Source organism: Carettochelys insculpta, chromosome 6, assembly GCF_033958435.1.
Source record: "Carettochelys insculpta isolate YL-2023 chromosome 6, ASM3395843v1, whole genome shotgun sequence".
Classification (NCBI taxonomy): Eukaryota; Metazoa; Chordata; order Testudines; family Carettochelyidae; genus Carettochelys; species Carettochelys insculpta.
The window spans coordinates 118,312,868-118,451,417 of NC_134142.1; the positions used below are offsets into that span (position 1 = coordinate 118,312,868).

At 50.5% G+C, this 138,550-nt stretch overlaps 8 protein-coding genes across 12 annotated transcripts in view; 4 read left to right on the top strand and 4 right to left on the bottom strand.

Annotated features, from left to right (window-relative positions):
* Positions 1 to 3,331: 3,331 nt before the first annotated feature.
* Positions 3,332 to 32,055, bottom strand: LOC142014837 (inner centromere protein-like). Its single transcript, XM_074998023.1, has 17 exons — positions 31,922 to 32,055; positions 30,651 to 30,764; positions 26,983 to 27,758; positions 24,848 to 24,896; positions 23,285 to 23,318; positions 21,653 to 21,773; positions 20,745 to 20,838; positions 18,476 to 18,611; positions 18,256 to 18,390; positions 14,444 to 14,553; positions 14,023 to 14,143; positions 11,567 to 11,665; positions 11,127 to 11,257; positions 10,851 to 10,938; positions 10,387 to 10,497; positions 4,903 to 5,062; positions 3,332 to 4,097 (listed from the first exon to the last, which is right to left on the bottom strand). Exons 1-17 carry the CDS (start codon positions 32,050 to 32,052, stop codon positions 3,883 to 3,885), a joined length of 2,625 nt encoding a protein of 874 aa, XP_074854124.1. The 5' UTR covers positions 32,053 to 32,055; the 3' UTR covers positions 3,332 to 3,882.
* Positions 32,056 to 33,113: 1,058 nt separating this feature from the next.
* On the top strand, positions 33,114 to 60,759 carry INCENP (inner centromere protein). The gene is made up of 17 exons (XM_074996023.1): positions 33,114 to 33,250; positions 34,277 to 34,387; positions 40,507 to 41,282; positions 44,269 to 44,320; positions 45,729 to 45,762; positions 47,683 to 47,776; positions 48,365 to 48,416; positions 49,845 to 49,962; positions 50,051 to 50,185; positions 54,814 to 54,923; positions 55,003 to 55,123; positions 56,119 to 56,241; positions 57,118 to 57,293; positions 57,794 to 57,905; positions 58,112 to 58,207; positions 59,477 to 59,636; positions 60,417 to 60,759. Exons 1-17 carry the CDS (start codon positions 33,114 to 33,116, stop codon positions 60,629 to 60,631), a joined length of 2,622 nt encoding a protein of 873 aa, XP_074852124.1. The 3' UTR covers positions 60,632 to 60,759.
* Positions 60,760 to 65,362: 4,603 nt separating this feature from the next.
* On the bottom strand, positions 65,363 to 94,715 carry DDB1 (damage specific DNA binding protein 1). Its single transcript, XM_074998024.1, has 27 exons — positions 94,539 to 94,715; positions 93,949 to 94,097; positions 93,657 to 93,773; positions 89,998 to 90,219; positions 80,176 to 80,290; positions 79,979 to 80,076; positions 78,267 to 78,425; positions 77,716 to 77,799; positions 76,400 to 76,516; positions 75,840 to 75,942; positions 74,904 to 74,979; positions 74,713 to 74,821; positions 74,350 to 74,528; positions 74,100 to 74,263; positions 73,902 to 74,009; positions 73,245 to 73,452; positions 72,619 to 72,714; positions 72,212 to 72,323; positions 71,393 to 71,516; positions 70,903 to 71,067; positions 70,292 to 70,386; positions 69,973 to 70,143; positions 69,038 to 69,147; positions 68,617 to 68,786; positions 67,767 to 67,869; positions 66,287 to 66,410; positions 65,363 to 66,108 (listed from the first exon to the last, which is right to left on the bottom strand). Exons 1-27 carry the CDS (start codon positions 94,597 to 94,599, stop codon positions 66,025 to 66,027), a joined length of 3,423 nt encoding a protein of 1,140 aa, XP_074854125.1. The 5' UTR covers positions 94,600 to 94,715; the 3' UTR covers positions 65,363 to 66,024.
* TKFC (triokinase and FMN cyclase) lies at positions 94,697 to 105,033 on the top strand. The gene is made up of 18 exons (XM_074998025.1): positions 94,697 to 94,823; positions 95,896 to 95,987; positions 96,862 to 97,051; positions 97,390 to 97,500; positions 97,592 to 97,773; positions 99,138 to 99,216; positions 99,627 to 99,716; positions 100,057 to 100,091; positions 100,165 to 100,249; positions 100,337 to 100,426; positions 100,843 to 100,959; positions 101,490 to 101,609; positions 102,202 to 102,339; positions 103,041 to 103,147; positions 103,363 to 103,466; positions 103,628 to 103,661; positions 103,903 to 103,992; positions 104,531 to 105,033. The coding sequence occupies exons 2-18, from the start codon at positions 95,982 to 95,984 to the stop codon at positions 104,690 to 104,692; spliced, it is 1,740 nt and encodes a 579-aa protein (XP_074854126.1). The 5' UTR covers positions 94,697 to 94,823; positions 95,896 to 95,981; the 3' UTR covers positions 104,693 to 105,033.
* A 1,884-nt stretch (positions 105,034 to 106,917) lies between these two features.
* Positions 106,918 to 120,785, bottom strand: CYB561A3 (cytochrome b561 family member A3). 3 transcript variants are annotated; one of them, XM_074998026.1, is made up of 6 exons: positions 120,746 to 120,785; positions 112,886 to 113,092; positions 112,593 to 112,801; positions 112,337 to 112,491; positions 110,788 to 110,944; positions 106,918 to 109,674 (listed from the first exon to the last, which is right to left on the bottom strand). In XM_074998026.1, exons 2-6 carry the CDS (start codon positions 113,067 to 113,069, stop codon positions 109,660 to 109,662), a joined length of 720 nt encoding a protein of 239 aa, XP_074854127.1. In that variant the 5' UTR covers positions 113,070 to 113,092; positions 120,746 to 120,785; the 3' UTR covers positions 106,918 to 109,659. The 3 variants fall into 3 exon arrangements, with proteins under 3 accessions (XP_074854127.1, XP_074854128.1, XP_074854129.1); XM_074998027.1 differs by lacking the exon at positions 120,746 to 120,785 and adding an exon at positions 120,376 to 120,463; XM_074998028.1 differs by lacking the exon at positions 120,746 to 120,785 and adding an exon at positions 113,904 to 113,973.
* A 36-nt stretch (positions 120,786 to 120,821) lies between these two features.
* On the top strand, positions 120,822 to 127,855 carry TMEM138 (transmembrane protein 138). 3 transcript variants are annotated; one of them, XR_012646058.1, is made up of 6 exons: positions 120,822 to 120,987; positions 122,486 to 122,737; positions 123,320 to 123,491; positions 126,714 to 126,789; positions 127,110 to 127,397; positions 127,499 to 127,855. XR_012646058.1 is itself a non-coding variant. In XM_074998029.1 (5 exons), the coding sequence occupies exons 2-5, from the start codon at positions 122,610 to 122,612 to the stop codon at positions 127,220 to 127,222; spliced, it is 489 nt and encodes a 162-aa protein (XP_074854130.1). In that variant the 5' UTR covers positions 120,822 to 120,987; positions 122,486 to 122,609; the 3' UTR covers positions 127,223 to 127,855. The 3 variants fall into 3 exon arrangements, 2 of the variants coding, with proteins under 2 accessions (XP_074854130.1, XP_074854131.1); XM_074998029.1 differs by having other exon boundaries at positions 127,110 to 127,855; XM_074998030.1 differs by lacking the exon at positions 120,822 to 120,987 and adding an exon at positions 121,056 to 121,130 and having other exon boundaries at positions 127,110 to 127,855.
* A 4,054-nt stretch (positions 127,856 to 131,909) lies between these two features.
* TMEM216 (transmembrane protein 216) lies at positions 131,910 to 138,132 on the top strand. The gene is made up of 5 exons (XM_074996024.1): positions 131,910 to 131,966; positions 135,383 to 135,484; positions 136,257 to 136,349; positions 136,726 to 136,927; positions 137,454 to 138,132. The coding sequence occupies exons 1-5, from the start codon at positions 131,954 to 131,956 to the stop codon at positions 137,467 to 137,469; spliced, it is 426 nt and encodes a 141-aa protein (XP_074852125.1). The 5' UTR covers positions 131,910 to 131,953; the 3' UTR covers positions 137,470 to 138,132.
* A 308-nt stretch (positions 138,133 to 138,440) lies between these two features.
* The window catches only part of LOC142015142 (fascin-like), a 5,393-nt gene continuing 5,283 nt past the window's right edge, over positions 138,441 to 138,550 (bottom strand). Inside the window, exon 7 of the mRNA XM_074998562.1 lies at positions 138,441 to 138,550. This exon is cut by the window's right edge and continues 90 nt beyond it. Within this exon, the coding sequence (XP_074854663.1) occupies positions 138,441 to 138,550 (110 nt within the window).

Sequence of the window (138,550 nt, forward strand, 5' to 3'; positions counted from 1 at the left end):
ATGCAGCTCTATCCCTGTCTTCCAGCATATTAACCTCTCCCCTTAGCTTAGTGTCATCTGCAAACTTGCTGAGCGCGCAATCCATCCACGTCATTAATAAAGATGAACAAAACCAGCGCCAGTACCAACCCTTGGGATACTCTGCTTGATATCAGTCACCAAAGAAATAAAGAGCCATTAATTACTACCGGTTGCGCCCAATGATCTAGCCAGCTTTCTATCCAGCTGACAGTCCATAAATTCATAGAATACTAGACCTGAAAAGGAACGCAAAAGGTCATCAAGTCCAGCCCCTGCCCTCAGGGCAGGACCAAGCACCAGCTATATCATCCCTGTTAGATAATTATCCAACCTGTTCTTAAATATTTCCAAAGATGGAGAGTCCACAACCACCCTAGGCAATTTATTCCAGTTCTTAATCACCCTGACAGTTAAGAAAAATTTCCTAATTCCAACCGACATCTTCCTTGCTGCAGTTTAAACCCATTGCTCCTTGTCCTAACCTCACAGGCCAAGGAGAATAATTTTTTTCCCTCCTTGTAACACACTTTTAGGTACTTGGAAGCTATCATGCACAGAGTAGAACGGAAGAATTACTTCTCATGTCTTGCTCACAACACTCTTGTTAATGCACCCCAGAATCATGTTCTCCCTCTTCAGTTGCTTCATCTCACAAAGACTGTCCAACTCTCAACATTAGAGATTTCCATTTAAAGTAGAAAGCCCTTCCCTTGCATTAGAGCTCTTCAGAACACCCACACCTTTAAAAATGCTTCATATCCTTCACTCCCCTTGGGGAAGTTTTACAGAATTTTTCTACCAGCACTTTTATAACACTTGTTGAGCACCACTAGTGTCACCAATACTAGGAATTCCTGCTTCCAGCATCTCCCCGCACCCCCATGGGTGATTTGTCTTATCTGGAGCAGGATTAGAAGTCATGACATTATGTAAAAGAAAAATAAGTAGAACAAAGACCTAGACTACCCCTCAGTTGCCAGCAGCAGTGATGGGTGAAATAGCACATAGTGCCTCAATTTACGTGAGAGTCATGTTCCCACACACCCTTGCATAAAAATAATTTTGCGTAAGTCAGGGGACCTATTTTCCCCAGTGGAACGCATGTTTTGTTGCCAGGGGAAGCAGCAGGAGCACCTGGAGCTCCTTTTAGAAGGTAAGTTGTGGTGTCGGGGAGGGGGCACAGCTGAGGAGGGGTAAGCCTGGTGGTGGTTTGGGTCTGTGGGAAGGGGGGTTAAGGCTGGGGTGGGTTAGGGCTGCAAGTGGGGGGGTTGGTGGGTGGAGTTGAGCAACAGCTGTGCATGAGGGGTGTGTGTGTGGCTGAACTGGGGCAGGGGGGATTGAGCTAGAGTCACGCACAGGGGCACTGAGCCAGGCAGCAGGGGGTATGAACTGGGGCTGTGTGTGGGAGGTTTGAACCAGGACAGAGGAGTTGAGCCAGAGCCATGTGTGTGGCATGGTGAGCTGGAGTCGCATGACTGGGGGCGTGGTAGGAGGGGGTTGAACCAGAGCCGTACATGGAAGGGTGGCTGAGTCAGAGACATGCTTGGGCAGTGAGCAGGGCTGGGGTGTTGACCCAGGGCTGCATGGGGCCAGTGTAGGTCTGGAATGTTGAGCTAGGTCTGGGGGCAGCAGGATTTTGAGTTGCACTTAGATCACATTAATTCAAGTTAAGCATAACTCAAAAATTACACATTTCGAGGGTTTTCCCATCATTGTTGAATTTCCTGCGTGAAGACAAGATTTTTGTAAAGCAAATATTTGTTTTTCCAAAGACACCCTCTGCTCTGCTGAAGTTTAAAGGAAATTATCACCACCTCTGAGTGAGTAAAACACAGCAGAGCTTCTGTGTTCCCACCACTTCACGGGCAGAATGGATTTACTATGCTTCTTTCATTTTAATTTGGCTGCCCAAGGCTCCCTGTAGCATAAAGTCATCCTTGAAAACTTCCTGTCAGGGTGGTTAAACATTGGAATAAATTGTCTAGGGAGGTTGTAGAATCTCCATCACATGAGATATTTAAGAGCGGGTTAGACAGACCCCTATCAGGGATGGACTAGATGGTGCTTGGTCCTGCCATGAGGGCAGGGACTGGATATGAGAACCTCCATGACCCTTCTGGTTCTAGTGTTCTACCATTCTATGGTCTGTACTGCCACGAGTCCATTACACAAAACTCAGTGCTCTAGTTCACAACTGTGTTAGCATGCAACTGGGTTAGATAAGCAGAAACATTCCCCTGCCATAGGGTTTTTGGTTTATTAATGAAACATTCAGCTAGCAAACAGAAAGCCATTAATGCTTTGTGCCTCTGAGCCATAAGTCATGGTAACTTCAGAGAGCAAATCCATGGTGCGTAATGAAGCCAACACAAGTAAGTGCCCTTCCCTTCCCTCTGGTTAGGCCATTTACCTGGTTCAAATGTGACCTGACAGTGTGAGATTCTGAAACAGAACTGAATGCCCAGCTTGACAGCTCCTAATTAGCGCTATGCAGTGCAGGGGAGTGTGATAGGAGCTGTGCAGAGATGGAGCCTGTGGGTTTTAAGGCAGGAGTGGCCACTTTGTTCAGCATCTTCCTCCTCTGAAGCATGGAACAAAAGGGTTCCCCAGTCACACCCCAGGCACAGTGCAGACCGTGGCAGAGAAAGATTCTATGTGGTTTCCAGCACGATTAGTAAGGCGGTTGGCTACCGACAGAGAGACTTGTTTTTTTTAAAAAAAAGGTCTGTAAAGCAACAAGCTGTTGGACACAGGCTTGTACAAAGAATGGTTTTTGTTTAAACCAAGTTGGACCTTAGCCCAACGGTACAGAGCTTTAGAAAACACAGGTACATTCAAAACAGCACAGTGCCACTCTTTTAGAGCATGCTGTTATGGGCTCTTCACTTATCGCTTGTTGAGTACTTTACACTTCAACTGTGACCTTTAGCAATCTAGATTCAGCACTTCAACTTCAGGGTGCTACTCTTTAATGCACTGAGTACTGTGTTGATAAGCACTGAGCAAGTGTTCAGGCTGAACAGAAAAATCAAGACTCTCACAGGGCACATGAAGTCTACAGGTTCAGTCCACCCTTCTTCCAGTGGGTCAGACAGAACTATCCCATGAGACCAACTCTAACAGCTGCCCCTCACCTGGGACAGCTCACTTTCGTACCTGACTTGAGCAGGCAGGTGAGTAATTGCAGCCATTATGGATTGGAAAGCAGGGAGGAAATGGAGAGAAAAGGCCCCCAGTTGATGTATACAGACAGAACTGCTTTTGACTTGGGCACAAAAGCAACATCTGGGATTTGCTATCATTTATTTTTTTGAAATAAAAACAAGACACTGGTAATAAAATCCATACAAGCATATCAAACAGTCCAAATAAGAGTCACTTCTGGTCTAAGACCATGCATCAACGTTAGTGGGAGCTATAAAAGCTGTACATTATAAGTACTAAGAGGATGAAGACAGCCAGCCACTTATGTTATGTAATGCTGTCAGATCTCTATTAAGAACATTACACTGCCATCTACAGCTGTATCATCAGACAGCAGTTCTCAAAGTAAGTGAATTCAAGCAGTGCTACACAACAGCATGTGTAATGAACGGGGGACAGAACAAAAAAGGTGAGACTAAGAGGGCAATGCTGTATTTAATTTTGTTCTTCCTCAGAGGGAAGCTACAAGTTTCAACTTAAAACCCACCCCAGACAATAAGGAATGTGGCCTCAATTATTTTAATGTGATTTTTTTTAAATGTTAGACTTTATTTTATGCAAATAAAAAAAAGCCCATGGAAAAGATTTTTCTTCTTTACACAAAAGCCAGGACAAAGCTGAAATGGCAGGTAGACAGAAGAGGAACAATCTCCTTCCTCAGTATTTTTTCAGGTTGTAGGGCAGCCCCAGCATAGACTTGGTACCAGGCAGGGGTGGCGAGTGCCAGACAGCAGAGCTGGTGCGTTTGAAATATCGCGGCTTGTTTTTGTAGAAAATGTCCTCCAGTTTAGGGCTTGCAATGAGCCCGAAGAGCGAGTCAATATTTGGAGGGTTGTAGTATTGGTATGTAACAGCTTGATTAAGCTGAGCCCCTGAGAAAATAACCACCATGTCACACGAGCAGTCTAAGAAACATCTCAATGCTCTTCTTAAGCCTCATCCTCCTCTATATGGATTACAACAAGTCAATGCATGGGGCTAAGATCTAGCAGCAACCCTCAAGGCACTTTGGTCTTGCAGAAAGGCCCCACAGAGCCAGCTCCGGAAAAAAATTTGGCACAGGCAAAAGGTAGGGTTTAGCCTCGCATCATACAAAACCCTACATTCCCCCTCAGGCAGAGAATAAGTGGTTTCTAAAGGGATATTTCTCATTCCTGTTATCCTAAATATGCTGGAGAAGTCATCACTGAAAGCAAGGATTGGCTGGATGTTGGTGAACTCCCTACTTCTGTTTTCAGACAGAGCAAAATCACTTCAGCTCTAGCGATGAGCAAAAGGGACTGAATTAACACCTGCACATTACCTGCAGGAATGCAGCTCCCACTCAGGACTACAACTCAAAGCTAGTATCACGGGGCACTGCAGTAGGCTGAAGGCTCATGCATTTCTGGCCTAGATCGTGGTTTCATCTACTTTTAAGCCTCTGAGAAATCTGAGGCCATCTAAATTTTCAGAACAAAATAGCAGTCCAGAAGTACTTTAAAAACACTAACAAAATAAATTATTAGATGATGGGCTTTTGTGGGACAGATCCACTTCTTTGGATCATAGCCATACCAGAACAGACTCAATATTTAAATACTGCTTTTTTGTTTTGATCGTATATAGACTAGCATGGCTATCTCTCCATTACTAAATTTTCAGAGTTTTAGAGGGCATAATAAAATCTGCACATACCAGTGGCCCAGACAGGGATGGGCTTGCGGGGCTGGCTTTCATCATCTGTAGAGTCATCACTGTTCAGATCCAGCCCGTAGTTATTTGGATTCGCCTTTGGGAATCTGGGTTCTTCTGAGCCCGAAGGGGGCCTTTGACAGGAATCAGAGATGGGCGTTTTCTGAAACACAGAAAATTTAGGTATAAATCCTTTTAAAAAAAAACAAAAAACAATCCAGTTACCTTGCAGTGATACTTCCAGTCAGGAGTACTGAAGAGATATCTTCAGTTGCCAGAAAGTACCCACTTTGAGTTTAGTTAGTCTATTAGATATTTATCATGGAAATATCCCATCTTCTAGGAACAGGACATTTACATGGTGCATTCCAAGAATCGCTAATGCCAATGGGAGATGGTAGGACAGCTAATATCAGCATCAACAACTAAACAGCGTTGCTGCCCCTGCATACACTAGGTTTGAATCTCACATTGTTCTGTCGTACGTCTCCGTGAGCAGAAGAATGAAATAGATGCTCTGCTCCCTCCCAGGCAACCATGAGCAGTGGAAGACAGAAAGGGGGCAATAGTGCGACTCTGGCAGTCAATGTCATGTTCGCACCCACACTTCATTTCAACTCCAAAACTCCAGATCCAGAGATCATAACTGTATGTTTGTGGGAAGGCAAAAAATAGCCATATGATGATGATGATTCAGCAGGAACAGACTGATCAAATAACGTGGGCTGGGTGTGTCAACTGAGTCTAACTTCCTTAGATTTTTTGTCAAAGATCACCCCCGTCCTCCCCACGCTCCAACAACTTAATTGAGACTGGCATTCACATGCTCCTAAAGCAATACTGTAAGGCACTGTCCTATAGTAACTGCAAATGCCATTGCTATAGGGCAATCACCTGCAGACACTGCCGTTTCCCTGTAACTGCAGAGGACAGGCTCTGGACCCATTCAGAAAAGTCATATGAACTTAGTTCTAGCCTTACACTGAACGTTGCAGTACAGAAAGTCTCTCCAAATACGGGTGGGGAGCCTTGTCTAGTAAAGGCAGTACTCTTCCCACCACACCCCTTGGGGCTGAACAGGCTGCTTTGGCTGTGCTTTCAACCCAGGCCCATGAAAATGGGTGGTGGAGGGGAAAACTGAGACTTTACTATTGATCTCTCACTTAGTAAGCTACCAGGCTGTGCTGAAGCATAGCACTTTCAGCTACAGGATTGCTGCATATGCTGTTTGCTCAGTTTATCTGAACATACAAATAAAAATTAAAAAAAACCAGGCAAACGAAGCGTAGAGACTCATCTAAAGTCATATGGTACTGAGATTTATTTTTATGTTTGTATATTTTTAGAAGAGAGAGAGAGAGAGAGAGTGTGTGTGTGTGTCCGTGTCCGTCCGTCCCCGTCCGTCCATTCATGAGTTTTTCTAGACTGCCTCCTAAACAGTGAGCGCCAAGATCTAGAAGATTGGTCTGTAGCTTCCTCTTATCTTAACTTAAAGCAAGATCAGGGCTTGGAGGTGCCAGGACAATGGGATGTGCCTAGAATCTGATTGCTATCTGATTCCTTTCTGTTAAATGAGAAACAATGAGCCCATGGGGGCAGTTCTAGACAAGTGACCATGGGGAGCGGCTGCACCAATAAGCATGCCCAGCTGGAGCGCAGATTCAGCATGTTGCAGGCCACCAGCAAGTGTCCTCACTGCCCCAAAGACTCTGCTCTCCCGCCGCGGGGTCTGTTATTAGAGCCAGGGTAAGGGTGGAGGGAGTCCTGCTGGGCAGTGGACCTGCCAGGGAGCAGCTGCTGGCCAGTTCCAAACCCCCCAGCCTCCCCATCACTGGCAGGGCAACACGGTCACTGCCATGCCCCCACACCTCCCAGCCCACAGGAGGTGCTGGCAGCACAGCTGTGGCCTCCAGGGAAGGAGCTGCTGGCCAGGGCCAAGCAGCGCAGCCCAGGCCACTGTGGGCCCTGCCCCCGGACTCCAGCTACTGACTGCGCTGCCCTTAGCTCCCACAAGTGTCTGAACAATGCTGAGTATATCTGCAAATGTGTATATAAATGTAAAACAAAGCTTATACAATCAAAAGATCAACATCGACAATGTCATTCTCAGACCAGCAGCAATTGTTGCCCTGCATTTTCACCCTCTAGGGCTACATCTACACGTGCCCCAAACTTTGAAATGGCCACGCAAATGGCCATTTCGAAGTTTACTAATGAAGCACTGAAATGCACATTCAGCGCTTCATTAGCATGCGGGCGGCCGCGGCGCTTTGAAATTGATGTGCCTTGCCGCCGCGTGGCGCGTCCAGACGGGGCTCCTTTTCGAAAGGACGCCGCCTACTTCCAAGTCCCCTTATTCCCATGGGGAGGCGTCCTTTCGAAGTAGGAGCCCCATCTGGACACGCCGCGCAGCGGCAAGGTGTGTCAATTTCGAAGCGCTGCGGCCGCCCGCATGCTAATGAAGCGCTGAATGTGCATTTCAGCGCTTCATTAGTAAACTTCGAAATGGCCATTTGCGTGACCATTTCAAAGTTTGGGGCACGTGTAGACATGGCCTAGGTGTTCAGCAAAGCCATTTTTTATGCAACAGGAATAGTATGGTTGGAAAACACAACCAAGAGCACCAAAAGCAGCTACTCTGACTTTAAACTCATTGATCCTTGTCTACACAACACACTATAGATTTAGCACCACCTGCAAACATCTGGAAGATACTTATCATCTTGTTAACAGTTAGCATGGATGTGTCAAGAACAAATCACATCATACCAACCTGGTAGCTTTTTTGACAGGATAACAAGCACTGTGGATATGGGGGAAGCAGTAGATGTAGTATACCTCTTGCATGAGCTTATCAATAAGCTAGGGAAATAACGTCACTGAGGGTACTATAAAAACAGGTGCATAAATGCTCTCAGAAAAGTAGTTATCAACAGTTCACAATTATGATGGAAGGACAGAGAATGGGGCTCTGAAGGGATCAACTCTGGAAATGGTTCTTTTCAATATCTTCATTAATGATTTAGCTAATGGCATAAAGAGTACAGTTAAGTTTGCAGGATACCAAGCTAGGAGAGGGTGCAAGTGCTTTGGAGGACACAGTTATAATTCAAAATGATCTGGACAAATTGAAGAACTAGTCTAAGGTAAACAGGATTAAGTTCAATATGGACAAATGCAAAGGATTCCACCTAAGAACAATTAATTAATTTCACACATACAAAATAGGAAGTGACTGTTTAGGGTGGAGTACTACAGAAAGGGATCTAGAGATCATAGCTAAATATGATTCAACAGATAACACTTGCAATAAAAGCAAACATCATTCTGGGATGCAGTAATAGGAGCACGGGGAGCAAGACAAGAGAATGGAAGGTTGTATGAATTGGGCGTGTTTAGTCTAGAAGACAGGAGAGACAGAACAGCTTTTAAATACCTAAAAGGGTGTTACAAAGAGGAGGGAGAAAAAATATTCTCCTTAACCTGTGAGGATAGGACAAGCAGCAGTGGGCTTATGTTGCAGTAAGGGAGGCTTAGGCTGGACATTTGGAAAAGCTTCTGGACAGGGTGGTTAAACGCTGGAATAAATTGCCTAGGGAAGTTGTGGCATCTCCACCATTGGAGATATTTAAGAACAGGGTAAATCAACACCTGTCAGATGCTCTAGACCAGTGGTGGACCACATGTGCCCCAATGGGGCTTCACCTGCAGCCTGTGGACCTCCTGGCTGCCCCCTCCCCCATACTCCTCTTGTACAGCAGAACCCCCACACTTCTTACTCCTCCCCCTCCTTCATAGCACATTCGGAGGGCACAAATGGCCTAACTCACACACCATCCCCGCTCCTTGTGTGCTGGGGGGGTGGGGCGTGGAATGCTGTTAATCACCTGTTCCAGCTCCTGGAGGGAGAGGGAGGAGCAGGAACGGAACATGAGTTAAGCCATTTGTGGCCTGTGAAAGTGCTGGGAGGGAGAGGGAGGAGCAGGTAAGTGTGGATCTCCAGTACACGAGAGGTGCATGGGAGAGGGGGGCTGCAGGTGGAACCCCGGTGGGCCATGGGGTGCTGCAGCCCATTGAAATGAAGCAGTGCCACTCACACAGCCTGCTCACAATTCATGGCTGCCCATCACTGATCTAGACAGTGCTGGGTCCTTCCATGAGTGCAGAGGGTGGGACTCAATGACCTCTTGAGGTCCCTTCCAGTTCTAGTGTTCTATGTTTCTAAGGGGCTTCTTACAATGACGATCACAGCTTCAGGAGACAGACCTTTTCCAAACCAAGGAAAGGAGTCACTGATTCAATGCGTTAACTTCTTTGGGTGGGAAAGATGTGTAAGTGTCTGGCATTACTTGTCTGATACTATGCATAAGGTACAAGAGTCAACATTTGACAATCCACCAACTTACACACTTTGGATTCCATTCTTACTGTACCTCTCTGCTCTTATTTCTACAAATTGTTTCCATCTGGCACAGGAGAGACAAGGGCTAAGAAGAGACTTGTCTCCCCCCGCCCCAATAGTCTTTGTTCACTATGTAAATTCATTCCCCTCCTCTTCTCCATCTGTTCACTTGTCAAATCCTGTCTGACCCCTGGACTGTAAGCTACCTGAAGCAGGGAATGCATTACTTATGTGCACAGTGCTTAGTACTGACAGGCCCCTGGCTGGAATTCCTAGCCATAGCACAAGCCAAAAGACGACATGGAATTAAAACATTCAGCTCCTGCCTACAGGCAAGTGCAATGCCTAGTCATTTTGAAAAATAAACATAAGAATCCATGAGACTTTCACTTAGGCCAATTTCAATGCAGAGAGTTTGCTGAGAGCAAAAATTTGGCTTTGTCCCAGCTTAGCTGAGAAGTGGCAGTGTGTCAGAACGAGGCCCACCCCTGCTGCAAGGACATTTTCTATGTGAACCCAATAAATATCCCTTAATTTTTCCAGTGAGGTATGAAATACAGTCACTGACTAGAAGACAAATTAAGGTTTAGATGGTATCAGGAATCAGAGAAGCAGAAGTTATGAACGAGCCATGAGTTGGCTGGCTGGAAAAAAAAAAAAAAGTGCCATTAAAGTCTAGGATTTCAGTTTGCTTCAGTGAACACATCAAAGCTACAAACACACGGGATGGAGCTTCAACCCCACTGGTATTAGAGAGAGTTCAAAGTAACCAGTGACACAAGGGAGGTTTCTCAGCTCCCAGGTGTCACTAGTGAGAGAATACAACACAATGCCAACTCCCACAATCCTTCAGTATCTAGCGCCGTCATGTGGCTATGTCCTAACACTTGTTTTAAATTTCAAACCAATTCTCTCCACCGATTCTATGTTGAGCCAAGTTCCTTATAGCTGCTCAGGACGAGAGACTCCCTGCCCTCTTTGAAGGAGCACATCCCACACAAAGAATAGGTCTCCATGGACCCAGGAAATTAAATCCCAGAAGATACGGAAAACCCCATCTTTGCTCAGGCTCTTGGCTCCCTTACCTGCATTGTTGCATTCAGCCATTTGCTGGGAGCAATAGCAACACATTCTGGTGGCTGGGTTTTATTTTCCTGGGATTTCTGCTGCTCCTGCTCTTCTGGGCTCTGTTCTTCCTAGTAACAAGTAATAAACAGATCACCTTGCTTCCACTCCTACAGAACCAAATATGTACTATATGAGAGGTCCATTCTTCCCTTCCCTCCACAGGATGGGCCCACTCATCTCTTCCCTCTGCAGGATGGACCCTTCGTTGCTGCACCAAATGAAAGGGACAGATGCTCTCTCCAGAGTGGAGGAGCAGCAATTCTTTGTTAGATTCTAACACAGTCTCTTGCTGACTGGAGAAAATTAGGTAGGTCCGACTGCTATCCCGCACTAGGGGAATGCAGCTGGTAAAACTAAACACATGCTCAAGGCTAGAGACAAACAGAATGAAGTCGGCTGTATGACAACCTCAGTTCCCTACCTGCTTTTGGTTTTCCTCCTCCTCTGTGACCACCGCCAGCTCCATCTGCAGGTGAAGAGGCTTCCCCTTCTCTTGCTGTTTGTTATTCCTGGTAAATCAAAGCATAACCAAGTGAGACAGGGCCCAGGTCAGCTCCTGGCCATGATGCTCAGATATGGGACATCTTTACCGAGAACCCACTTCTACAGCCCTTCTCGTAGTACAGACAAGATCTGCTTTGCCATGCTTGTTGCTCTGCCCTCTTCTCAACGGGTGTGGAAACAGGCCAGCTCTCACCTCTCCTTTGCCTGTTCCACCTGCCGCTGCTCTGCAAGTTTCTTCAGCTCTGCCATCTTCCTCCCCTTGTCCTGCTGTTCATCCTCTTTCCTCTTCTGAAGTACCTCCTGCTGCTTGCGTTCATCTTCCTCCTGAGAAGGCACAGCAAGTCCACTTCTATGCTAAGTGTGGCAGGTGGGTGAGGTAGGGGGGGTCCAGTGCCATTTCCTGGCCTTAATGCTACAGTCTGACCAACTGTCACCACCACCACTGCTGTCTTAAACCTCAGTTGTGCAGCCCCTCCTTCTGTCCCCCATTTGCCCCTTTAGAAAGAGGGACATCACCACCCCCTGAAGGTTACAGCATTTAGGTTATTGTTCTGCCCTCTTTCCCACATCAGCACATTGTGCTGGTTGCACCAAACTCTTCTCCTGCAGGGTGGGACCCGATCTTGCTCTTACCACGTGCAGCACTTTCTGGGTCTTTCGGACCTCTGTATCCCCAGTCTTCTTCGTTATTTTCTTCTTCATCTTTTCCTCTACCACCCTCTCTTCTCGCACCTGAGAGAATCACACACATCAGGTCTGGACTCTGCCCAGCCTCACATGGGACCATCTTGCCATGCTTATCTATCACAGAAAGAAGAGACAGGAGCTCTTCAGGTGTGGTGGGGCTCATCTTATCCCGTGCAGGAAGATGCCTTTCTCTGGAGCAGAGTGAAAGTCCCAAGGCCCATTGAGGTGTGTATGTGTTTTAAAGACAGCACCCTGTGCCAGGAGTTCAGCCACAATCAGTTCACAGGAGGAGAACACCACCACCACCAGGAATAACTGGAAAAAGCACACAAAAAACAGTTACACAAAATCCAAAATACAGGATGCCATGTTGCTGTGTTACCTTCAGCTCTGTTCTCAACAGGTTGGAATCAAAGAAAGCAGCTCTTCCACTAGAGCTGTGCTGTCCAACATGCTAGCCACATGTGGCTATTTGGCAGGTTGAGTGTGGCTAGCTGGCTTGAACAACAAAATATGCAGTAGTGGCTGCTGCTTCAGAACTGGCTGGGCTCCACAGCACAAGGAACTACATGCAGGGGCAGGGGTCCTTGCACTGAATATGGATTACAGGAATGGCCCAAAAGCTTTAATGCAGTGTGAACAGTTACCTTCCTGTTCCAAGTACAGGTCTGTTTGGACCAAATTCTAGGCCCGACGAGGAGTGGAACCAAGTTGACCTCACCCAAGCCCGAGAGAGCCAAGATTTTCTCCAACCAGAGCGTAACCTTTCCAAGAAATCTGTCTCAGCAACACCACCTGCTCCAGCTCACAGGGTCAGCACAGCAAGAAACCCCTCTCCAGCCACAATACGGGCTGTGCAAGGAGCACACCAAGGAACTGTAGTGCCTGTCACTACCCAGTGCACACAAGGCACAGTGAATTGGTGCCAGCAGGCAGGAATGGGGCACACAGCTGGCACTGAGCTGAGCCCAAACGTAGGGGGAGGAGAACTGAGTCAACCCCAATTTAAGCACCTGGCTGTTTTCCCACTCAACTTGGGCCCAATGTTTGTCGTTTGGGGGGGCCACTAAAAGCCTTGATCAGAACAAAAACTGCCATTATTGTGGGGCTAACCAGACACTTTATGGAGTATGCATAACTGGAAGTGCTTTGTGCAAAAAACTGAGTAATCAGTTGAATGTCTATATTCTGCATGCGCATTTAATATTTCTAACTTCAAATAAAGTATAAACTTGCATTACTGATGCAGGCATGCTAAGTAAAGGCCATTATGGGTATTTCAGAAACTTGATGACGCGTCTATGAGGTCAATGATCGTAAATGGGTTTGATTTTTCTGTGGGCCAGCCTGTAGGAGAGGCTGAGAGTGCCCCACAGTCATTTTGGAGCATCAGCTTTCATGGGCAAAAACCCGCTTCGTCAAATGCATCTGATAAAGAGGGTTTTTGCCCACAAAAGATTATGCTCCAAAATGGCTACGTCTACACTAGCCAAAAACTTCGAAAGTTTACTAATGAAGTGCTGAAATACATATTCAGTGCCTCATTAGCATGCGGGCGGCCGCGGCACTTCAAAATTGACACCGCTCATCCAGACGGGCCTCCTTTTCGAAAGGACCCCGGCTACCTCAAAGTGCTGCAGCCGCCTGCATGCTAATGAGGCACTGAATATGTATTTCAGCACTTCATTAGTAAACTTCAAAATGGCCATTTGCATTGCCATTTCAAAATTTTTGGCTAGTGTAGACACAGCCAATATGTTAGTCTATAAGGTGCCACAGGACTTCTTGTCTTTAAAGATCCAGACTAACTCGGCTACCTCTCTGATACTTCCCACAGGTCATGTGTTTAGGTCACGTGATACTGAGACCCATCTTGTATATTGTAACTTTTCTCACTGAAAAGTGAGAAAAAGTTCAAACTGATGCTCTAATACTGAGTAGCCTCGTTACCCACTCATGGCCCCTGGGGTCATGGTCATTAGCACTGAGGATTTTATTAACCGCCCATCTATTTATCACACAGGGAAGCAACCCACCACTACTGCCTACTGCAGGGACAGGCAACTATAAATAGTGACCCTGCACCCCACTGGGGTTCCACCTGTGGTCCCATGGCCCATATGTCCCTGCCCCACATGCTTCTTGCACGCTGGGGTATCAGACAGCTGCACTTGCAGCTCCTCTGAAAGTGCTGGGAGGGAGGAGGAGTAGGAAATCGAGGGCTCCAGTGCTTCAGAGTGAGATGCAGCCGGGGGTCCATGGGCCACAGATGGAACCCAACTGGACCACATGCTGCCCATGGGCTGCCAGTTGCCCACCACTGGCCTACTGGGTTCACTGCTCATTGCCATGAGAAAATCCAGCTGTCCCCAAGGGCTCTGTTTCCAGGTTGGGTCTCTCACCTTCTCGCTCTTCTCCTCAGTTTGAGAGAATTTCTGTTCAATCCGCTTTTTCTTCTCCTCCTCCATCTGCTCCACCCTTTCCCGAGCCTGCAGCGCTTTCTTCAGACGCTCCTCACGTTTCCTGGGGACAAGTGGGGACAGTTGGCTTTGGCTACAGGGGGAATTTGCCCTAGTTACAGCTACTGATGTCCCACCACTGGAGCAGTTAGTGCGCTCGTACAGTCCCCCAGCGCATTAGCACAGTCTACACTTGCAGGCTCCATTGACACGAACAGCAGCTGTACACTAGCTACGCTAGCTGTTTGCACCAACAGACCTGTAGCTAGCTACCAACGGCAGGAATCAGGGCAAGTGCAGACATGACCATGAAGTGATTCAGAGCTGAGGCAGAGCCGGAGCAGCTGAAGGGGCAGCCACTCACAATTTCATCTCCTCAAGGCGCCGTCTCTTTTCCTCCTCCACTTTCTGTTTTCTTTGTTGCTCAGCCTCCTGCTTCTTCCGCAGGCTCTCCAGCCGCTGCCGCTCCTTCTCCTGGAGCGGGCGGGAAGCTCAGACTATACCTGGCTGCAGGGGCTAGTTCCTGCACCTGGTTACTTGGGCACAGGAAGCCTTAAGAACACACAGCTGAGAACTGCACCTTCAAACAGAGACGCATACACACTCCCTCCAGAATAGAGCACATGTGTTAGGAAAGAGACAGGGCTATCCTGGTACCAGTGCAAATTCAACCACTCCAATTCCTGGAGCAGAAAAGGAACTTGGAGAGCGAGTGGTGCAGTTCCTGGGCATAAGACCCCACCGGCCCAACATTCAAGCAGAATGAAACAGTTACTGCAGAGGACGTGTTCAGGCAAAGACACCATCAGTGACTGTGCTGCTGCAATTCACCACACACCAACTAATGGCACTAGCCAGTTTCAGTGCTACAAACGTCAAGATTCCTCCTTTCTTTTCAGAGTTCTGAAGAGACCCCTAGATACCCTTTTTAAACACAAGGTCATTTGCAGCTGGGAAAGAGAACGGGATGGGATCTTCTGACTCAAGCCAGGACCTCCTCAGAAGTTAATCTTTTATCAACCTAGTAGGCAAGAGACTTCAACAGGCAATCAATACCAAGCCCCCTGCACAGGTCCTCTGAGGAGCAGCAGGAGAACAAGAACAGAGCAATGGTCTTCTATATTTTGTAGAAGACTGAAATCAACAGCCCACATAACAAAGATTATAGATGTTAAACAAGGCCTGCAATACCAAAGAACTGGGTGCCAGGGATAGCTAAACAGAAGCAGCCAACTCTACGACACTAGGTAAAAAACACTACCTCATCCTTGCTACTAACTGAAGGAATATTTCTAGCAACACAGGACCCTGTACTGGCACAAAGTGGATAAGCTGAGCACCATGTGGTCAACATCCTTTTTATATCTTGAAAGTTGTTCCCCACTGGAAGAAGAATTACAGTGGAAAGTATTGTCCTATAAATGTCAAATCCTCCATTGTTCACTGTGGTAAAAGGAGTCCTAGAAGAAATGTCCATGGGATGTGGATTTATCACATTAGGACAGTTTCCCTTCTCTGACTCCTTCAATTAGAGTCCACAATTGTGGCACTGCTAAAACAGGGCCCTGGCTGCCCACTCTTTGTGGACTGCATTTGGGAGGCTCCAGTTTGAAGAGTTCAACAGAAGCCACTTAACTCATGCAGACCTACGGACAACACCAATGCCACTACTGCACTGAGGGAGAGGCCTCCTAAAAACTGGTTGGTTTTGAAGCTTTCAACTCAACATTACACAAGGAGCCTCTAATGCTGGATGTTGATCAGCACAGCCAGTTTCAAGGCCAAGTGGAACAGAGAGGGTAGTGTTTTTTTCCCAAGATGCTAGAAAGCACATGTGGAGGGCTTAAAGCATAGAAGTTAAGACCTTCCAAATTACTGAGTTCATTCCCAGTGGCTAAAATATGATTGTTGCCTACAATACATTCTCCTGGGCTTTGGCCAGCCCAGTTTGAGTGACGTAAGTAGCATCTCCTCCATTATTTTGCTTGGAAATTGTTTTGTACGCTGAAATGTCCAATAGCAATCCCCTTCATCAGAGATTCTCAGTCTGTATTTGCCATGGCTGAGTTTTATGCAGGTACTACGAGATCCCTGTCGGGCCACTCTAAACAATTTCACTCACTTCCTGGTGTGCACACATTGCACATGCTGCCCAGTACATCACCACATCACTCTCAGATAAGACTCTGAAAAAACAGTAGGCTGTGTGCAGGTTAGTGATGAGGCTAAAGGTCTGACAGTGCCCATTAAAGAGGTAATAAAGGAGTTCACCGAGCCCAAAGCCCCAGTGGTTAGGGAGCCATTACTTACAACAAAATCCCCCTGTGTAAATAGGAGAGAAGAAACAAGGATTATTGTTTCTGGAACTAGTCAAGGAACCCTAGACTCAGAACCCCCAGACTCCACTCACTTTGCCCAGCAGTAACTTATGATGAGGTCACATTGCTTCTCAACTCCACAAACTCCAGATTCTGTGCTGCTTGTCTTACAATGTCCAGCAGCCTGCTAGGCAGCAGAGACCTGATTTCAGATTCAAACAAGTGTCCACTGGCGATCCTGGAGTTTGGCAATCCCAGAATATGATGTTTGGGATGAATGTGACTGAGCAACAGAGTTGCCAACAGACCTGCCGAGCCCTGGGGCCAGGTGCAGGGCAAGAGGAGGCTTTGACTCCAGTGCCCCAGAAAAGGTGGGCCCTTAGGCAGAACGGGCTGGATGCCAGCCCTTCAGTACTGCCTGGGGCTCCAGTGGTGACTAAAAGGGCTCAGTGCTCCAGCTGTAGTGACAGGCGAGAGTGCTAGATCCTTTTAGACTGCTGGGTCCTGGGGCAGCTGTCCCCTTTTGCACCCCAATTAGCAGAATAGCTGAGATTTCTCTACATTTACAGGAAAGCTGTAAGGAGTCAGACCAGATTCATTATGATTTTATGGTAATCCTATACCATTAGAGTTTTAAAAATGCACATGATCAGATATGCAGAAATATACTCAAACCTTTGTTTCCCTGACTGATCTTCCCCTCAGCCCAAGGCAGCAATGATGCCACCACTACCCCAGGAGCAAATTACACTCCTGAGGGAAGTCTGCAAAATTTTGCAGAAATTGAGGCCAGGCATGCAGAATTTCCTCCTTCTCCCTAAAATCAGCTGCAGAGATTTGGCCATTAGTAGGGTCCACTGGAGCAGCTTGCAAACTGAAGACAAGTCCATGGGGAGGGAACTGGGCATCTCAGTGGCTGCACTCCCTAGCATGCCCTGAAGAAAGTAGGTGCTGGTGCATAGGAAACTTTGTGCAAGCCTGACAGCCAGCATCAGGCTGATTTTCCCTCCAGATCCCTGGGCTCTTGGTTCTGCAAGTGTGGATTGGGGTGAGGCATATGTGCAGCTGGGCTCAGAGGGATGGTGGGGATAGATGGTCTGTGTTTGGCTCCCAGCTCTGCCATCTGAGGGAAGGGACAGAAAAGCAGGAACTGGTTCGGCATAGGGGTTTCTTTAACTACGAGGGAAATTTGTGTGCGCCTCTGCGTTGTTAAACGTATTTGCTGACAAGTAATTTTGAAACACAATTGCCACATTAATTGAAATGGACTGGATTATGCACAGTTATTTTAACAATTACATTGACAGAATTTTTAAAAATCTTGTGCTCAGACTCTTTAGGCACAGAAGTCCAATAGAGTAACCCTCCTACACAGCCACAAAGGCAACAGTTGTGGGGAAGCAACCTGATCCCAGCACTTGGCATGGAAGATCAACGGGTTAAGCTAAAAAAATCTCAGGCAGTCAGTTTCATAGTGACAAAGGCGATCAGCATGGCAGTGCACTCCTGGACACACCTGACCCTGACATTACCTATAGCGTACTGTTGCTCAGGACACAGAGCTTTGTTCTCCCATTAATACCTGAGAGTCTCACTCTGGAAGGAGCATCTCCAGGCATCAAAGGGGAAATGAGATTTTGTGGCCCATTCTGTTTTTAGCCTCTCTACCAAGATCACTGGCAGAAAGGTTTGGGAGCTGGATTTGACAGTGGGTGATGTTTGCACCTTTCCCCCTTTGGAACCTTTATGTCTTGTGAGGCAGATTTGGGGTGAGAATTTCAGAGCAGAGAACCCTGCCCACCACTCCCACACATCTGCTCCTTCCGTTTCACTCTCAACCAAAAGGCATCACCTCTACCTTGGGATCTGGTCGAGTGGGAGTCTTGCGTTTGATGAGGTTTTTCATTACGTTACTCTGCCCTGGGGACCCTGGAGTCGTGAGCAGCTGGTTCTTCTGCACTGTCTGTAGAAAGTGTTTGAATGGACGCACAACCTACAAGGAGAGCAGAGGGCATCAACCTTCTGCAAAAGGGGATCCAGAAGAGGCAGTGTGATATGGAGCCACAGCATTTACTCACCTTGCTGACTGGACTGGGTGTGGCTGGAGTCTTGCTTGCAGGAGAATATGGGTTCTTATAGGAAGGAGAGAGGTTACAGTCTTCTAGCTGCTTCCCATTACACAATTCATCCACAGCTTGCTTATAACTCAGTCTACTGAAAGAGTAAAGGTGATGTTATTGATGCAGCTCAAGAAACATAATTCTTGGCCTTCCTTGCAGCCTTTAATTTGTCTTGTACAATCCCTCCTGCCTCCACAGTGCCATCAAGTGATCTACTGCACCTACGTGAGCACACCACTTACTCTCAGAATGCAGTGATGAAAACGCTAGGAAAAGGGCACAGGAGGTGGTGTGAGGTCAGGAGGGTTATTGGATCTCCAAAACCATAGGAAAAATAGCCTCTCACAAAGCAAACAGTGTTCTTCTCCAGCCCCAGCTTCCGTGAGCGATGGATGCCAGCATCGCAGCTAGCATCGGCAACGCAAGGTGGGCCCGAGCGCACAAGGTATCTGAAGGCGCGTTGTACACTGTTTATTCACAAACACCAAGCAAAAGGTTTCATTTGCTTTGAAGAGTCTTTGTACATGAGCTGACTGGTAGGGTAGAACGTGCTGCCGCTCTTCCCAGGTTCCCCAATGACTGGATGAAGCTGCATTTTTCACAGGATCAAAGAGAGCCAGAACAAGGGGCTAAAAAGGACAGAACTAACAGCAACAACTGCACTTGACTGGCCTTCGGTGAATCTTTACTACCAATATCTTTGTATGTGTAGGAGAAACAGTAGCTGGGGAAGCTAAGGAAAGAGCCAAGAAAGTTAGGTATTTAAGGCACTAAAGATAAGACTTTGTTCAAGCTACTCTATGAAGTTGCTGTGCACCATCCTCAGCTCCTCTGCCCACTCCTCTTCTCCAAGCAGCACTCAGAGGTTTACAAACACAGTTCCTTGCTATGCCCTTGGGAGGGAGGGGGTACAACTCACCTACCATAAAATGGAAAGCAGATGCGCTGGTTAAGTGACCTGCCCAGAGTTGTACTCTGGTTCTAGTTCAAGGGTGGGCAGTAATTTTTGAGGGGACAGGAACTCAGAATTTAGTAAGTAGAGTATGTTTGGACACATTTGCAGAATGAACGATGAATGAAAAAAAATCAAGATGCTGGTATTTGGCATAATGGATGGTTTGAGTAGGAGAGGCAGACCCCACAGAAAATAGATTGACGATATAGCAGACTAGTGTGGAGCTAGTCTACAGAAACTTAGCCACTCTGCACTGGACAGGGGAAGATGGAACGAAATAGTGAGAGAGGCATCAGACACCAATGGGCACTGAGCCCACGGTTACTGATGATGTCTGTCTGGTTACTGATGATGATTTCCTGTGGAGGTGGTGTGGGGTCTGGGATGTAGGTTGGGTGCAGAAAGGAGCTTGGGGTAGGGCCTGGGGTGCAGGAGAGCATTCTGACCTGCAGGAGGGTGCAAAAGGGCGTGCAGGGTCTGAAAAGGACTTGTGATACTGGCAAAGGTGCAGAGGGCTTGGGTGTGACCTGGGGTAGGGAATTGGGGTGCAGAAGGTGGAGGAGTGTCAGGTGCAGGCTCTGTCCAGGAGACACTTACCCTAAGTGGCTCCCAGCCAGCAGCCCAGTGAGACCTTAGGGTAGGGTCCCTGCCTGCCACACTCTGCTCAAAGTAATCAGCAGCCAGGGCCAGCCTGTGCATCTGTATGCAGTGCACCGTGATGTTGGGGGAAGTGTCTGTGCACTGCCTGTGCCACAACTACAACCCAGCCAGCTCTCACTGGTCAGCTTCCAGCCTATGGAAGGCGTGAGGATTATGCTGGGGTTACAGCCAGTGCACAGACCCTCCCTATGTGCTGTGCAGAGGCACACAGGCTGGCCCTGGCAACCAGCTGCTTTGAGACGTGTGTGACAGGCAAGGAATCTGCCTAGGGTCCTGCTGGGCTGTGGAGCTTTGGCGGCTCAGAGGATTGTGGTTGGCTGGACTGGAAGCTTTGGCAAGCCAGATCCGACCTGCAGGCCGTATTTTGCTGCCCCGTTCTAGGTCCATGTATGCCTAATTCAACAAGCCTTTCAAGAGACCCTATTTTCTATTAAATTGATGAAAAATCTATAAACCCCAAAATTTTGAGAGATTAGGGGGATTTGAAACCCTCTCTGACCAATCAAACCAAAGCATTCAACCAAGTACATGATAGATAACTACTCCATTATTCCAGATCACTCATCTATTCCTTTTTCTCTCCCGCAGCCTGAGGCCAAGAAGGGAACATACCGGATACCTGAGGGAGATTCGAGTGGTTTGGCATTCTGGGGCTGCTCCTTGCTCCCATGGCGCTGAGGAGTGCCACTCCTTTTCAAATGGTGCTCTGTGAAAAAAACTAGTTAGTTTCACATGTAAGACTTCCCACGGCAGAGCTCTGATGACAGAAGTCCTTGTCTTCATGGCTCTCAAGACAAGCTACCTTCACAACCATAAAGCAGAACACAACTGCTAAGAGCTATGCTAGTTGGACGCCTTACCCTGAAATAAAAGAGCAGCACACTAGCTGTTTGAACACTAGTTTTGTACCTCTGCATTAAGCCAATTACAAAAGGATAGATTTAGAGCATGCCCCTTGTATGCTCATGCACCTGCTGTGCAGGAGACAGACCATAACATGACACTGGGTGCTCCTGCCCCACCCATAAGATAGTCTAACAGGATCCTCCAACCAATGCCTCTTACGGGTTTATGCATTTTCTACAATGAAAACTGATCATCTCTCATAGCTCCTCAGAGGCAGAGTGAGATGGGAAGTGCCACAATCTCTTCTTGCTCCTCCTCAGTTTGTTTCCTGCATCTCAAGAGTGTCATTACTTGGAGCACTCTCTACTTCGGTTCTTAAGCGCTGGACACCCAAACAAACTGAAGCTTTAAGATACATTTTTTTTCACAGAACCCCATCCACTAGCTGCTCAGGCTGTCCAGTCAGACAGCCCATTTTATTTCATAATTGTGCAAAATATACATGAGAGTCTTACTGTCCCTCTAGAAACTGGAAAGAGCCCTTGCAGCATAGTCACTAGGTGGCAAAGATGCATGACTAACTAACTATCTGACCTTTCCTAAACCCCCAAGGGACCTCCACAACCCCTTGCTTCCTTGCTTCTCCACCAATGATGAGCCTCAACAATATTTACCTGTACTGTTCTCTGCAGGTTGCTGCTCTGCCCCATTTGGCTGTTCAGCATGAGCTGACTGTTCTGCAACAGGGCTGCCTTCATCTGGAAGAAGGAAGTTTTTCTGAGAGTGTTTGAGAGTCTGTAGGAGAAGGAAGCAGCTTTAGCAAAACCCCCACCACAAAAACAAAGCTTCAATAAGCATTCTATGTCTTGGAAGGTGGGAAAAGGAGGGGTGCAAATCCAGTGATTGTGGAGGGATTCCAGGGTTACAGCCTTCTTGTTCACAAGCTAGGAATGGCTCTTTTCTCTTTGCAATGGCAGACTACCATGTGCAGTCCTGACTACTGCAGGCATAGGATGCCTGCTCATGGAGCACAGGCAGTGCAGGAAGGGAGCGTTACAGACTATCTATCCAAAAAAGGAAACCAGTGAGATTTGTCCTTCCTACACTGCAACTCTCAGGTCAAGAATTTAGACTGATTAGCAAATTTGGGTGCTCAACCTGAGGCAGTTTAGGCTGATGTTCAGCAAGTTAGTACTCAGCAATTTCTGGGGGAAAAATATCCCTTCACGAGTGGCTAGATGGACCCCCCCCAAACTGAGACATCCAAGACCACTAGTCACTTTTGAAAATCTTGGTCAAGCACCTTCACAAATCAGTTTTAAACCCTAGTTTGGGGCTGCGTCAATTCCTAGCTAATGAGGGGGGAAACAAGCTCAATGCACCACAAAGGTCAGAAAAGGCACATGCTCCACATGCATTAGGATCTTTTGAAGAACAATGGGAGCAAGATCTAAAACAACACTGACTAAGGAACTGAAGCACTAAAATATTCTAATACAAGCCCTTAATTTCACTCATTTGTATCATAGTAGTGCTTAGACACGCCAGTGAAGACTAGGCCCAGTTGTGTTAAGTGCTGCACAGAACAGTCTAAGGAGCTGAGGCTGTAAATAGACACAGAAGGGTGAGTTTAAACAGGATAGCCCACAAATAGAAGATTGGAAACAAAGAGGGTAAGGGCTGGGTTTTCAAATACAAGTATTGTTAAAGATCTTTTCTTAAGGCCAGGTCTACACTAGACCGTCAAGTAGACTGTAGAGACACAATTCCAGCTATGGCAACTGTGTACCTGGAACTGACTTATCTGCAGGCGACTTACCTGGCCATCTTCACTAAGGAAGGCTGATGGGAGAAACTCTTCCATCAACCTCCCTTACCCCTCAGGAGATTGAGGAGTACAGGGGTTGACAGCTGACCCCAGATAGTTCAATTTCTCATGGCCCCACCAGACATGTGAAATCAAACCCCAGAAGATTGACCCTGACAGAGTTATCTTCTGGGTAGTGAAGACATACCCTGAGTGATTCACTCAAGGTAATACAGGAAGTCTGTGGCACAGCAGGCATTTGAAACCAGGTTTTGGGAGCCATAATCTACCAAAACCCCAGGGGAAAGATCTTTACTTCCTCAGAAATGTTCCCTCTTCAGACAGTAGAAACAGAATAATCCCACAGGTACACTCTCCAGTTTCAGCTATAGTAATTGTACCATCTCTGTAGAAAGATCTAGACTCAGGGGCTGGCAGGTCAGAAGCAATACTATTAACTTACTGCGTTTGTCTTAGGAAAGCCTGACCTGGGTCTTACCTTGTCACATTCAGCATTTGGTTCCAGATCAGGCCTGGAGAGAGAGAGAGAGAAAGTTTTGACAAGTTATCAGCCCCCACAGAGGAAGCAAGGAAATTATGGGTTTTAATCTTGTTGTGCCTCTGCCAGAGGTTTCTAGATACCTTGTTACAAGTGACAAAGACACAATTCTAAATCTGCTTCAGTATATTAATTTTATCTAAGGGTGATCAATGGAGGAACTGCTTGCACATGCTGGAGTCAAGACTCATGCACTGAACTCTATAATCTTCAGGCAGAGAGTGAGAGTTTACTTCAGTACAAAACAAAACCTTGTCTGAACAGGCCAGATGAGGGTGGCACAGTAAGATGCTGATATAACACTAGGGAGTTTATACCAGGAGTGGGGAATTTTGGGGGGTTGGGGCCCATTGGCCCACGGGGGGGCGGAAATCGAGGAACACACAAGTGAGAAGGAAAAAAAAAAATTCCGAACATCTAACTGACCCAACCCCCAAATGAGAAGGAGAAATAAAATCCCTCCTAGATGTCCCCTGCAAAGCAGGGTTTAAAAAAACCACCTACACACCACTCCTCACTCCCTTCCCATCATGGGAAGGAGGGAGGCACTGGGGTTCAAAACTTACCCCCCCCTCCACAGTTCAGATTAACTCTCCTTGGGGCACAAGGCTAGCAGATTGTGAGCCCTCCAACTCTGGGGTGGAGCCAAAAATGAGGGGTTCAGTATGCAGGAGTGGGCTTCCAGGGAGCCGGCTGGGGGTGCAGAGTCTTGGTTGGAGGAAGCTGGGGGGAAGAGGACAGGGTATGGGGTACAGGCGCAGGATCTGGACACAAGGATCAATCAGGAGATTGTGGCACCTTGCTGGCCACAGCTCCTGGGAGGACACAGGTGCCTGTACACCACCCTGCACTTCTAGCCACCACCCCGCACCACTCCCATTGGTCACAATTCCCAGCTGGAACAGGGAGAGGGGAGACCTGAGCCTCACAGGCTGGATCAAGGCAAAGCACCAGCCTTAGGTTCCCCATCCCTGGTTTGTACCCTTTACGGAAAGGCTTAGTGCTGCTCAAGACAATAGAGAGGATATGCCACAGCCCTGCAGCACAGATAGATGAGGCTGCAAGTCTTGAAGACCATGAAGTGTACACCTCTCCAATCCGGGAATATTCGTGGAAAAGGAAATTATTTCATAGGATTCAGGAAGTTAAGAATATACATGGGACCCAGCAAACCAAACATATTCATAGACTGAGACTAAGGGAACAGTTCCTTAATTAAGGTGTCTGATATCTTGCACTTGACTTCCATACTCTGCAAACAGATTCCCCTTTTTAGGTGGCTCAGTATAGACATTCTCGAGGAAGAACGGATCATACCATACCTCCCCTCGGAAAGGAATGCAAGATGGTCAGGCTGAGGAAGGGCCACCCCTATGCAGCACGAAGAATTAAACTACCAATTACAGGTGACACTTGACAGTGACAGACTCTGCATACGAACTTCCTATCCATTTTCTTGCAAGACTTTCCATGCCTTCTGCCTATTTGACAGAGGATGCTCACCTGACATTGTTTGCCTCTTCCTCCACAAATACCTCCAGGGAGCTATGGCCTGGAGGAAGAAAGATAAAACAAGACACTACCTTGTGGTCTGAGGCCTGGTCTACATTAAGGATCAAAGTCAATCCCCGATATGCAAATAGCACGGCAAGAATTGCATAACTAGAACTGATGTATCAGGATCGATGTTCTTCCCTGGTGTGGACCAGGGATCTTTGGGCGTGCACCAACAGCTCTTAGTCTATGTGCCAGCCTGGAGTACCGTGGTCGATAGCCGAGCCCAGAGAGTTCAATTTTCCTGCATCTTCACACACGTGGCAAAAATCAACGCCTGGAAGATTATGGAAGGGTTGGCATGCCGTGATCAAATGTACCCATAACCCTAACCTGATGCATCCTATAAGGAGCTGTTCCTGGGCAATAAGGTCCCCTTCTCCAAGGGACACCTTGCATTCCCACACAGACCCGTCTCCTTATACTGCATAAGATTCCTGAAAATATGGGGCACCACTGGGTCTTAATGTTCACCCACACCTGCCTCTTCCTATCCCTATTCTGTGGATCTGCTCCCTCTAGAGTGGGTCTAGTTAGATTGAAAGTGAAAAATCCTGCCAGGCCTATTAGCAGAACACATGAAACAGCCATTCAAGTGATAATGAAGCCATTTAACAGACATTTGCTGACTCATCAGTTTCTGTATTTACAGCGTCAGTTTAAAATTTGTTTTGAACATATTTCATTAGCGTGCTGCTGAAGATTAGCAAACACCGCCCTTAAAAAAAAGCCGTCATCTCTCCACTCCCGCTCCCCACCTCGGCTGCTACAAGGCATAGAGGCAACCACTTTAACAGTACCACATAGGGTAAGGACAGCTCTGTTTCCACCCTGAGATTTTCAATGAAGTGCAAAGCACCCTCGCTTGATTTTCTACAGAAAACAACACACACTAACAGTCATATAGCACTTTAAAGACTAACAGAATGATTTATTAGGTGATGCACTTTCATGGGACAGACCCACTTCTTCAGATTCCACAAAATCGCCATCACCTAATAAATCATTCTGTTAGTCTTTAAAGTGCTACATGACTGCTGATCTGTTCTGTCAGAATACAGACTAACACGGCTACCTCTCTTTACTTTTCTAAAGCTAGAGCTTGATATCTCATGCAATTAACTTAAGGAGATGCACCATAACAACCCAGTAACAGCTTCACTACCTCCCAAGCTTCCTTCCACATCATCTGGAACATCTCAGAAAACACTGAAAGCTCTCCTCAAGTCTGTATTATGGAGAGGTCACTAGCTAGCGCACTGATGAAAATGTGGAGAACCTCACTAGAAAAGAGTTTAAATCCTTGTTAAGGATGAAAGTGTGTGTTGTATTTTTGGTAACTGTGCAGTTAAACATTGAGGGCAGATTCAATATTCTTCAGTGTTATTGAGTCATTTCACTAGGTTAGGACTTAATTGGCCTGAAGTTTCAGGACTGGTTTCTCTTGCTCATCAACTTATTCATGGAGCTTCAATAGCTCTACAGGGTCTCATCCATAAGTTAAGGTGTATTTTTTTAAGTTACAAGTTTTTAGGATTCTGACAACAGCGTGCCGTGGCATTTAGTCTGAATAAAACCCACACACTTCAGTGCTTAACTGAAGCAGCTGGAAGCCACTTCTATAAAAGCAAAAAAGAGTTTAAGGAACTTAGTGTCAGCAAAACCAAAATGCAGTCCTGTAGCACATTAAAGACTAACAAAATAGTTTATTAGGTGATGAGTTTTCATGGGGGAGACCCTAATAAATTATTGTTCATCTTTAAAGTGCTACATGACTGCTTTTTTGTTTTGTTAAGATACAGACTAACACAGATACCTCTCTGTTAGTGCCAGCAGACACTTTTAGAGCCCAGAGACTGTGCAGGAGAGGCATGGTCTGGAGTTTCAGCTAGAGAGACAAGAGGACCGTTGGCCCTTTAGAACACGGTAAGGTGAGATTTAAAAACGTCAGTTGTACTGCCCCTGCACTTGCAGCACTGACTCAGAGGGGCTCGGAGCCACGTGCGAATACCACACAGATGGGTAGAACAGAGAGGCTTTGAACAAAGGTGTACTGAATTGCCTTGCAGGCTTTGCAAACTTACAGCTCATGTGGCTGGAGGCAGAAGAGGACTCCATAGCTGCCTTCCTCTTGGACATAGCCCTGCTGATAGATTTCCGGATCATGCTCTCTCGTTTGCTGGCCAGAGAATACTTCTCTACTAGTGAAGTCCTGCGGTGCTTATGGGACCTACGTCTCTGGCTTCGGCATGCAGAGGGCTGGCTTGATTTGGAGCCTGTCGAGGTCCCTGTACTGTCTTTTAAATCCTGAAAGAGCTCCTTTTCTGTCCCTTGGGCAGAGACGGCATTCTCACCTCCGGACTCCCTGCTTACAGCACCTTTTGGTGTGGAAGTGTCTGCTCTTCTGAAGTTGGGAGCACCCCGGTCCTCTCCAGTCTCCTTTGCCTCAGGAGTGTCAGGTATCACCAGTATGGAGGCCGCAGATACAGACTGCAGTTCGGTAACTTCAGGCTTCTTGGGAGCTTTGCCATCTACACTCAGGGAAATGATCTCCAAGGACTGCTCTGGAATTTCAGGCCTATTTCCCTTCAAATACAAGTCAGCACCACTGTGATCATTAACACTGATTTCTGCCAAGGGAACCCGCCCTTCTGCTGACAAGATTGCTGGTTTCTCGGCCGCTGCCTCCGACGGAGCTGGAAGCTCTGCTTCAACCTTGGAGTGGAATCTTGATGTACAATATGGACTAGACGCTTCTTTTTCCACATCACTAGTTTTTTCTAGCCCCTCTTTGCTTTGGAGCCTTTGGGAAACTTGCTTAGAGGGCACTGGCTTGAAGCTGCTTCTCCTTCTCGATAACCTTAAAACAAAGACATTTTTAAGTCAAATGGGACATGATTTTTGCCATACAGTCATTTCAGAACCTAAGACTAACAACACTGGCTGTAGACTTGACACCACTCTTTTTGGAGAAGGAAGCCAATGATTTAACTAAGCAGCTAGTTTCTATCTGGACATTTACAGTCCCATTTTGGTTCCAGGCATGTTCTCTCTCTTTCTCTGCCCATGCTTTACCATGCAGTTTCAGCCTGATTTTTACTTTAGACCTCTCTTCCTTCCTTCTGCCATGGCTTTAGCTGTGGGTACTAAAACAATACTGAGCACAAGGTATCCTGTGCTGTGCCGTAACTAGATAATTTTGCACCTGAGGCAAAAATATAATATTGTGCTCCCTCATGTTTATAAATTCATAGTAGTTATTTCATAGGAAAATAAATTAATAAATGATAAATAATAAAAGGATATAAAAAACCCACAACATTGTATTATTGGTATGAGGGCCTCATGCCTGCCCACGACCTGAAGACACCAGCTACATAAAGTGTGTCTGGGGGTTAAAGAGTAGGTGAAAAACATGCCAAGGCAGATGGAATTGAGGAGAACACCTTGTGTGCCCAAGAGAAATGGGCAGGGCAGGAGGCACACTAAGCACCAAGTGAGCTGGCTGGCATGGATTACAATTGCAGAGAAAGTGCAGTATCTAGGTGGGGAGATGGCAAATTGGACATGCTGCCTATCAGAATGAATGACTCTGCCAAGAGTAATTACTGGGACAGACAGTTTGTTGGAGGGATTCAGGCAAGGAAGGGATTGAGCTCTTTTCCCAAGTGGCACCCTGGAGAGGAAGGTAAGAATGTTATCTGCATGTTGGCTCTAGTGAGGTGGGCATTACCTACCCCAGAACAGGGGTCTGCAACCCAAATAGCGAGGACCATTTTTTTCAAATTTGGTTACAAAAATCAAGACTTCAAGAGCTGCAGTGCACAGGAATACGAGAGGCTCCTTAATAAATAACATCAAACCGTACTTTTACCAGTATCTCCCTTTTTAGGGGAGGATGTGCTGGTAGCTCAGCCATCCAGATGTTGCAAAGTCCTCCCTCGCTCCCAAAGAAAACCCATATCTCACAGAGCTGGAAGGGACCTTGAAAGGTCATCAAGTCCAGTCCTCTGCACTCACAGCAGGACCTATCACCATCCTTAACACACTTTTCCTTTAATCTAACCTGCCCCAGAACCTTGAAAGGCCCCCCTCAAGGACTCAATTCACAACCCTGGCTTTACAAGGCCACTGCGCTATCTTGTATGTGGAGAGAGGCAGAGAGCGGGGATGACAATGTAGGGCTTTCTCGCTTTGTAGCTCTTTGCAAGCCACCTGCAATACCCCAGGGAATAAGTATTAGATACCGGGGTGTAAAAATTGGGTAGCGTCTCCGTAAATAGTACATCAGCACCACAGTGGTACTTGGTGTGTCCTCTGCTTAACAGCCAGCCAGAACAGCAGCATGTATATGTGACTATTTACATGTGAGACAGAGTAAGTAAACAGTTATTTCAACCCCACTGTGCCGGTGTGGTTCCTTCGCAGGCAGGAATCCCATCTGATCTGGCGTACTGATAAAGAAATAGGCAGGGAGGTAAAGTGAGTCACAGAAGAGGTGTCAGCCACCCCCAGCAGGAAGCAGCTCAGGTGACACTGGTGCCTGCTTCTCCCTCATGCCTGCTGCATGGACTGGCACCCAGGTGGCTGGGCTGCAGCTAGGAGGGCTGACTGAATAGGCTGCACCCTTCATGGATCAGGGAGGAGAGGAGTAGCCAGGGCAACAGATAGCAGAGATAAAGAGGAGGGAGTGGCAAGGGGCAAACTGATCCCAGCCTGCTCTTCCCCTCTATATCCACCCCAGCCCCCCAAACCCAGCTTCTCCCCAGAGCTCTACTCACCCAGCAGCCCCCCCAGCATCTTCAAACCAAGCTTCTCCCCCAAGCTCCACTCACCTGGTAACTCCCCGACACTCCTACAAACCCAGCTTCTCCCCCAAGCTCCACTCACCTGGTAACTTCCCGACAGTCCTACAAACCCAGCTTCTCCCCCAAGCCTCACTCACCTGGCAGCCCCCCGAGACACCCCTAGAAACCCAGCTGCCTAGTTCCCAGGCTGAGGGGGAGAGCACCGCAAGCGCCTGCAGTAGCTGCAGCCAGGGCAGGGTCACCTCACAGGGAACAGTTAGCCAGCTCTGTCTGAGCTGCATGTGGCTCTTTAAGAGCCATTTTCAGCTTGTGCTGCCCGCAGCAGCTGCAGCCAGCAGCCCCCTTCTCCACCACCAACAGCCAGAGCGCTGCAGCTGCCTGTGTTATAAGCTCACCCTTGTTACGGACCCGTTTGCTTGCAGCAATTCAACGGCATACAGCTTTTGCCGGAATAAGTAGTTACTCCTATAGTATCCCTCAAATGTCCCGTGTACACGTTTTTAATGGCAGGTATCAAACAGCATAACTATTGTAGACAGGTTAAACTGTGAGTTGTAGAGAAGTGGACTGCAAGGACAGCTCTGAATGGAAACAATGAGTACTTTGCAAATTTGGTATAGGAGAGAAGCCTAAGGAATGAGCACAGCAAGGCAGGAACATGAAAACACTCATCTTCCTTACAACCTTTGAATTTAAATTTTTGCACCAGAAAGCAAGCCGAAAATGGTTGGTGGGGCCATGGAAAGAGAGAGAGAGAGGATTTGACAAGTATTCCAAGTACTAAGATTCCCTGTCTCTGGAGTTTTCATAATTTTATGTTTCTCTGTAATGTGGGTTTCTTCTCCCCACCCCATCCCAAATCAAGAGCCGAAATTGACAAATTATACAAAGGCAACAGTGAAACCAATGCTACACAAAAGCTTTCAAATGCACAGCCCACCAACCTTTTTCTGGTGAGTTCATTGTTCTTATCTTGAAGAGATAAGGAGCTCTTCTTCCTACGGTGTTTCTTCTGTGATGGTGTTTTGGGCATCAGCTGAGGTTCAGCACTTAAGTTGCTATTCAAGAAACAGAACACAAGAAACAGAATTTGCTTTCTTGCCTGAATGCCATGCTGTTCATCCCTTAGCAGCAATGCGTTCATTGAGCAGAGACAAGGCCAAGAGGTGCTGCAAGCCTTTCTGATCAGCAGGGTAGGGACATTCTAGCAAGACTGCAATCACTAAACAGCACAGGCTGAAACAAACTGCCTAACATACAGATAATGGAAACCACTAGTAGGTGAAGGCAAAAAGAAATGTTATGGTACCACATGGGACAGCCAGGCTCCTAAGTGGCCTTTAGTTTGAAATCTCAGAGAATGTCATAACTAGTTCCTGAGAATCTCAATTATAATGTCTAAAAGTTCTCATTGTAATAATCCTACAGAAGACTAGCAGGAAATACATCAAGCAAAAGTTGCTTTTCACAGGGGTGCACTGGCACAGAAGGACTGAAGACTCATGGACACCCTCAGAAAGATCTATCATACTGACAACTGGGAGAGAAGGAATATTATGTAAATGAAGCCATGAGAGCAGTGGTTCCCAACCATTTTGGGACAGCAGCACATTTTGACAGTTCAGTAAGACTTTGTGGCCCAAGGCAATTTGAACTGGGGGGCAGGGGGAGAGGCATGGGGAAGAAGGTTCTCGCCGGGAAAAAGTTTTGTATAAACCTTGATTCACACCCCCACGCACATCCAGGCTTAAACCCATTGCAGCCCCAAACTGCACCCCTCCCACACCTACCACACACAAGCACTGCTGCTGCCCTCCACTGCTCCTTTGCCTGGCTGCTACCTCCTCTGTGCAGCTCCCCCTCAGCCCTCCTACTCCCTTCCTCTACCTGCAGCGCGGTCAGTGCCCTGCCCTGCTCTGCTCTGCTGCACTGAATGGGACTTGATTTAATTGGTTTAACAGCCAGATCCCTCCTGCCATCCATTAAACCAATTAAGTTGGGTTCCATTTCAGCACAGCAGGGCAGAGACTGGGAGTCAGAGGAGTGAGCAACAGCAGCTGCAAATGGCTCCTTAAAAAGCCACATGTGGCTTGGAGCCACCCAGCTGGCAGCCCTGAGAAAATCTAATGGTGACCCACCTTTGGGTCACAACCCATTGGCTGAGAATCCCTGCATCAGAGACAGCTCTACCATTCGGCAGCCCAGAGGGCCCTACCCATCAAACATCTTCATGGCCTCCTCCTCAATTTCCCGCAGCCATGCCAAGTGTTTGTACTCCGCACTGCGCAAGAACTCCAACAGCTTCTGACGACAAACTTCCAGCAGGTGAGTCGGACCTTCTGCCATGGCTCAGCCTGAAACACAGAGTGGGAGGAGGGCACCGTTTGCACCACAGGTGACTCAGGGGAGCACTTAGTAAGTGCACCACCCCCCTCCGCTGCTGCCTAAGTGTTAAAGGCTAGTTGAGGTGCTCCCCATAACCCCACCCACATCCTCAGGTGGGCCTCCTTGCCCCCCCCACCTAGCAGGCATCAGCACCACTCACCTGGGAGCTCCAAGCATTAGCCCCACTCTGCTCTGGGGGTCCACCAGGCTCCCTGGGCTAAGCCCCAGGAGGCCAAGGCGCCCCAGGGGAACAGAACCGGGCTCTTTACTCACCCCCTCCCCCAGGAGAATGCCCCAGCCGCCTGCCCTCCCCCTGCCTCAGCAGGTAGAGAGTACCGAGCGCAGGCGCAAACGGGACAGGCGTCCCCGCAGGTACTAACCGTCCCCTAACCCGGGCTGGGCTGGGCTGGGCTCTGCTCTGCAGCGGACGCCAGCTAGCGCATCCCCCCGCACGAGCCTCCAGGCCAGAGAGCGAGGCAGCTACAGCAACCGCTGAGGGGAAGCCCGCAGCTAAGTGAAGCGATTCCTTCATCGCTACGTGCCCCACTTCCGCTGTGTCATCCGCATCCGCGCCAATCACAAAGCGCCTTGCCGGAAGCGCCAAATCCATTGGTTTTCTCATCTGTCCGTCAGGGCCGGGCGGAGCGATTCCGCAAGGACTCCCCACCGCCCATCCGCACCAGCGAGCTCCTGCCAAGGGCTGATTCCTGAGCATCGTAGATTCTAGGGAGCCAGCGGCTAGAAGGGCCTGCTTTGGCGTCTATGGTGTGGGCGGTGCACGCCCCCTTGCGCCCAGGACGGTGACACTCGTGTATCCCTGGGCCAATAGGGGCGCGCGTCCTCCATCCGCGCTGTGTGATTGGGCAGCGGGGGTGTGACGACACGCGTTTCGCGGACAGTTAGATTTGAAAGTTGAGGCGGGTGGCAGCGCAGCGCGCTCTGGGGAAAGGAAGTTGCTTTGCCAGAGGCCTGCCTGGGAGTGCGCCGGCCGCGGACAGACGGACGGACGGACGGACGGAGCCATGGAGGCGGCGTCGGGCCCCGCGCACCTGCCCGCGCTCTGCAACCGCAAACTGGCCGAGTTCCTGCAGCAGGTGGACGCCATCGACATGGTCTGGCTGCGGGAGATCCGCGAGGAGGCCGCTAAGATGTTCAGCGAGTGAGAGCCGGGCGGGTGCGCGGGGATCTCTGATCAAGGGCCGGCCGGGGCTTGGGAGCGGGTGGAGCTGGCCGGGGACAGGGACGTCTGGTCCGGATCGCGCTGCGGGGGGAGGGGGGAGCGATGGAACGGGCTGTGGGGGAGGGAGAGGTCTGGGCCGGAACGGGCCGAGGCGGGGCGGGGGGAGATGGAGCGGCCTGGCGGGCGGGGGCGGGGTCAGTGTTGCTCCAGCGCTGTCTGGCGGAGCGTGGGGTGGGATTGTGGTCCAGCGCTGGGTGGGTTTCATGGGGATGGTCTAGACGGTACTTGGTCCTGCCGCGAGAGGGCCGGAAACGGGACTCGATGACCTCTCAAGGTCCCTTCCAGTTCTAGTCTGTCGGGATGGAAGAATGGGGGGAGGTTCTCATTGAATGTGCTGTGGGTGGGGTGGGGGGGCACCTGATCCATCACTGGTTTCAGGGGGAGGAATGGGATGGGCAGGGTGGAGAATGCCACTGGAGGAACAGGTTGGTCCAGGACTGCCTAGGGGCAGTGGACCATGGGACAATGAAGCCTGGTAGTGCTGTCTGCTTTCCCTTGCTGAGCTCTGTGCCTGCATGTCACCAACCACACAGTGAGGATAGATGCACCACTCGCATCTACCCCCCAAATAGACACACCTGAACTTGTGCAGAAAACCCACAGAAAGATGTAGAGAAAGGATTGCTCCTCCAAAGAGACAGGCACAGATCTGTAGATGCACAAATGCAGAGACCTTCTCCCCTTCCAGACAGGTGGACACAAAATGGGCTCAGCCGCATAGCTGGTGCTCTTGATGGCTGGAGCCAAGTGTGTTGCATGACCTGCAGTATCTTGTGGGGCATAGGCTCTGTTCTTCACTTGGCAAATGCAAGACTTTGTGGGTTCTCCCAGCATGCCGTTTGTCTGTTGGCCAGATGGTGACGTGCCGTAAGGAATGTGTGCAAATGCAAGTACCTTCTTGCCCCGATGGTACTGATTTCTCTTTCTGACATCTTGTTAAAACAGCAGTTTCAGCGATGAGCCAGAGCTAATGCCAAAAACACCATCCCAGAAAAATCGTCTGAGGAGGCGGCTTTCTACTGTTCCAGATGAGAACAAAGACCCAATCAGGAAAAGGTGAGAGAGGCTGCATCTGCAATTGTTAAAGTGAACTTTCCTGATGTGGGCTCTTAGACAAGATTTTGCATTTTGCGCTTGCTGCCTCCCTCGTCCACCCATCCATTGCCTCTAGTTCCTGCTGCCTCCCCTTGGGCCCCGCCACCCCCCCTGCTTCCCTCCACCTCCCATTGCCTGAAGCTCCCTTCTGCAGTCTCGCTCCCAGGCTCGCCATGCTTATTGCCTCTTGACCATGACACCTGGTATGGTCAGCCATTCTGAAGCCCAGAGTGGGAGCCCCACAGATAGAGTGTGGAGGGAGGGGCTGAATCCTGGAGCAAGTTGAGTGTGTTTGAGGGGCACGGGGAGAGGAATATGTGAGAGAGAGAGGGAGAGAGAAGTCTTTTCCTGTGGGAGAGAGGAAGAAGCTTGCTCCCAGACTTCTGGGCCAGTGAGGCTGCAGCCCATCCCCAGAGACTGAATTGGGAATGGGGCAGTAAAGCCCAGCCCTAAAATCATATGGCTGAAGGTGGGGTCCATGGGTACTGCAAGGAGGGGCTGTTGTTTTGTCCCCTTCCCCATTTCTTCCTACGAGACTGTCATGGCTGAAATCCCCCTGGTGGCCACATTTTGAGACGCGCTGCTCTGAAGTACGGGTAGACCCTCTTGTCCAGCACCCTTGGGACCTGACCGGTGCCAGATGAAAGAATTTGCTGGACACTGGTAGTCAATATTGATTGATACATTACCAACACTTCCACTGCTTACTGGGCTCTTAGAACACACTTGGGGATAAATTACAGCTAAATAACAGCACAGAACACTGGGAGCCAGGACTGCTGTCTGTAAACAAACTTAATAGGACCACAGGAAATTTGGCCACACCAATGATAAGTGGTTGTCCAGCTAACTAAAATCTGGCTGGATGAGGGAGTTCTGGATTAGAGAGATTCAACCTATATGACATTGAACTGCACAGAAAATGTTCTGCATACACACTCCTCTTCGTGTTCTCCAACTATAGCAGCCCTAACTAGACTATACAGAATCACACAATCATAGGGCTGGAAGGGACCTCAGGAGGTCATCTAGTCCAGCTCCCTGCCTAAAGCAGGATCAATCCCTACTAAGTCATCCCAGCCAGGACCCTGTCCAGCCAGGACTTAACAACCTCAAGGGATGGAGAATCCACCACCTCTCTAGGCAATGCATTCCAGTGCTTCACCACCCACCTGGTGAAGAAGTTTTTGCTAATATCTAACCTACACCTTTCCCTCTTCAACTTCTGACCATTACTCCTTGTTCTGCCGTCTGACACCACTGAGAACAATTTCTCACCCTCCTCTTTAGAGCTCCCCTTCAGGAAGTTGAAGGCTGCTATTAAATCACCTCTAAGTCTTGTCTTCTTCTGTAAACTAAACAAGCCCAAATCCCTCAGCCTATCCTCATAGGTCTGGTGCTCCAGACCCTTAATCGTTTTTGTTGCCCATATACGTGTACTGCTACTGTTCTGCATTATCAAAGTGTTTGTCGGACTGCTGCTGGAGTTGTGCAAAGGGCATCTAAGATGCTCTCATTCTCTCAGAATCAAAAATCCCAGAACTGGTCCCAAGCAACCGATCTTAATTACAGTAACTCCTCACTTAACATTGTCTCGGGTAATGGTGCTATATTGTTTGTCCACGCACATGCACATTTAAACGTGTGCAACACTCCTTATGACATCATTTGGCTACCTGCTTTGTCCACGACTTACAGGATTTTCTGGAACAGCATCCTCTCCTCACGGGGGCTTGGAACAGGATGAGGGCCCCCTCCAATCAGCTCCTTTAAGTTCCCTGTAAGCTGTGTGGCTGGTTGCTGCTCCTCCTCTTCCCCTGTCCCGCCGCCACCACTGCCTTGCTACTCCTACCTTCTGCCTTCAAGCTCCTTGGAGCCTCCTGCTTCCTTTGCTGGAGAGAGGGAGACGGGGTGCTGATGTCAGGATTTCCCCTTTCCCCCTCATCTGAGCTCCCCACTCTCAACCCCGTCTCCACAAAGCAGGATATCACAACTATGAGTCTCCTGTCTGGACTTCTTGAGGTGCTTACAAGGGCAGTGTACTTGTTGTGGGACCAGCATACTTAAAGGAGTAATGCACATCTGTGCCTCCCTCACACTCCTCTCCCCCTTTGGCACTATGCTGCCCTGTATGCACCATCTGGATGAGAGAGCGGTGTACTCTGGCAGGGTACAGTAGATTCATCATCATGCTCCATTTCTGCAGGAAAGTGCTTGCAACCACTGCCATCCACATCTGCGGTGTTTCCTCCCTCTAGCCTCACTCCATGCATTGCCTCTAGAGCGTGAGGCTACTTTAACAACATGCTAATTCTTGAGGGCTTGGCCCAGTGCTGGTTCATCATTTAGTAGCAAGACATTCCCTTGGAAATATTCCACATGCTGACTCCATCCCCTCAAAGAAATTTCACGGTCCTCATTGCTGTGTAGAGTATTTAATGGCTTAAAACTTATGGGGATTGTCTACACTACCACCTTCATTCAAAGGAAGGATGGTGATTAGGGTGTTGGGAGTTTACTAATGAAGTGCTGCTGTGCACAGGCAGCACTTCATTAAGCAAATTCCCCCCCGCGGCAACTTCAAAGTTTTAAACTTTGAAGTACCGACATGCGTCTAGCGGCAGGTCACCCGCTGGTACTTCGAAATGCTGGGGCAACTTCGAAGACCCCTTATTTGAGGAGCAAGAGGACTTTGAAGTTGCCCCGCCACTTGGAAGTACTGGCAGGTGAGCCGTGGCTAGACACTTGCCAGTACTTCCAAGTTTAAAACTTCCCGCCCCCCCCTTGGCAACTTTGGCAACAGCAGCACTTCATTAGTAAACTCCCAACACCCTAATTACCATCCTTCGAAGGAAGGGTGGTAGTGTAGACAAGCCCATACTGTATGTGTATGCTGCCTTTTGTCTGCTGAAAAAAATGTCCTGGAACTCTCCCCTATCCCCTGGCCTTTTACATTAATTCTTATGGGACAATTGGATTTGTAGAGTATGAAAACGTGTGTGCAAACAGGATCTTGTTTCCTATATTCCTTTTCTTGCATTGTTCACTATCCACCTCGAATCAGCTGTGACTACCTCAGGACAGGGTTGGAGACCGTTCTTGGGTCTGATGCTGTTTCACAAAATACACATTTTTTCTGATGGTACAGCCTGCATTTGGCTCATCTACCTTGGAGAATTAAAGATGAAAATCTCATCATCAACAACCATGGGCTCAGCGCCCGTTGCAGTCTGATGCCTCTCTCGCTGTTTTCTTCCATCTTTCCCTGTCCAGAGCAGAGTGGCTTAGTTTCTGTAGACTAGCTCCGCACCAATATATAATATCATCTACACATTCTCCGTGGGTTCTGCCTCTCCTTTTTGAACTGTCCATTATGCTGAATACCAGGGTCTTGATTTTTGATTCGTCGTTCATTCTGCAGATATGATATTTTGTGTGACCTTCTGCAGTAGGTTCTCTTTCAGGTGTGTCTTCCTATATAATTCCTTGTCGGTGACGTTCTGCATCCATACTATTCTCAGGATCTTTCTATAACAACTCCTCTCGAACACTAATATTCTTCTCTTCGAATCTTTCATTATCCCCCATGTCTCATATCTGTACAACTTGCTGTTAAATAAATGTTTTCAAGACACTTAACTTTGTTCCTAAACTAATTGCTGTGCTTTTCCAGATCTTATCCATCACCTTCAAACTCGCTCTTGCCTTCACTATTCTAGTTGCTATTTCCTTCTTACAGTCTCAATCATATGTTATGTTGCCAGCCCTCCTCCCTTATCCAGCCTTGGGACTGGCATGGAACAGGCTTCATAGTGGTGTTATGAAAATCTGCCATATTTAAAAATAAATAAATAAATAAATAAATCAGGCTTTCACTATATCGTACACAATTTTATCCTGTTACCTCTCTCTCCTTAATTCCGTCCGTCCCTCCCCATTTTCTTAGTATTGTTCCCTAATAAGGTAGTTTTTATGGTGATTACAACACCTTAATTATTTTCCTCACCTCTGTAGATTTATCTACCAACCCTTCTTTACAGATGGCTCTGTGGCATTACCCCTGTGGAGGTTGCATAGCTTAACAGCTGTACCTCCTTAGTTCTCCAGCCTGGGGTGGCTTTTACATTGCTTTTATATGGGAGCAACCGCTCCTGGTCTGCTCTCTGTCTCCACCATGTAAACTACTCCCAGTTACACTACATGAGTGCTAGAGCCAGCCACTCATGAACTACACTGCAGAGCAACACCAGTAAACTCTCCAATATCAGACTTTGCCCCAGAAATGTCAATATTGAAGTGTTCAGCATTCTTCTGGACAATACAAGCTCATATAAAGTCTGTCATTTATTAACAGAAGACCATATGCACAAACCTTCATACTCCAATGGCCTGAAAGTTTGTGTTTTACTGAAGAGGAATTTTCACAGCAGTTTGGGAAGAGAGGCTGCTGAACTCTTTTATGTTCAAATTTGACACATGGTTTGAACTGGGATGGGAATTTTCTAGCTCATGATTGGGGCTCTTTTGCATACTTGGCTTTACCTAATTCTTGGCTCCCCCCGCCCCACACACCTTCTGCCCCTCTGCTCTCTGATTTGCTCACCTTGATTATATTGTTCTGATTTGTCAACCTTGATTACTATGTTTGATTCTCTGTGGCTTAAATATTGAGTCTGTTCTGGTATGGCTATGATCTGAAGAAGTGGGTCTGTCCCATGAAAGCTCATCACCTAATAAATGATTTTGTTAGTCTTTAAAGTGCTATTGGACTGCTTTTTTGTTTTGATATTCCAAATGGAGTTTTCCAAACATACTGGTTTAGATAAAACAATAAAACTAGTTTATTAATTAGAGAAATATAGATTTTAATGTCGGGGTAGAAGTCAGAATTGTTGACGAAAGAAATAGCAGTTCGCCTGTGTTTTATCTAAACTGTGTCAAGTGAAAAATGTTTGGAAACTAACATGGTTCTTACCACAACAGATGCTGCAGGCAATACTCCTTTCATAGTTTGCAGTTCATAGGCTGGATTTTCTGGATCCCTTCCTCAAGTTCATGATTCATTCTTCAGGTATTCACTGATGTTAACAACAGAGAGATGCAAGGTGGTGAGGCAGCCATTTCCATTTTCTCTCATACTCAAACCCTTTGTACTGGAAGGGTCTTTGCTGGATCATGGGATCAGGCAGTTTCATTGGGTATTTGAGCTGCCAACCATCCTTCAGTTGAACTGTGACGACTTTATCTCCACCCCCTGCTGGTGACGTCCAGTTAGACCTATGCACCATAATTACGCCATGTTTATCAGTGGCTGTTAGCTAAGATAGGCCAGAATGGTGTCCCTGGCCCCTTTTTGCCAGAAGCTGGGAATGGGTGGCAGGGGGATGAATCATTTGATTACCAGTTACATTCATTCCCTCTGAAGCACCAGGCATTGGCTGTTGTCAGAACACAAGCTAGTGGGACCTTTGGTCTGACAAAGTATGGCTGCTCTTCAGTAAATAGATAATGGTTCTTTAACACCCTGCTGACTTGCAAGTATATCTTTGTGGCTACTGATTGTTATCCAGAATTCAACCTATTCTAGAAACCATCATACAGAAGAATCTCATAATTTTACATGTAGTGGTGTTGAAATGTGTGTAACAGGACAGGCATGATCAGCAAATCATGAGTTTTCAATGATGCCTCAATGTACACTTGGTACATCTTTTATCATAGTCTTGTAAAAGGGGTGCATATAGTGGTACAGACTGTCACTCACACCCACCTTGTTCTGTTAATTGGTTGACTTTCTCAAGATCACCTCAATTTTATCTTGTAAGTGCCCCCAAACCACACATCACCAATATGTGGTTATGTATGCAGCAACGGCATTTTTTCTGTAAATGCCTAGGTAGTAAAGAATAAAGTAATTGTCCATGGAAAGGTGCTTTTTGGTAAAAAGAAAATGGTCACCTCCCACTTTGTTCTGCAAATGTAAGTGGAATGTTGGCTTATCTATCTATCTAGTCCATTTGCATGTGGCCTGTAATGCTTCTGAATCGGGCTTCAGTTTGGTTCACCATTTCTGTTATTAGGTTATCGAGGAGTACTAAGCGAGCCTCTGCTAAGCGATGTTCCAGAAGACTGCGAAGCAAAGAGAACTTGGAAATAATTAGGGCTGTCCAAGAGGCCTCCCCGCTTCGGCGGGTAACAAGATCACGGGCAGTGGTAGCTGATACGCGCTCTGTGGTACTTCCTCAGAAGTCGGCTGTCCAACCAGTGGATGGGAGGATCCCCTTAGTAGATATCAGCGTCAATGATCGCAATAGTGCTGAGTTATATCTGAAGAGAAGTCCACCCAAAACAGAGGCCATAGCTTCCAAGGTCATTGTCTTGAGCTCAGATGATGACTCTTCTGAGAGAACTGGGATGGTAGAACTGCAGCCTATGCCTGCATCCTCTGTGCTGCTGATTCCTGAAACCGCTGAGCCAAAGGGTTCAAAAGAAGGCCGAAGTGCATCTAAATTAAAAATAGCAAATATGGCCATGACTGAACCCATTGTAAATAGGGAGCCTGCCACTGAGGAGATGGATAGTCCCACTCTGAGGCCAGAGGGTAAGCAAGAGTCAGTAAATGAACTATCCCAGGATTTAAAGGGTGGCACGGGGACCCCTACAGGCACCAAGTCAAGCCGTCGCTCTGTTCGTCGAAGTCTGATGTGCAGAACCTCCATGAACCGTGGGAACTCATTGGCACAGAAGTACTCATTGGCCAGCAAAAGGGAAAGCATGATCCAGAAGTCCATCACCAGGGCTAGGTCCAGGAGGATTGCAGCTCGTCAGTCATCTTTAGCCTCTAACCATGCAAACTGTAAGTTTACAAAGGGATTTTGCTTTGTTCCATTCCCTGGCACTCTGCCGGTTGTTGTTCAGCATTGGAAAACTACAGTATGGGGCTGATTCTTCAGTGTGGATGCAGCAGGTATCCTTGGGCTACATAAATCTCACTTAAATGTCTGTGTTTAAACTGGCTTGATTAAAAATAAGCACTAGCTCTAGGGAACCTCAGCTGGGCTGTGACGCCTGTAGTGTAGTGTTGATTTCACAAGAGCCAGCATCTCTAGCTGGTAGTTGGCCACCTAAATTTTCAACAGTAGTATAGATGGTGAGAGTGTGATTTATGAATCCATAGTCCTGCCAGTCAAGGCCTCTCCTGGAAACAAAGTACAGGCTGAACTTCTCTAGTCCAGCACCCTCTGGACCTGACTGGTGCCTGACAAGAGAATTTGCTGGACTGTGAGTGGTCAATATTGTCTAGCAGCATTACCAACACTTTCTCTCCTTAGTGGGCTCTTAAAAGTCATCTAGGGGTAAATTACAACTAAATAAAAGCACAGAACACTGAGAGCCAGGGCTGGTGGCTGGAGACAAACTTTATGGGACCACGGGAAGCTTGGCCACACCCATGGTGAGTGGTCTTCTGAGTGACTAAAATCATGCCAGATTAGAGATGTTGCTGTACGAGAGAGTTCTGGATTAGAAAGGTTCAACCTGTAGCTATTGTGGTGACAGAAATATTTAAACAGAAACTGGCAAATGGTTTGGGAACTGCCATCTTCTGAGAACAAACTGGGGCTGGGGCTGTCAACACCTAGTCTGACTAGAAACGTGCGCATTAATGTTTGTTTGTTTGTTTATTTTTGGAATGTGGAACTGGAGTTTGTTTTGTGGGGAAATTATTAGATTTTTTCAAGATCACTTCTTTGCCGGGCTGGGAAGCAAACACTGTTCCAGTGCAGGAACTTCACTTTCCAGCTCAGACAGCTCTTCCTCTCTTATGGAGCTGAATGAAATGCAAAAAGTACACAGGCAGCAGGTGAATGAGTAAGAGGCTCCTGAACTGTAAAATACCATAGTCTTTCCCTTGCATCTAAAGAAGCCTGGGATTATGGCCATCCCATGACTTATATGTGGAAAATAGGAAGAAGAATGGACTTGGCAGGCTGGTCAGTTGACAGCCTGTGGTTTGACCATGGTCAAATGTTGTAAACTATTCCAGCAAGAATGCTCTGATATGGGCAGTATCTCTAGATTAATTTTGATCACATCGGTGTACCATTCTGCTTCTTAGAACTTCAGTTCATTGTGTTTTGCATTTTGAGTTAAAACTCAGTTAAATAACTTTATTTTTGTAATTAGGCTTAAGTATCTTAGGCTATGTCTGTTGGAGGGTAAACTACTCTTTAGTTACTGGTCTAATAAACTAGTGCTTCAAAACATGGACATTTTGACATTGGTTACACAATTAGACATGCATCTGACAAAGTGGGTCTTTGCTCACGAAAGCTTATGCTCCAATAAATCTGTTAGTCTATAAGGTGCCACAAGACTTCTCTTTGTTCTTACTATTAGACCGGTCAATTGACCTGTTATTTTTGGACTGGTCAATTACCCAACTCTAAGGAAGCTACTACACTAACATTCTTTCAGTTCTATTGATTTACCTCAGGGGTTCCCAAACCTTTTGCTATCACACCCCCATTTTAATAAAGTATTTCTTGTGGGATCCCAGACAGTGTGGAGGACACATTTTTGTAGAGCAAAAGGGTGTTCCTCATATGCATCAGACTGACAAGGCCATGCTGTGCAAAGCAAAACAGTGCCTTACACACAGAAAGGATTGCAACACACCCGATCTGTTGGTGGCCCTCAGTTTGGGAATCACTGATCTGTTTTCCAGCTGAGGGCTTTCCATAACTTCAAAAGATAGATCCGTTGAACAAAGGAGAACAGCTTTCACAGACAGTTTAACAAGCACTACTAACAACCACTAAATAGTTTCAATTAAACCATTTCTCTAGAATCATGCTAGAGACTATAGCCTTGTCAACACTACGATTCCCACAGGTCTGGACGATGGCTTAGCAGGGCCTGACGAGTTTTATATAAATTCCTGCAGCATAGACTCTGCCTAAAGCACCCTGAAGACAAGGAAATGGAACCAGTACTGACAGTCTTCTGAGCAGTGGATTCCCATGAGCCAGTATTGAAGACAGTTTTTTCCAGTTTATGCTAGCACATCAAACAGTGGACATCACTGCTCATTGAAATCAATTGCTGACAGTTTGGCCAACCCTAGTTCATTTTCCTAGAGTAAACAGCGATAAAGCCTGTTGAAGAGATTAATGCTCTAATGCTTGCTTCTGTGACTTGCTTAAAAATTTGTGTAGGTTGGAGAAGGCCTTACACAATGAATAGAAGAGTCCAAATCTAAACACTTAGCTGTAAATACACAAGGTGCTTATGGGTGGGTGAGGGATGGTGGCAGCTAGCTTTTGCTTTGCTGTACCAATCTATGCTTGTGTACACCATCTGTACCATTCTAGCAAGAGAACTGCGCTAAGGAAATGTGGTTCAGCTAAATAACTGTCAGCAGGTATTGAATACCCACCCCCTTCTTTCACAATGGCAACAAAAATATACAGATCAGCTATGGGGGTAGGAGGAAAGCTTTTGTACTGTAGTTTGCTCATACACATTTGCATAATGAAGCTGGTGTCTTGATTCAGGTGAGTCTTCTGTTGAAATCTAGATGATATGGGGAGCTTATCCATTTCTGGGGCAATACAGCAATGCAATCTTTTTGTATTTCCAGAACTAGCTCAGACCATTTGAAAAGCAATTTGTGGTCCTCAGTAGCTGTTTACATTTAGTAAAATATGCTAACTTTTAACAGAAACCTTTTCACCATACTCTTACCTGACAGATGTGGTTGTCCTAGGTTGTGAACTTCATAGGAATAGTCTTTGCTGGAACTTGTTCATTTACCGCATCTTTGTCATTCTTTCTCCCTCCAGATCAGGGCTCTGTGGAGAGCCTTAAGGATGAAGAAACAACTGTCATGGTCAGGTGAGGCTACTCATGCAAGTTTTCTCTCCTTCACAGACAGTCTAGAGGCTTTTTCAGCTCTCTAGGCCTCATCCCAAGGAGCCACTCAAGTGGTCTTCCTGTTCCTTACTGGCCATAGTGACTACGGACCCAGGCGTTTCCCTTAAATTTGAGCTTTTAGAGTCTAGTGTAAATAGTTAAGCTACCAAGTAATATTAAATCTAAATTTTAGCATAGGGGTTTCTCAGCATTTCCTCACCTTTTTTCCTATTTTGTTGCTTTGTGTCTTGGCTAAGGTTGCAAACCCATGTAAGAAATTAGGGTTGAGGAGGTGTTCATCTTGCTCCACAACATTCCTGTTTTGGACAGGCTTCAAAAGTGCCTTTTAGGCATTGGACAAAGGCATTTGGCCAAAGGTTGTAACATTTGCAAAGTCTTTTCAAAAGTGGCCCAAAAGCACTGTAACACTCTTCTCCAGTGCCAGTTCTTCCAGGAGGTTCTGAGAGACTCTGAAAGGCAGCCTGTAGATGCAGGGAGGGGGGATCTCAAGCATTGACACTGAAGTCTGTTGAAATCCCAGCCTTAAAGGGTTCATTCCTTTAGGGGTTCTATGTGTGACACGCAAGACTTTTTGTTAATGGTTGCCTACACACAGGGGTGCCAGATTTCACTGGTTTCTGTCTTCTTAGATTTATATTCCTACTGACATGCATGTAAAGCAAGGACCCATGAAAGCGAGGCGTGTGCTCATTGCATCCAACATAGACCATGAGAGTTGTGCATTGCTACGATTCACCTGGCTCACTCGCAAATCTAGGTGTGCAAGTGTGGTTAACAAAACTACTCTGTCCCAGGAAAGCATCTTGGTTACAACAATTTGGAGGGCCACTTATGCAGCCCGTTCAATAGTCTAGACTGTCCATTTCTGCTCTAGAGCAGGGCAGTCAGTAGGCAGACTGCTGGCCAAATTCAGACTGCCAGATGCTTTTGAACAGACTGTGAAATCTTTTTATTCACTTATTATCATAGTTATGCTTGTATTTTCTCTGGAGTCTGGACCTTGACTTATACCTTGACTAAGGGATTTGGAGTGTGACAAAAATAAATGATTATCCCGGCTCTAGAAGAAGTAGTATCTGATTACCCGGAGTATTAACTCCTTCATTTGTGCTTCTATCTGATCCATCGTCCCGGAGTTTGAGAAACTAAAGAGTTCTGTGATGGTTTATTTTAAAAGCTGCACTGTTTGGAAAGGGGAGTCATTGTGCAAAAGGCAAGTGATGGCTGAAGGGTGCAAAATGAACAAACTGAATTTTCACAGGTGGGGGATTTCTTCAATGGCTACCTGGCATAAAACGTATTATTGCCCACAGATCATTCTGAGCTGATAACTGTTTTTCCAGCTAAGTGTCTTAACTCTTTCTTCCAGGTCTGAGCAGGGATTTACCACCCCCTCTAAGGAGGTAAGATCTGGGTAGGCCTGACATAGCATTTCATAGTTCTCCCCCCAAGAATTTATGCTATTTTGTGTCCATCAGTTCCTTAGTTCAGCTTACCCTGGGCAAGTTCATGGCATCACCATTATCCAAAGCACAAAAAAAATTGTTTTTATTGGTGGGGGAATCCTTCTGACTCCTTTTTCCTTGGTCAGTTTAAGGTGCTGATGTGGATCAGAAACTTGGTGGGAAAACTTAAGATCCTCAGCTATTATCTTGGCAGGCTAACACATGAAGAGTTTGGACTGAACTTTTTTTCAGTCTGTATACAGTAACTGAACTGGGAACTTAAACTGAATGCACCTTTAAGAGTTTTCCTGTGGACCTTTAACTAAAGTTCAGGTCTAATTGAAGGCTCGTCCATTTCTGCGTATTAGAGAATTACTGAATGTTGCAACCACTATGTAGGCTGAAACCATGCCCTCAAGAGTTGTTCCCTCCTATTGATCTCATGAAGGAAAGTTCTAAAATTGTGAGCACTTCTTTCAGACTCACTTGCTCTTTCCTCAGCTGTCCTCAGTCCAAGCTCCTGGCCTATCACCAGTACTTCTCTCTACATAGAATCATGAGAGTCACCCCATTTTAGACTGGGTCATTGGGTTACAGCATCCTTATTTACCCACTGTTTTGGCATCTGCCAGAGACTTCCCTTTGGGGGCCTATGGTCAGTAGGAAAACGTAGTGACTCTGACCACCTCTCCAGAGGAAAATATCTTTCTCCAATCACTGTAGGGCTATAGGAATCAGAAGTGTTACTACAACATCATAATCCTAGCATCATATTGTCTTACTTAAAGTGAGGGAAATGTTAACTGTTGAGGGGGGTAGGTCTGATTTATCTCTTATGCCCTTGCTCGTCTGAGGACCAGGTTAGTCTGTTTCTCAGCAGACTGCCTCCCTGGGCCACTTCCCAGAACTATTCAGGGCTGTGAGGCACCTCACCACAACCTGTCCCAGGAAAATCTCATCTGTGCTTGCTGTGGATCAGCTCCCTTTATCAAACAGGTTTGGCAGCGTAAGTGCCATGTGCCAGGGTCATTTTCTATGTACAGCTTTTTTATAAGCATACAATGACCCTGAGCTGTTCAGCCCCTTATGCACTGGTTGCTCACAGAATTACCAAACCAATTCTGTTCCCTGCTTTTAGCAGGCTGCAGTCTTCTTCCTTGGTATCTCAAACTCTCCTGCAGCTTTCTGCTCCATGCAGGAGCCTGCTAACTCTTTGCAGTTTCCTTTCTTGCTCTTTATAAATATCAGTTGTCCTCTATTCAGCCTCATTCTGAGGCTGTTGAGGCACAGGAGGACTGGTCCAATTTCCTCTTAATGGGACCAGTTCACCCTGAGACTCAGCCCCACATCCCAGGCAGCAAGAGACGAATCAAATAGACGAACACATCGTAATAGTAAAATAGAGATCTCCTATGTTCTTCCACCCTCTTAACATGGAATTAGGTATTGGAAGTAACCAGCATTCCACTTGGTGATTGTGTGCCTATCTGCCATTGCCTGGGGGAAAAAAGCTTCAACCAGACCATTTATCCAGCCTTGACTGTCTTGGTTGTTGGGTGGCCTGTGTTCAGCCAGCTCAAAAATCAGCAATTCCCCTACCACCACTCAAACCCCGCATACTATGGCCACTCCTTGTATTTTGTGCAACCAGCTGCTTGTTACTTTAGTGCTGGTGTGTACTACAGCTTGTTACTCTGGTGGGAATTTCTCTCTCCCCCTCTCTCTCTGTTGCAGGGTGGGATTTCATTTGAAGGGTTTGTACCTGTTGTATTCCCAGTGCTTTGCCTTGTGCCAGCAGGACACAGAGTACTCAAAATGCTGACTGAGTTTATATTTCTCTCTGGGTATCATACTGAAATCCAGTTGCCTTTTCTGCAGGATCCCCAAGGCCCCAAGATGTCTCTGCGTTCTAGGAATGCCGAGACGGCAGTTGGCAACCTTGTGGCAGAGCAGCAGGAGGGGAGTAGTGCAGGTAAGTCTCTGCCAGAAGCCTACTTCTGGTGTAGACTCGGGGAAGGAAAAGAATCTGGTCTGAGAGTTATTTTTCCTTGTTCTATTGCCTTGTTCCTTTTGCCAGAAACTGCTCTGATCTCGCAAACCAAGTGACACTTTGGGCTGTGCTGGACATTCTTGTTATAGTTTTTCCTTCAGGAAATGTGCTCTCTATTTAGGAGTTTGGAGGCTTGTTATAGCTTACATGGCTAGGGAGGAGGATCTGCAACCTCTTATGATCTCATGCAGACTTTTATCCTAGTTGGGTGTACGTGCAGAAGGCCAGAGCATAGTGCATACCACAGACAACGGTAGCGCACTGTTCCCTGCAGCCTTTGGTAAAGAGAACCCTGTATGTTGGAATTCGCCATGGTCAGAGTGCTGGGGTTTGGAGGCAACTAGTTCACTTTCTTCTGTAAGCGGGCAGGTCCAGCTCTGCTCAATTTGACCCCAGCAGGTTCCCAGCAGTGTACACAGGGGGCTGAGCTGCTAGGCCTGGTGACTAGCTTTAGACTCTCCTGCAGGGATCCTTTTTGAGACAGACCTAACTGTAACTTTTCCTCTACAGAGAACCATTCGGATAAGAGTAATGAGGCCCAGGAACAGCCACAGAGCGTCAGGTACATACTCATTAGAGGGAAGGGGAAATAGTCTTGGTGGCTGGGCAATTTCATTTAACATAGCTTCAGTGAGAGCTTGTCTGTCTCTGAAGAAGGAGTTTAATCGACATCTTCTAGCATGGCATTAGAATACCTCATTAACCAGATCACCAGACAATTGCTGTTAAAAGCCCTGATACACCTAGCTTTGGGGGTGTGTATTTTTGAAAGATTTAAAATATTTTGCTTTGCCTGTGGGATATTCATAGTGTTATTGATGCATTAGTGTGTTGGTAGCTTTTTGTTCCTGCCTCACAGGGAGAATTACCAGTGGAGTCTGGAATCACTCAGGGCTTGTCTACACTAGCCCCCTTCTTCAAAGGGGGTGTGGTAATCAGCCCGAGTGAGGAATAGCAATGAGGTGCTGCACTGCATATGCAGCACCTCGTTAGGCTAATTGTCTCCACGGGAACTTTGAAGTTAGCAAATTTTGAAGCACCGGCAAGCTGTGTAGTCGCGAGCACTTTGAGGTACCCGCACAACTTCGAAATGCCCTTACTCCCAAAACTTTTTGCGAGTCACCTAGAAGGAGTAACCCAGTTGTGGTCCTTCAATCTCAGTAGATCTTCTCCATGTTATCAGACGTCTTCCTCTTCTGCATTTCCCTTGTGGGTTCCACTTAAGAGCTTGACAGACTCTGCTGGATGATGTTTTTCTGAGAGTGTGGCCTAGTCATCCCCACGTTCTTCTCTCGATTTGAACATCAAGTGGTTCTTGTCCTGCTGTGTTCCAAAGCTCCTCATTTGTGACAAAGTCTTGTCATTTGATGTGAAAGATGTACCTCAGGCATCTGTTTATGAATGTCTGCAGCTTGTGATTTGAAAGAAGGAGGCCCATTGAGCCTATAGACAAACCCAACACAACCATGAAGGGACAGAAGCCCGAAAATTGTAGAGTCGGCCTGCTCTGATTCGGACAGACTCTCTGTGGAACACAGAACACTCAAACTTCTATACAGACGTACCATGTGGGTGATGGGTAATACCTGGTAGAGCCTAGTATGCATAAAATGGTTCATTGTTCTCTGTGTAATGCATTTATCCTAATAAACATTTTGTGCTTTGGGGAAGCTGGCTGGCAGTGGCTGAGCTGTGTCATTGTTCCTGAGAGACAGCTGCAGGTCTAAACTAAAGACCGAACTGGTGGGGGTGTAGTGGATGCAAGGGAACTGCAGCCCTAAAAGTCTGGTCTGGAGTGTATGTCTCCTTTGGGACAGAGAAGATAACTAGAGGTTTCAGTCCTCAGGGGGTGCTCTTGAGGAGACCACAGAAGAAGCACATGTGCAGTTAACCCTGGGCTTGTGACAGTGAATCATGAGTGCTGGGAAGATCAGCAGAAGAATCTGATGGGCTGGGTTACTGTGTAATAGATATGTATTAACTCTTGCAGGAGAAAGCCAAGTTACAAGAAAGCCGTGGATGAGCTGTATGATGGGCAGCAAGCAGCAGAAGGCGGGCTTTCCCCTCCAAGAAAAAAGACTCTATCGCCACTCTGCCCAGCCAGCAAAGTGAGGCAGGGTCCCAGCCCCAGCACCCGTCCTCTGAGCTTCTCCCCTTCTCCTTCAGCTACCTCCACACTCTCTGCTCTCTTCACAGGTTGTGCGGCCATTTAAGACCTTTTTACACACGGTGCAGAAGAACCAGCTGCTCATGACCCCAGCTGCTGTGGGACGAAGTAGTATAAAGAAATCCTTCATCAAACACAACACTCCGCTCCGAACTGATCCCAAGGTAAAGCCCATTTCCTCTGCCAGAGAGAGGGAACGGGACAGAGCCAGAGTGGCTGCAAAGACCTGGGTGGGCCTCAGAGGTGAAAAGCTAACCACAAAGCTCTAAAGCACAAGCCTTCAAACAGGACAGAGAAACTTCAGCAGTTTGACTTAGAAATGTAAAATTCTTTGATCAGTCACTCACCTGCCCAGTCCTGAGTTTGGGATTCTGTGGGTGACAGAGCAGCATTCCACCCTGACTGGTACGAGCCAGGGAAGGTGAAGGCTAGGTGGATCTCTGAATGATCCACTTCGCATACAGGTTGAACCTCTCTCGTCCAGCACCCTCAGGACCTACCCTTTGCAGGATGAGAGAATTTGCTGGACCACGGGAGGTGAATGATTTCTAGCACATCACCAACACTTCCACTGCTTTCTGGGCTCCTAGAAGACATCTAGGGTTAAATTACAGCTAAGTAACAGGACAGAACACTGAGAGCCAGGACTGGTAGCTGGAAACAAACCTTATGGGACCACGGAAAACTTGACTGTACCCATGATAGGTGGTCGTCCTGCTAACTAAAATCATGCTGAATCACTAATGTTGCTGGATGAAGAGTTTCGGGGTAGAGAGGTTCAACCCATATATGTAACCTAGTCTGTAGGCATTGCCTCCTTGTCACCCTTTTCTGTGAGTACAGAGATCTTGGTCTCTGTTAAGCTCAAACTCCTCACATTCTAGTCTGCTAACTCCTTAGAAGCCTAATGGAGCCCTTCCCCGTGGCAGGAATCTGGCCCTGATCCGCACAGCAGACTCTTGGGATGATGTGGAAAAGCAGAGCTCCGTCTGCAATTGGGGGTGGGGGTCGGAATTAAGGCAGCCTGGTAACTGAGCAGCCACTGGCAAGGGTGGGACTCGTGTCCTGATTCTGCAAGCTGCTCCAGGCATCCCTGCCTCCAAAGTCAATGCCATTCTGGAGGCAGCCCCTGAAATAAGCCAAGGAGATCTAGTTCTAGGTTTATGTTATGATTTCCAAAGGAAGTAACTGTTGGTTTTCCTCATATTCTGTTTACACAGGGAGAATTTGTCGTAAGTAATGACTCTCTTTAATCATAGACTGAGCTTACAGTAGATGCACTTCTCATGTTACTAATGGGCAATGGGAGCTCTTTAGTTTATTACTTGCATGGGGCCCTAATGTATTTGCCTTACAACAGTGCGAGGGGAGGTCAGCATTCAAAGGGCAGCAGGAACCAGCCAAAGTGCCACTTGTTTAGAACCCAGTAAAGTACAAAGGGAGCAGGTTCACTGGAATGCCCACTAGAGGCAAGGCTGCCATGGGTGCATGCCTCCTGCTTACGTTCGCTAAGGCATGGGGCCTTGAAAATAACTGTGAGATCTGCTTGGGCGGAGGTCTCTTGTTCCACTGTCTAACTGACAATACCAAAATATAAATGGGATGAAATCAGGTTGCCTTCAGATACTGAATCCTGTCAGTCATTTACAGCCTGTTGCTAGTAATGGCTAGCAGATCTTTTAGGGCATTGCTGGGAACCTTGGGGCCTACCCCAGTTGGTTGATTCTGCTGTACTCTGAAGGTGGCCTTCTCTTGTCCACAGTAGCGAAAGATTTTAATCTCACGGGTGTACTGCTGATTGCGCACAAGCTTGCACTACAGGTGGTGGTTCCACCTGACATTTTGATTAAAATCTAGAATAATGTAAAATTAGCACGGCACACGCTAAGTGGATTAAAAGCTGGCTAACTGGGAGGTCTCAAAATGTAATTATAAATGTGAAATGATCATTGAGCAGTTGTGTGTCTGTTGGGATCCTGAGAGATTCGTTCTTGGCCCTGTGATAGTTAACGTTCTCTTTCACATCACTGATGAAAACACCACAATTATCACTCAGTTTGGTGCTGACCCAGACACTGGGGGAATGGTAAATAATGAAGAAAACAGGTTGATGATACAGAGTGATCTGGATTGTTTGGAAAAACGGGGCACAGGCAAACAATAGAACTATGGGGACATAGGACTTGAAGGGAATTTCATAAGTTATTTGGTCCAGTCCCCCTACACTGAGGCAGGTTTGAGTATTTTCTAGAGTCTGGGGGTCAGCAACCCCTGGAACAGGTGCCAAGAGTGGCACGTAAGCCAGTTTTCATCGGCATGTGAGGCAGGAGCTCAGCCCTGCCCCACCCTCCCCTATGCAGCCAAGAGCTTGCTGAAAGCTGAGAGTTTATGTCTGGATTAACAAAAGACCAGCTAATGCTACCAGCCCCCCACCTAAATGGTGATGCTCTGCATCTTAAATTATTTATTAATGGAGCTGTTGTAAGTAGGATTCTAAGTTGCTTTAAAAAGTATCACCGGCACTCAGATCATACATAGAGGTCCAAAGGTCAAACTTTGCCACTTTGCCTCAGAAAGGTTGCTGACCCCCGTTCTACACCATCCCTGACACGTTTGCCTAATATTGTTCATTATTGGAGGAATATAACTGGATTCCTCAACCTCCATAGGTAACTTGTTCCAGAGCTTATCTACCCCTCAGTTAGGAAGTTTGCCCTAATATCTAACCTGAAACTCCCTTGCTGCAATTTAAAGCCATTGTTTCTTGTCCTGTGCTCAGTGGTTGAGGAGAACAATTTATCACTCCATATTTATCAAACAATAATTTAACTGCAACTAAACATACACACCTAGGAAGGGAAAATAGTGGCTAGATGGACAGGGTGGAGAGAGTCTGTCCAAAGCAGCGGTAGCTCTGAAAAAGATTTGGGGGTTGTGACTGATGATCAGCTCAACAAGAGCATAGAGGGTGCCACTGTGGCCAAAACAGTTAATGCAATCCTTGGAGCAGATTATTTTACCTCTGTTTGGCAAGAATTTGACTGCTGCTGGACTATTGTCCAGTTCTGGTGTCCCCGATTTAAGGATAAATTGAAGAGGGTTCAGAGAAGAGCCATGAACGTGCTTTGTAATCGGTTTAGTTTAACAAAGAGAAGGATAAAGGGTGGCTTGGTTACAGTCACCCCTATGGGATACAGTAGACCACAAGAGACATACACTCAGGTTGCACATATCTCTGGTTAACACAACTCTGAGTGGCGGAGAGCTGGCACCTGGCTCCAGGCTGGCCGCCACTCAGAGGAGCCGGGAAACTGACCCGCACTGCTGCGCTGGTCAGTTTCCTGGCTCCCCCAAGTTACGTGAAATTTGACTTACATGGAGTTGTGCAAGAACATAACCTCTGCAAGTCGGGGGTCTACTGTACTAATATTCAATTGTGAGTTCTCCTGCCTAACAGAGAAAAGTAGAACACAGTCCAATGGCTTGAAGTCAAAGTTATGCCCATTCAGAAAGGTAACTCCTTTAGCATGGGTTGTGGTAGATTATCTACCACTGCCCATTTTTCTGATCTAGAGATTATTTGGAGGAAATTCTATGGTCTGTGTTAATGCAGGGAATCAGACTAGTGATTACAATAGTCCCTTCTAGGATTCTCTGGATCACCTGCTTGGAGAGCATGCTTTGTCATCCCGACATGGGCTTTGGTACTTTGTGCTTCACTCTAGTCACAGCCAAAGATGAGGAAGGATTTCCCAAAGATGAGCAATACCCCCTGGGCAGGTTGCCCGTCCAGAGTCCTCTCTTTATCAGAAGGTCTCTTGTGGCACAATTCAGGTCTTGGTTTGCTTAAGATCCATCTCTCTCTTCAGATAGAGCAGGGAGGGGTCAGAGGAGTTACCTAGGCCTTCTGGACTGTGACACTAATACAATGAGAAGACTCTTGTGGAACTGGCACCTTGACAGCTTCTTTGGCTTCATGGGCTGTTGTTTGGAATCTAAAATTACTGGCAAAGGATCAATTTTCCAAGCTTACCAAGTACACTGTCAATTCTACTCTCCTCCATTTTCTTCCCTGCAGTGGGGCCAACTCACTGTCCTTGTGTGCTTCTGTGGTAGTCTGGGACTGATGGGTTGGCTGGCTCTCCTGTCCTCCAGACTAGCAACATGTTCTGTCTGGGTCACGAGGAATGTGTGCTCTGTTGATCTATTTGGTTGGTATACACTCGGGAGCCATTCCAGCCTGCCTCAGCAGGAAGCATGGAGGCCACAATGCAAACCTCTGAGAGAACCTTTCAGGGAAAAGTTGGGGCAAGAGGCGATCTTGAGATGTGATGTGTGCAGAGGATTACTCAGAACATCACCTCATTGTCTCACGCTTAGGTCAACTCTGGCTAATTGTAGTTGATCTTCTCTGCTGAATACAGCATAAACATGACTGTCATTCCACTGGCCCAGCTGCACCCTGCCCAGTAATGTACTGACCTTGGGGTGATGCTTCTGATGCACAAGAACTTCCCCACACACCACTGTTCTCCTGCTTGTAGAAAATGGGGTGGCTGAACTAGCACTGCTGCTGTCTCTTCCCATTGCAGCTTCCCCTAAAGGGGATTAGGGTTCGGCAGACCACCTCGCTGAGCCACTGTGGTACTGGGGCCCCCTTCCAGGGAAGCTTGTATTGGCTGTGGCTGCAGGCTCCCCTGGTGTGTGGTTTCTGGTGGCCTGTGCCCAACCAGACTGGGTAAGAAACGAGTCCCAGCAGCCCAGTATAATCTGAGCTTCCCACCCCCTGCAGGAGAAGGAGCGGCAGCGGCTGGAGAGCCTAAGGAAGAAGCAGGAGGCCGAGCAACAGAGAAAACAAAAGCTGGAGGAGGAAAAGAGACAGCGTCTAGAGGAGATGAAACTGTGAGTGGCTGCCCCTCCAGCTGCTCTAGCTCTGGCTCAGCTCTGAATTGCATCTAACCAGCTCTCTTGTATGCTCCAGGAAACGGGAAGCGCGGCTGCGCAAGGTGCTGCAGGCTCGGGAGCGGGTGGAACAGTTGGAGGAGGAGAAGAAAAGGCGGATTGAACAGAAACTTGCTCAGTTTGATGAAAAGAGCGAGAAGGTAAAAAGGGCACATGTGAGCACGGAGTCTCTCAGGGCAATGTGGCTTTCTGGTGGCTCTGGGCAGAGACTGCAGGAGCGTGGAGAGGCAGGGGTCACCTCACTTTGGGTCATGTCTTCTCTTGTGTAGGGGGAAAAGGGGTTAGACATTGCTCAGACCTCAGGAGCTAATGGGGGCATCGTTCATTAACGGTCTGTCTTGACCCTTGGGGTAAAGGTTTGGTTTGCTGCTGTGTTTTGGGATTACAGCTGATCCTGATAGTGGCATCTCTTTGGCTGGAATGATGTTGGGAGGTGCATTTAGGTCAGCAGACACTCCATTGTCAGCACCTGGTCATGTTTAATAGCCAAAGTCTATGTATGAATAAGCCACCTCCTATGCCTGAGGGTCTTGGGCTATTGCCAATAGGATGAGCCATTCAGATACCTTTTGAAGAGCCAGAGCAGCCTGGTCTGTGGGGTCTGTTCTCCTCCTTCCATGTCCCCTTTTCCACTGCAGGCAACAGTCCCTTTTGGGACCCCCTTCATTTGACCAGACGGAAGCAGCTTAAACTTAGCTTTTGTTTGCTCTGCAGCTGCCAGAGTAACAAGCATTTCTGCTAAGTGACTCTCGTTCTGACTGATTCAGCTATGCCCTGTGTGTTCTGAAGAGCTTCTCCTCATCTGAACTCTCCCAGGTGCTGCTGGACTCGCTGCACTAGGTGCTGTCAGTCTTTAAGGTAGCACCCAAAACTCCAACTGGGATCAGAATCCCATTGCGCAAACCCAGGGCAAGACAAGGTCACTGTCCTTAAGCACTTATGCTCCCAGAAATATGCACAGACCTACTGGGCCTCTAGATGCTCTGCTCCAGGGAAAGGCATCTTTTACCCTTTGGGGAGAGAGGTCTCTGACTCCCAGTGAGGATTGGTGACCAGAAAGGATGTAATATATACAGGGGAGTAGTCCCAGCTGTACCGGCCAGGTCCAGAGCCAATGCCTGTGTGACTGTCTCAGGTGCGAGAGGAGAGGCTGGCAGAGGAAAAGGTGAAGAAGAAGGTAGCTGCCAAGAAGATGGGAGATGCTGAGGTCCGGCGCCGACAGGAAGAAGAGGCCCGAAAACAGAAGGCACTGCAGCTGGTGAGCCGTGCTGGGGTCCCGTGTACGGGAAGGAAGGGATTGGGCTGGGAGAGTGGCTGTGTTGACAGTGCTGCACTCTGCCCTACACGTAGCAGGGGAGAAAGCAGAGCAACAAGGATCTGCCCCAGTCCCTGGAAAAGGGGAAGAAAGCTTGAAGCTACAGAGTAGCTGGCTCATGACCTAATACCTTTTTGTTAATCTCTAAAGTGCTGCAGGACTTCGTCATTTGTGAATTACAGACTAACATGGCTACCCCTTGGTGAGAATAGCTGAGGGAGAATTAGGTTATAGGAGGGAAAAGTATAGTCTCCTGTCCCTTGGGTCCCTTTGGATTCCTTGTTGCCATTCTACCCTTCCCTTCTCTACAGAGCAGCCTCTGTGCTTTTCATGAGTTTTTAAACCACTTCTTCAACGTGGCCTGGACTGTTTTGTTCCCTTCCACGTCCTCAGGGATATGTTGGAGTGTTTTGAGCGATCTCTTCCAGTTCCTGGGGCTGGGCAGGACATAGGCTGGGAGATCTCGGACATCATGTAATCTGTAGAGACCCTCAACTGCAACCAACAGAGGTCCAAAACTTTGCAGCCACTGTGATCCTGGGGCCGAGGGCTATCTGCATTCAGGGTGTTGAGGGCTGAGAGCTGGTGGCTGTGTCATTCTCCAGTGCCAGTGTGACGGTGGGGGCTCAGCAGTGATTGTACATCCCTGAAAGGGAAGCAGAAGCTATGCTGAAAGCTTCAGCCCATCACATTTCAGAGCCCTTTGTGACAACGCTGTAGTGGCGAGCTGTGGAAAGACGTGGGGCAGGCTGACTCTGGGGCTTTTCTGGCACATTCCCCCATTTCCTTGTGAGGCAACAACTGCCTTTTGTTTGTCAGGAGGAGGAGGAGCGCCGACACAAGGAGCGCCTGCAGAAGAAGAGGGAGGAGGAAGAGCAAGAGCGAGCAAGGAAGATTGCCGAGCAGAGGCAGGCGGAACAAGAGAGGGAGAAGCAGCTGGCAGCAGAGCGAGAGCTTGAGAAGAAGAAGGAGCAGGAGAGGATCCAGGCAGAGAGGTGAAAAATGACTCTGCCTGCACTGAACCCTCTGCTGTGACCTTGCAGAGAAGAGCAGGGACTGAACAGCCCATGAAGGGGCCTGCTAAAGCCCTATATTCTGTCAGCACAGCCCTGGAGTGGAGGATGAGTGAGGAGCTGCCAGGAAGAGGTTCTGGGCCCCATAGTAGGAGGCAGTGTTCCCTGTAAGCCCTGTGCTTGAGCGGCTACCAATAAGAAATTCAAAGGCCGTGCAACCAATTAGCAAAGTGCCCACAGCCTCCCATAGCTGGCAGCCTGTGTTTCTGTTGGTGATGCACCTGCCTGGCTGCACAAAGCAAAAACGTATTCTGCACACAGATGGAAAAATCAGAGAGAACATTAGTGCGAGGTACACAGTGGGCAGGTGGTGAAGGCCCGGACGTGGGCCGGGGGGCAGGCAGTGCAGTAGGCATCGTGGGGAAGATGACATCTGCACCCTTTTTTCTGAGTGTGACCTGGTGGGTTTCGTTGGCTTCCAGAGAACGTGAGCGGCAAGAGAAGGAGAAGGCCGCTCGCCTGCAGAAGGAGCAGATGGCAGCTAGAGCAAAGGAGCAGCTCCAAAAGGAGATGGAGGAGAAAGAGAAGAAACGGGTAAGGAGCTTCCATATGTAGCTGACTGCAGCAGCCAGAACACGAGCTCTTTCCAGCCACAGCAGGTGGGCTGTGGCGGTTCCGGAATATCCCTTCCATTACAGAGAGGTGCTTGTTCCCTGTAGCAAGTGGCAGCCCCTCCATATCACGGAGAGGGTTGGTTCCTCCTAAAATCTTATGCACAGGTGATTTCTGATTGTTAGCAGGAGGAGCAGCGTCAAGCAGAGCTGGAACAGAAGGAACAAGAGAAGAAAGCGGCAAATGCTGCCAGTAACCACCTGAATGTAACAGTGGACGTGGAGGTGAGGCGGGGAGGATGACCTGAGCCTAGCACTCTTGGAGTAATGGGGCTATCTGACTGTCCTCATTTGTTTTCCTGAGGGCATTGGTACTGTGCCGGGGTTACAGCAGGGATTCTCGCTTCTGTTTCTGATGCCACCACTTGCTGTGTGACCATAGGCAAGTCATGTCACATCTGTGCAACCATCATTAATGGGGGGTGAGCTAGATTTGTATAGCGTGCTCATCGCTGGAGTACCTGGCCACTTCTCCCCTCTAAACAGCGTAGAGGTTCTCAGTGGAAAGGCTGTATGATGAAAAAGTTAGGTTTTGTCAGGAACCTCCAGCAAGCAGGCCCAGAGGATGTGTGGAGGACAGTGTTCCTGAAACCTTCCATATGAAGGAGACAGAGCACCGCAGAGCAGGAATGTTTCCAAATGAGTGAAGTGCTGAATCTTTAAGAGAAATAGCCACATGATGGCGGTAGGTATCTGTGCTGTAGTGTAACATATGCTACTACGTAGCTGAGAAACTGCCCCTTTCTCCCTCTGGGAAACTTTAAAATGAGCACATAAACCAGTGAAGTACATGCCTGATTTCCTCTGGATTGGGTCTGGTTGTTTTTTTTTTTAAAACAAACTTTAAAATGTACAGAAGCTAATGAAGTTTGAAGCTTTACGTCAGGAATAAATTCTCTTTTCACACTTGTCTGGGGTGAGGATTTTAACTAAATCACCATCCTAGAAAAGGACTGACACCACCAGATGTCCCGGGGTTAGTACTGTTCAAACTTAAGGCTCTCTCTCATCTTGGCTGCACCTTTCCCAGTTTAGTTGGTCCCTGTCAGCGTTTCAGTAATTGTCTTTATAGGATTATATAAATCCTACACTACAAATGTTGCATGTATTCCTGGGCTGAAGTAAGTGTTGTTTTAAATGTAATCGAACAAGACTTCCACTTAAGTCTTATGAGAGAAGAAGAATGAATATTCAGTTTAGACAATATGTGCCCCAAAATCACCCCCAGCTTGGAGAGCAGAGCAGTCACCTGTGTTGTAAACTCCATTTTCTGTGTGGAATTGTTACAGCCATCCATTAAGGCTGTTGTACCAATACGATGCTTCCCTAAGGCAGAGAAGGGAATGCGAAACCTCGTTTATGCCAAACCTCATTTTAGGTTATGATTTGAATACAGATGATTGCTCTGCCATCCAAAATGCAGCGTTAGGGGTTCCCAGGGCTCAGTGTGTCTCTATTACAGTACAGGGCTGCTAATCTACCCTCTGTTTCTAGAATTCCCCAGCCTGTAACTCCTATCAGATGACCCCACAGGGCCCGAAAGGACCCAAGCCCCCCACCATCAATCCAAATAATTACGGGATGGATCTGAACAGCGATGACTCTACAGATGATGAAAGCCAGCCACGGAAGCCCATCCCTGCCTGGGCCAATGGTATGTCAGCTGACCAAAATCTATCACCAACTATTTGGAAACCCCTCACTGGGTCCCTTAGGCTTTCTCTACCTCATCTTGGCTTAAGGAGAGGGGTTGTGCTGTTAAAAATGCCAGCCTGGGGCTGTGCAGATGGTATGTTGTATCAAGATGTAATGAGCCTCTCTGGATGCACCTGGGACAACGTGAAGATTAAAAAAAACTGCTTCCTTTGAACTAGCAGCCTTAGAACACATAGCCAAAGGGGGGATTTTAAGGTTAGATTTTGAAAGCTACATTTTGGGTGTACACCTGCAGGGCAGTGACTGCTCCTAAAGACCCTATGCTCATTTGTAGGGGTAATGCCAGTGTCCAGGCCCTCTGAGTGCTACAGCTGAGCCCCATGCTGGCTGCTGTTCTTATACACTTCTGTTACCTTATTTTAACCCCCCTTGGCATACTTGGAGCAGGGAATATATAGAAACCTTAATTTTCTCTGAGAAAGTGCAGGGTTCTGCTGAGACACATGCAAAGTCTCCTCCTTGTATTCTTGCCCAGTGTACTGCAGATTCTTTGGATAAGCACAGTTCAGTGCTTAGTGTGCACACTCTGTGCTACCAATGTGCATGTTGCAGTTCTGGTTTCCCAGTAGGCCAAGGCCAAGTTGTTCCTCTGCAGTCTTGGAGGCAAGAGGGGGAAGGGAATTACAGCTTCCAGAGCAGTCTGTACATACCTGTTTCAATGAAGGAATTGAAGGCAAGTTCTACGGGTCTTGCAAACTAGTCATTCTTACTTTTCCAGGGTCTCAGCTTAGTCAAGCTGTCATCCACCAGTACTACAACCCTCCTGATGTCAACATGCTCTTTGGGGCAATCATAAGCCCTAAGCTGGAGGATATTTTCAACAAGAGCAAGCCACGATATTTCAAGCGCACCAGCTCTGCTGTCTGGAATTCCCCCCCATTTCCAGGTGCCAAATCTGTGCTAGGCCTGCCCTATGGCCTGAAAAAGTACTGAAGCTGCCGGAATGCCTCTCCTGTGGAGCTGTGGGGTTTCAGTCTTTGCCTTAGGAGGAAGAAGGGTTTTATAATATTCAATCTCTGTAAATCTAATATTTGTAGATTAATAAAGGTCATGGCTGCTTGGTATGGGATTTTTGTTGAACTTTCCTGGGTGGGGGGCATGCAGGAACCCCCCACAACCTACAGGGCATATTCCCTCTGGTGCAGGCTAGCCTCTTTTGTACACCTTCATGGGAGAGATCAAGGTATATTCTTAACTAAAGTGCAGAAAAGAGGCAACATCTGATTTAGGTCTTTCCCTATAGAATTTTGCAAAGATGTGGGTATATGTGTTAGGCTAATTCTCTTCTACACTTTCCAGCAGACCCTCAGTTATAGAAAATACAAAGGATTAGTGTAATTTTAATAAAACATTGTTTATAGGCCAAATGCAAGACTTAGCAGTAGGGCCTGAAAGGCTTCTAAGCAGAATGAACCAACGACCGCACACAACAAAACAGGAATGGAGGAGGAACACAGCTTTGTTTAATAGACAAATGTGTCCAAAACTGAATTCTGCACCTTGTCACGGATAGAACAGCAGCTTGTAGCCTGTGATTCCCACATCTCTGGATCCTCCTCATTGTTTCAGGGAGAAAATATTGTAGTGCACAAATCTAATTTACATTCAGCTGTGTAATAAAGTGCTGAACACTGTTCTTAATGGATGCATAGTTCCTCACATAAACTTTGCCCCCATGAAAAGCACATTTTGACAAACTACCCTGCAGGCAACGCTGCTTGCTTTTTGCACACTGGTACATCTTAGTATTTACCAAAGACGCTGAAGCACAACATGCAGTAGAATTTAGTGTTTCCAGATTAGAAAGCTATACTATATATCCATTTAGTCATATTCTTAATTTTATGTAGAAGTGATGAATTAATTTTTAATGACTGACTTTGCATGACATTTAGATGGCACTTGGAATTTTTAAAACTGTTTATTCATAAAACAAAACTGCCCCACGTGTGCTAGACAAATACAGAAAAAACTTTATCAAAACACTCCATTTTAAAATTGACTAATGCTTCTAGTTCTCTGCCCTTGCAGAAGTTACTGCTAGCAAAAGAGTTTTAGCACCTTAAACTGGTTCCATGTGATCAGCTAGTGTGGTTCAGCAGTTGGACTTTAAAACTTGGGCTGTAAACATGAACTGGGGTGGGTATTCAATTACAAATCCTAGGAGGCTGGAGAATGCCAGCTCCAAACTTGGTGGGCAGTGGGTCTCATCCAGTGTTTGCTCTCTGCTTCACTAATAAGGATTGGCAACCGATGACATGTGGGCCAAAGACAGGATTGTGACAGAAGGGATCACGGGTTGCCTTGAGGATGTCACCTGTGGTGCTGATTGTGCCATTGAGCCTACCCACCTGCCCCCTGGACTCCCCACCACACTGTCCTGTTAGGCCAGGAGCTCTGGCACAGAGCTGACTGACCCAGTTTCTGCTGACAGCTCAGCTTCAGGTACTTACCCCAACCCAGGAACACAGCCCTCAAAAGGGACCAAAACCTCAACTAAGTCAGTCTTTCCAAGCCTTGCACTGAGAATATTTGCTCTCATTAACAATGAGCTGCACAGCTGTGGCTCTGCTGCAGGTTACAATTAGTTATAGGGGGCTTCATAATAAACAAGTAAAGTAGGATTTAAATTAGGGCTGGTTGGTAATTTTTAATGATGAGACACCTCCAAGAATTTGGTAAGTGGGCCAGGGCTACCCTGCTCAGCTCAGTAAGGGACTAGGCTGCAGGGTCTTGAAAGGAGTTTGGGTGGAGGAAGGGGTTGTGACGGGGACAGGGGATTTGGGTGCAGGAGGGGATTCCCACCTGGAGGAGAGGGTGCAGGGGTTTAGGTTGTAACCTAGGGCAGAGGATTAGGGGGCTGGGGCTGGGAGAGGATGAGTGCAAGAGAGAGGACTCTACCCTGGAGGTGGGTGCAGGGGCTGGGTACCTGACCGCCATGTTTGTGGAGCCACCCCAGACACCCATAGGATCCCCACACTCCCCTCCCCAAATCCCTGCACCTCCCTCCCGTACTATGCCTGCACCTCCCTCCTGTGCCCTACTCCCTGCCCAGTGTCCCTTCACACCTACCTCTTGCATTCCCCCCGCCTCCAACCACTTGGGGAAACAGACCCAGCTGGATGCACAAAGCACCTGGCATTGCTGCTCGCTCGTAGCCTGGACTGCTGCTCATTCACCCCAAGCAACCCAGGGGGTACACAAAGAAAGGGAGGGGAACACAGCTGCTGCTGCCTCAGCACAGCCCAGGTGAAGTGACCTGAGTGGCAGGAGCCCGGGAGTTGTGTACTGGGGGGAGCAGGAGAGGGGCTCTTGCCAGTCCAGGTTTGTGTTACAAGGTAGGTTGGGGTGGACAGACTTGTACACCTTTCAGGTACTATCAAAAATTAGAGAGTCCCTGACTTACTGTCTAGGCTAGTTATAAAGGTTAAGTTCCCAGGCTGGGCTGTTGAAGGAGTTGGGCAGGTTTCCTTTGAGAACAAGGATGGGGGTCAATTAGGGAACAATTGCTTTGGGAAATGTTTACTGACAGATGAGAGGGTGGGGCTTCATCATTTTCCTGTGCGAGTCATTTGTGAGTTATGAGTGTTACGGCAGATGCAGGTGCAGCCAACCCCTGGCTCTCGAGCCACTTGCAGCTCTTTGAGCCATTAAATACGGCTCCTCCTCAGAGCCATGCAGCAGGAGCGTCATCTACCGGGAATGCTCTCCACCGCTCTGTGCCTGCGACCTACCACTTGGTGGAAGGTGTGCATATTGGCAGCTCTGGGGAGTGCTGGTATCAAGTTAGACCAGCGGGAGGAGGGGCTGGGGGTGGGCACTGAGCCATGCATTATAGATTTCTATCTATAGCTAAATAAAGAATGTGACTTTTTGCACTTTATCTGTGGCTCTTCATCCCTAACTGGTTGGCCACCGCTGCTCTTATAGTGCAAGAGGAAATCACAGTCCCAAAGCGCCAAGTGACACAGTGTCTATCCAGAAAAGCTTCCACTCTAATAAAGACAAACACACGGAGAAAGGAAGGACAGTTATCTCCATTTTACAGGCAGGGAATAGAGACCCAGAGAGGCTAAGTAACTAACCTTAAGCACTCAGTGAATTTCAATGGTTGAAATCAGCTATCAAGTCCCAGCCAGTGCTGTAATCAGTGGACTGGCCTGTCCTCAGCAGAATCACTTGACCAAGAGACTGTTTCATTAGCCCAGGGGAGAAACACTTGCTGCCTCACAGGTCTCCGTATCTGCTATCACTCATTTTCTGTGGGAGATGCTCACAGCAGGGGCCAGGGTCTGGCTCCTGCCAGAATGCAGAAAGATCCTGGAGCACTGTGGGCTGCGCCCCCACCCCACCCCACCCTGAGCATTTTGGAGGCGCAGGGTTGTGGAAGCAGTTCAATTCAACCAAGTTCTGACCTCAGTCACGTGGTGACACACACTAAGACAAACTTACAGGAGCAGACCCTGAAAATGAGCTAGCAGTGTGTTAGGATAAGAGTTCTGGCACACTCCCATACAATTGTTGCCAGCTGCTGTCAGAGAGAGGAACACTGAGCTGGATGGGCACACAGCCGAGCTGGTGATTACGGGTGTTCCTACTCTCAAAGCTAACTACACTCATTTGTGCTACTGGGAATTGTTGGCAGAGCTTCTAAGCTGGGAAGACTGCCCTGTCAGGCAACTCCCCATGGGAACATACACTTTTCCTCTGCCCTATTGGCAGCAGGCTGAACCCTAGACATTATCCCACACAACATGGCCCAGGACAGCCAGAACAAGTGAAGAGACAGGACAGGTGGGAAGCCCCTGAACAAGTGCAAAAAGGCACTGGGGAAGCTGTCCTTTTAATACTATAAAAGTCCAGGGATTCACTGTCAAGGTCATTCCCACTGTAACCTTAACTCTGCCCCAGCAGGCCTTTTAACCACAGGTCCTGTTCAAGCCCAGATCTTCAGAAAGGCAAACATTATCTCCATATTACAGAGCAGAAAACTAAGGTCAAGGCTGCTGTGCCTGGCCTGAGTTCCCACAGCGAGAGACAAAGCTGGCAAGACAGCACAGGTCTCCTGGCTCCTAAGAACAAGCACACAATCACTGCTGCTGCAGTTGCATCTTCCCAGGACTCAGTATGAACGCCAACAGCTACAGAAATGTAGCCTCACAAACTTCTGTGAGCCACTGTCCGGGGAAGAGCTACAATACAAAGGGGGGCTACTGCTGCAGAAAAGGTTGTGGAGCTCTACAAAGATGGACACATTCAAGAAAGGTGTCCAGGTCTTACCCTTCCCTTAAGTACCTGGGTAACACTGGTGCACCATACCACTAGGTACATGCCTATACTGTACGAGGAGCATGAGCAGCAGTACCTTCAAAGCAGTTTGCATGACGCAAACCCACATTCTTCATGCCAGAGAAGTCTGAGATGCTAGTCTCCAAAGCACACACAGAAGAATGCATCTGGGAGAGCTCTCTCCTCCTCCCTCAGTGGCTCAGCAATCCGCTCAGCTGTTCAGCCCTGTCCGTCTACCAGCTGAGACAAGCAGGGGGAAGTTTAAACCCAAAGAATCATTTCTGGACAAAGCTAAAAGCAATGACGAACCGGGATCCAGTTACAAATCATCCCTGTGGCAGAAAAGAGGGACAAGGAGAAGACGGGAGCCAGATCTTTCCTCTTGGACTCTACTTTATTTGGTAAAACTCAGAAACCAACCTTGGAGATTTTACTTTCCAGACCCTTCCTCCCTCAGCATGTCACAAATCTTGTGAGGGGAGAGAGAGAGAGGCCTTCTCTACCCTTTGAGCTTCATCACCCAGGCAAACAGGCACCTCCACAAACCAGCATGGGATCTTCCCCCATCTTTTCAGCACCAGAAGAGAACCTCCAGCCCCTCCTCATTACACAGGCAGAAGAGTGTGCAGGAGGTTTCCACTTCAAAACACACTGAATCAAAGAAAAATCAAAGCAAAAGATACTAAAGACAACAGTGAACAAGTGAGTCAGAGAGGAAGTCCAGGCAGGGGCGCCCCTTCAGCCATGCGCTTGCAGTTATCCCATGGGAGCAGTTAGCCATAACCAGTCCTGGGTTGGGAGCCGTGGTCCACAGGATTGGTGAACCCAAGCAGGAAATGACATGACGCCCAGCCAAAAATCATATCCCCACGTCCCTCACGAGATGGCCTCAGTTCAGAAGTTCTCCCCTTCCACCCGGGAAAGTAATCACAGCCTCTGGTGCCATAGTGCAATTGGCTTGGGGGCCCCCTGGCTGCAGGTCGGAACAGACTCCATATTCTACAATGGAGGAAGGTGCTAGATGAGTCCGAATCCTATTAATGGATCCGGGTCAGCTCCTCCACGATCTTTATCAGGTCATCCACGGTGGCCTCCCTCTTCATGCCACTGCCATCGTCAATCTGCAATGAGGGATGGATGCGTTACAGCAGCATGGCTAGGGGAGAGCAGAAAATGTCCCTGCTTGGACCAGGGTGAAGGACTGTCATTCAAAGGGTTAATATCACAGAGAACAGTTTCCCAAGATCCTCTGCTGTTCACCTGGAACTGACCCATTCTCACATTCACTCCCCCTCTCACCTGTAGGTTTGCCACCACCTCCTGCATTTTGGGCCGGCTTATGTCCAGGAAGCTTTCAATCAAGTCACCATCAATGAACCCTGTGGCTGGCTCGGTCTTGCGCTCAGTGTGAAACGATCTCCAAGTGCAAGCAACAGTCAAGGAACAAAAACTCGTTTAAAACGGCTGTACCTTTGAACTCCTTTAACTACCACTCAAACCAGAACTCCACCCCAGGAACAAACAGCAGCTTCTCAGGACACAAAACTCCTCCACTTCCCACATAGACAGGCCACATCAATGACAGTGCAGCATTCCATTCACATCACCTTTCAGAGAGAGAGAGATGGAGACTCGGGCAAGGAGTGAGTGCCAACCCAATGGAGCCCCTGACCCCAACTGCAGTGCAAGTAATAACACTCGAAACACTCTCCCTACTGGAGTTCCTAACCTATAGGTGCCAAAGCTCTCTCTGTGTACCATGCATGTGACGTGCCGGGGCACCATGCCCAAGTGATCAGAGCTCACCCTCGTGGGTCACAGCAACACAAAGATTTTATGAACTTCCATAAATACCACCACTACCCCAGCCCGTGGAAGTCACTCTAGGCTGGGGTGGACAAGTGGTCAAGGACTGCAGTCTTCCATGAGGTTAATGGAGGAGGTGTGGGGTCGGGGATGGATGTGGGGTGCAGAAGGGAGCTGGGGGTAATGGATTGGATTGCAGGATGGGGTGTGGGATCTGGAATTTGGATGCAGGGAGTGTTGTGACATGAGGCAGGGGATTGGGGTGCAGAAGAGGATTCTGATCTGGAGAAAGGATGCAGGAGGAAATGCAGGTCCTGAGACGGGGTTGTAATCTGGAGAAGGGGTGCAAGGTCTGGGAAGAGGTATGCATGTAAAGGATTTGAGGCTAGGTTGCCAAAGGCAGGCTCTGTCCAGGTGGCTCCTGACCAGCAGCCCAACAGGTTCCTTAGCCAGGGTCCCTACCATCCATGCCCTCACGCATGCACAGAGCAGCTGCAGGGGCCACATGTACTGTTCTAAGTGCATACATAGAGCTGGAGGGGGAGAGGAGAGGGGTACTTCACATGATGCTTGTCCTGCAAATTGGAGCTCTTATTAGATGGAAATCAGACTAAGGGACCGGCAAGATTTTGCTTGGGGCAGGCACAGTGAGAGACGCCTCTCCCTCCTCCTGCCAGAGTCCTGCAGCTGGCCTTTCTGAGCACAGAGCAGGAGCAAGGCAGGCAGGCTGAGGCTCCCACAGGCCAGATTCAGTGGCTTAGTAGGGGCTAGATTTTGCCCAGCCTTGCTCTGGCTTTGGCTCATCAATTAATGAATCAGCATTCTAGAATACGCAGCATCAGGGTCTACACCATGCACACCACAGTCTAACATGGTCATGGTTTAGCTGGCTTGCCCTGTAAAGGCATTTTCCTGCTGAGCTCCTAGATCTGCTTGACAAGGCAGCATGGAGCAAGAGGGTAGAGAAGGATATAAAGAGTGCTCAATCTTCCCCACACTCTTGATGACTTTATTGAGCCTGTTCTGCATATCCAGCAGGAGGTTGTACCAGCTTTCCGACAGAGAGGTCACCAGCCCTGCGAGACAGGAGAGGGCAGTGAGAGTCAGGTCTGGAGACAGGTTTCCTGGCACACCTTGGGCCACACTGTTGCAGCAGGCTGGGAACGCAGGCTGTTACCTGGCAGTTAATTGCTAGAGATGGTCAAAAACTGCTCCCCAACCACCAAATGGAAATGAAACAATCACTTTCTTGTGTATTTCCCACCAAAAATTTCATTTTCCAGCAATAATTCAAACCTCAAAAGTAAAAATCCAGAGAAGTTGGTGCCTCTCGGAAGCTGTCGTTCATGTATCTCATGCTCCCATTCTACGTAGCCTGGGCTCTCTGCTGGGACATCATCTCCCAAGATGCACTGCAGTGCCACCCTTGGAGACACACAGCGGCATCTCATGGGACATGCAGTCTGGCTGGCCAGCCGAGGTAAGCAGGAACACAAGGGAACTAGAGCTTACAAGAGGCAGTGCAGCAGCATTTCTAAATAAAAGCGTCTCTTTTAAAGCAGTATTCTGATTGGCCCAAAATGTCAGAATTTGCTACTGACAGCAAACGCTGCCCATTTTAAACAGCTGTTCACACAAAACCCAATTTTCATCAAAAGATAATCTGCCCAGCTCAACTAATGGCTCCAGGTGGGCTCTGCTCTCAAATGCACTCGAGCAGCTTCCTTTCGAGGTCCATTTAAGTGCCACATTCCAGGCTCAGAGCACCTACCCAATAAGCCCTAGCGGCAGGGCAAGAGGCAGCTGACAAGCTCTCCCCTTACCGATCATGCCGTTGACGGTGCCAAAGAGCACCGAGCCCTGCGTCGGCGTGGACGTCTCGCCCAGGTTCTGCATGACCAGAGAACCATGGCAGAACACGTTGACAAACTCCCCCAGGTGGAAGAGCCCCACTTCCTGCAGGTGCTGGCGTTCCTCGTCAGTCGTGGCAGCGCTGAAATGCAAGGACCCTGGTAGGCAACGGGGTGAGAACACAGACGAGCGCACCACAGAAACATGTCCCCCTGCACGCAAGCATGCTTTACTTCCCACTACTCTGAGCTAACACAGGCACCACCCCTCAGCCACGTTCTACAGAGAGGAGAGAGACAGGTCTTGCCAGCTACACTCCCCTGTACAAGGGAGGAGCTCATGGGATGCACCCCATCCCCATGAGACACTGCGTCACATCCAGAGCCAGCTTACCTGTCCTTCTGGCACACAAACAGGTTAAAAGCATTCTCTGCTCCCAGGAAATTGTCATCGTCCAAAATCTCCACGGCACTCATCCAGTTGGGGTTGAAGTCTCGAGCAATCTTAAAGGGGAGGACACACACCGGGGGAGATCAGACCCTGCTGTGAGCCCCCCAAAGTGATACCCTCGTGAACCCAGCCTGCCCCACCCAACACCAAGGTGAAAATGGCACAACCGGACCCCCCAGGACCTCTGAGCCCAGCAGAATAAGCACCAGCCCTTGTCAGAGCTAAAGGAAGGAGGTTTTCACATTCGCAATGCCCTTGGAGGAGCAGTTCTACAGCAGACTCCAAACAGCTGATAGGATCATGACCCTGCCACAGCAGGATCTGTGCCTGTTTCTGCAGAAGTGGCCCTTTTTGGAGGAGGAGGCTAGGAAGGCAAGGACTTTGGATGGAAGCGCAAGCTGATCCCTGGGAGAACCACACCAGACAGCCAGCTACCACAGCAGCACATCCCCTGCCCCAGAGTGTAACAAGGATTTGGTGGAGGGGGCAGAGAGGGGAGCAGTGGTGCCTAGGTTTCTCATCACGACACCCTGTACCACCCACTCTGATCCCAGGAAGCTAAGACAACCCACCTCCCCTCTCCATGGCAGGCGTTAACTATCACACAAAGCATCCTCTCCTCAAGGCCTCTGACACTGAACCAGATCCCCCAGCACCCCATCTCACAGGAGCACAGAGACATCTGCCAGAAGTAGCTTCAGTAGATCCTGTTCTTCAAAACAACACCCCACAGGTAAGACTGGCTCTGCTGGCTCTCAAGCGGCCAAACTGTCATCTCCTCACACAGAGCCGCTCTGTCTTTTTTGAAAGCCCCTTGCTGTACTGCTGCTTTGAGGCCCCCATCCCTTAGATCACTCTGGCCAGAAGAGTAGAGATACCTCCTCGAAGTTACCCTCCATGGGCTTGTAGGCAAGAAGCAGGACGGAGCGCATCAGATCTCCAACCAGGATGAAGTCCCCCTTGGTCTTCACATAGAGAGCCATGATGTTATTGTAATGGTTACACTCTGTACGCAGCTCCTTCTCCGCCGTCCACTCGTACAAACGCACCTGAGGGAAGAGCTGTGTAGCCAGAAACAGCACAGAAACACTACGAGCCACAGCAGCCCAGCCCCGCAGAGCTCAGGAACACTTTCAGCTTCATGGCTGAGCCACCTCTCAAGGCTGGAGGATATTGACAGCCTTGCAGGAGCCTTACCGTGCTGTTGATGCTGGCTAAAAGCTTGCCATTGAACTCTACCATGGAATACACGGCCCCTTTCACTTCCTTCTCAGCCAGACTCTGCAGTTTCCCTGGAATGCACGAATGGATCCTTTGGTTACCCTCCCTGTGCTCCCCACTGCAGCTACATGACCCTTTATGGAATCCAAATAATGCTCTACCCAAGCCTGTTCTCTCTCCAGAAAAGGAGAGGCTATTTCTCTGCCAATTTGTGGGCAAATGTTGTTCCAGTGCTAGTAGGGGAGGGTGCAAGAGAGATAAAACTAGAAGGACCATTGAATTTGGATTCCAGCTCTGGATGGAAGTTAGGGTGAAGGATTACTGTATCCTAATGGGAGACGGGGATACATGAGCATAGCTTGGAGCTTGGTTCACGGCAGAACAAAGGCCTCCAAGCAGAAGAAGAGCCTGCAGACGCAAGCCATCTCATGGGCTGCTGGTGACCATTTGTCAACAGGGAAGCCCAGGTTCCCACTGCAGTGATGTCCATTCCCAGTCCCCTGGGACTGAAGGCTGAACTCCCTCAGATGATGGGAGCACTGCTGGGAGAGGGACCCCACATGGGAACTCAGCTGTCTCCCTCTTACCATCTGAGTAATGGAAGACGACAATACGGCCCTGTTTAGGCTCAGCCTCCTCAGGATACACCATGGCTGTGCCCACGATGAAGTAGGTGTTGGGATCCTTGCCCAGTTTGCAGGAGACCAGGCTGAGGGCATATTCATTCTGCAGAAACTGGTGAGCATGGAGCACTGAATGTAGGAAAGAGAAAAGCAGTTGGGTTATAGCCAAGATCCTCTCCGCACTACTGGACCAGTCTGTCCCATGTGTCCCAGTGGCAGAGCCAACAGCTGGCCTGGAGATGCCCTCTCTGCCAGCCTGTGCTTTCACTCAGTAGAATCTCCTTAGCCTCACACTCAACCCTCCTCCAAGAGTGCCCATCCTTCTGAATGACACTCTTTTGCACAGAGATTTTGGTCTCATCCATGCCCCTTTCCCACACGTGCATTGAGTGTTCATTAGGTGAGCTGAACCCCCTCTTGGGGGCAGGAAGAAGGATGTGGTTGGGGCTGGTACCTTCAAAGGTGTGTTGGTCTATGATGAGTAGATTGTGCACCTCCACCTCCTCTCCAAAGGACGTCTCGTGTGGCGCAGTACTGCTGGAAAACAGCTTGCTGGAGCTGACGCTGCTTGACAGGGCCTAGGACAACAGAGAATGATCAGAGCCTCAGGCTATTCACTGCAGCCTGGCAGGCTGGGAGAGAAGCGAGGCTGAACAAGAGGCAGCTGAAGAGGCAGAGTGGGGTAAGGAAATGAGTGAGATTCCAGACAAGCCCCTTCGCCAAAGGTGTCACTGATGTGGGGAAATGTACCCATGGGAAAATCCAGATGCACTGCTCAAGGATACACAGGCAACACTGGACATTCCCTCGGAGAGTCTTCTGAAACCAGACTGATTCAACTGCAGAACAGAATTTAGCACTTTAAGGACCAGAATAATGAGAGGGAAGGGTCCATGGCAGCTTCTGAGAGGACTCATGTCTGAGCCACAGGGAGAAGGAAACCACCCAGGAAGGATCGGGGATTTCATCTAACAATCCACTAGAACAGTAAGGTCCAAGGAAGTGAAGGAGACCTGGGACTCAGAGAAAAGGGGAACAGCTGGTAGGGGAAGCCTCAAGAGTTTGTTAGAGACAGAAAGAGCCAAAAGTCCGAGAAAGATCTCCCCACCCTCCCACCTACCCACACGGAAGGGCAGTGGTGTCCATGTACTCAACCTTGGGAGGAAAAGATTACAAGGAAAATACATGTTGCCATTTGGCTTAAAGAGCCATGTTTCCAACAGCTGCTACTCCAGCTCTGAAGCCCACCTGCCTTCCCAAAGCTTCTTCTCACCTGGGTGCTGGCACTGGGTCTCAGTGCAGTGGTGCCCCCACTGGCATCCTGCACCTCGATGCGACTTGAAAGCACACCGAAGCACTGAGACACCTCTTGATAGCAGATCTTCCTGCAGGACAAACAAAGCAAGCCGTGGGGGCAAGGACTCCTTGGGGAGGGCATGGCTGAGGAGAACAGAGAGGGTCTTGGACACTCAGCTGTTATTCTGCTCAGTTTCTAGAAATCTTGCTATGCCCCCCTCCCTTTTCCCTGGTTCTCTCAGAACACCAGCCAGTCTCAGCGACTGATCCATCTCACAGACATCAGTGAAAGGTGGCAGGCTCCCCTCTGCAGAAAGGTGAGCCCTGCAATCATCCTTCCCCATTCACACACACAGTGCAGAAACCCCGTTCCCCACTGCTCACCTGGGCGACTCGTAGAGAGGAACTGTGCGGATGTGCAGCTTCTGGATCTCGTCAATGGTGCCAATTGTCAGAGTGCTGTTGTTGGCCAATGCCAGACTGCAGAGAAAGGAGACTGCCAGTAATCTCGCTTGTAAATCAGATGCCCAGATAGGAAACCAGGGTGCCATATTGCTAGGATGCTGGGGGGAAGAGCTAATCCAATGGAGCACTGATCTGCTGACCTTAACAGTTACCGAGACCCAGCCTAGGTCTATGAGGAGGGACAAGTAAGCAATGACAAGTGCCTTCTAGGTTGACACGCTCAGGGCAGCACAAGATCTGAATTGCTATGTAAGAGAGGAATAGGAGCAGATTTGAAGGTCTCTAGGAGAAAGGCTTCCCTTTCCCACGTTCCAAGCAGCCACAGGCTGGCCTGTGGGTACAGTGCTCCCTGAACATGCCGTCACATTCTACCTTCTTGCCAGCCAGGCCTGAGCAGAAAAGGCACAAGGAGCTTTGCCCTGCAGACACTAGAGCAAGTGGAAGAACAGAGCTGGGAACCTTCGAGTCATGCTGCTCCTTACCTTACTTAGGCCAGTGCAGAATCCAGAAGCCCCCTCCCCTCTTGCATGAGGGACCATGCTCACCTGTCAGGGTAGCCATCTGAGTTGAGAGGGCACATGTAGTTCACCTCCTTGAGGTTGACATTGGAGAAGACCAGCTTGTGGTTACTGCTGTAGATCACAGTGGGGCGGTCGGAGCAGGCAAAGACATTGGTGGTGGAGAGCGAACGGAATGTCCTCAGGACAGTGGGCTGGGTGCCCAGTGTTACTTTCTTACGGTCACTCAGCAAACCTAGAGTAAAGGAGCAGCAGTGCTGAGAACGATCCTACCAAAGGGGAGGGGTGAACTTTCAGAAGCAGGATGGCAAAGTGGCACGCTGGCTGGAAGGGGGCCCATCCAGATGCCGACAGCATCATACTGTTAGCAAAGGGTTTGACTTGAGGAGCTACCTCCCCTTCCCTTCTGCTTCCCTCGAAAAGCAGACAAGGTATGAGACCCCTCCTGCACTGAGAACTCTGGTTACATTGAGGGTCTGACAACCATGGGGATAACGGTTGTTACAAATGGGTGAGATCCCTGCCTTGTCAGGGCGAGGCCTGACTATGACTGTGAGGGTCGGGGGGGCATCAAGCCACGCTCTTCCACTGGAATGATCAGAGAGAGGATTCAGAAGGGGGAGAAAGGCATCCGATTGGTCTCAGCCCTCAAAAGCCAGCCTAGGAAGGGCCATATACTCATACCTGTCTCAATGTTCAGCCCAAAGTAGAAGAGAGCCCCATCTCCAAGGGCACAGAGGAGATAGTGACTGCTCTCAAAGGTGGTCATCAGAATGGAGCGGGGGATGATCTCTGTGGGCAGAAGAGGAGAAAGCCCTGTTAGTGTCACACACAGCACTGGTCACTGCTTCCAGTGCAGAACACCCCACAAGTAGTGCCTACCTCCTCCCAGCATCTCCTTGTGTAGCAGCTCAAAGGAGGGCAGCTTGAGGATGCGGGCGGAGATGTCAGTCCAGAGGCCGATGGCACACAGGGGGGACATGCCGTTGGAGTCTCCCAGAGGGGTGATGTCTAGGCAGGCCACTTCATGCTCCATCTCTGTGCAGCTGGCAGGAAAGAAAAAAGGAAACTCGTGTCAGTGACCATATTGGGGGCCAGAGGAACCAGGTAAGGGCAAGGGACTCATACCCACCTTATTTGCCTGAGCTCCTGGGGGTGGATCTCGAGGTAGTAGAGTGCTCGTCCCACAGCCACCACTACCTGGCTGCTGTTACAGGAAGCCACACTGATGTTCTTCCCCTTGGGCTCTTTCCATTCACTCACCAGGGCTTTGGGCTCCTGAGTGACCAGCCGCACAGAGGCAGACGTGATCTGGGGGAGGAGGAAACGCTGCAGCTCAGACACAGAACACACTCAGCACAGGTGAAATGCTGCCACCTCCCCATTACTGAGAGTGTATTCTCTAGGCCTCCTCCCATAATACCCCACAGCCCCTCCCAATCTGTGGGGACACCCAGACAGAGGACCCCTCCTCTCCCCCCATTCTAACCAGTACCTGGATTAGCTGCTGATGGGCCACATTGCCACAAAAGAAGGTTTGTTGATCATCCACAAATCCTGTCAGCTCTGTTTCCTCCACTTCCTCCCCATTTAACATCAAAACCCTATAAGGGGGAAGAGAACTCAACAACCAGGTGCAGAGCATACAGCCCAGAGCCTGTCCCAGCACAAACCCCAGAGCCTTACCTGGTTTGGCCCACAAACGATAGCACCAAGGTGTTGTCAGTTTCACGGTGTGAGTCTGACCTCAAGGGCCATAGGCCTGCACAGGGAAAGACCCCACTGTTACCCCAGGCAAACACTTCAGTAAAAAGCTGGAGGAGATGAACTTGACACACGCCATACCAGGGGTTGACAACCAAAACAGCAGGAAGAGCCATTTTTTTTAAATTTGGTAAAAACTCAAAAATTCAAGAGCCGCAATGCATGTGAATATGAGAGGGTCCTTAAACAGCATAAAACCTTGCTTTTTGTAACAGCGCACACACAACAACTTGGAATGCGATAAGTGTTTGCTGCAGGACGTTCACAAACTTTTTATGTATTCTATTTCCTCACACTTTACATGTGTTTGTACCACTGTCTGCCTGCTTTTCTTTCCCAAACCCTCTTTAACGATGACAGCTTTTCTTCACATTTAATTTCACTGTTCTTTCTTAAAATGCCTGGCTGCCCTTCACAGCAAGAATGTCGCAAGCTTCCTTTGCCTTTTCCAACTCAAGACTTTATTAACAGCATGATCAAAACAGGGATACAGTATCATATCCCACAGTGCACTGCACATATTAATGGAGGAGTTATCCAACATTTTGAGATCACGTATCATTTGCTATTTAGATACGAGTTGTGCATTGGGCTTTTAGACGTTCACCATTTATTGAAAATAATAAGGAGGGTTCTTTTTTTTAACTTTGCAATTATAGCGTCAGGAGCCACAAAGAAGTCCTTAAGAAGATGCATGGCGCTCCAGTGCTGCAGGTTGCCAGACCCCTGCCCCATACCCTGCCCAGCCTACGTGTGCCCAACAGCCTCTGAAGCTGTGGGTCACAACCACATGGTTTGTAAAACTGGCAGAGCTGAAGGCTGGCACATATGCTCTGCTCTCACAACAAATTCACACACCTTTAATCCCCGGCAGGTCAATGCTGGCATGTTCGTGAATCCCAATCCCGTTCCGGATGATCCTCAGGGAGCCCTCCTTAAAGGCGCCAGAGCACGTGACCAGCTAGACAGAGCAGGCACCCATTAACATTCCTCCAAGTCCTCCCTGCTAAGGTCTTGATGGGACATCTCCCTCCCACTATGAGAAGAGGCATCCATGTCAGGGTCTTGGTAGAAGGAAGGGGTCCAGTCTCTCCTACCTCTCAGAGGGAGCTTATGGGGGTGGTTCACCCTAGAGTCTGACTCTGAAGAGCAGTCTCATGGGAGGGCTAGCCTTCCCTCAAGGGGCTCTCAGGATGGCAGCACCTTTCTTTGGAGGATCTAAAAAGCACTGTTCACTACTCCCAGTGCAGATACCCACAACCAGTACCTACCTCCTCCTAGCATCTCCTTATGTAGCAGTTCAAATAAAGGCAGCTTAGATGCCCTGCATGGGGCTCAGAGCACATGCCCCCCTCCACAGCAGGCACATCCTGTCTGGAACAGACGCACGCATGTAGGGAAGGCAGAACCGATATTACCTGCCCTTGGCCTTGTCTCTCTAGATCCACCACACACATGTCCACGATAGGGCCCAGGTTGGTGAAGGTTTCCATGGCTACTACATAGGAGCCTTGTTCATTACTGTCCACGCTGAGCTGCGAATACAAAGTCATTAGGGCCCACAGTAAACACAGGGAGCACCCAGATGTGGCCACAGGTGGAGAGGGATCCGTCAGTAGATATTAAACTCCCTCTACACTTTGCATAGAAGCCCCAGAACAGTGGGGCAGGAAGTAAAGCACTGGTGTTCTTTATCTCTACAACTCAATGTGCTCTGTACACAGGCTGAATCTAAATGCGTGACCAAATGATAGAATGTGTGTTATCTCCTGCTGTGACCCTGGCAACTCACAAAAAGACACCAGATGTCCAGGAAAGGAAGGAAAGAGACCACTAATTTCTGAGGAGGGATACTTGTTGGTGTAGATGTGTTTTGTGACTGAGAAGATAAACTACTTTGCAGTGGTTCCCAAACTAGTGCAGACTCCCGAATCACTCCTCCAAACCATTTGCAGACCCCCATCAAAGCCAATTCTAGCTGCTATGAACATTTCATCACATGAAAAAGGAAACCACAATGTACATTTTCCAACAGCAGTTAATAACATTACTGGAAGATATTTAATTTAAAAACAATAGATTGTAACTCTGCAATTTATTTAAAACTTATTTTCTATGATCACTTTTATTTATCTTTTTTTTTCCACGAACCCCTGTGATACCCTCGCAGACCCCAGGGGTCCACGGACACCAGGTAGGGAACTACTGAACTATCAAGAGATGTTTATAACCTCATTGGGATTTTCTTGTTGTCACAGATGTTTTATGTAATAACAGCCTGGGTCAAAACACCTGTGGGTTTATCAATTATGTAAACTGAAATACCATAAAGGAAAGTCTACAAGTAATTAGGTTGTGGAAAAAAGGAACTCCTTTGTCTGTCTCTCTTTGTAAAGAGCTATGGCACATAAGGAACTGAGGTTCTGAGAGTTAGTTGGGAGTGAAGCAAGAACATTCCTCTAGACCAGTTAGGAAATATATAACCTTCCCTTTTATAGCTTAATCCTCGAGTCGTAATCTGATTAATAAATACTGATCCCCTGTTTATTCAATGTTTTCTTAATAAGAGACTCAAACGTCTAGTGAACAGAGCAGAGAGGGGTCTGGGAGAGACAAAGGGAAGCAAGGCAGAGGCTCACTCCACCTACCCACGCTCTTGGGACCCGGGAGGGAGGGGAAAGATGAGCAAATGTGGCTTTAGATAGAACTAGATCAACAGAAGGCTGCGTCTCACCTTCACAAGCTGGGAGTCCCCAAGCCGAGAGCCGACAAAGACAACCCCGTTGTCCAGGTAGGTCAGGCACTCCGCGATGGATGTCTAGGCGATGAGACAGATGGGTCAGGATGTTAGAGGGAAAGAAGCTTGTAGCAGACACACAATTCAAGCCTTCTGGAAAGCCCCAGACCAGCGCAGGGCTCCCTACCCTGCAAACACCAATCCCAAACTCCAGTTCCTCAGCAAAGCTGCTGGAAAGAGGACGAGATCCCCAGCCTGAGAGAAAATCCTTTGAGAGAGCCAACAAAGAGCTCCTGCTCCCTTTAATAACAAACCAAAACACCAGTTTCACCGCAACCCCCTGAAGGAGGGCATGCTTACAGGCACTCTCACTTGGTCCCTCCTGTCAAATCCTGGGGCCTTGGAGGTTTGGAGCTATGAAACTAGCAAAGGATGAAATGCCAACCCTTCCCAGTCTAAGTGAAGACTTGATTCCCTCCAAGCACAGCCCTGAGCTATGCTTGCAGCTCACAAACTTCCCAGGCAGCAGTGAGGGGGAAGAGTGCTACCTCTCCAAGCAGCTCCACACGCAGGTCCTTCAGGGTGACTGTGCCATCCATCTGCTCCTCCTTCTCCAGAAGCAGCATGAAGAGACGGCCCTCCATATCCCCCAGGAGGTAACGAGACCCATTGGGATCCACGCGATTGTGGCAAACAATTGTACTTTGCTGCAGGCAGAGAAAGCGGGGGAATTATTGGGCCCATAGCCTGGTGTCCACCTCCCAGCAACCCCCAATCCGAGGTCTGCCAGCCACAGTTCGCCTGACCTTTGTGACAACCCACTTGCTCCTTGGGGCAGGGGATTTGGTTCTCTTGACTATACTGTGCCAGTGACTGTACGAGAGTCTGTGGAAGAGCTTCCCCATTATCAACTACTCAGAACTGCCTCAGTAATTGCAGGTCAGGGTGAAACTTCCTGGGCCCATTCTCAGCTCAGGAGCGATCCCTTCAGCAGTCCCCATTCCACTGACTGAGTAGGCGAATTGTCACAATGGTGTTTCAGCCCAGAGAGCTGCAAGGCAGCTTTGCCTCAGGACTCTGTGCAAGTGGTGCTCTGAGGGACGGATGCTGCCTAGCTGCTGGTCAAGACATTTGGTTTGGCAGTCAGTGACCCGTTCCTGCAGTCCTTGTACATGCAAATCTCTGGCTGACTTTGAGGGTAGGTCCACAGGGCAAAACCCAAGGAGATGCACAGGCAGCATGTTCCTTCTCACACAAATGCAGTACTTAAAGCATGGGCCTTCGAAGAGACTGACTGAACAGCCTGTCAGACACTTGAGCCAGGATGCTTGCATCCCCTTCCTGGAGCTCTATTGCTGAATTCTAGCCCAGGGATGGGCAATAATTTTTGATGAGGATGGGGAATTCCAAGAATGTGGCAAGCTGTGGGGGGCCATGTGTGTCTCTGCATGCCCCGGCGGAGGGTCCTGTGTGCGCTGCCTGCACTGCAAGCACAGCCCAGGCAGCTCCCATTGGCTGTTTTTTTGCCTACCTCTGTTCTAGCTTGTTGCTTTCTCAACCTCTGATCCTATCTCCGGTTTCCCTTCAGCCTAAGACACACATGCATTCCCCCTGTGATCCACCAGATGCTTCCCGTACAACTTGCACCCAGGATTCATACCCCCCTGATGAGGCTCATGCCCCTGGCTCGGACACCTCGCCTGGCCTCCCCTTACCGAAAAAAGCACTCTCTCACAGCCAGGATTGTGCTCGAGCTCCAGCCCTTTCACTGTTACATGTCCTACCTTTACTGTGAGCCTCATTCAGCTACACCTTTGCTTTGGCTCGGGCCAGCCCAAGCCTCACTGTGCTACCTAATGTATTCCTTTTTCTGGGGCCTCAAGTCCCAAACAGGCTTTGGGCTTTACTGTATTCTTCCCAGGCCCTCGAAGCAGAGAGAAGCCCTATCCTTACATAGCTATACCAGGACTAGGCACACACATGTAACACAGAACATACCCCTCAAGTGCCCAAAGCTAGGGACCAACCAGACATGCATTCATACTTCCAAAGGTCATATGCCTACACTGTCACATGCGACAGGCTAGCATGAGAAAGCAGTATAAAATGCCAGCCTGGGGAGTCCTTAGTAAAGGGCCTTCAACCTGGCTACATGCAGTACCTAGCCCAACATGGAAACTTAAGTGCATGGGAGCCAGGCCTCAGGAGCAGCTGTATCCATGGCCACAGGGATCAGCATCTTAGAAAGAAACTCTCTCACCTTGATGATGGGTGGGGCTATAGCCAAATATTTATCGCCATTGTGGTAGGTGATGGACTCTTGCCCAATGATAATGGCTCCTCCAAAGGGCTCGGGCACTGTAAAAAGGGAGAATGCAGACAGCCTTGTTAGAGAGTCCCTGTAACTAGGAAGAAGCAGCTCCACTGAGGTAAGAAGATCTATAAAGAAGAACCAACCTGCAATTACCATGGAGGCTTCTGCCTCTACATTCTCCTGTTTCCATGGACCTTTGTTGAATTCCTTCTCACGCAGGGATACCTCATACGTTTTGACATGGCGGCCCTGAGGGTCCTGCAGAACAAGCAGTAACAGAAATCACCACAGCAGGCAAATCAAAGTGTGTCCTTGATCATGAACAGACCCTGATCACTTGCACAGTAATTAGGAGACTGCAGCAGCATAACTGTATGATTATGGAGCCTCAAAACAGGGAGGGCAATGTCTGACCCTCTGCAACTAGAGTGGAACGGCTTAAGCAATACCCTAACCACATGAGCAAATTCTCACTAATACAATATAATTTTCTACATTAGCTGCATGTGCAGTACTTTCTGTACAGCTGTACTCCTTGAAATGCCCAATGAAAATGAAAATACAGATCGTCCTGTTGTATTGCACTTTCTCTGTGTCACAGCTTCTCTTTACTGAGAGTCTTTTTAAATAAGTTGCCTTTTCTCTAATGATATTTATGACAACACATTATTTATATTGCAGTAGTGTCTGGGTCCCCAGTCATAGATTGAGCTACTTAGCTAAGTGCTGCGCAAACACAACTCCTGTCCCAAAGAGTTACCACATAACAATCTGAGACACACAACAGGAGGTTACCACAAATAGAAAAACAAACAGTAACAACATGGAACTGGCCAGCATAAAAGCAGTAGTCTCAGCATATCCACTCTCTGATTATTAGCCAGTTTCCCCAGGGCCTCTGCTCTCCTATTCACCCAGCAGGGCAGCCTTCCACAGATGCAGTTTAGGGCATGTCAGAATGTTGGCTACCTGACCGGTTGGACTGAACCAGCAAAAACTAAACCCATATATCTCTAGACTTGACCCAGAGACCCAAACAACTGTGGCTGGGGCTGTAACAAACTCATATCCCATGTGGACAGGCACAGAGAGGGTCTTGTAACATGCCATGACTAGAGGGTTACACAAACTCTTGCTATTTCTTAAGGCTACTATTCTGCAGCATGCTGAACAATAGTAAGCACTAATAAGCACAGTTTACTAGCACTTTTCACAAAAACAATTTTTCTGGACCATTTGTCTGACACACCAATTAATGCTCTGTACTACAAACACAGCACTATTATTTCAGAAACTACATGGGATTCAGAAACTACAACCCGTATTGTACTAGTACACTTGCCCAAATGGGCGCAGTTAAGGTTACAAGCATGGTTGTACTTTGAAAAAGGATTTCGGGGGGTGGGGGGACATCAAAGGGCACTTGTACAGCGTATACTGTGTCTTGGCAATTTTCAGATCAAATCAACAGTTTCTAAGTAAAAAAAAATATATATAACAACTGCTTGCTCTGCAAAGTCACAATTAAACTGAGTTCTTTCCAGCTCACACTTCAACACAGATTACACAGCTGGAACAAAAATCATGCTGTTGACAATGCTCTAGCTCAAGGCGTATGAGTTGGAGTCTCTCCTGGTTGTGCTGGCAGCCCAGTGTTAATCAGAGTAAAGAATAATAAAGTTTACTCAGTAAAGCAAGAAACAATTACAAGGAATACACAAGGGAAATAGATCTGCGTGTAAAGCTGCTGCTTTAACAGTAGCTTTTCAAAGTAAATACAGTACACTCTCGTGATTCGCAAACGTAATGTTTGCGAATTCAATTATTCGTGAGCAGCCACTTCCCGCAAGGCCCTGGGCAGGAGTGCCGGCAGCTGCCACTTCCCCCAGGGCCCCAAGCAGGAATGCCAGCAGCTGCTGCTTCCCCGGGGCCAGGGCACTCCCCCGCATTCACAAAAAAATCAACATTTGTGAGGGTTCTAAACATGGAACCCTTGCAAATGTTGAGACACCACTGCACGCGTTTGAGCTACGATATTTCTGCACTCATTTTGAACCCCTGAAACTGGGGGTGTTTTCTTAACAGAGTTTATAAGGCATTTTTATTCATATTTGTAGTATCTATCTATGGCTTAAAAAAACACATCCACCAACATCTAACAACATGCACTGAGATTCTACGTAGTCCAAATTATCTGATCAGGATGAATGAATTCAGAAGGAATTAAACACGAAAATAAACTCAAAAACCGCCCCCTTCCTACACGCACACAATAGAGGAAGACAGCATCTGAAACACACCAGACATTTTATATAAGAATTAATGAGTCACAATGCACATCTCATTCTGTTGCAAGGGCAAAGTTTACTGTGCTGCATTAAGTGTTCTCATACATTAATCAAATCAACCCTCCCTTCTTACATCAGGATTGTTTGTTTATTATAAACAGAGCATTAATAGCTTCACCCTTAATTTAAAACCTTTCCAACCCCAAGATCTGTGGAAAATAAAGTCCTGTTTTGCCTGCGGATTATATAAACAACTAAAGTTCAGTTGTCTCTGCTGCTTCAGTAGGCAGAGGAAGATTTAGAATACAAATCTAGAATTTCTGAGTTCTTTCCCATGTTCTGACATTGACTGTATGACTTGGTCAAGTCATTTCTCATATCTGCCTCAGTTTCCCTTCCAACACATCGAGGGTAATGTTTTCCTATCTCACGATGGTAACTGGCATTTTATAGAGTGCTGTGTAAAAACCATTACTTATATTGTTTGGCTTTAATGAAGTCACAAACATCCCAAACTGGGTGTAATGGTCACACGAATTCCATTGCTGTAGTTACACAAAGGTTGCATTCCTGGGCAACCTCGTTTAACTCAAATTTTGCGCAAGCCGGGAGGAGCTGGGAAACCAGGCAGCAGCCTGGCTCCTGGCTCCCAGCTCCCCTGTACTTGCAAGAGCTGGGAAACTGACCAGTGCTTGTGCAGGGGTCAGTTTCCTGGCTCCCAGAGTGGCAAGGAGCTGGGAACCAGGACGCAGCCTGGCTCCTGGCTCCCTGCCACTCCCAGGGACTGGGAAACGCACCAGCGCAGCAGCATACTCTGGCTCTGGGCTGCCCCCAGCTCACAGGAGAGGGAAAACTGACCAGTGCTGTTGTTCTAGTCAGTTTCCCCACTCCTGTCAGTGGCGGCAGCCAAGGATCAGGCCAACGCCCTGACGGGACCAGGGAAACTGCTTCTGTCAGGGTGGCAAGAGTCAGGCTGCCATTCCTGTAAAGGGGTGGCATGCTGATTCTTGGCTGCCACCCCAACAGGAGCTGGCAAACTGATCAGCACAGCAAGTGGTCAGTTTACCCACTCCTTGGAGTGGTGGGGAGCTGCACCTGGCAGCCCAGAGCCAGGTGCCAGCTCCCCGCCACTCCAAGTCGCATTAACCCGAGACACACACAAATGGAGAGCGTATATCTTGGGAGTCTACTGTATGTGCAAGTTTTAAAAAGCAAAGATATAATAAAAGTATTACAGATAAATATAATGATGGAAGGGTTTAACATCACTGTGGCTACAGGGACAAAACCCAGTGGAAAATGGATGGGCGCTATTGTAATTTCAGTCTGAAATGCAACAAGGTCTTTCTTGCCTCAACATCTGGAACTGAGGGCTTGATGCCCACATTACAAAGGAGATCAGACTACATCAATGGTTTTCAAATTTTTTCTGGCAGTTCAGTTGAAGAAAACTGTCAGTTCCCAAGACCTAAAACTGGGTCTTTTGACTAGTTAACGTGCAGGCTTCAGGGTGGGGATGAGGGACTTGGGGAATGGGAGTGGGGCTCTGGGCTTGGGATGTGGTTCAGGGCTGTGGCAGGGGCACAGGCTTACCTCTGGCAGCTCCCTGTCGGTAGTAAGACAAGGGTGCACAGGCAGGTTTCCTGCCTTTCCGTGCATGGCGAACCACACTGCACCTGAGAAGCAGAGAGCAGCAGATCCAGCTCCGAGGCGGAGGTATGGAAGTAGCACTGTGCACTGCTCTCACCCACAGGCATCACGCTCCCCACCCCCAGGTCTGATTGGCAAGTTGCCAGCCAACGGAAATGCAGAGCCAGCGTTTGGGGTGGGGGAAGCATGCAGAGACCCCTGGGGTCCTCCCCGCCATCTAGCTGCTGGACCTGCTGCTAGCTTCAACTGTGACAAACTATTTTTCACAGTACCTGGCAGGCAGGAAGCTTGCCGTAGCACCCTGCTGGTCACTTGGTCACCCTACAGCAAAACAGTCAGGCTGTGTCTACACTTGCATTCCTCTTCTGGAAGAGGCATGCAAATGAGGTAAATAAAAATGCAAATAAGGTACAAATTTGCATATCAGACACCTAATTTGCGTATCCTTCTTTCGAAACAGCTTCATTTGAAAGAAGAACACCAGTAGAGACACTGCTCCTTCAAAAGAGCAGCTTTCCCTTTTTTTATGGGAAGAAGGATTCTTTCAAAGATGGGGTTTACTTTCGAAAGAGTAGTGTCTATACCGGTTTTCTTCTTTCAAAAGAAGCTATTTCAAAATAAGAATATGCAAATGGTGTCGGATATGCAAATTTGTGCCTCATCTGCATTTTTGATTTACCTCATTTGCATGCCTCTTTCAAAAGAGGAATGCAAGTGTAGACACAGCCTCAGCACCTGACATTCCACAACCCAGTCAGTATTGGGTTGTGACCTGTAGTTTGAAAACCACTGGACTACATGATCAGAATGGCCCCTTCAGGATTTAAGATCCATGAGCGTATGCTCTTTTGGAAAGAAAACAAAGCATGTCTCTGATATTGCCAATACTTTGGAGCCGCTGCCCATTCAACATTTTTAATATGCTGAAAATGTTAAATGCCAACCCAAAATGATGCACATGCATGAGTAACAGAGAGTAATATTCTCTATGCCACGAAGAGGTCATCACTAAACATTAGGGGTTACGCTCAAGTTCCCTCATCTATTCAGACCTTGGCCTCTCTGTTCAGACTGCCAACAAGACAAATCAATTAGCACAGGATGGTCTAGTGGTTAAATCACTAGACTGAGCACCAGGAGACATAGGTTCTACTCCTACATCTGACATAGCCAAGGTCAGGCAGGGAGTCTAAGCCTTGACCTACTAAGAGATACATCAATTTTCTAAGCAAGCAGCCCAAACTAGAGGGTCTGTTCCACTGACTTTAAGGGCTCCTAAGGTTGATTTTGGTATTCCTGCTTTTTACAAAGACCACCACCAAATTACACTTTGCAGGGTTGACTTTAGCGTAGTCCAGATGGAGCACTGTGAAATCCAACATTCTTGACCTCTTGGAGGTATCCCATAGCATCCTGATGGGACCACTCTGGCCACCATATGCAGCTCTGCTGCTCTCCAGGTGTGCAGGAAAAAGCCTGGGAAAGTCTGACTTTCATTTCCTGTTTGGCTAGTGCAGTAGTGAGTGGAGCTGGCAGCACATCTGGCCATGAATTCCCAGAGTTGCAGATGAACTTCAACATGGAGCAGGCAGGAGACCCATACCCTTATTACTGGAAGGGGGCTAGCTAGCAGAACTACCAAGTAGCAAAATAAACACAGACATATATGCCTAGATCTCCCAAGGCATGATGGAAAAAGGATACACCATGGACAGCCAGCAGTGCTGTGTGAAAATAAAGGAGCTCAGGCAGGAGAACCAGGAGACAAAGGAAGCAAACAGATGTTCTGAGTCTTCATTGCTAACATGTCACTTCTATGAATGGATACATGGGATTCTAGGGGGAGACCTAACCCCAAAAGAGTCCGCGGAGACCTTCCAAGAGATTCCTCAGGCAGCCACTGGCAACAGTGGGGAAGACATGTTGGATGAGGAAGAGGAGGACGACAGTTGTCACAGGCAAACAGAGCAGTTGATCTAACAGACAGCCAGGAAAACTTCTTTTAATTTTGGATCTCATCCCATCTTCCCAGAATGTTTTGCAGTCAGACCACAACGACGGGAACGGCACCTCCGGTGAGTGCTTATTTTTAATCATGCTACAGCAGTTGGTTGTCTGTGGAAGGTGCAGTACCTATGCGGCCCAGACCCCTGCCACTGGAACAACTTGTGTCTGGGGACAGAGAGCTGATCCTCCCTGCCCATCTCCATAAAGCTATCAGACAGGTACTCTTTAACCCATCTCATGAGGCTTCTGGGGAGGCCTGCCTTATTCCGATATCCCCAATAGGAAACTGTTGCAAGCCAAGCCAGCAGTAAGTTAATGCACCACAGAGCAATGCAACATACTGACCAGCTTTCTGCACACACTCAGTTAGCATCCATTCTGTATCAAAATGTGTTACTTAAAGCAGGCTAATATCTCTCTTGCAACCTACCAGAGGCATGGAAAGGAGCATTAAGCTATGATAACACAAGCTGCTCCACCATGCCTGGACCATTCCTCTCCCTTCCCTGGGCTCCTGGGGATTGAGAAACTCACTGTCCCAGCAAAGCAGAGGGGAAACATGCGGTTACTGCAAGTGCCACAGCCCCAAAAGCAATGGCCAAACACACATTCTACAACCATTCTACATTTGTCCAGCCTGTAGCTGAACTGCTCCCTCCTACGGTCCAGGCTATCTGTTGATAGCTTGACAAGCCAAGGGAGCAACAGATGAACTGGATCTCCCAGGATCGCTGTTGACATTCTCCACATCACCACTGGAAATTTTCTGGGAAGAAAGTTCCATTCTTTATTCTCCCTGAACAGACCAGAGCTCCTAAAGACGTGCGCACTGTGAACCTTTTGCAACCATCCCACGCTGATGTTGGTGAAATGGCCCCGGTGATCCACCAATGCCTGCAACATCACTGAGAAGTACCCGTTGCAGTTTACGTACTCAGTGGCAAGGTGATCGAGTGCCAAGATAGGGATGTATGGTCCACCTATCACCCTGCCACAATTAAGGAATCCCATTGCAGCAAAATCATCCACTATGTCCTGCACATTTACCAGAGCCACTGTCTTTCATAGTAGAAGGGTACTGATTGGCTTGGCTACCCGGATCACAGCAACCCCAATGCAGACTTGCCCACTCCAAACTGATTGGCCATGGACTGGTAGGTATCTGGCTTTGCAAGCTTCCACAGAGCTACTGCCACTCTCTTCTGAGCTGTCAGAGCAGGTCTCATTTTGTCACTGTTGTGCTTCAGGGAGAGGGAAAGCAATTTGCAAAGTTCTATGAAAGTGGCCTTACACATGCAGAAGTTTTGTCACTACTGTGCATTGTCCCATACCTGCAGAACAATGCAATCCCACCAGTCTGAGTTTGTTTTCTGGCACCAGAACCAGTGCTTCACTGTGTACAAAGCATTGATTGCAGCTAACATATTCCCTTCCTCCTCTCAGGTGTTTCACGTTCATGTATGTCTGTGTCCTCCTCCACATCCTCATCACTCTGAAAGCTGCTTAGGCTCTGGAGGTACTGCAGCACAATGCATGAGGTGCTCATAATACTCGCCACAACAATTTGAAGCTGCACAGGTTCCATACTAGTCATGCAATGGCATCTGTATGGATACCCAGTGAATAAAGGATATGAAAACATTTTTTACCATGGTTTTTCAGGGGGAGGAGGAAGAGATAAGTGCACAATGGGAGGCTGACGACACATACTCAGAACCACCTGTAACACTCTTTTGTCCCGTCAGACACTGGAAGTTTAACCCACAATGCAAGGAGGCATCAGGAACTGTTGGATAGCTGCCACAGTGCATTGCTGATAAAGTCAAGGCTGCTCATCATAATGGGGACACACTCCATTGATTTCATGTGCCAGTGTGGGCACGTACCCTCAACTTTACAAAATCAGATGCTTAAAAATCGACCTAAAAAATCTGACTCAGTCTCTTAGTGTAGACATCTCTATAGTCACGCTTTTACTATGTGTCTCAGTTTTGTAATACGGGAATAATGTTACTGCCCTCTTTTGCAACATACTTAAATATACTGATGGAACATAAGTTATCCAAGTTAGATTATTATTATTGTGACCTGTGCTCATGTCTTGTATGTGATCTAGCCATTAAAAACTAAACCGAGGTCACCAAATTCATTGCACACCAAGAAGCCATCAGAGAATAATGACTTTCAGTCCATCTCTACCTGTCTGGGCTAGATTTAAACTGACGAGGTAAAGATTACAGGCTCCATGTCCTCCCACCAATTTTCTGAGCCAGCAAGCCAGTCCACAGAGCCAGTTTGTTTTAAGATGTGTAAGTGAATCACAGAATCATAGGGCTGGAAGGGACCTCAGGAGGTCATCTAGTTGAGCCCCCTGCTTCAAGCAGGATCAACCCCTACTAAATCATCCCAGTCAGGACCTTGTCCAGCTGGCACTTAAAAACCTCAAGGGATGGAGAATCCACCACCTCTCTGGGCAACGCATTCCAATGCTTCACTACCCACCTGGTGAAGTAGTTTTTCCTAATATCTAACCTACACCTCTCCCTCTTCAACTTCAGACCGTTACTCCTTTTTCTGTCACCTGACACCACTGAGAACAGTTTCTCACCCTCCTTTTTAGAGCTCCTCTTCAGGAAGTTGAAGGCTGCTATTAAATCACCTCTAAGTCTTCTCTTCTGTAAACTAAACAAGCCCAAATCCCTCAGCCTATTCTCATAGGTCTTGTGCTCCAGACCCTTAATCATTTTTGTTGCCCTTTGCTGAACGTGCTCCAGCAAATCCACATCCTTTTTATACTGGGGGGCCCAAAACTGGACACAATATTCCAGATGTGGCCTCACCAGTGCCAAACAGAGGGGAATAACTACTTCTCTAGATCTGCTCGAATTGCTCCTCCTAATGCACCCTAGTATGCCATTAGCCTTCTTGGCTACAAGGGTACACTGTTTACTCATATCCAGCCTTTCATCCACCATAACCCCTAGGTCCATTTCCATCGTACTGCTGCTGAGCCAGTCGGTCCCCAGCCTGTAACAATGCTTGGGATTCTTCCGCCCCACGTGCAGGACTCTACACTTCTCCTTATTGAATCGCATCAGATTTCTTTTGGCCCAGTCCTCCAATTTGTCCAAGTCCCTCTGGATTCTCTCTCTACCCTCCAACGTATCGACCTCTCCCCCTAGTTTTGCGTCATCCGCAAACTTGCTGAGGGTGCAATCCAGTCCCTCATCCAGGTCATTAATAAAGATGTTGAACAACACCGGCCCCAGAACCGAGCCTTGCGGCACTCCGCTTGAAACAGACCGCCATCCAGATATTGAGACATTGACCACTACCCATTGGGCCCGACCATCAAGCCAGCTTTCTATCCATCTTATAGTCCAAGGATCCAATCCATATTTCCTTAACTTATGGACAAGAATGTTGTGGGAGACCATATCAAAAGCCTTGCTGAAGTCATAACAGTGCTCAGAAATGTTCCCTTTGGAGGACTATCCTAACAGCAAGACAGGTTTGAGGCCCCTACAAAAAAAATGAAGTGGCCTTAGCAAATCACTAAACAGGATTTACTGACTCCTCCCAACCTCTTAGAATGAAGCAGCTGAGGGCCCAACATCACCAACAGCAAAGAAATAGCCAGAGTCTGGAAACTCTATTAGCTTTCCTCAACCTACCCCAGTGCATACTGAAGGACATTTCTGCTAATCATAATTAGTTCTCATTCAATATCTAAAACACCAGTCACCGGAGAACCTCACTGTTCCTAAAGAGGGACACCTCAACTTCCCATGGAGTGCTAACAGCCATCTGAAATGGACAGAAGAAGCCAGTGGGATTTCCATAGGTCACAAAGTCAGTCCTGACTTCAAGCCTCTTGCTCTAAACACTACACCATAATATTGCTTATCATAGGTTTCAGGACAGCATAAATAGCTTCAAGTGCTCTAACTTATACCAGCGTTCCCCAATGATTTCCAATACCCTCTATTCATGGCCACCCAAGCTACCCACCCAGGATACCTGGTAAACAAAGCAGATGGTCGGAGCCTGGCAGCCATAGAGGAACTTGACATCGATGACCTGTAGTTCCTCCAGCCGGATATTAAAGGCCTTTAATTCCTTGTTTTCCCGTTCCAGAGGAATGACCTTAAAAAGGCCATCATAGAGCCGCAATCCAATCATCCGACACTCTGGATCAATTATGCCAATTATACCCGTCTCTGAGGGCCGACCAATGCGATCCTGGAAGGGAGAGATCCATATCAGAAAGAGACCCAACACAGAACCAAGAGAACGCTCAGTGAGAACAAGAGACACGGTCAAAGGTCCACAGTTGGGAATGCATTTACTGCAATCAATTTAATAATCTTTCGCATAGAAACATACAACACTAGAACTGGAAGGGACCTCAAGAGGTCACCAAGTCAAGTCGCCTGCCCTCATGGCAGGATCAAGCACTGTTTAGACCATCCCTGCTAGATGTCTATTCAATCTGCTCTTAAATACCTCCAGTGAAAGAGATTCCACAACCTCCCTGGGAATTTATTCCAGTATTTATCCACCCTGACAGTTAGGAAATTTTTCCTAATGTATAGCCTAAATCTCCCTTGCTGTAGTTTAAGCCCCTTGCTATTTGTCCTATCTTCAGAGGCCAAGGAAAACAATTTTTCTCCCTCCTCTTTGAAACCCTCTTTTAGGTACTTGAAAACCACTATCATGTCCCCCTCAGTCTTTTCTTTTCTAAACTAAACAAGCCCAGTTTTTTCCGTACTCCCTTATAGCTCATATTCTCCAGCTCAGGGGTGTCCAACACAGAGCCTGCGGCCCAGAAGCCTTTTCCTCAGCAGCAGTACCATTTTAACTAAGCCGGCCAAAGTGAGGATGGGGCATGGAACAGAGGTCAGCCACCTGAGGCTCTGGAGCCACACATGGCTCTTTAAGGGGCTGTTTGCGGCTCCCTGTCCTGCCGTGACTGAAATAATGGCATTAAATGTCATTGGTTTAACAGCCGACAGGGCAGTGGGAGGAATCCGGCCATTAAACCAATTACATTTAGATCCATTATTTCAGCTCAGAAGGACAGGGAGCTGCCCACACTGCAGATGGGTCAAGTGAGAAGGAGGGCTGGGGGGAGAGATGGCCGAGTCTGCCCCTGCTGGGGACCACACAGCCACCCTGAGAAATGGGGTGGGGGGGACACACTGAGGTGGTGTCAGGGGGAAGGTGGTGGCTGCAGAGGAACAGCACGCAGTGCTCCTCATCTGAGTTAGGTTCATACTGGGGATGGCGGGGGCAGGTTTGGGGCTGGGAGGGGTTAAGCCTGGGGCTGGTGGGATGCTAGGTTGGGCTATTTTGTGTTTGGCCTCCAGAACATGTAAAAAACTTGCCATGTGGCCCCCGATGCAAAAAGGTTGGCCACCCCCGCTCTAGACCTTTACTCGTTCTTGTTGCTCTTCTCTGGACCTTCGTCAATTTGTCCACATCTTTCTTGAAATGTGGTGCCCAGAACTGGGCACAATACTCCAATTGGGGCCTAATCAGTGTGGAGTAGCGTGGAAGAATGATTTCTTGCGTCTTGCACACACCTTTCCTGTTAACGCAGCCCAGAATTATGTTTGCTTTTTTTGCAACAACATCACACCGTTGACTCATATTTAGCTTGTGGTCCACTATGATCCCTAGATACCCTTTCTGCGGTACTCCTTCCTAGACAGTCACTTCTTATTATTCTGTATGTATGAAGCTGATTGTTCCTTCCTAAGTGAAGTACTTTGCATTTGTTCGTATTAAACTTCACCCTCTTTACCTCAGATCATTTCTCCAGTTTGTACAGATCACTTTGAATTATGACCCTATCCTCCAAAGCAGTTGCAACCCCTCCCAACTTGGTATTATCTACAAACTTAATAAGCGTACTCTCTATGCCAATATCTAAACCATTGATGAAGATATTGAACAGAACTGGTCCCAAAACAGACCCCTGCAGAACCCTACTTGTTATGCCCTTTCATCACGACTGCAAACCCTTAATAACTACTGTCTGAGAATGTAACAGCAAGGAAGGGTCCTGTGGCACCTTATAGACTAACAGAAAAGTTTTCAGCATGAGCTTTCGTGAGCACAGACTCACTTCATCAGATGCTGGTCTTGGAAATCTGCAGGGCCGGGTATAAATAAGCCAGAGCAAGAGTGGGGATAACAAGGTTAGCTCAGTCAGCAAGGGTGAGGCTTACTACCAGCAGTTGACCTGGAGGTGTGAACACCAAGGGAGGGGAAGCTGCTTCTGTATTTAGCCAGCCATTCGCAGTCTTTGTTTAAGCCAGAGCTGAGGGCATCGAAGTTGCAGATGAATTGTAGCTCAGCAATTTCTCTTTGGAGTCTGGTCCTGAAATTTCTTTGCTGTAGGATAGCTACTTTTAAGTCTGCTACTGTGTGGCCTGGGAGATTGAAGTGCTCTCCTACGGGTTTTTGAATATTGCCATTTCTGATGTCTGATTTGTGTGCGTTTAGTCTTTTACGTAGAGGCTGTCCAGTTTGTCCGATGTATATAGCAGAGGGGCATTGCTGGCACATGATGGCATAAATTATATCTACCAATATAATTTATATATATATTATAAACATTATATATTTTATATATAATTACATAAATTATATCTACCAATATAATTTATGCCATCATGTCACCGTTTTTCCCTTATCCACAAGACTTATTATCCTATCTAAGAAAGCTATCAGATTGGTCTGGCATGATTTGTTCTTTACAAACATATGCTAGCAGTTATTTATCACTTTATTTTCTTCCAGATGTTTGCAGATTAAACCCTTGCTTACTTGCTCCATTATCTTTCCAGGCACAGAAGTTAAACTGACTGGTCTGTAGTTTCCTTGGTTGTCCTTATTTCCCTTTTTCTAGATGGGCAATATAGTTGTCCTTTTCCAGACTTCTGGAATCTCTCCCGACTTTTAAGACTTTTAAAAGATAACTAAAGGCTCAGATACCTCCTCTATTAGCTCTTTGAGTATTTCAGAATGCATTTCAACAGATGCTGGTGACTTGTAAGCATCTAATTTTTCTAAGTAATTAATTTTATAATTAAAAATCAATAATTTCAGAGAACTACAAAAGGACAAGACTTGTGTTCTATTCCCACCTCTGCCTGGGTAAGTCAGACCAGCCATGTCACAGCCTGGTGGCTCAGTTTCCTATCAGTAAAATGAAAATAATGCTACTTGTCTTTTTTCTAAAGCTCTTGAAGATGTATAGGTAAAAAGTGCTATCAGAGACACAAGCATTATCTCTACATTTTAACACATTACAGTGAGCAAAACTGTGGCACAAAAAAAATCATCTTGCCCAAGGACACACTAGCAACTTACTGGCAGACCAAATCTCCTGACATCCAGTCCCGGCTCAGTCCACTGCATCACAGTTGCCAATTATGTCTCAACATTTCAAATCAGATGAAAGGTAATGTTGCTTGACAAACGATCAAGGTTTTGACTGAATATTAGTGTAAGAAATCTGACACAAAGTCAGCTGCAGGATCAGGACCTTAGGTTGCAAGCTCCACAAACCAGCAACTTGTAGTTATAATTTGTCTATGCCAACAACAAAGGAAAACCAGCCTTCACAAAAGGAACACACCAGTCTTTACTAAACTTCCCACCCAACTTACCTGCACATTGCCATGAGCTCGGGTGATTATATCAATGCTCTCACCACTTTGCTTGTACTCAAGGATACAGGCATTATATTTGGCTGTCAGGATGAACAACAGGTCCTTGTTCTCCCCCTAGAAAAGGGTAACATTGACACACTTTCAGTAAAGCTCCATGGAAAGGAAATCCAAACTTCCAGCACCAAGTCCCCGAATCAGAACATGAACCCATCCCCGGGGCCAAGACCTCATCTCTTCAGCAGACCGACCAGCACCATACCTCCCCACCACCACCAGGCACCACACTAACCTTTGGGTGGAAGAGCTCCATGACGGCGATTTTGCCATACATGCCCACCTCCTTGACGGGCCGCAGCCCCTCCGGCGTGACCACATAGATCTCAAGGCGGGTGTTCTTTGCTATCAGCAAGTTCAGGTCCTCCGCGGAAGTGAAGTGCCCTGCAAAGCAAAGCACCTTGCTCACCCCCTACACCTCACCTACCCTCTTTGTCTGCTGATCGTGAGCCACCCACCGGCACCCTGATCTACCCCCTCACTAGCCCCACACTGCACCTGCTTGACCCCCATCCACCAGCCCCTGCCACGCTAATCACCACCCACCCACCGACCCATCACAGCCTGCATATCCTCACCCCCCCACTGGTGTCCCAGCATCTCCTGCCTTCCCCCAACCCTCCCAGCACCCCCACCCGCGCCGCCCCAGCTCCCTTCACCGCCCCCCGGCCAGAGCAACGCGCAGCCCCGCCATGGCCCAGCTGTCACACTCGGGCTGCAGGACAGAGCTTCCCCGCCCCGCGTGGGCTACCAGAGCCATCGTCCCCCGCGCCGGGCCCTGCTCGGCCCGTGCTCCCGCCCCTCAGCCCCCCGCGCGGCCGGTACCGGTGACGCAGCCGTTCACGGCCGTTGGCTTCTGCGCCGTCACCACGTAGTTGTAGGACATGGTGGGGGAGGGGCGGCCGGAGACACACCGAGAGAGCGGGGCCCGCGCAGCCCTCACCGCCGCCTCCCGCACCAGCCAGAGCGCCGCCGCCGCGCGGGGCACCACGGGACGGCGGCCGGGAGGACCTGCGCGTGCGCGGGGGAGCGCGCGCCGAGAAGAAACCGGCGAGGGGCCGCTCTGGCCCGCCCGGAGGACCTGCGCAGGGCGGGAGCGTTGGCGGGCGGGTGAGAGCGGGGTCGGGGCGCTGCGAAACCACCCACTCGGCAGCTCGCTGGGGCGGGGCACCGGGACCTGCCCCGCCCCCGTCCCCTGATATCCCCCGGTGCACGGCACCGCTGCGTGGTACCCGCGCAACACCCCTTGTGAGGAGCACCCCCTTTCCGTCCCCTGACCCTCCCCCGCTGCGTGGTACGCCGCCCCCTCCGTCCCCTGACCCTCTGCCGGTGCGTGGCACCCCGCCCCCTCCGTCCCCTGACCCTCTGCCGGTGCGTGGCACCCCGCCCCCTCCGTCACCTGACCCTCTGCCGGTGCATGGCACCCCGCCCTGCTCGTTGCCCCCCACCCCCTGTCAGAAGCACCCCCTTTCCATCCCCTGTCCTCTTACCCCCCCACCCCGTGCATGGCATTCTGCTCCCCAGTCCATCCCCTATTGTTTGATACCCACCCTGGTGCACTGCCCTTCTCGCCACCCCACACCCCCCGTGGGAGACACTGTGCCCAGTTATACTGTTCCCTGTCCCCTGACTCGCTCGGTGCATGGCCCCCCACCTCGCTCGCCGTGCCCCTCGCTGGTATGTTGCCTTGTGCATCCTTGCTGGAAGGGGCTGTGCCTGCTCTGCCTGCCCCAGTCTCGCCACTACTCTTGCATTCCCCTGTTGCGGCTTCTGCCCATGTCCCGGCTGGGAGGAGAGTGGGTTGCCCATGTGCCCCCCCCTTGTGTCCCCCCACTGGGTTTTACGTTGAGTGCCAGGCTTGGTTTTTGGCTGGGGACATGGTAGGCAGGAGAAGAATGTCCACCTCACTGGAGCACTGAGCAGGGCCAGGGGATGGGGTGTATCCCTGGTATCACACTGCCCTGCGTAACGTCCCCTTCGTGGCGGCTGGTGAAGTTTGGACTCAGGTTGAAGTCCATTGCCCTGGAAGCAGGATTCCGGCTGTTCTGAGCCCCACAGGCCTGCTCCACTGTCTGTCCGGGATCCCACGCTGTCCCTGTCTGCCAACAGTGAGACAGATGTGTCCCCCCACAATTTACCCCTAAAGCTGCATCCCCTGCCTGACCCTTGTCTCTTGCTCCAGGTGCAGGCAGCTCTGCCAAGAGGAACCAGGCCCGCTCTCCCTGTTAGGATCCACTCTGTTAGCAGGGGGGCCTTAATCCTGCGGCCATGCAAGTGAGTACCACCCTTGAAGGACGTTTTGGGGGGCACAGTGGGCACTTGGGGGCGGGAGTGGAATGGGGGGGCTATAGCTGGGGCCCCACTAACATGCCAGTGGGGAGTAAATCCTCTGCCCTAGACAGACTGGCTTGGCCATTTGCCCTTCCAGCCCCATAAGATGTCTTGACACCCTGCTGTGGTCAGGAGTCCATGGTGGCTGTTGTGCTGGCTGCATTTGACTGGTCTCTAGTCTCCAGCTCCGTTCCTGAGGTCTTTTGGCCACTGGGAGATTTGCCTGAGTAAACGCTTCACAAGGGCTTCAGTGTTTGCTCCTTCACTGGTAGCTGCAAAGCTATACCACAGATGCGTGGCACAGTGAGGCTGCAGGAGCACTGGCTAGCTAGGTGGGGCCAGCCCCTCCCCCTCCAGCAGATCTGGGATCCACTGGGGAGGCCCAGGGTTGTGTGAGGAGGTGCATGGCAGCACAGGGCAATAAGAAATTGGGATGTCAAGATAGGGATGGTGCTGTAGTAGGGAGCTGTGTGTCTGCTACCCCCTGTAACAAGGAAGTCCAGAGCCCTTCAGGGAAAAGGCACCGGCTCTCATTCCTCAGCCCCCTGAGCCAGCCAGTCCCGCCACCTTGAGGTCGGATGGGAATCGGCAGCTTCTTGAGGGGAAATTGTGTCTCATTCTCTCTCCCTCACCCACCAGCTAGTCCTCCCCACACAGCAGTGTTGTTTGAACCCTTGCAGTTGTGCATTCAAAGCACACCTGTCTCCAGTAACTCAGCTACCCCTAATCACCCAGGTAATACCCATCCTACGTCAACCCCTTCCCGGTGGCTGAGCAGTCAGAAGCTGCATGATTCCCTTCTGTCACTGCCTCCCAGGTCTCCAAGAAGCTGGTGAACTCGGTGCCAGGCTCTGCGGATGATGCACTGGCTGGGCTTGTGGCCTGTAACCCAGCCATCCAGCTCCTTCAAGGGCACCGCGTGGCATTGCGAGCTGACCTGGAAAACATTCGGGGACGGGTGGCACTGCTCTCTGGAGGAGGGTCAGGACATGAGCCTGCGCATGCTGGTATGCAGTGCCAGGAGCAGGGAGCTGGGCCAGGCTGGAGGGGTGGCTGGGAGCCTGGGGAAGGACCCTGCCTGAGGAGACAGTTTCTGCCAGCGCAGGGCCCAGGAGACAATCTCATTGTCCAACAGGGTGAGTCACTAGTGCACAGTGGAATACCGCTGCAGGCCTTTAGTTGTGGATGCCACCGTAAGGTGCACCGGGGTTTGCGTTTCTGGAGGATCTCCTTACTGATGACATGAGGGGAAGCAGGGAGATCAGAGAGGAAGCAGGGTATGCTGGGAATGAGGCTCTCTTGTTGGGGGCCTAACAGGATGGTTTCTCTCTACCCCGCTGTCCAGGATACATTGGGAAGGGGATGCTCACTGGAGTGGTGGCTGGTGCTGTCTTCACCTCTCCTGCTGTGGGCAGCATACTGGCAGCGATCCGGGCAGTGACACAGGCTGGTTCAGGTACTGCAGCCCCGTGCCAAGTGGAGGGTCTCACCTCCTGAGGGTGGGTGGAGAGCAAATAGGGCAACTTACTTCCTCCTGTCTCCCTCAGCCGGAACGCTGCTGATCGTGAAGAACTACACAGGGGACCGGCTGAACTTCGGGCTGGCCCTGGAGCAGGCGCAGGCTGAGGGGGCCAAGGTGAAGATGGTGGTGGTGGGTGAGGACACCGCTTTCACCACACAGAAGAAGACTGGAAGAAGAGGGCTGTGTGGCACAGTGCTCATACACAAGGTGCATGAGACTGGACAGTCCCCTGGCATGGCACTGTCCTCATGAACACTGAGTGAATGGTTTCGCAGTGGCCACTGCAGATCAAAACCATCGGCCCTCAGTTACTTTCCCAGTAGCCTCAGGTCCAGCTCTACCTGCTGGGCTCAAATCTTTTGGCTAGCCTGAAGGGGACTGATCGACAGTGCCTGTCCAAGTGATTAGCTGCTCACATCATGCCCCAGTCATTCTGCCAGATAGGGTTGGAACCTCAAACCCTGGGGTTAAAACACAGTCATGTTATCAGTCAGATACACAGGCCTGCATCTCTGCTTCCTTGGAGTTGGTGCGACTGTAACCAACCCCACCTCTGCTGTCCCAGGAAACTCACCCAGGTCACTTCCACTTGTGCAGCTAGGTAGTGTCCAGCAGGCACTTTGGGGACAGCAGGAAGCCGTGATGTTTGGCTCGCGGTGCTGGCTCCACCTGGTTGGAATCCAGGCACAGAGGTGTCTGCAGTGAGGTCATTGCTTTGAGTTGCAGGAGAAATACCTGTGGTGTCCAGTCAGTTCTGAAGAGAACTAGCCGCGTTATTCGAAAAATATATTTATTGTTCAAGCCGACCAGCCATGTGCAACCAGCCAAATGGCCATGTGTGACTAGTGGCTACTGTGTTGGACATCACAGATGTGCGCCATAAGAGGTAGAGCAGGAGGCAGGATCTGGGGCAGAGCTGGGGGCTGCGCAGCAAGCACCCTCACCATGTTGGAAAGGTGGTGCCTGTAGCTCCAGTCCCAGAGTTGGCACCTATGCAAGGTGCCACATAGTAACTTCTGAAGAGTCACACACAGCTCCAGAGGTACAGGTTGGCCACCCCTGCCCTAGACAGCCAGCACTGCAGTGACTTATGTGCATCACATAGCAAGTAGAGGCTCTAAGGATCACGGCCTTGTTGTGCCAGATGCTGCCCAGATGAGAGAGTTTATGCCCTGAAAGACGTGTGCTTGAAATAGACAAGTCAAGCCAAAGAAACGTCGTCCCCTTTTTGCGTGTGGCACCTGGCGCCCAGAAATTTGAACCAATTCACCCAGGCAGTCTGGCAGAGGCAGATATTGAACCCAGGCAGGTTGGGTCCCAGCCCAGTGCTGTGGCCACGTGCCTTTGTTTGCATCCACCTCATCATATCCGCAAGAGACAGGATCATCTGTTTGTGTATGTGGTGCCCAGCTGAGTGAGTCTCATCCAGTGATGGGATCCCTGGGTATGACAGCCACACACGTGATACTCTGATGCCTTGCTCCCTGTTGGATTTTAACCAGGCTGCAATCCAGCACCATGAGGGAGGAACAGCCTCTTGAACTGGCCCTGATGCAGCCTTTGTCCTGCAGGTGGCTGGGGCACTGTCAGAGGCTGGGGCGAGCCTGGAGGAGATTGTTCACAGGGTGAAGGCTACTGCAGGAGCCATGGGTGAGCATTTTGGGGGCCCTGCCACAGGCTGGTGTGACACCTCCCACTATAGTGCCCAGGAGCTGGGAATGGGCAAAGAAGGGGGTCTGGGAGGAACATGTGGCCCCACAGCAATAGGGGGCTCCCCTGGGGATGTGTCAGCCAGGAGATCCTGCTCTTGAGTCCCAGGGTAGATGGTGTCCCCAGCCCTAGATTTTATTCTAGATCTGGCACCTGCTTCTGCACAGCCCCAGCCAGTAACCTCTCCCTTCCTCCCCGCAGACAGCTCAGTGCTGCTTACAGCCTTGAGACTAGCATTCTGCCTGAAAACCTGGACCGGTGCCTCTGGCCTAGCCTCTGTGTGCCTGTCTTGGTCAGGCCCCTATCACTGGCAAACATGGAGTTGACCCTTTCCTACCCTCCCTACACAGGTACCTTGGGTGTGAGTCTCTCCCCCTGCAGTGTCCCTGGATCTGGACCAACCTTTCAGCTGGCTCAGGATGAGCTGGAGCTGGGCCTGGGTGAGGAATTGCCTCCACATCTGCCTGTCGCCTTGCATCTGACCAAGTTTGGCACGCATCCCTCTGCCCTGTGTCCCTTCAGCCCATGGCTGTCTCTCTGGGGGTGCTGGTTCTCCAAAGTGGGTCTGGGTCCCCATCTCACCATTGTCAATTGTGCTCAGGAATCCACTGTTTACGGTTGCGGGTATGGGCTGGGCCTTGCTGCCCGGAGCGGATGAAGGGCCAGGCTGCCATTGGTCATTGTTCTCAGGCCCAGGCCCTAACTCTGATTTGGGATCAGGCTCAGGCAGAGGGTATAGGAAGTAGTCGGAACTGTGGGTGATCCCTCCTGTCTCCGCAGGGATCCATGGCGAGGCAGGTGTACGCAGGATGAAGGTAGGTTGCATCCCCCATCACCTGCCCCCGAGCCTGTGGCTGCCGCACTCTCATCCATCTCCTCCCCCCGCAGATAGCACCAGCAGAAGAAATCGTCAAGATGATGCTCAATCACATGAGCAGCCCTTCCAATGCCTCGCATGTGGCGTTGAAGCCTGGTGAGTGACACTGCCCCCCGCCCGTCGCCATCCCTCACCCACCTCCCGCTGGGCACACACCCACTCTGGGCTCACTCTGCCTTCCAGGGGACTCTGTGGTGCTGGTGGTGAACAACCTGGGTGGCCTGTCCTTCCTGGAGCTGGGCGTGGTGGCCGGTGCAGCCGTGCACTGCCTTGGTGAGTGCCAGAGCTGTGCGAGGGGTGGGGGACCAGCACAGGATGGTGCAGGGGGGCAGGGCTCAGATGGGAGGTTATGCAGGGGTCTCTCCACAAGTGGGGTCTGTGTGTACAGTGTTCTCCAGGTGTGCGCCAAAGGGCCCCTTGCCACTGCACCCCAGGCTGTCTTTGCCTTGGATTTCTTGGGCTGGATCAGCCCAGAGGGACCTTCAGCTTCCACTGTCCAGCCCCAGTCTCCCTGCATGATCCCCCGCACACTTGCCTTTCTGCTGTGGGGGAGGTGGGACTGCTTCCTTCCCTTCCCCTGTGCCCCAAACTCTCCTCCATCAGCCTGCAGTCCCTCACCGGACCATCCCCTGCATCCACAAGCTCTGCCTCCCACCCCTCTCTTCAGCTTCTCTGCCCTCTTGCCACAGAGGACCGAGGCATTCACATTGCCCGAGCCCTGGTGGGCGCCTTCATGACAGCTCTGGAAATGTCCGGTGTGTCCCTCACCCTCCTTCTGGTTGATGACAAGCTCTTGGAACTGATCGGTGAGTCCCAGGCATGTTGAGTTCTCCCAGCAGTAGCCTGAGGGCTGCACAGAATGGGGGTGGGAGAGGTGCCCCCCAGCATTGAATGACTTCACTGTCTGGAGGTGAGGCTTTTCCTTCTGATGTCAGGGCTGGGGCTAAAACAGGGGCTTAGACCCTTTGCCCTTCATCCAAAGCCATATCTCCCCACCCCCCCGAGGAGGATGGGGGAAAGCAGAGCCCTTGGAGTGCCAGGGGCTGGCAGCAGTGGGCCACCTTCTGGCCTACAGCAGCAGGGTAGCTGAGACCCAGTTTCCTGGATCCTTGATCACATTTCTTACAATGGTGGCCTTTCCTAGGGTTGCATCATGAGCCTGGACTGAGCCCAGGAGTGAAAGGGTTGTGATCAGCCACAGGCAGAGAGGGCCCTGTGTTCCCTGGCCATCCCTGTGTTAATCCTTCAGGCCACCCAGCCCAGTGGCTGGAAGCCAGCCCCACAATATGAGGAACTGGGCTGTGGGGCCTGACCTTGCTGTCTTGCTGCACCCTAGATGCTGAGACCACGGCTGTGGCCTGGCCAAACCTGGCCCGAGTGCCAGTGACTGGCCGCAATAGAATTCGGGCAGCACCTGAGGAGGGACCGAAGGCAGAGGCACCTGTCCCAGCTGGAGGTATGGCGTGTGGCCCCTGTTCCTGACTTTGACCAGGCAGGGCTCCTGTGAAGGCCCTGCAGTCAGACCTACCTGCTGCAGACAGAGGGAGTGGGCACAGCACTGGGCTTCCTGCTGCAGGGAGGGAGCATGGGGCTGAGGAGGGACTGGCCATCAGGATTCTTGGGTCGGGGTGTAGAATTGGATCTAGCAGAAGACAGGAGAGGAGAGTGGTGTCCAGTGCTTAGAGCAGGGTGGCTGGTATTCCCATCAGAGCTCTTGATACCCTGTAGGTAACTCAGTTCCCGTTTCCCCACCTGTAGGCCAGGATGCTTCTCTTCTGCCTGGCTAGGGAGAGGGGGGCTGTGCCCCTGGACTCGCTGACATCTGTAGTACAGTGTGCAATGCCAGGGCAGAGGGCACGGGCCAAGCTGGAGGGATGAGGGGGTCAGGCAGAGTGGAACACACAGGTGTGTGCCTGAACATATCACAGGATCTAGCGCCCAGGTAGTGAGCATGATTGGGGCACAGCTGTGAGTGTGGCAGGATCAGCTTCCCATGTGGAGCTAGGCTCTCCCCTTCCCTTGCCTAACCAGCTCCCTTCCTCCCTCAGCGCCAGCCTCCCAGCAGGTGCGGCGGGTGCTGGAGTGGGTGTGCAGTGCTCTGCTGGGCCTGCAGGAGCAGCTCAACGAGCTGGACCGTGCTGCGGGGGATGGCGACTGTGGCAGCACCCATGCCCGGGCTGCCAGAGGTCAGTGCTGGGACCTGGTAACTCCTCCACTATCCCACAGTCCATCGGCGCTCCCCCCGGGCTGGGGCTCCCAACAGGCACAGAGACCCCTGATTTCTGGGGGATGGCAGCCTTCCCCCCAGTGGCACTGTAGGGGGGCAGAGAAGCTGGTGGGCTCACGGAGGCGAGGGGAGCATCTCTGACCAAGGTGTCTGGTTGTGATTGAGCCTCGTCCCCTTCTGTGAGAGGAGTCTCCATCTGTTTGCTGCTACCCTTCAGAGCCTCCAGCCACAGGAACCTGGCCTTGGGGGGCTGGGCAGCCTAGGACCTGGGGACCCTGAGGGAGAGGGGTGCTTGCCCTGGCACTGTCTGTGGTTCACCCACTGTGAGTATTCTGCCTGCCCACCAAGGCTGAAGTCACTTCTGGGAACAAGCTCCCCTCCCACTGGCATACCCCTGGGGGCATGGGCACCTCCCCCCTCAGGCACAGCATGGCAGGCTGGCTCTCATCCCACGAGGCATGGGAGTCCCAGGCTGTTTCTGAGAAAGCAGGATTCCTGGCCTGGTTCCCCTGCAGACTTTGGATCCCAGAATCCCTCCTGTGCCCCAGGAGCCCTTTGGCCCCTGAAGCTGTCAGTTTCTACAGGATGGGGTTGGTTGGAGGGAGCTGATCCTGGAGCCCAGCCCCTTCACCTCTCATGTCCGGTGCCATGTGTCTCCAGCCATACAGGAGTGGATGAATTCGACACCTGTGCCTGCCCAGCCGGCCCAGCTGCTCTCCACCCTGGCCACCCTGCTGCTGGAGAAGATGGGAGGGTCCTCAGGGGCGGTGAGTGCCGCAGCTGGGGGCATGGGGAGGTTTGAACCCTGTCCCCTGGTGGGAGTGCTATGGCTACAGTGGGGAAATCTGAGCCCTGCAGGGAGGATGGGGATGTATGGATACTGTGGGATGGGTCCCATTGCCCCGTGGCGGGGATGCTATTTCACCACACGGAAGGGAGGGGAATTTGAGCCCTGCTGAGCCGCCTGGCATTTCCCTTGTAGCTGTACGGGCTGTTCCTGACAGCGGCCGCACAGCCCCTGCAGAGCGGCAGCGACCCCGCAGCCTGGGCTGCTGCCATGGAGGCTGGCGTTGAAGCCATGCAGCGGTGAGTAGAGCCCTCATAGCGGGTCCTGGGGGAAACTGCAGCAGTGCCTGGCCCGGCTGGGTGGAGGGCAGCGGGCAGCCCCCTCGTTGGGACATTCCAGTGCCACCCCTCCACCGTGTCTGTGCATGGCTCCTTGCTGATCCCATTGCTTTCTGTGCCAGGTACGGGAGGGCTGCGCCTGGGGACAGAACCATGGTGAGTGACCTGCAGCGGTGATGCCCCTTGGGCACATGGTGCAACAGGGACCTGGCAGAGCTCTGGCCCTGCCCCTCCCAATGCCACTGGGAAGCTCTAGGTGCTGGACCTGCCCCTACCTACAGGCCACGCTGAGGGATCTGAGGGACAGCCTCTGCTCAGTGACACCGCCCCCACTACCCCCACAGTGCCTGCCCCATCTCCAAGCCCTGACCACTCCTCCCACTTGTGTCTGGGGCAGCTGGATTCCCTCTGTGCTGCTGCTGAGGAGCTGCGCGCCCTGAAGGCCCCTGATGCCCAGCTGTTGCCAGTGCTGGCTAAGGCAGTCCAGGTATGAGCACTAAGCCACACCCCTCTGGGGGACAAAGGAGGGGCTAGGGAAAGGGGTGGAGTCTGCAGCCATGAGTACCTGGGAGCCAATTCCAAAGCCAGCTGGGGGGAAGGGGAATACTGGGCTGTGCGGCCATGCTGGGCTCATGAGCAGAGTGGGGCAGGCTGGCACTCGGGATCTGAAAGTGAAAGCCTTAGGGGGGCAGGCGTGTTTCTGAAGGAACTAGCCAAGCCCAGCGTGAGGCATGGCGCCGGGAGGGCTGGCTTTGGAGACATAAAACAGTCCCAAGCCCCATCTGGGCGGGAAACTCCCTGTGGTGGGATTTGCAAAAGCAGGGCTGAGGGGCATCAGGAGAGCGCTGGGGCTGAGGGTCAGGACTGTGGGGGACACAGCAGTTGGGAATGGGAAGATTGAGGGGGCATCGGGAGAGTTGTGGAATGCAACCAGGTTGGGTTCTCTCCACATCTGCCTTGGGCGCAGAGGTTGGAGCAAGGGCACTCCTGCCCATTACCGGCTCCCCCCTGTGGTCTCTTGACAGAGCGCAGAGGCTGCGGCTGAATCCACAAAGAACATGGAAGCAGCTGTGGGCAGGGCCAGTTACATCAGCTCGGCCCGCCTTGAGCTGCCAGACCCAGGGGCCGTTGCAACTGCAGCCATTCTGCGTGCTGTGCTGGACGGGTTACAGGACCAGAGTGAGTGACTGCTATCTCCTTCTGCCTCTTGGCACCTTACTCCCAGAGACCTGCAGACTTCCAGACCCTTCGCAGGCAAGTCCAGCAGAACTGATGTACCCAAAGTCTCTTGCAGGAGCTGGCTCAGTGCTCCTGGATCTGCCCAGAGTAGGATCTCATGGGTGGGAAATGGGGACCAGTAGGGAGACAGGGTCAGCTCTGTGCCCACTGCTCCCTGGGTGCTCCTGACAATTCACCCCTGCTGCTGGGTGTGCGGTAGCTGTAATAAAGAACACTGCCTTGGAGGTGATGGCCTGCTCATTTTTGCAGCTAGTAGCAGCGCCTGTTCCCCCAGGGGGTTTCTGACTTCCCAGTTCAGCTGGGGCCTTGATCTGGGTCTGAACTCCCCTGCGGGGGGTGAATGATCCCCTTAGAAACCGCAATAAACCACATCAGCTAGTGAAGGAGTACAGGCTGTATCCTCTTCCACTAGCCCCATCCCCATAGGACCTCCATGCACCTCATTCCAGCAGCTGGCCAATGAATTGTCCCCACTCAGGAAAGGGGAGTCAGGTAGGGTCCAGAGTCCCTCTTGCCCTGAGACACACAGTGAGTCAGGGCAGAGCTGGCCCCAGCTCGAGCTTCAGCCCTGGTGCTACTGGGTGTCTGTCTCACCAGCACACAGAAAAAAGGCCAGAGCAGCCACTAAACTGAGCAGCAGTTTCCAGTGGTGCATGGGGGCTAGAAAAGCCATCAGCTCGGGGGCTGAACCCCCCACCTCTACCCTGGCCCAGGAACAACAGCTGAGCTGTGGCAACACCCTGCCTCAGGCATGCAGGGTTCCTTGTTCGCAGGAAGCTGGTAGTAGGTAAGTGGAAGGGGGTGACCTGTGGAATGAGCTACAGCTGAGCTTGACTAAGCACTGCTAGGGCCCCATCCCCCTGCTCCAGCAGCTCTGAGCAGGTTTTACTCTAAGCCCAGCACCAGCCCCTGCCCTGGCGCGCCAGTGCCCGACTGCCTGCTCATCAGTTCTTCCTGCTCTGTGGCCTGGTACTAATGAGGGGTCTTTCTTCCTCCCTGTTCTCCAACACATTCGAACAGGGAGCTCCCCTCTGTGCTGCCAGGCTGGGCGCCCTCCTCGTCTCTGGTTCCTAGGGTTCGCTCCACATTCCCTGTATGGTGAGGGACTGGGTCTGGCACCTCAAAGCAGCAATGCAGCCGGACTTTGTACAGTGGGGAGGCAGAGGAGGTACAGGGGTCCCTGCAGCCTGGGGCTGTGTAGAGGGAAGGTGCCAGAGCAGGGCTGCAAGGGCAGAGCACTAACAGGGGCAGGGGGGGGGAAGGCAACGGAGGCCGCAGCTCAGCTGCTGACTGAGATCAGGGAGCAAGGGAGGATATGTCCCTGCAGCAGCTGAGCCCGGCCCTTGAAGAGGGAACCTCAGAGTGGCACAACTTGGTGGCCAAGGGGAGCTCGCTGCTCCTCCTCCCCGACTCCACCCCCTTGGCCCTTTGTTGCTATGGTGCAACTGTGAATCCAGCCAAGTAAGGGCTGTTTCCTAGAGCGTGGACCAGCTCGATGATGCCACAGGCGAACTCTCCACCAGCCTGGGGAAGTGGCTTTTTCCTCAATTAACACCACCCAGAAGGGAGACCATGGCACAAGCTTTTACCTGCCGGAAGCAGCTCTTCCCACTGCTGGCACAGGCCGTAGCTTCAGCTAAGCCAGGACAGGGCAGCGTTGCTGGGGGGAGACAAGGGAGTCGAGACCTGAGCCTATATAATTAGCATAGGGCCATAAGGGGAAACAACCAAGTGGAATTAGAGCAGTGAGGAAATCCAGCTCTGGCCATGGCTGTGATGTGCCTTCTGCTCTCCTGGAGCATTTGCCAATGAACAAAAGGCTAATTCATCAAGCAACAGGTCAGAGTGTCTGGCAGGCACCAGCCGCTCCCCACAGTTAAATGGTTGGCCCAGTTCTTGTCCTCACTCCAGCAGCCTGCACGACTAGGACCCACACCACAGGGCTTTGGCCTGTCTCAGTTGAGGGGGGGCGCTGGTTCAGTAAGGCTCACCTTGTTCCCAGAATTGGATTGGGCTCTCTCCAGGGCAGATGCATTATAAAGGCCAGTCCCCCTCTTCCGTGTGCTCAACTTCAGCCCAATCAGGTGCAGCAACTTCTGGAAACCCTTTCCCACTCAGAGTTCCCTCCTCCCCTGAAGATGACACCCCCTTGACTCCAGTTCTCACAGGATACCATTTATTAAACCAAGGGGAGCACTGCCTGTGGCAGCCCCAGCATTTTGAAAGAACCCATTCAGGTATACAGTTTCCCAGCAAGATACCAGAAGCGCCCAACTATTAACATGTTACTGCTAGAGAGAGAGGAGATGAAGCCATGTGCTTGAGCCAAGCTTATAAGGGAGACAGGCATGCAGCAGGCTGGGAATGCCCTTCATCCCCTCAAGAAAGAGTATGATCTTGGAGCTGTAACTCCTCACCTCCATGAGCACGGACCTGGCAGCCAGCTCCTCTCCCTGCAGCTAGGGCCAGGCTACCCCCATGAGCTCTCTCTGCCAAAGGGTCACCCTCATTCATGCCCCAATGCCTGTGTGCTCAGCACGATGTGGTTGGGTTGTATCTTGTCTCTTCTGGGTACAGAAGCTATTGCTCCCACAAGGGATGTTAATGTTAACCAGTAGGAGCTGGAACAGCCCCCCCACCCAGCAGGGGATTGCTCCAGTCCTACAGGGCCACCACCAGTGGGGGTGCACTCCAGTGGGGCCAGAGCAGCCCGTGTGTGTGTGGTGGCTGGAGAGGCAACTCCAGCCCAAGCAGGGTGGAACAGCCCCCCTGCCACTAACAGGGGCTGCTCCCAGTGCACCTGGGATGATGGGAACTGGGGCTGCTCCATCTGGGCTGGAGTGCCCCTCGCCAGTGCCATGGGCAGGGAAGCTCCAGCTCAGTGGGAGCAGCCCAGGGTCCCAGCGTGTCATGGTAGGTTAGCCCACCCATGGAGCAATTACATGGGATTTCACAGTGCTAGTTTTCAGTACCTGCTTTGGCTTTTTGTTTCCTTCTGCCCCAAGCCACCCGATATTTCAGGGTTGTCTACAGGGCTGGATAGACATTTCCTGTCAGAAAAAGCTGGTCTGACACAGCATTGCACTGGGGGAGGGTGCATGGAGTTAGCTGAACATCCGAGGAGGGGGCATACATCCTAAGGAAGTGTTTTACAGTGCTAAGTAACAAACCAAACAGAGGCACTGCCCCTCTGAAACAGAAGGGGCTGAGATGGTCCATGTGAAATGCTTGTCAGGGTTTGCAACAGAGCCCAGCTCAAGCCAAAGCCAGACCTCTGTAAACCTGAGAATTTCCCAAGAGCCAGAAAACAATTTCCAGGCAGCTGTAGCTACAGAGTCTGATTTCACCTTCCTGAAAGCACATGCCAGGCCTTTGATGGATGCTGTGCCACTACCCCATAGGCTGGGAAGGCAGCTTCTCCCATCCCATTAACACTTAACTGCCTCTCTCAGCTCGACATCTCACACCCGTCCCCCTACAACCACCTCTGCAGGCATGCTGGGCACATCATTCCCCTACCAACTGCAGTAGCACACACACCAAGTACCCCCACCCTTCTGTCTTGGGGAAAGTATCTGCTCTGGGAACACCACAGCACCCTGGCAGACCCAGCACTAAGTGGATAGTACCTTGGCTCAAATCTTTTGAGCATGGCCAGCTAACAAGCGGCAGATGCCTGAGCTACGAGTCCATTTTCATTAGTGCTGGCTGGGTCAGGTGCCAGAGTCGTGAGCAACTTATGCAGCTAATGTCATGCCAACGGTAGAACTGGAGGAGATACAGCTCAAAGCACCTGTACCTACTGGGCTGGCAAAGGGGAGAGGCCAGCCAGGCAGACTGAATGAGCCAGGTATTAGAGAGCCTCCTTCCATGGCCCCAGGCACTTGGAAGTTGTTGCTGGTGACTCAGGGCCTGCTGAGGCCAGAGCGAGGCACATCTCAAGTGAAGAAGGAAAGGCAGAGGGTCAGTAGTAGGATTTCAGAGGCTGGTGCTGGGGATGTAGGCCCAGAGAGGACAATGCCACCTAGATCCAAACAAAGCTGCAGGTGGGAGGATGCTGAGAACTGGCTGTTCCCTTAGTCAGAGAAACTCAGTACAGTTTGGTGGTAGGTCGTCAGTAAAGGATATGGCAGAAGAGCCAATCTCCTAGAGCTGCACCATTCCTCCCCTGCTCGCATCCCCATGACAATCTGGGGCAGGGCAGCAGGACTCCCCAGCTCACCTGCACATCACAGCAATGCCTTGATAATGAATTCAGCTTTCTGCTCTGTAGCCCTCTCCCGGCAGGAGGAAACTTACCTGCTTCCTCCACTTGGGGCTGGGCCAAGAACTCCCCAGGAAGGGAGAGGGCGCATACCCAGCGCTTGAAGCAAACCCCCTGGATAGCAGATGCTCTGTGCCCTACAAGAGATGCTCCTGGGGGCTGGAGCACAGTGTGGGAGAGCTGAAGAAGTGGGGGGGCAGAGCCAGGCAGGCAGTGGGAAAGAGAAATGGGTGGGAGACAGGCCCATGGATGCACCAGGCTCATGCATGCTCCTACAGCTGAGCACCCAGCACAGGCTTCTTCCACCCAGACAGCCCCTGCAGAGCTGATGGCCAGAGCAAGCACCACAAAGCAGGGCCCTTTGTTCCAAGTGATCTAGGATGCAGCAGCAGCCAGGGCCTCTCAGGCACAGCAGCACAGGGGCAAGAGAGCCCAGCTAACCCAGGGCTGCCTGCTGCATCCCTGGAAGCAGCAGCACATGCAGAAGCCCTTACGGGAGGCGCCAGGGCTCTGGGAGAGCAGCCAGGTGAGGAGGAAGAGCCCCTCCCCTTGGCACTGGCAATGGGTCAGTGCCCACTGCAAGACCCCCAGGCTGCCCTTCTTGTCAGAGTCAATCACCTGCAGGCCTGGCCAGCAGCTGCATCGCTGGCCCTAATGCAGCAGAGGCTGTGGAAAAAGAGGCCATGAGCCAGGCACTTCCTGTGCCCAGTGCTGAGTCCTTCCCAGTGCCACAACCCACCCTCTCAGGAACACCTGGTCCCAGGGGTGCAGGATCCCCCTTAGGCCAGACCCCTCTCCTCCCAGGAGCCCCAGGATATTCCTTTTCCCAAACCCCACCTCCCAGAGCCTGGCTATCCACCCACTCTGAAACCACCAGCCTTGCCTCCCCATGTCTCCGGAAGCAGCACAGGCCCTCATGTTGCATCAGCAGGTGAGGGGACAAGGGCAGCTGTGGAAGAAGCGCTGAACAGGCTGACGTGTAGTCCTTGGCCTCCCAGTCACCCCCAGTTCTCACCTAGGAGAGCACTGCCCACTCCCATCCAGTCCACAGGCCAGAGCCCAGTGGTGGGGGGGGGGCTGTCTGTCTGACAACCCCCTCCCAGTGGGCTCTGCCAGGCCAGTGCTTGGCATCCCAGGGCTTTAGCTAATCTACTCTCCTCTTGCAGGACTATTCTCCAGGTTCAGCAGGAACCATCTCAGCCTCAGCACAGCCTCTGGCTCAGCCCCAGGCCAGCATGGCCACTGATCAGGCTGCTCACATGAACGCACCCTGAAATTCATTTTCAGAGCAAGGCAGCAGCCCATGCCCCTCAGAGCTTAACTGTGCACGCCTTGTACCAGCCAGCCTCCAGCTCCCTCTACAGGGAGCTCACAAGAGAGCTATTCATCTCACTTCCTAGCCAGCTCCACTTCAGAAGGGAACTCCAGGCAGGATCTCTGTGTTCCATCAGGGCAGCTCCAGAACCACCCTGGCCTGCAGTACCACCCTGCTGCACTGCACATTCCCGACTGACTAATGCCCCCATTCACTCCATGGGCTGAGCTTCTGCTTTCCTGCTCTCTTCACAGTAACAGGAGTCATCCCATGTAGAGCAGCAGCACATTGACTTATTTCCTGCTCATGTGTCCATCCTCAGCTCCACCCCCAGGCTTCCTGCTCCCCTCTCAAACCCCACACCTGCTCCAATTCTGACCTCCCTGCAGCACCCCACATGCCCAGCTCCTCCCTAATCCCTGTGCCCCCCAACTCCCCAGCCACCAGCCATGTGGACTCTGTACCTGATGGGCCTCCAGTGACTCAGAGTCTGGGCGCTTCCAGGCCGGTGTGGCGAGAGCCCACAGCACGAGCAACCCAAAGACCAAGATCAGCATCCCTAGAGAATTGGCGAACCAGGCCTCGGGGGGCAGCTGGGCATAGGGAACGGTCTCGTTCGTCCTGGGAGGGAAGAGAGGGAGCTGCTGCCGTCTTTCGGAACCAGCACTAACCCTTGCCACTTGCAATCACAGCTCCCTCTGGGAAGTCCAGAGGGGTGGGAAAAACCCTGCTGGCTCCCCCCTGTGATGGGTGGGGACTTTTCCCACATTGCAAAGCAGCCATTGTCCCTGTACTTACAATCCGGCCACACCTTGGGCCATCTGCAAAGCAGGAAGTTCTGGCCACTTCCCTGGCACCTTGCTCAGTCACCATCATCACCCACTCCTGCCTAATAGAGCTCCACAGCCTCGTGAATGGGGTCCTAGAATTGGGGACACTTCCTGAGTCTCCCCTTGGTTGTCCTCTCTGCACCAAGCCTGCCCAGCCTTTAGATCAGGGGTCTCAGACTCCCAGCCAGAACGATGGTGTGATCTGGCCTGAGACTCTCAGGAGTCTGGGGGAGGGCATCCATTACTGGCCCCCAAACCCCACCCCCTTCCTGCCATTGCCCTGCCCTGCCCCCCCGTAGCACCCCATTCCCCGAGGCCAGGGGTTCGGGCATCACCAGTGGTGGGTATGCTGGCGTCACACGGCACCAGCAGTCACACCCTCCCTGCCTCCCCGTTCCGCTCCAGCGACCATGGGGAAGTGGAGTGCAGCAGAACGGAGCACTCACCCAGAGCACTCCGCTTCCCTGTGGCTCCTGCTGCTGCAGCGAGTGCAGGAGAGGTGACCACTGCCGCTGCGTAACACCACCCCCAGCGATCCCCAAAGCCACAGCCTCGGGGCCAGGACACGGGAGGGCAGGGCAGGGCAGCGGCAGCAAGCCCCAGCTTGCTCGGAGTCCCAGGCCAGATTGCACTATCCCCCTGGCCAGGGATGGCCCATGCGCTGGGAGTACAAGACCCCTGCTTTAGAGCTTCCCTCCGGGGCTGTCCCTGTTCAGCTGGCTGCCTGTAGTGGTCAGTCACAGATGTGGAGGGGGAGGTGACCCTGTCCACACTTGGGATGACCTCAAACCTCCAACTAACAGAAGCCGGGAGTGAAGATGGGTGGATCACTGCCCTGTTCTGCATACTCCCCTTGAAACCATGTTCCCTGTAAGCTGTGTGCTTGGGTGGCTGCCCAGGAGAGAATCAAAAGCCACCCAGCTGATTAGCAGAGCACCCGCAGACAGCCGTGTGCGTTTCTACTCGCGGGGAACAGCCCCCCATGCCTTGGGGCATATAACAAAATCTGTTCTGTGCACTGATGGAAAAAGTGAGAGGGACCACCTCCCTGAAGGTCTGGTGTGGACCCCAGCCCAAGACAGGATCCTGAGCAACACTGACCTGGTCAGGTGCTTTACAAGCAGTGGGGGAAGCCCTCAGCCAAACAGACCCACCCGTGCCCCAGACCAGCTCTGGCACTCACAGGCTGAAGAAGAGCTTCTCGTTGATCCCAGAGATGGATGCTGCCATGGCCAGCGCCAGGATGGTGGAGCCAAAGAAGACATGAATGGGCTTGTAGAGGACCCGCAGCCAGGTGGGTGACCAAGGTAACAGGAAGGCAGAAAACCCCATGAACCACTGTAGAGGAATCAGAGAAGAGTTTGGGGCATGGAGTGGACCGAGTTGGGGCAGAGGCAGCCAAGAGGGAGAACGGGAAGAGGTGGGGGCTGGGCACCCACCTGGCAAGAGAAAAACAGCACCGCTGCCAGGCCCAGCCAGCTGTGCAGCGAATACATGTTGGCGATGCTGTTGGTGCTGTGGAACTTGAAGACGGCGACAAGCCCCAGCACAACCAGAACAAAGGCTGCCAGGGTCAGCACTGCATGCAGCAGCTTCCACGGGAGCTTGGGGCCAGTCCAGGAGATGGGCACCCGATACACCAGCACCGCTGCAGGACAGACAGGCCAGCACACTCAGAACCAGCCCAGGGCCCAGCGTGCCAGCCCTCAGCCCAGAGACAGCTCCCACATACCTGCCCCGTACAGCACCACCATGCCTGTCACCATGAAGACCGGATGCCAGTTAAACATCTTGGTAGACCCATCCCAGGCAAAGCCTCCACGCCAGTGCTGGGCCCAGAAGCCTGTGAATAACACACACAGGAACCCCAGGGTGCCCAGCAGGGCTGAGAATGGCAAGAACTGGAAAACAGGCATCACTCCACCAGCAGAGACTGCACCTGAGGGGGGAAACCCAGGTCAGCTGATCGTACTGCCCAGCCCATACACTACTGCACATTAGGCAAATCACTGCCCCATCCCCCCCAGGCTCTGCAGCCCCCCGCAGCTGAGATCCAACCACCCATTGCACTTCCCCCGATGAGATCCAACACCTGCTTTCCCTCTCCTGCAACCCCTTGCCTGCCTGCTCCTCAGCATTGACCTCCACTTGCCTGCCCACTCCTCAGCCTTGACCTCTGCCTGCTCCTGGCTCACTCACCCACTGACCGTCCTTCCTCACCTCCCCCAGGCTCTGCTCTCTGCTGCCAGCCAGTACCCTCGTGTATCCAACAGCCAGTTATAGAACCAGGAGTGGGTGGAGCTCCAGAGTTAAACAAGCCAGATCAGCAGCTGGTTTAAGTGCAGTCTTAAGTAACAAGTTGCAGGTGGGTGGGGAAGAAGCCGCAGACTGTCCTGGCCAAGGAGCACAGATCCTGCTCGTTGGGAGCCAGCAGGAACAGTCCCTGGGGCAGAGATTATCTTAGACAACCCTGCTCCTGCAGCCAGTGCTCAGAGAGTGAGAGTGCCTTCCCACCCCTTTCCCTAGAGGGCTGCAGGGATCCTGCGTTCCCAAGGAGATCAGCCCCTGCCCCGCAGCACTCACACTCTGAGGACCGACACAGAGGGGAGGCTGTGCCCATGTGCCAGCCACAAACACAACACACAGCCAGCCCCCGCCCCACACCGGTGTCTGGCCAGATCACCACCAGTGCCCCAGCTGGGACGTGACCCCAAGCAGTACCCAGCAGCCTTCCCAAGGGGAAACAGAACCTGATCAGCAACAGAGCAGAAGCAACATCCAGTCCAGGGGTTTCAGATCCTCCAAACACCAGCACTCAGTCCTGCAGTGCTGGAGTGAAAGGGAGAGAGAGCCCTCAGCACAGCTCCCCAGCGTCCTACTGCCACCCCAGCGGCTGCACCTGCACTTCCTGTGGGAAGGCAGAGGCCCACGAGCCCCTGCTAACTTCTGCTTTCACTGCACAGCCTCCAGGAGTGGGAGGAGCATGGCACTAAGGACACCTTAGACACCACAGAGCTGACTGCAGGGCTGGGGGCAAGGGGCAGCGTACCAGGGAGTAGGGCGCATTGCCCTGCCCAGCTCAGCCAAAGCTCAACCCATCTCCACAGCATGACCTGCTAGTCCAGTCCCAGGGCCCCCCAGCTCTGCCTGTGCACCCCATTCCAAACAGACAGCACCCCACCGTTCTGTTCCTGTACAGCCCCCTCCCTCCAACCCGAGGGAGCCTTGCTTGTGCTTAACTGGGTGCCAGCTCTTTGACACTGTCAGGCTGTTAGACACCCAAGCCACCTGCTGCCAACTAGGCCAGCCCTCACTACACTTTGCAGGTTACCAGCCGGCGCTCTCCAGTCTGCGCTCCCCTTCGAAACTTCCTCTGTGATACTCAATCGCTTCATCGAACACCAGTGCAGGTATTCCTGGGGCTGTCCCCACAGGGACAGCATGCACACCAGCTTGAGCGATTCAGCTCCTGGTCTCATGCCACAGTACTGACCTATGTTTCGAGTGGCAATTAGGATAATACAGTACCACAAGTTCAAGACTCAAGATAGTGAGTGAGGAAGATGGAAACAAAATACAACAAAATTGTAGCCAGATTCCAGAAGACTACACAGAGGTTAGCCTTCTGTCTCAAGCCACTTTAAATCACCCAAACGTCCGCTGCAGCAGTTCAGCAAAGGCTGCGATTCCGTTTCCCCCAAGGTGACCGATCTGCCCGCTTACTTCTCAGATATCTAGGTAGTCCGTCGTGTGCGACGATGTCGTCTTGAGCTTGCACAGGTTCATCAGTTGTGGACTCGCATGTGGCTGAGGAGTCCAAGCTTTGAAGAGCATGGGCGTTCACAGTGGGGGCAAGGGAATTGTTCTGGCTCTGTTGGTGTGGCTGCTGCTGTTCCTTTCTTCCTCTCACGAGCATCGATGAGGTGTATGCGTCACTGCTCTTCAAAGTTGTCATATTACTTCTTAGGTGCAGGACAAAAGAGCATTCCCAGAGTTCACTGCACCTTGAGCCAGGGTAAGACCGGGGACTTGCTGACCTGTGTTTTGCTATCCTGTTGTGGTCACATCCCACATTTGAATCAGCTGGGCTCCACTGTGTCAGCTTACAGTGCTTGTTGGATACATCAACAGACAGGGGACTAGACATCCTGCGTCTGACAGAAAACCCAGGCCCAAAGAGGAGCTCAGCACAGCCTCGAAAGCTGGTCTCTTTGACCAGCAGAAATGAATGTAACAATCTTACTTCATCCACCTTGTCTCTCTCGTAGCCAAGCCCCAGCATGGCTATGCCGTGGCCAAAAACCTTTTTGCTAGTTCTGCCATGAGACTTCATAAACACATTTGGGGTGTACACAATAACAACCCAATCTAAAAGGCTGTGAAATATACATACAATGACATGAAGGACCAGCATGACCCCAGCTTTCCTTTAAGGCCTCACATGATGTTCTTTGATGAATCAAACAACACACACCAGGATCTGGCTAGTCTTGTAATCCCCTTGCCAAGAAGCACTGAGAGGTTCTAAATAACCTGTAATACTGTCGTACATGCTCCCAGTCTGGCCTTGGGCTGAGCTGTTGCTATCGGGAGGGACGTCTTTCTGTGATGGGACAGGCGTTTCACACAGGGTTATGCCAACCCTGTAACTAAATACACACTGGTAAGTTCTCAGGAACTGGAGGGTGGCACCTCATTTGCTTAGAGATCTACATCCACTGCTAAAAATACCCCCACCTACCCCAAGGGAGGAAAAAAGGCTGCTCATGGGTGAGATTATTAGCAGTGAACACTACCATGTCCCACTGAGCTCACTCTGGGAGTGGGTGGCTGCAAAATCTGGTAGTCCCTTTGCATAGCCCAATCTAGTGTCATTCCTTTTACACATGCAAATGCAGGGCCCTTCAGTCCCATCCATTATGGTTTGTGCAGACCAGCACACATGGATTAACCAGGTGGTGACACAAGGTTTACTGTCTGTAGCTACAGGAATCCTGTGCCTGGAGGTCAGGAAAGGAGTCTAGGAATTGAAAGCTCTTTCAGACAAGGTCTACACTCTCTTATACGCATAGTGCCCAGCACCATAGGCCAATGGATTCTGATTGGAGCATTGTCAATAACGTTTTTCAGCACGTATGCGAAGAGCACCTTTTCCTAGCCAGGATATTGTTCTGTTTGTGCCCTGAGAGGTTAGATAAGGCTGCTAAGTGATCCGGCCAGACAGCAAGTACCTCTCAGCAGGAACTAATTGGTTTTAATCAGTTATGCACAGCTGTGGCACTTGTGATCATTTGCATCAACTGTTCCAGTGCTGACTCATTCTGGAGCCCCTCAACCACAGCTTCCCTACCAGAAAAATGGGGATCACGAGGCTTGATCCCCAGTTTCCTCTTGCTGCCAAGGGAGAGCTGGGGTGCACAGAACACTTTGAGAGAGCTGGATGGAAGGTGCTATACAAACACATTGTCTGTTTAACCCAGGCAGTAAAGCAGTTCTGGGAACAGCACCCAGGAGTTGCTGGTTCCCAGCTCTCCATTAAACCCACAAAGCCAGAGGATCCTCAGGACCCTTGCTGCCTCTGACCCAAATGGAGCAATTCCAACTCCAACCCTTTGGTAGAGGATGCTCCAGAGATGGTGGGAGGATTTCAAAGGGAGAGAAACCCATTCTGATGTCCAATCTTATACAGGAGCACCAACTTCAAACATCCACAAGTTGTAAGTCCAGCCCTGAAAATCATGAGACTGGCTTAAAAAGCCATGAGGCCTTCAGAGAAAAAAAACAACATGTAGAGAAAACAAGCTGGTGGGAGAAGTCTGAAGCATGAGTGAAACAAATTACTCAAAAGAGCTTTAGGAAACAAGCCTTGATAATGAGAGTCAAAAATGCACTTATACAGGCTAAAGGAGGCTAAAAAGGCAGTTGTTCAGACAAGAATGGAGACTGAAGAGGAATTATACAGAAAACTGCAGGAAGACAACAGCAGGAAATTGGGTTTGGGGTTGGCAAAAAAAAGAGGAACACTACAGCACAAGAAATGAAGACAGGAACTGTATGGTGACTAAACATAAAGAGGTGGTGAGGGCAAAGGAAAAATATTTCTCACAGGTGTTAATTGAAAAGAAATTTGCAAACACAAGCACCGCTGATAGTTTTGGGGAAGGCTACGCGAATATTGATCATATCACAGAATCCCTGGGCTGGAAGGGACCTCAGGAGGTCATCTAGTCCAGCCCCCTGCTTAAGCAGGATCAACCCCCACTAAGTCATCCGAGTCAGGACCTTGTCCAGTCAGGACATAAAAACCTCAAGGGATGGAGAATCCACCACCTCTCTAGGCAACGCATTCCAATGCTTCACCACCCACCTGGTGAAGTAGTTTTTCCTAATATCTAACCTACACCTCTCCCTCTTCAGACCATTATTCCTTGTTCTGCCATCTGATACCACTGAGAACAGTTTCTCACCCTCCTTTTTAGAGCTCCCCTTCAGGAAGTTGAAAGCTGCTATTAAATCACCTCTAAGTCTTCTCTTCTGTAAACTAAACAAGCCCAAATCCGTCAGCCTGTCCTCATAGGTCTTGTGCTCCAGACCCTTAATCATTTTTGTTGCCCTTCGCTGAACGTGCTCCAGCAAATCCACATCCTTTTTATACTGGGGGGCCCAAAACTGGACACAATATTCCAGATGTGGCCTCACCAGTGCCGAATAAAGAGGAATAACTACTTCTCTAGATCTGCTCCAAATGCTCCTCTTAATGCACCCTAGTATGCCGTTAGCCTTCCTGGCTACAAGGGCACACTATTTACTCATATCCAGCCTTTCTTCCACCATAACCCCTAGGTCCATTTCCATCGTACTGCTGCTGAGCCAGTCAGTCCCCAGCCTGCAACAATGCTTGGGATTCTTCCGCCCCACGTGCAGGACTCTACACTTCTCCTTATTGAATCGCATCAGATTTCTTTTGGCCCAGTCCTCCAATTTGTCTAAGTCCCTCTGGATTCTCTCTCTACCCTCCAACGTATCGACCTCTCCCCCTAGTTTTGCGTCATCCGCAAACTTGCTGAGGGTGCAATCCAGTCCCTCATCCAGGTCATTAATAAAGATGTTGAATAACACCGGCCCCAGAACCGAGCCTTGCGGCACTCTGCTTGAAACAGACCGCCATCCAGATATTGAGACACTGACCACTACCCATTGGGCCCGACCATCCAGCCAGCTTTCTATCCATCTTATAGTCCAAGGATCCAATCCATATTTCCTTAACTTATGGACAAGAATGTTGTGGGAGACCGTATCAAAAGCCTTGCTGAAGTCAAGGTATATCACGTCCACTGACTTCCCCATGTCCACAGAGCTTGTTACCTTGTCATAGAAGCTAATCAGATTGGTCAGGCAGGACTTGCCCCTGGTGAATCCATGTTGGCTACTTTTGACCACTTTCCCCTCTTCCAAGTGCTCCAGAATGGATTCCTTGAGGATTCCCTCCATTATTTTCCCAGGGATTGAGGTAAGGCTGACCGGTCTATAGTTCCCTGGATTGTCCTTCTTTCCTTTTTTAAAGATGGGCACTACGTTTGCCTTCTTCCAGTCATCCGGTATCTTCCCTGATCTCCAAGAGTCTTCAAGGATAATGGCCAAAGGTTCAGCAATAACCTCTGCCAATTTCCTCAGTATCCTGGGGTGCATTAAATCCAGACCCATGGACTTGTGCACATCTAGTTTTTCTACATAGCTCAGAACTTGTTCCTTCCCCACAGATGGCTGCCCTCCACCTTCCCATACTGCATCGTCTAGGACCGCCGTGTGGAAGTTGACTTTGTCCGTGAAGATTGAGGCAAAAAAAGCATTGAGTACTTCAGGTTTTCCTGCATCATCTGTCACTAGGTTACCTCCCTCATCCAGTAATGGCCCCACACCTTCTCTGATAACCTGTTTATTGTTCACATGCCTGTAGAAACCCTTCTTGTTACTCTTCACATCCCTTGCCAGCTGCAGTTCCAATTGTGCTTTTGCTTTCCTGATTACTACCCAGCATTCTCCAGCCATATGTTTATACTTCTCCTTAGTCAACTGTCCACATTTCCATTTCTTGTATGCATCCTTTTTGAATTTAAGCTGACTAAGGATTTCCCTGTTAAGCCAATCACTGCAGACGTAGAAGCACCAGCATTGAATAGGATAAGTGACAAAGCATCTGAAGACAATAACTTTTGGTATGTTGGAAATACTGGAAAAAAGCAGCATAGTTATTTGCTGGGATCAAGCTAAAGTACCAGATTACTGGTGAATAGGGTTGTGTGTGCCTCTCTGGCTAGGAAAGGAGGATGCAAATTGAACCAAAAACCTATTGCAGCATCACTTGTCAAGACAACCTCAAAGTCCTAGAGAAAGTTTTGAACAGAAGGTTGAGGTTCAAGCTGGAGGGAAACACAGGAGAGGAGCACCTTAGCTTTAGGAAGGGAAGGAGCTGAAGAAATGCAATATTTGCAGTGCACACACACACACAAAAACAGTTGCATAGAGACAGTGGAAGAAACCAAAGCATAGCAGGTCCAGAGTGCTTGCCTGCAGTCACAAATCTAGGGCCGCAAGCTGATCATACAACCCTTTGCCAGCTTGCTCTCGTCAGTGTAGCGCTCTGGAGCAGCCAGTACCATCCATTCCGGGGAGGCGGCCAGTGCCTCCTCTTGCTTCCCCAGCCAGCCAAGACTAATTCCTGCAGAGTGGGGAAGGCAAGAAGAACCCCCAACCCTTCGGCTTTATGCCCATCTTTTTATGTTTCAGTTCGTAGCTTGTCCTGTCCCACTGCCCCAGGACCCTATATGATCATGAGTCATAGCCACTGTTCTAGGATTCTGTATAGCCATGAATCATCAGCTAACACCAGATGAGATTTGCTCAGTTCCTATTATTCTCTGATCACCCAGGTGCTACTGGCAGCTGGTTGTCCAGACAGGCTGGTTTCAGGGATTGAGTTCATTGCGCCCACACTTCACACTTCTAAATGAAACTGCAGGCCTATTTTTCTGGTCTGGGGGTGCATGGCGGGGGACGTGCCACAGACGGAACATGGCTCCCCGTCTGCAAAGGCGCGCCGGGGCGGCCACGTGGCGGAGTGAGGGGCTCCACGTGCCGAGGCGGGGGCAGAACGACTTTGGGGGACTCGGGGCGTCGCGCGCCAGCCGGGCGGTCACTGGGGACGTGGGGAGCCGGACCCACCCGGACGGAGATTCAAGAAGGAGACTGATGCGGAACTCCGACCGCCGAGCCTCAGCCCTGGGCCAGGAGCGCGCCGCAGCCGGCGGGGGCAAGCTCGCCCATGCGCCGTCGGCAGGGCGGGGGGGGACTCCCTAACCCGCCCCCGTACTCCGAGCCTCGCGAGCGAACGCTGGGTAGCGCGAGACCCCGTTGGAGGGGGAGCAGCATCGGTTGCTAGGTTACCCGCTGCTCCCGCCTCACACACCCCCATCGTCACCCGAACAGCCCCGCCACACGCGGGCTTCCCGCTCGCGCACCCCTCTTCCGGCCTTGGCGCGGAGCCCGCTGGGAGGGGTAGTTCCAAGGGACCACACGCCCCCTTGGGGCTCACCAAGAGGAGCTACGCAATCGCTTCGCCCCTGCGCAAGCACTTCCGCGTCCCTCTCCCGTGGTACTATGGGAAATGGGCTCTTCGCCGTCTGGCTGCCTTCCTAGCTCAGAGGCGGTCACTCTTGCCTCCTCTCTATGATCCAAGGGGCGAGGAGGCCGTCCTGCTACGGAGCGCTTCCGGTTCCGCCGGCCGGGCCCCACTGGCTGTGCGGTCCCCATGGGGATGGAAGATGGTGGCTGGAGGTGTGTGCGGAGCTCTGCGGCTGACGGGAGGCGATCGGGCCGGTCCGCCCTAGTTATGCAGACGAGGCGCGGGAACTCTAGTGGAGAGTCGGAGTCTTCCTGGCTAGGGACTGGGGTTCGATGGGAACCACTGGGGGCTCTAAGTGAGGGTTCACTGGTGACTGGTCGGGGTGGGAATCATTGGGTGGTCCACCGGTAGGTGTCTGGGGGTCCCTGGGTGGGATGGGAACCATTGGAGTCCCCTAGGTGGGGCCAGGGGGGTCACTGGTCGGGGTGGGAACTACTGGGAGCCCCCTCAGTAGGCATCATGGGGATCCCTGGGTGGGGTGGGAAGCAATGAGGGGTCTCTAGTTGAGGTTCTGGGGGGTGGGGGTCCCCTGGTCGCGATAGGAACCATTGGGTGGCCCTTTGGTGGGAGGCATCAGAAAGCTCCTGGGTCCTGAATCCCCATGGCCCTTAATTCAGAAGAAAAGACAATTGTGAAGTCTCAGAATTGCACATCTCCCCCTGTAAATATTGGTGAGGTTTTGCCCTGGCCTTTCTGCTAACACCTGTACATGACCACATGGTACAGTAGAGCCTCGCAATGGGGATAACCCAATTTATTACCCTTGAGCTGAAGTGGTCTACTGTCTATCTGCACCACACCGCAGGGGACTGGCTTGGAATTGCATTTTCTCTTTTCTTCTGTGGAGGAATCCTTCTCTCCTCCCCATGTGTGGGTAAAACCTCATCCCCAGTGTGGCAACCTACCCCAGCTCCTATTCCTTGTCTCCTGCTCCCTGCCTTAGCGTGACCCCGAGTCCACAGGAAGGATCGTTCTCTGCCATTCTCAGACTGTGCATGACTTGCTGCAAACAGGATCACTCCATCACCCTTTGTTCAGTCCTGTGACCCTTCACACCCCACCATTGCAGCTCTCCCGTTTGCTGCCATTACCATCCCCAGCACTTTCTCTCTGTTACAGGCACCTGTAACACACCAAGATTTTTTCTCCCATTCCTCCTCCAGTGTCATATCAACCCTATCCCACCAAATGCATTCTCTCTCTCCTATCCGTGGCTTGCCATATCCCTGAGATAACCTGGGACAGACAGAACAAGAGCTCCTGAGCCCTCTGCTGTGACATACAGGTTACAGCGTGCACCTTGGGTTAGAGAATCTGTGGGAGGGCATGGGTCTGTGTGGAGCCTTTGACATCTTTCCCTGGTATGCCTGCAGCCCCTCTGTATGAGATTACCTGTCTTCTGGGTGAAGGAACTCCAAAGTTACTGCTGTGACTGGTAAGGGTATACATCTTAGCCCCCTACCCCAGAGCTTAACTGGTGGGGTAGCTGAAACTAAGAAAGTCACGTGAGTTTGGGCTCAGATAATGTCTGGAGTGGTGTGAAGCAATTTGGGGTGAGGCTGTGGCCCAAGTTGGGCTCTCTGTTGAGCTGCAGCTTCCCCCTAGGTCAGGTCCTGCTGGAGATAAACCACTTCTGACTTTCTCTTCCAGACTCCAGAGCGCAGCTGTAGGCTGTGGTGCAGGAGGTGACCCTAAGCTCCTCTCTTTCTGAGGATGAGCTGGCTCCACTCCCTGGGATGCACATGCTGAGGGCCTGCAGCCCTGGGAAAGGAAGATGCTCCGGACGAGTAACTACAGCCTGGTGCTCTCCCTGCAGTTTCTGCTGCTCATCTATGACCTCTTTGTCAACTCCTTCTCAGAGCTGCTTCGCACGGCGCCTGTCATCCAGCTGGTGCTCTTCATGTGAGGAGGCAGGGGCTAGCTCTTGGCAATGGGAGATCCAGGCTCACTTCTCTGTTTTGGGAGGGAATGAGGGCTAGTGTTTAGAGTGGACTTATTGGGAATCCAAACCCTATGTTCTTTTCTGGCTCACTGCCACTGTGGCCAAGGAAGTGGGGAGAAGGGAAATGATAGGACAGACCCTTTCGTGGAAGCACTGGGTACGAGCTGGCTTTGCTGGTGTGAGGGAGGAGAAGAAGCTACAAGGGGAGACTGCCTGGTGGCTCCATTCCCAGAGCCAGCCTGTGCTTTTGGCACTAAGCCAAATGTCTGTTACATAAAGATCTGGGGAGGAACATCTGTCTCTGCTCATTTCAATTATCAAAGCAGCAAATTACTGTACTAGGAAGGGCTGCCTGGGCCAGAGGATCTACCCAGACCTGTCTGCTTCTCCTCCAGGGGTTGGGTGCACAGTGTTGTTCCAGCACAGGCTGTGTTCCTCCCTGCGAAAGCCACTGGGCAATGCTTTTGTTGGCACGCTGGGCCCCAGGGAGAGCTGTGGTCTCTGGAAGCGACTATGCCCTCATGACATCTCTCCCTCTACAGCATCCAGGATATTGCCATCCTCTTCAACATCATCATCATCTTCCTCATGTTCTTCAACACCTTCGTCTTTCAGGCTGGCTTGGTCAACCTTCTCTTCCACAAGTTCAAAGGGACTATTGTCCTGTCAGCAGCTTACCTGGCTCTGAGCGTCGCCTTCCACGTCTGGGTCATGGTAAGGCAGGGCTTCGCTCTGGGATGACACAGAAACAGCTGTACACATCTGTTTGGATGGGTAGCCCACCGTCTTCCAGAGCAGCTAGGTCCAGGGTGCATCTAGTATAATACCCACTTCCTGTACTCCCAGAACAGCCAGCTGGCCTGATGTCCTGCCCTGTGTTGGACACTGACCCATCTGCTCAGTGCTAGCTTCCCTCTAGTATGAAGGTTTAGAGAAAGCCAGAATCCCCCATGCCCCACCAAGTCAGTGCTGCCACATCCTGTAAGCGGTGTGTCATCTTGGCTTTGAGATGGAGATCAGCTTATCCTGTGAGGGAGGAGGGCTGACCCCTGAGCCTGGAGTGCTCAGAGCTTTACTGTGGGGCCCAGCTCGTCCCTTTCAGCTCCACAGGGAGAGGCTTGGTGCTCTGTGGAACTTTTTGGTCTCATAAGGAGACAGCAAGCCACCCCTGGAGAGTTCAGGCACTGTAAGGAGAGAGGTGAGACCACAGGAAGCTCTCCTGGACATTCTCGGATTGAAGGATTCAGCCCACACTTCAGCCAAGGGGATTGAGCCTGGAGTGGAAGGGGAGAAGGGACATGAACCCATTTCTTCTTCTCTCCCTTGGCAGAGGAGCATCAGTAGGAGGGAGCTCAGCTGAGCTCTTTCCAGGCCTTCCTGCTGTCTTGTGACAGGGAGCATTGTTCCTCCCCAGCTCAGATCTTTGGGGCATGTGTACCTCCCTCCCCTCCCCCTCTCTTCTGGGGAGGATGAGCTTGGAAGAAGCCAGCCCCATCTACCAAGTATGGGGAGAGTTTCTGCTCCCCTTAGGCAACACAGACAGCTACTGCTCTTCAGGGGCCTGATCCTACACAGGTCTGCGAGCAGTCTTCTCAGCCCCTTCAAGGCGAGACCCCACTATTGAGAGCAGGACTGGGACCTCAGCACATGCCAGCATCCTGGGCCTTGTGCTCTCATGATGCCACCATGGGGAACATGGCCAAGTGGGGCAAGCCAACAATGAATGTTTATCTGGAGGGATAATTTTGGATTCAAAATACATTTGACTCCAACTCCTTGTTTGCTAGCTAGGTCCAGAGAGTGGCAGAGGTGTCGGTTCTGCCCTCTGGAGCTGTCCTGGGGCAGAGGGTTTATCACAGTGGGGAATTTGGAGGATTTCCTCCTTAAAAGGGTGGGGGGGACTGCACTGATCCATGTAGTAGGGTAGTTCATCCCCTCCAAGCAAAGCTGGGGCAACTGGACTGTTGATATCCCATTACTACCTCCCAAAGGGATGTCTGCTCCATCTAAAATGAAATCACTGCTCAGCAGAAGCCAGGCCTTGGCCAACACCCTCCTGGCAGTGGGCAGCTGGAGCTAGGGTGGCATTTGACCTGTGTCCTCAGCTGTGGTACCCATAAGAGGGCATTAGTGCAAGAGTCTTTCTCTTTGAAATGCCCCTCCTTCCTTCGCCAGCCCCCCTACCCCCACCCCAAAGCTCACCAGTCCCAATGAGGGGCTAACAGAGAAACAAATGCATCCCGGGCTGGCTCCTGTGTGGGAGCCCTATGCAGCCGGGAGGGATAGCTCTGTGGTTTGAGCATTGGCCTGCTAAACCCAGGGTTGTGAACTCAGTCCTTGAGAAGGCCGTCGAGGGGTCTGGGGCATAGGTTTACAGGGGCAGTGGCTGGAATGCCTGGCCTGGCTGGTACTTACCCTGGATAGCTCCCCAGCCTGCTTTAAAGCCTTGCTGGAATGGGTTCCCCCCAGACAAGGCTAATCATTGAGTGGGAACACGGGGTACTATCTGGGATAAATCCCCACCAGATGCTGGTGGCCGCAGCCACAGGCTTCCCACTTCCCAGCTGCTGCTGAAAGTGGGGGTGGAGAGCGCTGCTCTCCCCTGATCGTCAGGGCACCTCTTTGATCTCACCTGCTGCTCAGAGTCTATCTCTGCTACCCACTGTGACAAATCCCATTTCTCTGCTGGGGCACCTCCTTGGCTCTGAGAGCCTGGGCTGAGCAGCAGGCCGAGTCTTGTACCTGGCCCAAAGCCGCATGATGATAAACCATCGATTGCTTGGGGCTGCAGAATGGCAGTAATAAGAGCCACGGCTGTGCTGACTCTCATAACCCAACAGAGCAGGGCATTGCGGTGAGGCATTGTCAGCCAGATACCAGCTGCCTTTGCTGCCACGTGTGCAGTGCAGGCAACGTTCAGCTGTGAGCCCTCTCTGCCTTCTCGAGTAGCCACACACGGGGCTTTTGCAGCACCTCCCACAAAACTGTGAGCCACCAACATCACCCCGCGACACACTGCACAGAGTGTGACACCGGGGCACAAAGTGGGGGTAAGGGTCAAATCCTCAGAAGTATTTAGGTGCCTGGCTCCCATTGAAATCTCTAGGCGTTGAGCATCTGTGTCCTTCTGCGGAGCTGGGCCTAGATGCCTTGCCCAAAGCCACTGTTACTGAGCTGGGAACAGAACCTGGGTGTCCTGACTCCCAGCAGACCCCGTCCCTCTGAGGGGCCAATGCAGGGAACTGGGAGGGCTGCTGCCTGTCAGCTTCTCCTTGCTGGCGCTGCCCTTGAGCCCTTACTGGCCAGCGGGATTTAAAGGATTTTCTAGGATCTATGTAGAGAAGCTTGCCTAGGGCTTGGTGTTCTGTATAAATCCACTGATCTGATTAACCTTTGTGTGCTCCCAGAGCTGCTCCCTGGCACTCGTGCCCCCACTCCTAGGGAAGAGGAGGGGGCCTCTACATGCCTGGGCCCAGGAGGATGAGGAGAGGCCTGGGGTGGAGGGAGTTGTTCTTTTGGGAAAGGGTTGCTTTGAAAAATGGACCAGTACAGCAAGAATGCCTTTCTCCCCCATGGCCACTAGGGGGAGCCAGCCAACCCTGGGGGCACAGGTAGCTATTTCTCTTTGAGGATCTGGAGTAAGCAACACGGGGGAGGTGAGTGAATAGAGCAGCCCAGGGGAGAGAGGAGCAAGGAAATGGGTAAAGGCAATAAAATAATAAATAAAATATAAAATATTTTTTGTAATAAAATATAAAAAGGTGCCGGTACTCAACCAGCTCCTCTCCCCTCCCCCAAAGCTACCGGTACTCAGTACTGGCACAAAAAAATCACTGGGTAAAGGGACCCGGCATGCTGAGCTCTGTGTTGGGCTGGGCAGCTGCTCATGCAGAGGCTTCCCACACCTGATGTCCCTTCTGTCTTTATGTCCTTCAGAACCTGCGCTGGAAGAACTCCACGCGCTTTGTGTGGACGGATGGGCTGCAGGCTCTCTTTGTGTTCCAGAGGCTGGGTAAGGGACAAACTCTTCTTTCTCCAGGGAACCTCCCACAGACACACAGCCTTAGGGCAGAGCCACCAGAGGGCTACCACCTCTACCTTCTCTGCAGTCTCCCCAGGCTGGGATTGGGGTGGGTTTGATAGGCAGTGACAGCTCTTATGTTCCCATGAGCTGTAGCAACCCCTTCCCGTGGGTGCTGGCTCTCAGTGAAGCTCTGTCTGCCCTGGAGGTCCCCAGGTTGCTCTGGAGTGATCCAGCAGACAGAGAAGGAGGGTGGGAGAAAGGACATTCTGAACCAGCTTGGTGTCTCACCTTCCTTTCACTGTCCCCAGCGGCCGTGCTGTACTGCTACTTCTACAAGAGGACAGCCTTGCATCTGGGTGACCCCCGCTTCTACCAGGACTCCCTATGGCTACGCAAGGAGTTTGCTCATGTCCGCAGCTGATGGCTTCTCCTGGGACCCGTAGCCATGGCTGGTCTGTGGCTGCTCCCTGCTGGCTGGCACAGAGCCCACCCTGCCTGCGCTCTATCAGTTGTCTGAGAGTCCAGCATCGCTGCAGCCTGGTCTCACATGCCAGCCTGTGGCCTAAACAGGCTGCAGAGGTCCCATCAAGAGACAGGTAGAGACAGGTCATCTTTGCAACTGCTGCTCCACTGATTGCCTGCTTGTGGGCCCTCTTCTCTTCTTGGTACCTCACTCCACTCCACTCCCCTCTTCCAGGTCAGCCAGCTGCTCCTGCCCCCTTCTCTCTGGACTCAGCTGCACCCTCCCGAGAGTGATCAGAAGTGCCAACAGATTTGGCAGAGGACTCCTGTAACTGCAACATGGCTCCTCTTTATCCAGAAGGATCCTTCCCAGCTCTCCGCACAGCTCACTGTCTCACCGCCTGACCAATGGGGCCCTGTCAGTATTGCTCCACTCAGCCTCCGCTTTACATATATGGTGGGATGAGGTGCCAGAACTCAGCCCGTCCTAGCTGCAGAGTTAGGCCTGTGGGAGCTCTGTCCTGGGGGTAGACCCTCCTTTTGTACCTGTGTATTTTTATAAATTATGAGACAATAAATTGGCTTCATTTTCCAGAAATCCTGTGTGTGAGCATGTATGGTTTGGGTGCACCCTCCTTACCCTGTGTCTTCTACAGTACTATCCCTGGGGCATATGCCCTCTGTGTCATCTATCCCCTCCACCCAAATGCTGTTCTCTCCTGGCCTGCATTGCAGCTACAGGAGCACAGTAGCCAGGACAGACACCCTCTCTGCAGCTGCTGAGCTGCCTGTGGCGGTGTCATTCGCCAGTCATGAATCAGAGCCCTGCTGAGCTAGGCTCTGTAGTAACACAGAAAAAAGAACTGGCAACCTATGCAGTAGGCAGGTGATAATAAGGCAATACCAGTCACTTTGACCAGTGGTGTGCGTTCCAGCTGCTCAGTAGATGTTACTGAAAGAGCAACTGCTGAGCTCCTCCATCCACCTGCTGAAGGACTGAACAGGGTGCAGATCCTAGGGAAACACCAGGGCAAAGGTGTGTATGGGGAAAAGTGTTGTAACATAACACAGCCCAGGTTTCCCATGTCACCCCACCCTTGGAGGCATGGATGATGGATTCCATGGGCCCATGGAGCCCAGGCACCAGGAATATTCTTGGCCAAGGGCCTGGCTCCACCAATGTTCAAGGCTGAATATCTCCCGTGGACCCACCTGCCACTCCCATAGGGCCCCCCTGAAGTGTCCCTCAGCCACACTTGCCATCATCGGGCAATTTAAAACAGCCTGGGAGCACCCTGCATCAGGACCGATGGCAGTGCAGCAGTGGCTCCTGGCCCCTCATTCCATGCAGCTGCTGGCATATATGTCCCTGATGGGAGAGATGTCTCTGCATGCTGCCCCCTCCCCAAATGCCCCTGTGGCCAACGGGAAGTGGCAGGAATGGTGCCTGAGGGCAGAAGCACACAGTGGCCCCTCACCTAGGAGTTGATGCCAGAGAGGGTTGCTTTGGGTAAATGCTGAATCCCACCTCCACAACCCCCTCTAGGCCCCTAACTCCCTCCCAGAGCCTACACCCCTCAACCCCTGCTGCATCCCCACCCTGATCCCAGAGCCCGCATCCAAAGCCTGACTCCTCACCCACTTCTTAACCCAGACTTCCTCACAGAGTCTTCACCTCAATCCCTTGTCCCAGCCCAGAGCTTGCACCCAACACCCAAACTCCTTCCTAGAGCCTTAGGCAAGTGGGGGGCCCTGCTTGAAGGGGCAAGAACATGGAGCACTTTCTAGTCAGAGGATCTCAGCTGTATTGAAAAAACTGCCAAAGAGATGAGTTTTCAGCACCGATGTATTTCCAAATTGCCTGTTCCACAGGAAAGGGTCTCAGTGGCATCTTGTGATCAGACCAGAGGGAGCGCAGCTCCAGAGATGGAAGTAATGTGCTTCTTAATTATGACACTTATTTCTTTTTCCCCAGACAGGCTGTGGGGATACACTGAATGAAAACCACTGATTCCCAACCTTTTCACTAGCTAACCCCAAGTCACCCCCCGAAAATTGTTCACAGACCCTCCGCTCACCCCTCAAACCATTCATGGACTCCCATCAAAGTCAGTTCTAGTTGCCGTGTACGCTTCATTAAATGGACAAGGAAACCACAGCGTAAGTTTTTGGACAACAATCAATAGCATTATTGGAAGACATTTAATTTAAAAATAATGGATTGTAACTTGGCAATTTATTTAAAACTTTTTTGTATGTTTTTTTTTTTCCCACAGACCCAACTATGCTGTCTAGGGTAAGGGAATGGAGGTCACTGGTGAGCAGTAGGCATTACACTAATGCTGTGCCATGATACTGCAATGACCAGCCTTGCTGTTTGGGGGCAGCACAGGGTCCATATGAGGCTGAGGGGAGTGTGTGTCACGTAAGGCCTCCAATATTAGCCATGAATGCCCAGGTCAGAGGAGCCACTGGCAGCACTGTTACCTGTTGTGATGGCTGAAAGGAACCTTGAGAAGTCAAGTCAGTTCCCTGTCCTCACAGTGGGACTCAGCATGCCCTAGACCACTCCTGACAGGTGTCTGTCTAGCCTGCTCTTTAAAATCTAGGATGGAGAGCCACACATTTTCCTAGTATCAGAGAGGTCACCATGTTAGTCTGTATCTTTGAGAACAACAAGAAGTCCTGCATATTTTGGAGCATAAGCTATCGTGGGCAAAGACCCTCTTCATCAGATGCATGAGTGGGGGGGGGTGCATTCCAGAGGGGTATTTAAAGAGTGGGGTCCCAGTAAAAGGGAGGGCCAGAGCTGACAAGGTCTATTCAGCAAGGTGGAAATGGCCCATTATCAGTAGTATGTATCAAAAGAGGAAAAAACAAGTCAGATAGATGGGGATGTGGCCCACTGTCAAAGTCTGTATGTAGGTAGTCCGTCGTGTCCGACGATGTCATCTTGAGCTTGCACAGGCTCATCAGTTGTGGACTGGCATGTGGCTGAGGAACCCAAGCTTTGAACAGTATGGGCGTTCACAGTGGGGGCAAGGGAATTGTCCTGGCTCTGTTGGTGCGGCTGCTGCTGTTCCTTTCTTCCTCTCACGAGCATCAATGAGGCACGCACATTGTACGAGAGCACACCAACCTGTTCAGTCTTTTGCACGCTGCTCTAGCTGATCTGGTTTTAAACCAGCATGAGCAATGTTGGCCTTCACACAGTCTTTATACCTCTTGCGATTCCTTGATTCCTTTCGCCCTGGGAGAGTTCACCATAGAGGAGTTGCTTAGTGATTCTTGACTCCTCCATTCACATGACGTGCCCTGTCCAGCGAAGCTGGGCTCTCAGAATCATGGCTTCGATGCTCGTGGCTCCTGCTCTGTCCAGGACTTCCAGGTTCATATCTCTGTCCTGCCATCGAATGTGCACTATTGACCTCAGGCTGCGTGTATTGAAGCGCTTTAGCAGTTTCATATGTTTTCTGTACAAGGTCCAGGTTTCACAGCCATACAGGAGACTGGTCAGGACGACAGCCTGGTACACGTTCAGTCTAGTGGACTGTTGGATATTGTGCTGCTTCAACACTTGCACTCAGATGTCCTAGTGCCCGGCTGGCCTGGCAGATTCTGGCATTGATTTCTTTGTCAAGGGAGCCATCATTGGCTATCACACTACCCAGGTACTTGAACTCCTCTACTGTTTTTAACTCTGTTCCTTCAATAAAGATGGAAGAGGGGAGAGCAGCAGATCCTGGAGCAGGTTGAAACAGCACCTGGGTCTTCCCTAGGCTGTTGGTCACACCAAAGAGGCGAGTGGCATCAGCAAACGTGTTGATGATGAGCTGAAGATCAGATTCCTTGTGTCAGACTCTAATGGGGAGATATTAATGTCCAGGGCAGAGAAGCTGCTTTTGTAAGGGGCAAGCTGCTCCCAGTCTCTCTTTAATCCTTGGTTGATGGAGTAAAATTGCAAATAAATTGTAGCTCAGAGATTTCTTTCTCCATTTGATTTTTGAAATGTCTTTGTTTTAGGACGGCTACTGTTAAATCTGCTACTTTCCTAGGCAATTTATTCCAGTGTTTAACCACCCCCACAGGAAGTTTTTCCTAATGTTCAACCTAAACCTCCTTTGCTGCAATTTAAGTCCATTGCTTCCTGTTCTACCCTCAGAGGTTAAGGAGAATAAGTTTCTCCCCCCTTTTAGGTACACAGCTCTTTATCCCCCACGCCCGCCAGTCTGCTCCTGAGAGCACAAGTCCTCTGCTGTTGTATTGGGGGAAGGTAGGGTGCCCCAGCTCCTGCAGTCACACGCCGGCGCAGTGCCGCCAGCTGCAGGGGCAAAGGGACGGAGCTGCAGCCCCGGGAGATGTTAAACCAATCATGGGGTGTCTTTGACCGCTGAGCTCCGTGGGGCCGAGCTGGCTGCGGGGCAGGGCAGGGTGAGGGCAGGACACGCCCCCCCCCGGGACTCCTGGAGCTGGAGCTTTAGACAGAGCACCGACCCGGGGACCCGCCACCGAAGGAGAGCTCGCGCCCCGCGGCACTGCGCCCAGAACGGCCTCCAGCACCATCGAGCCGCGGCGCTGACTCGGATGGAACGGCACGCAGTGAGGGCCGCTCTAGCCGTGTACTTCCGCTTCCCCGGCCTGCGTCCCCGGAAGCGATGTCGCTGGGTGACAGTTTCCATGGAGATGGAAGATGGCGCCCAGAAGTAAGTGCGGGACTGGGATTTCTCCCCCTGCCTCGGAGCCTTCACCGAGAGTGGAGAGGTGGCATGAGGGTGGGGGAGGTTTACCACGTGACTTAGCCCTGCGGGGAAAGGCACGTGACCTCCCCGTTCCTACCCTCGGGACGGTACATCCCCATCTTCTACGGGGGGGGTGTCACGTGATCCCACGTTCCTGCCGAGACCGGGGTGGCCACGCGCCCCTCCCCCAGCTCCGGCGAGGCGGTGCCACGTGACGCAAGGACCTCCCCGCCCCGATTCGGGCGGCCACGTGCCCCTCCCACAACACGGAGGAGGGTGACCACGTGCTACTCCCCCATCCTGGGGAGAAGGGCCCTTGCTTCGACTTTTGGGAGGTGAAGGTACATGTGTCCTGCCCCCAACTCCATCCCGGCGGGGCCACCTGCCTCCCTCTGCCCCAGGGCGAGGAGGGAGCCATATGCCTCCCTCCCTGCACTCAGACCCTGTTTTCTGCTGATTGCCTCCAGAGCTTTCTCCCTGGGGTGGGGTGAGGGAGAACACAAGAACAGCCATCCTGGGTCAGACCAAAGGTCCATCTAGCCCAGTATCCTGTCTGCCGACAGTAGCCAATGCCAGGTGGCCCAGTGGAGGTGAACCGAAGATTTGTCAAGCGACTTGTCTCCTGCCATCCATCTCCTGCCTTTGACAAAAGGCTAGTCACCATACCTTACCCCTTGCTAATAGCCATCTATGGACCTTACCTCCAAACATTTATCGAGCTCTTTTTTAAACTCTGTTAAGCCGTGTCTACACGTGCACGCTACTTCGAAGTAGCGGCACTAACTTCGAAATAGCGCCTGTCACGGCTACACGCGTCGGGCGCTATTTCGAAGTTAACTTCGACGTTAGGCGGCGAGACGTCGAAGTCGCTAACCCCATGAGGGGATGGGAATAGCGCCCTACTTCGACGTTCAACGTCGAAGTAGGGACCATGTAGTCGTTGCGCATCCCGCAACTTCGAAATAGCGGGATCTGCCATGGCGGCCATCAGCTGAGGGGTTGAGAGATGCTCTCTCTCCAGGCCCTGCGGGGCTCTATGGTCACCGTGGGCAGCAGCCCTTAGCCCAGGGCTTCTGGCTGCTGCTGCGGCAGCTGGGGATCCATGCTGCAGGCACAGGGTCTGCAACCAGTTGTCGGCTCTGTGGATCTCGTGTTGTTTAGTGCAACTGTGTCTGGGAGGGGCCCTTTAAGGGAGCAGCTTGCTGTTGAGTCCGCCCTGTGACCCTGTCTGCAGCTGTGCCTGGCACCCTTATTTCGATGTGTGCTCCTTTGGCGTGTAGACGTTCCCTCGCAACGCCTATTTCGATGTGGTGCTGTGCAACGTCGATGTTGAACGTCGATGTTGCCAGCCCTGGAGGACGTGTAGACGTTATTCATCGAAATAGCCTAATAAGCTATTTCAATGTTGGCTTCACGTGTAGACGTAGCCTTAGAGTCCTGGTCTTCACAGCATCCTCTGGTAAGGAGTTCCACAGGTTGACTGTGCGCTGTGTGAAGAAAAACTTTCTTTTATTAGCTTTGCACCTGCTACCCATTAATTTCGTTTGGTGTCCCCTAGTTCTTATATTATGGGAACAAGTAAATAACTTTTGTGTATTCACTTTCTCCACACCATTCATGATTTTATATACCTCTATCATATCACACCTCAATCTCCTCTTTTCTAGGCTGAAAAGTCCCAGTCTCTCTAGCCTCTCCTCATATGGGACCGGTTCCAAACCCTTAATCATTTTACTTGACCTTTTCTGAACCTTTTCTAACACCAATATATCTTTTTTGAGGTCAGGAGACCACATCTGCATGCAGTACTCAAAATGTGGGCGTACCATAGTTTTATATAGGGGAAGTAAGATATTCTTCATCTTATTTTCTATCCCCTTTTTAATTATTCCTAACATCCTATTTGCTTTACTGACTGCCGCTGCACACTGCATGGATATTTTCAGAGAACTATCCACTGTAATTCCAAGATCCCTTTCCTGATCTGTTGTAGCTAAATTTGCCCCCACCATATTGTATGTATAATTGGGGTTATTTTTCCCAATGTGCATCACCTTACACTTACCCACATTAAATTTCATTTGCCATTTTGCTGCCCACTCACTCAGTTTGCTGAGATCTTTTTGAAGTTCTTCACAGTCTGCTTTGGTTTTGACTATCCTGAACAGTTTGGTGTCATCTGCAAACTTTGCCACTTCACTGCTTATCCCTTTCTCTTGATAACTGATAAATAAGTTGAAGAAGATTGGTCCCAGGACTGACCCTTGGGGAATGCCACTAGTTACCCCCTTCCATTGTGAAAATTTACCATTTATTCCTACCCTTTGTATCCTGTATTTTAACCAGTTCCTGATCCATAGAATCATAGAGGAGTAGGACTGGAAGGGACCTTGAGAGGCCATCGAGTCCAGCCCCCTGCCCTCATGGCAGGACCAAGCACTTTTCTCCTATCCCAAGACCACCTAATTTACATAAGAGCCTTTGGTGAGGGACCGTGTCAAAGGCTTTCTGGAAATCTAAGCATACTATGTCTACTGGATCCCCCCATCCGCATGCTTGTTAACCCCTTCAAAGAACAGATTAGTAAAACACGACTTCCCTTTACAGAAACCATGTTGACTTTTGCTCAACAAATCATGTTCCTCTACGTGTCTGACAATTTTATTCTTTACTATTGTTTCTACTAATTTGCCCGGTACTGACGTTAGACTTACCGGTCTGTAATTGCCAGGGTCTCCTCTACAGCCCTTCTTAAATATTGGTGTTATATTAGCTATCTTCCAGTCATTCGGTACCGAAGCTGATTTAAAGGATAGGTTACAAATCACTGTTAATAGTTCCGCATAATAGTTAATAGTTCTCTTCTAGGCCTGCAGGAGCTGATTTAAAAACCATCTCTCAGGAAAGTAACAGAGAGGAAGCCGTGCTAGTCTATACACTATCAAAACAAAAAGCAGTCAAGTAGCACTTTAAAGACAAGCAAAATAGTTTATTAGGTTATTATAATAAATAATAAACCTAATAAATAATAAATAAACCTAATAAATAATAAACTATTTTGCTAGTCTTTAAAGTGCTACTTGACTGCTTTTTATCTCTCAGGAAAGTGCTAGTTGCCCCAGTTCCCCAATCCAGCGAACCCCTCTCGGACACCAGATTCCCACGGCAGTAGGAACTGCACTGCCCACACACTGGGGCTGGAGGCTGGGTGTGCTGTATCTGTGCACAGTCCCAGCTGGGGCTGCTCTCCCCAAGGCACAGCGTAGGGGCGCTCCAACCTACTTTCACCGTTGGAGTTAATCTAGTTCAGGCCCCTTGGGCTTCCTCTGCCCCTTTGGGAGAAGAATGGCACTTCGCCCACTGATGTGTTCATCCCCCAGGCCGCCAGCTCTCCTCCACGCCCCTGGAGATCCTGCTCTTCCTTAATGGATGGTATTACGCCACTTACTTCCTCCTGGAGATCTTCATCTTCATCTATAAAGGTGAGTTGCCTCTGCTGCCATTCCGTCTTCCACAAGACCTCTGGGGCTCTGGAACTGCCTTGGGCAGCAGGGGCTACACTCTGGGCTGGAGCATCAGGTGCCACTGGAGACGCCCCATGGAGTGTCAGCTGACTTATTGCACCCAAGCCATTCAGCCACCCACCTGGGGGTTCCTTGCCGGGCTGCAGTTGGCGAAATGGTTAAGAGGAAGCCTTTAGCATTTGGCTGTGATGTGGGAAAGGACCAGGGACCTGGGAGATGAGCCTGTCCCTGCGCTGCATTCTGTGTCCTTGCTGGTACCTCGCTGGGGCTGCCCGCAGACTTGGGCGGCGCTAGCTCAGGGGTCAGCAACCTTTCCAAGGCAGAGTGCTGCAATTTGACTTCTTCACCTCTATGTACTGCCAGAGTGCCAGTGATACTTTTTAAAGTTGGTAGTAGTCCTACTTGCAACAGCTTCATTAATAAACAAATGAAGATGCCAAGCTTTCCCATTTAGGTGGGGTTTGGTTTCATTAGCTGGTCGTCTGTGAATCCAGAGGTGGCCTGGTTTTGAGCAAGCTCCCGGTTGCATGGGGGAGGAAGGGCAGGACGGAGTTCCCACCTCACGTGCTAATGAATATTAGTTCACGTGCCTCTCTTGGCACCCATGCCAGGGGTTGCTGACCCCTGCAATAGCTATTCACGGCCAGTTCTTCCTTAGGGGCAGTGGCACTCCAGAGAAAAGGTGTGGGGCCTTGCATTCCTTCTGAAAGAGGGGAATTTGTTTCCTCAGGGCTGCTGTTACCGTACCCCTCCGCCAACCTGGCCCTGGATCTGGTCATGCTCTTCCTATACCTTGGCATCGAAGTCACTCGGATATTTTTTGGTGAGTGTCTAGGATGAACAGCCGGCTTTGGAACACCAGGGCAAGCAGCCCCTGGGGCAGACGCCCCTGAGAGGGCTGGACTGCTACTGAGTTCAGTGCGCCACCAAGCAGGCTGCACAACTGACATTTGGTCACTGCTTGGAGATGGATCAGTGCCTAGAGCTGAAGAGCTCTTTGCCAGAGCCATATCCCTGGAGATGAAAGGCCCCTTGTCCCAGTCCCTGGCTGTCTGCCTGGGGCTGAATCAGAGCCCATGTCCTAGAGGGGAGAGGCTCTCTACCCCATCCCCCAGCAGTCTGTCTCCCTAGTCGTGCCCCTCCAGGAAGCTGGCTGCAGGGTGGGGAGCAGCTGCCTCAGGAACTGTGCCGTGTGGCAGGCTCCAAGGGGAACCTATGCCAGCGGAAGGTGCCGCTCTCCATCAGCTTGGCCCTGACGTTCCCGGCGGCAGTGATGGCGGCCTACTACCTACTGCTGCAGACCTACGCCCTGCGGCTGGAGGCCATCCTCAACGCCATCTTGCTGCTCTTCTACGCCGTTGAGCTGCTCCTGGGGCTCCTCACCCTGGCCTCCTTCTCCAGGTACCACACTCCTGCTGCTTCCGCCCTGGCAGGCAGCAGCGTGTCCATCCCTGCTGCAGGCAGGGTCTGGGGGTGCATGGTGGGGGAGGTGCAGGGATGGACAAGGAAGGTGGGCGGATCTAAGCACTGGGGCTGGGGAGACTGGACCATTGGCAGGCCAGGGAAAATGGGAGTAAGTAGGTAATGGGAAGAGTGGGGAGGGGAAAGTGGGAGAGAAGCCACAGCTGATGCCAAAGAGGAAAGCTGTGCAGGCAGCTGATGCATATGCGTGGGGGACAGGACTTCTGAGTGCCATTCCCAACTGCCCGGCCTCAGCTTCCTCTTGTGCATCCTCTCCTGATTGGCTGCCCCTTCCCCCCACAGTATGAGGACAGATTCCTATAAGGGTGAGGAAGCCAGCAGGTGATGGAGTTGCCTGGGGATGTGAGGGAATCTCCCCCAGGTCAGAGCCGTGTGCAGTGTGGACTTGCAGAGGCTGCTGAGGGTCAGGTAGTAACCGCCTGGCTCTCTCTTTATCTCCCTCGAGGCTGGACTCATACTGAGGCTGTTCCAGGCCAATCAAGGCTACACATTGCCCCAGCACCTGGGACCCAGGCCTCACCTTCCCTCCCTGCACCGCTGGTCCGATGGCAGCATCTCAACCCTTTGGAGCAGAGCTAGAGCCAGCCGCAGCCTCGTTCTGCATCAGCCTTCTCTGGGGGGTGAGCCACCGCTGGTGCGCCCAGCAACTTGGAGAGAGACCTGCATTCGCATCCCAGAGCTGGCACCATGTGAGACAGCCCTTCCTTGCGCCCAGGCATCACTCACCTCTGCAGCCATCATCCTCCCCAGCCTGCCAGATGGGGGCAGGCTGGAGGCTGTTGGGACCTGTCAGAGATCCCAGATCCCATTGCACTCCCCTAGAGAGGGGTCGAAGATTGTCTGAGTCCACAGCCGTGAGGCCAGCTGGCCTCTGGTCCAAACCACACCCCTATGGATCATGCCTGCACTGCTGTGCGCAGGGGGGTAGATACCCTGCTCCGGCCCCCGGGCCCCTCCTGTGAGCATCAGCAAGCTCCTAGCTCGTGCATGTGCAGGGCATGAGAGGGAGGGGCCTGCACCCCCTCCTCAGACTCAGCGTTTGATGCTGTAGCAGTGATTCTTGGCACTTTTTCCCTCTTTCCACATCCTTTGAATCAATACTGTTTTCCAATATATTTATTTTTCTGCTACTGCCACTGCCTTTTTGCTACAAGAGGGAGCCTGCTGCTGGTGTGCCAGCCACCACTTCAAGGCATAGGAGTGCTTCCTGCTCCAGAGCACAGTGGTCTGGCCTGGGGAAGCCCCATCAGCTCACTTCCCTCTCCCTGCACCACATCTCCTCCCCGCAGCCAGCTACAGGGGCAGACAGGACAAGCCCAGGCCGGCCTGCACTATGAGGGGGGGGTACTGGGTGAGATGAGGGCAGAGTCCCTAGAAACAGTCAGGCAGTGCTCAAGTCAGCAGAGGAGTTTATTTCAGGGGCTGGAGCCCCTCAGTAATGGAAGAGGGTGGCAGAAGCTGCATCCGAGGCCCCTGCCCACAGGCGGCCCCCAGCCTCCGCGACCAGGTATTTGTTGTTGGGAGCCTTCAGCACAAGGCAGC

Coding starts and splice junctions, on each gene's coding strand:
- TMEM216 (XM_074996024.1), top strand. Junction 135,485..136,256: donor CTTCATCTTCATCTATAAAG/GTGAGTTGCCTC, acceptor TTGTTTCCTCAG/GGCTGCTGTTACCGTACCCC. Junction 136,350..136,725: donor AGTCACTCGGATATTTTTTG/GTGAGTGTCTAG, acceptor GCCGTGTGGCAG/GCTCCAAGGGGAACCTATGC.
- LOC142014837 (XM_074998023.1), bottom strand. CDS start 32,052: ATGGCAGAAGGTCCGACTCACCTGCTGGAAGTTTGTCGTCAGAAGCTG. Junction 14,144..14,443: donor CGCCTTGAGGAGATGAAATT/GTGAGTGGCTGC, acceptor ACTTGTCCCCAG/GAAACGTGAGGAGCGTCTGA. Junction 4,098..4,902: donor CATCCCTGTCTGGGCCACTG/GTATGTGCAGAT, acceptor TTATTTTCTCAG/GGGCTCAGCTTAATCAAGCT.
- DDB1 (XM_074998024.1), bottom strand. CDS start 94,599: ATGTCCTACAACTACGTGGTGACGGCGCAGAAGCCAACGGCCGTGAAC. Junction 72,324..72,618: donor CCTCTCTACGAGTCGCCCAG/GTGAGCAGTGGG, acceptor TTTGTCCTGCAG/GAAGATCTGCTATCAAGAGG. Junction 71,517..72,211: donor GACCCAGTGCCAGCACCCAG/GTGAGAAGAAGC, acceptor CTGTTGTCCTAG/GCCCTGTCAAGCAGCGTCAG.
- CYB561A3 (XM_074998026.1), bottom strand. CDS start 113,069: ATGCCTGTTTTCCAGTTCTTGCCATTCTCAGCCCTGCTGGGCACCCTG. Junction 112,802..112,885: donor GGTGGTGCTGTACGGGGCAG/GTATGTGGGAGC, acceptor TCTGTCCTGCAG/CGGTGCTGGTGTATCGGGTG. Junction 110,945..112,336: donor GAGAAGCTCTTCTTCAGCCT/GTGAGTGCCAGA, acceptor CTTCCCTCCCAG/GACGAACGAGACCGTTCCCT.
- TKFC (XM_074998025.1), top strand. Junction 97,052..97,389: donor ACATGAGCCTGCGCATGCTG/GTATGCAGTGCC, acceptor CCCGCTGTCCAG/GATACATTGGGAAGGGGATG. Junction 100,427..100,842: donor TGCAGCCGTGCACTGCCTTG/GTGAGTGCCAGA, acceptor CTCTTGCCACAG/AGGACCGAGGCATTCACATT.
- TMEM138 (XM_074998029.1), top strand. CDS start 122,610: ATGCTCCGGACGAGTAACTACAGCCTGGTGCTCTCCCTGCAGTTTCTG. Junction 122,738..123,319: donor ATCCAGCTGGTGCTCTTCAT/GTGAGGAGGCAG, acceptor CTCCCTCTACAG/CATCCAGGATATTGCCATCC. Junction 123,492..126,713: donor CCTTCCACGTCTGGGTCATG/GTAAGGCAGGGC, acceptor TATGTCCTTCAG/AACCTGCGCTGGAAGAACTC.
- INCENP (XM_074996023.1), top strand. CDS start 33,114: ATGGAGGCGGCGTCGGGCCCCGCGCACCTGCCCGCGCTCTGCAACCGC. Junction 41,283..44,268: donor AGCCTCTAACCATGCAAACT/GTAAGTTTACAA, acceptor TTCTCCCTCCAG/ATCAGGGCTCTGTGGAGAGC. Junction 47,777..48,364: donor GCAGGAGGGGAGTAGTGCAG/GTAAGTCTCTGC, acceptor TTTCCTCTACAG/AGAACCATTCGGATAAGAGT.